Source organism: Salarias fasciatus, chromosome 18, assembly GCF_902148845.1.
Source record: "Salarias fasciatus chromosome 18, fSalaFa1.1, whole genome shotgun sequence".
In the NCBI taxonomy this organism is placed as follows: Eukaryota; Metazoa; Chordata; class Actinopteri; order Blenniiformes; family Blenniidae; genus Salarias; species Salarias fasciatus.
In genome coordinates this window covers 29,579,423-29,680,817 of record NC_043762.1, presented here as the reverse complement: position 1 = coordinate 29,680,817, position 101,395 = coordinate 29,579,423, and the positions used below count along the sequence as shown (strand labels likewise).

Sequence of the window (101,395 nt, the reverse complement as noted above, 5' to 3'; positions counted from 1 at the left end):
CTGACATTATGATTTAAGGCACAGAGCATTCTGGTTGTGCCCATAAGTTATTTAATTGTAATGTACACAGCCTGTTCCGCCGCCGCCGGCTGTGTTTGGAATTCTTTTGTGCTTCAGATGAATGAAGTCTGAAGAAAGAAGACGTGGCGGCGAAGCAGTTCATCAGCCTCCAGTCAGGCCGCCTGCAGGACTGCCAGCCGCCGGGGAACCAGGGGCTCCAGGTGATGAACAGCATCAGCACCACAGTAAATGGTCTGGCACTGGAACAAATGATTCTGCAGTTATTTTGTTTCATGAGGCCGACCCACACACTGAGCTCTGCTGCTCATTCCACAAATGCATGGCTCAGAAATGCAGATGGCAGTAATTAAACTGGAGCCCAGTGGTGATGATGAGTGCATACAAACCAGAGAGTGGACTCCTGCCTGATGAGAGTGAGAGCCGCTGCTCGGGATAACGCCACCGCTGCGCTCATACAGGAAATGAAAACAAGCGATGAAGCGGCGATGAACACACATCCAATTCTAATTCATTAAAGCTGTGATTAAAGCCGCATCAGGACACGGCCGGCGGCTCCACAGGCGAGGTGACTTCAGTTAACCGAATTCGGTACATCTGTGTTTAGTCACCGGCTATGACTACATTTTAAATAAGCTTGTACTTGCAGGAAGCGAAATCAGTTTCCCTGAAAGGCATGTGCATGTGAATGTGTGTGTGTGTGTGTGTGTTTTTCTTCGGGGCCACTGTTTGATTGTGATGTGAAGCAGCGAGCAGCACTCTGCAGTGACAGCTGGCTGGGGAGCGGGTCCAGGCCTGAGACAATATTTACAGGTGTGACCTTGCTGTGTGTAGATTTATTCAGCGGTGACACATTATGTTGTGTGTGCAGCATAACAAGACACAACTCACCCGCCAGTGTGTGAGGCAGCAGCCCACAGCGTGTTTACAGACAGTAAAAGTTATGATGTGGCTGATTAGGAGGATTTAGAGCCTGACGGCGGCCTGAATACCTCTGAAGTACGGTATTTGTTTATGCAGCAGTCTTTCCTTGACCGGCCCGTTATCCGTCCATCCAGACGGCTTCACCGTGGAAACCGGCCGCTCCACCGCCTCAATTCCTATCCAGCCACCAAAGTCGTTCTTGTTTTGCCGCCACTGACCCATCACTAGATTTACCTGTTTGTTCTGGACCTCACCTGCCTCAGGTGCTTCATCCTTGTCAGATTACAGCTGAATAAATGTGTTTAAATTTTAATGTACCATGTAGAGTTGTTCTCCGGCAGTTTATCATTCATGAAATAAAAAAATAAAAGGAATGATGAATGTGTGGACCGTTCGCCACAGGACTTATCGACTGTTCTCCCAATCTGGGCTGTTTGTTTGCTGCTGCAGCTGCTGTGTTGTTCAGAGATGAATGTGCATTGTCATGTATTTGTTTTGTCTTTACTAATGTGAAAGCTCCGCTGTGGCCTCGTCCTTTTTCATGGTGAATTGCTGGGTTGGCTTCTGGGATGAGAGCTGTATTTTATTCCATTTTATTCAAAAAAATGTTTTTTTAAATGTTGTCTTGGACCGTTGATTTCCTCCAGAAAACCTGGACTTCCTGTAATCACACCGCCTGATCCCTGCCTTCCCCGTGGTGGATCCACTTTTGATGGACTCTGACTGCTGTGAAAGCATGAATGGACGCCATGATGAGGAGATCATCAGTGTTATTCATGTCACCTGTCAGAGGTCCTGATTTTATGGCTGATTGGCTTCTAATTCATGACAAAGCTTACCTGTCCTCCTCCACACGAAGGCCCCTGATTGGCCCTCAAAGGCCTCGTCCCACTCCACTTCACAGTCCCAATTACTACTGTTGTAGAATCCGTTAATGCATAATTTCAAAACACAGGCGAGGAGAATGGCGTCACTCGCCTCAGTTATGACCAGCTTCTTGGTTGGTGGTAGTAAAAAGGCCGAATCAATAAACCCTCTGTGGTTAATGACCATACAATCAAGCGAATGCTAGAGTCAGAAAAGCAGTTCTGACTCGTCTTGCTGCGGTCGGCCTCCACCTGGACCGTATTCCTCTCATCAGAGCATCTTTGTGACACGTTGCCACCTCCAAAACATATTTTTTTTCCCAATGCAAATACAGTGAGCGTGGCGTGCGGCGAGCCAAAGACGGTGTCATCCTCACAGTTTATTTCTCGGGCGGCTGACTGCGTGTCTGATTGGCTCTCAGCTGCTCTGGCACGCCGCTCCTCCTGCAGCCCAAGCCGTTAATTATGGCAGCCAGTTCACAGTTTCGATAGCAGTGCTTTGGCGCTTTGCGACATCCCAACTGTCAGTTTAATCACAGAGCGAGGTCGACGACACCGACCGCGCCGGGCTGGCGCCGCTTCGCCGCAGAAAATATCCATGATGTGTCACTGCAGCCACCCTCACCCGACCCTCTGAACCCACGGACTGGAAACCAGACGCTGAAATGAGTTTCAAACAGGCAACTGGAAAGACTGGTAAACATGTCCGAAGATAACAGATCAAACATGGAGACAATGGAGTTACTGGAACTGAACATTTCATCAGAGGAGTGAGAATGACACTACTCAGGACATGTCATGTCTTCTGTCTCCCCTTTTCTCTCTGGTCGTTTGTTACTTAAAGCAAAAATTTTGTCTGGAGATTTCTGGCTGTAACTGAGTCCTACAATTGAATTAACAGTGAATTCTCTTTGTCTGAATGTACAGACCAGGTAAAGATGTCTGCAGTTTGACAACAAGAAACAAAAAACCTCACAATGAGTGTTGAGGACCGTTGGTTCAGCTGCTTCCTCCCAGCGTGTCGAATGATTGATCCAGGAGCAGTCAGGTTATTTCATCGGGGTGATATTTTGCTATTTGAACTAATCTTAGACCCTTACACCCTATCCTGCCTGAAAACCAATTATTGTGCATTTCTGCATTCTGCATGTGTCAGCATGGCCGTCAGAATGTGATCTTAATGACTGGATGTCTGTCAGAGGTTTGAAGAATTAGGAAACGGTAACATGCTAATGGGTTAAAGTCAGAATATGAGGCCAGACGACGTTAAGTCCTCTTAATATCTCAAAATCAGCAAAGCCACACTGACTCATTGCAGCCAGCTATAGGGCTGGAGCATGGCCGAGTCGGCTTCACTGTGAGCTTCAACTCCTGCACTATTTCCCACAGCTCTCACGTTTCTACCATCACGTCTCGGACACTCGTCCTCCTCTGAATTTTAGTCACACAGACTTTTATATGCATTCAGGTTAAACACTGAAACTATGAAAGCCAAGGCTCCAAACAAAGCATCTTTCACTGACTTGTAGAATAAGACATGTTAGATATTAGTCTTCACCCTCTGAAGGAGATTTCAAAAATGAAATCTCTTTCATTGTATCAAGGAAAAACCTTCTTAGTTAAGTCTTTTTTAAAGAAGCACTTCTTGTGTGTAATCCTTCCCCTGCAGAAGGTTTCTAATTAATCTCAGCAGCGCAAAGGAAACTGAAAATTGGCATTATTCCAGCCTAAAAACTCCAGGAGTCTCTCCTCTTATCCAGTTTGACACAATAACATGGGCAATGATCTGAGTCTTCTAATAAAATCATTTTGACCCAGTGCTCTACAGACAGGAGAAATTACTGCAATGAGACAGCAGCTGAAGCAGGTGAGCCGGTGTCTGTACTGCGATCGATAAAACCCGTCCGAGCAGCCAAGCATGGCGACTTAACTAAAAAGAATTATCGCAGGTCACAACAAGTCATTTTCAAAGTTTGGATGAGCCTCCACCCTGATTCCTTTACCCAGCCTCAGCCGCAGAGTCAGAGGACCTGAGAAAACATCACAGTGCGGATACTTCAAGAAGTTCAGCGAGGTATGAAGGAGCAAGATTACTGAAGCCTTTGAAAGTGAGAAGCAGGATTTTAAAGTCAGTAGGGGAATAGCCTGGAAGCCAGAGAAGCTTTCTGAGGACAAGGAGTTCATATGCGGTGTGTGAGGAGTTCTGGGAATGATGTGTTATGGACTAATTTCTGCTAATGGGTTTGAGTGGTAAACCACTGGAAATCATCATGAAGCACGTTACAGCGATCCCGGTCAGGAGAGAATGGAAGGAGAGCGCCATCCTTTAACGTGGAGACGGTGAAGGCGGGGGGAGGAGGAGGAACGTTAGACACGCGTCACGTTTCCTGAAAATACCGCCATGCAGGAGTCGATGCTGACTGAAGAGAAGTGGGCCGAGGACGGAGCCCGGGGGCACTCCACCGTCGACCTGGGAGGGCTGGGATTGTTTAGTTTGTAAACGAATAAACATCATGTGACCAACTGGGATTGAACCACAAGTGGAGCTGTCTCTGTCCACAGATGTGCTGGTTTAGAAGGTTGTGATGGAGACTGTCGTCAGAGTGTAGTGAGGAGAGCAAAATGAATAAAGCTGTTTCTACAAGATAACTGTTGAACATAATCATTGTGAGAAAGATGACTGAACCTCTCCATCCTGTTCTTCCGTCCGCCAGGCTGGCCTGGTGTTTGGACCGCTCGGTCCTGGCTGTATGAAGTGTTTTGCGTCCCGTCAGCCGCCACGTGAGGCTGAGATGTGAGTAAAGACACTAAATTAAGCCCAGAACACCATGTGAAATCAGACTGCGGCTCTTTATTTGCAGCAAATTCTGTTTGCTTTCGTAATAGTCTGTCGGCGGTCGAAGACAGCTCACTGTTCCCGCCTGGAGGGTGAGTAAATACTGCTTAGATAACAATAACACCGCAACCTTAACCCAACTTTCACCATATGTGTCTTTAGAAGTCTCCACAGTGTTGAGATTCCTGCTATGAGAACACCCATAGCTTTACTTTGGTAACAGATGGAAGAGTGGAAACATCACAACAAACACACAAACACATGCAGTGTGTTCATGACCTAGGAGAACATTACACCCACGTTTCCTGCAGGCTTATTAATCACGAACCGCAATGGAACTTCAGCTGAAAAATATTACGACAACAGTTTAAATATGCATGGCTCCGGGGGATTCACGACAGTGCTGGTCGGACTCTGCAAGTACAGTGTGCTCTCAGGTTGTGGACCCCACAGAGTGAGTGGAACACACACACACACACACACACACGTACCGAGCGATGTGCCTGAGGACACATCAGAAGTGCTGCCTGAATTTCGAAGGCTCATTAATGGTCCATTTCTGTCTGTGTTGATCTGATGTGTGTCACCCGCTGCAGAGCAGTCACCGCAAATACGACATCCTGTCCTGGAGAGGGTAGAAAATAGCAGCTCATTAGCTAGCTTCCACACACACACACACACACACACACACACACACACACACACACACACACAGCCCAACAGATGGATAAAACTGAATGCACACAGTCCCACCAGGTTATTTAAAGATTTCTATTAGATCACAAACACTTGTGCACGATCACACGTTTACATGCATGCAGGCTATAGATTAGTGAAACACCCCCCACTGTTCACCACAGGGATGAGAGTCAGTCTTCACAAACAGGGAACCTGTGACTTCCTTGTCCTGACGACTGTGGAAAAGTGAAGAGAATCGAGAACCAGCTGTTTGAACCTGTTTCTGAACAGTTTGGCAGGTTTTAGTTTTTGTCTTTTCTAAATGAATGTTTGGAACAAGCTGTGTGTCCCTCTAGACGCTGCCACGAGACGGGATCGGCCGCTCTGAGAAAAGGAAGGCACTGATCTTGACTAAACGGACTTCAGAGTTGTTGTGCCCTGTTTGAACTGGACTTGCGGTCTGACTCCGCCCTCATGTCCTCTGGGCTCCCTCGCCCTTCACGTTTCCAGACGCTCCTTGGTGAATCCTCGCCGTGACCCGAGCCTTTTCCCTCCAGCCATCATCTCGCCCTGGGCCGCTCTGTGTTTCTAGCTCATGTTTTGACTCACGCTGCTTTGGTGAGCGGGCTCCATGTTTTCTAACTTCGCCTCGCTTCACCTTTCCACGGTTGAACTCGCTCACTTCTGAGCTCTGGCTCAGCGGTCCAAACCAAGGCTGCCTCAGAGTTGTTGCTTTGTGTTTTCTGTTCAACCATATCAGTTGACCAACCCACAACGGACATTTTTAGGGTTTTTAAGTTTTGCAATTGATCAGTCATAAAGGTCTTGATCCGGTTTTGTGTGCTCAGATGACCATGATTAGAAAGAACCAACCAAGAAAACTATAACAGAACAACTTTTTGCTAAAAATCTACAAAAAAAAAAAAGTCTATTTATCAAAAACAGAAGAAAGAACATCAATTGTGGTCAACTTCTTTAAGTTTTGCTCCAAAAAACTGGAAATCATGAGCGGAGCGTTCAGTGGCAGCTCTGCATCAAAGGGCAGCAAGTCTGACAAGCGAGGTCCCAGGTCAGTAATGAAAGATGGCTCCTCCGCCTGCGAGGGCCACGCTCTTAATACTGACAAGCACCTCAAACATGTTTGGCCTTGAGCAGAACATTTTGAGAGTTACAGTAACAGGAAGGGGAAAATAAGTTGTGTATGCCGTGGCCAGAAATGTGTTTTTGCTGTGGGCTCAGCCTCAAACTAGAAAATCACAACTTAGTCCAACAAAATGCATCGTCTCTGCAGAAGCTGCAGGTCAAAACCAAGAGCAAGAACACATCCCCAACACCCCTCCTGCAGTACCGACAGATCAGCTGCTGCTGACAGCAGGCGGAGTCTTTAAAGGCCACTTTGGCTCATGAAAATTTAATCCATCAGACTATCAAGCCAGCAACAGTAACAAGCGTCTTCATTTTTAGAGCAAAAGGATCTCTATGCAGCCAAAGGTTGTCATTTTCTAAAGCCCTCTTATAACAGAAGAATTATCACTGTGTTCTCAGGTTAACCAAGCTGCGGTGGCCAGGAGCTAAAACCAGCTGAAAATGGACGAAAGTAGGAACATATCTTGGATAAGTTAGCGGTTAATCCAAACTCAGCTCTCACCTATGGGCAAATTCTAGAGTGATGCTGAATATACCAATCAAACATCAAGAAAGTCACAAAGCTGACCCTCTAAGTAAAACAGATATCTCCATGTGGATTACACTGTCATGACATTTGCTCAGTTTCACAGAGGAAATAATCAGTTTCCCCTCACAATTATACGGCTACTGGGCTATTTGACTCCCACGGTTTGCTTGTTGAAAGTCATCCTGCGCTACAAGCGGAAACACAGAATATATACATGCTTCAAACCAAAGGTTCTTTTCCAAAGACCAGAGTGGTATTTTGTTATTTACCTGACGGCTTCGGCAGCTGTCAGCTGTCTTCTTCAGAGTGTCACGTGATGTTGTGACACTCTGAAGAAGACGGCTGACAGCTGCCGAAACCGTCAGGTAAACAACAAAATACCACTCTTTTCTTTGGAAAAGAACCTTTGGTTTGGATTAATACTTGGAAGACCAATGAACCTTTTTGGACTATATACATCCTTGATATTTTAACAATGGTAAGAAAAAGGACTTCCATGCTGGAGCTGCACGTCTTTAAGCTGAACAGATCATTCATATCAGTGAAATAAAATAGGATTAAGTCAAAATAAACTGTAAATAAAGCTCCTACTTACTGAGAAAAATATGTGAGCAAGAGAATCTCTGCCCAGGAGGACTGACCGACAGGTGAGATACTAAAGCGTCGCAGCAACCTGCACTTAGAACAATCAGAAGGACTGGGACGGAATGAAAGGAAACTCCTCTGGATCTGTACTTGATTTGATTTGGACTCAGTCAATCTGAGCTGTATTGAACCAAATGATTACAAACCGGCAGTCCTGTTGTTGGAACGGTAAATGAACCCCGGCCGGCGGCGGCCACACACACGGCCTCCGACAGCATCGACGCTGATGAGCTTGGTGTGGAGGTAATCTGTGCTGCCTGCAAAAGGCAGTGACCCCTGGGAAAGGAGGTGAAGGTGGTGCTGATCGGCGTCCGGCCGCCTGTTCCCATAAATCACAGGAGAGTGACTCCTCTGCATACGCTGTCCAAACCGAGAACTTTACAGTGAGACAGCCGCTCAGCTAAAGACAGGTTCTTGTCCTGGTTGGTTTCATGTTTTCACCTTCACCTCTCTGAGCGCAGCAGTGAGGAAACAACAAAAGAGGAACCCGGAGGCGAAGTGGACCGTCACACAGTTCTGCTTCTCACTCAGAGGTCTGTTTGTTCCCACACAGGAGGACGATATGTCCACGTCTGTCCCAGCGCTGGAGGACCGAGGCCTGGACGCTCCACAGGAAGACTGCCGTCCCAGTTCAGGATTAACGGCAGTCCTTCTCATGCAGTAAACAACGGTTCGTCGAACCAGCGACTGGTTCTGACTTTAATCACCAGTGGTGAGCAAATCGCAGGAGAAATCCCACTGCAGCGCTTTATCATTGTTTTCTCGCTTTCTGACCTCAGTGTTCGGACAAAACTAGTGGCCTCCCAGTAAAAAACATTTCCATAAACTTCCTGGAACTCTGACATCCCTCTTGGGGAAATGTGAATCTCTGGAGAGCACAGGGATTAAAATTAGCCCTCACTCCCCACAGCAGCGATCGGTCGTCTTTAACTCAACGTTTCTTTCTAGATTAATGCTGCTTTATTGCATTTAATGTGAAAATAAACAGCTTTCTCTGGCCTTTTGGACAAAGTTGGCTGGTTTTAGTAAAACAGCAGCATTTCCACAGTCAAATACAACAGTAACCTTCACCTTACACTGTTATTTATATTTAGCTTATAGTTGAGAACATTTTCTTCATTTTTCTGCTGGAGGGTTTGGAAGAGAAACTTTCACAACCAATAACATTATTTCCCAGCAACCTCAGAATGAACAGCGGTGATTACATCAGGAAATAAGTCTAAAAATGAGCGTTTATTGAGCAGTGTTGGGAATAATGCATTGTAAGCTGTCACATTACTGCTACACTTCCCAATTAATGCATGAGTCAATGAGTCCTGTTGTAAAATTAATGACACCATCACAATTACTGATGTTTGTTGATCAAAACCTTTTTCATTGAAACTTCTGTTTCTCTCTGTCTCTCTCTCTCTCTCTGTCTCTCTCGTTTGCTGTATTATAAAAACCTTTTCAAACCTCCCTTTACTGCAGAGGAGAGCTCCTTTAGTCGTGAACCAACTCGTGTCGTGAAAGATGAAAAGTGTTTCTCCCACAGTGGCTGTCATGTTTATCGTCCTAATAAAGACGCGCTCAGCGCTGTGGGAGCCGTCCTCATGCTGGGACAGCCTCTCTTGCAGTCATTAGTACATTAATGTAATGAACAAATGTTCTGTCCAGCCCTGGATGACTGCAGACGATCGTCTCTGCCTTTGCTGTTGAGCCACTGAAGTTAGAAGTACTAAACGTGAACAAACTCGTATTTGTAGAGAACTTTTGACTCCACTGAAGCTGAACTCAGTGAGCCAGTCGGACATGAAGAGCACCGTCCTGCAGGGACGCTGGAACAGATGGACTTCACACCCCAGGCCATGAGTTGGCGCTGCTGGTTGTTTCTGTAAAGAAAGAAGAAGACGCTATAAACATGAGCAGTGGTGAGAATGGAGCTGGATGTCTAAACTGAAGTCCCAGGAGAAGATGGACGGGGAGTCCTGACACTCTGGAGACAGACGGTGTTGTTATTGTCCACCTCTGGTGCACACCAAGGTGGAATCAGTCCAGAAAAGTTGGTTCCCCATTTCAGTGGAGATGGAGTGATTTAAAGAAGTAGAGTTTTGGTTATTTCCATGGAGGCAGAGTCTGAGCGCCGTCAAAAGGTTCCTCCTCGTACTTCTGAGAATAGTTCTCGTGTAAATAAACAAAGTGCAGTGTCAGTTTTCAGTTTTCGCCAGAAAACATTACTGGGTAAACACGACCTCTGAATCCGCGGACAGCTGGACGGATGTGTCCCTGCAGGACGAGGATGGTGCCCTGTGCTCACATTATCAAGACATCTTGACTGAGAGGTGAAGATGCGATCCGGAACTGGAGCAGCTATCTGCTGATAACTTCTGGTTATATTTTCAGGCTGTGTTCCGCTGCTGCTATTCGGCGCTCTGCAATGCTCCCTTATCGATTCTCCCGGCCCGAGCCTGACCCCAGAAGATTACAAGACGTGCATGCGCTACCTCTGCAAGCTCTCCCATCTTCAACGTGTTCTCAGAGTTAACTAGGTGAGCGCGCTCGTGCTGCCTCTCCTTTTAAGGCTGCGCCTCGCACGCCCGGCTGCACAGACACACGGCGGCGAGCGGCCAGGCGGCAGGTCAGGCGTTTTGTTTGCTCTGCAGTGGGCGTTTGCTTCCAGCCGCCAGCTGAATGTTGGGCACAGTAAACTGAAGGTGATCAACAGTGCTGCGGCTTCTTTTGCCTTTCACACCAATGACAACGCAGGAAATAGACATTCCCGCCGCGGCCGAACGCAGAAAATAAACTGTAGCCTTCACAGACAGCAGTTTGGCCCTGATCCGCGGCAGAGGCTTTGCTCTCCAGTGTTTAAAGCAACTTCAGAGACTTCAAGGGCGTTTCTAAAAGGGCAAACATATTCCCGCCTTGCTCAGAGGCTGCATTCACAGCACGCCATTATGGAGCGATTGTTTGTTTGTCAGCAGATTCCAGAGCATTTCCAGTGAGACCATGTTCCCCAGCGAGAGCGGCGCTCTCCTCCAGGATGAACTTCTCACCCATCTGTGCTCCGGAGTGATCAAACGAGGCTGTTTGGGTGAGGAGAGCAATCAAGCAGCGTAAAGAACACAATCACCAGGAGGCAGACGATCGGCTGTGATTACCGACTCGGATTTCAAGTTCGTCGTGAATCAGCATTCTCAGCTCAAGAGGACAACGACGTTTTATTTTATTGATCAGACTCCAGGATCCTGTGATTATGACGTGATCGCAGAGAATTAATTCAGCCGCTCAGAGCCGAACACTGGAGACCAGCAGCCGAACGGCGGAGGAGCTGAAGGCTGCAGGACTGAGGAGGCTGCAGGAGGATGGAGAGAGGGGAAGACAGGAAGAACGTCCTGTGGATGACTCATCTCCTCAGATCGGATGCCAGCACGCTCAGGCTCAAACCGCCGCGCTGCCCTAAACGCCACGGCTCCCAGAGACGGCCCAGGCCTCGGTCCGTCCGTCCCACAGCACAACAGAGGAAAATAAATCCCAAAATCTCGACCAGTTCTCTAATCTTGCTCTGAGGATTAAAGTAGGCGTATCGCTGGGAATCCACGGGGCTGATTTCTGCTGTTTCCACAGCAGATCAGCTTGTTTTGTGTTCTTTTTCTCTCAGGTTATGTGATTTTTCATGCTCTGGACACACATAGCTGTGGATTTCCAACGACACATTCTGCAGAGGGAGCGCTGAGTTTTAGTGACGGTGAGAAACAGAGCCGTGATCCTGTTGGAGTGTGATTTCACTGTTTATCTATACTGAGCGGATCATCACGGCACTTCTGTCCACAGTGTGTGTTTATGGAGCGGGGATATGAGGATCACAGCAAATTGGAAAAGAAGCAGAAATAAAGGGATTTTAAAACAAAAACTATGTTTTTTTCCTGAAAGAATATATTTTCTCTGAAGCTCTGACAGCCAGGTCTCATTATGTCACTTTTTTTCCTGCTGCTTATTAGAGCTTCCAAAAATTTGGAAAAGTGGAACCGCAGGCAGAAGTTTTACCTTCTGCAGGTTTCAGTTATGAAGGCTAAAGCTGTCTGTACTTTTAGACTAAAGCTGACTGTTAGTTCAGGCTGACTCAGGTCATCTTCACCTTTCTCTGGTAAAGACAACGGAGTTTCAGACGGCTGATTGTTCCACCCAGCATCTCTTTTCCTCACATATGTCTCATGTCTCCTGTTGTCTATACTCGTCCTTCTGTCTTCTCAGCGTCAGGATCTACCTTCAGAATAGCTTTAGAGAAATATTGACTCTATATCCTCATTAGCACAACACTTCCTGATTAATGTGTTTATATGAAAGACATGGCTGGACCGCCGACTCGTCCTTAACTCTCCTTAAAGATTCTGGTTTGATTTGTTTTATTACATCAAAATTAAAAAGCAAGCATTTACAAGGACAACGTGGGTTTTGATGTGGACCGTTGTCGTGTTTTCAGTGAAGGATTAGGACAAGTAGAATATGAACTCCCTAAGAGCTGCTTGGTCTGGTAGTCACAAGAAACGAAACTGGGTTCAGGAAACGCCAACAACAAGGGGTCAGCGGCTACAGACTGTGGAAAATGGCTTCTTAATGGAAAAAAATAACACACAGCACAACTGGAAAAGAAATGGAGGAGATGGACTGACATACAAGACTGAAGAGAAAAGTGCTGGACTTTAAACAGCGAGCAGAGCCGTCTGTAGGCCGGCAGCGTGGAAGCTTCTCCCCAGAGGCACTGGGTCTTTGGTTTCAGGTTTATATGTTTTTATGTGAAATAAATGTTTTCTCATAAAGTTTTAGTTGTGAAAAATGTGGATTCGCTTCCAATGAACACATAAATATTATTACACAGTAACAAAATCAACAGTTTTGTTGTATTTGAAGCCTTTTACGTTCTGAGTTATTTCTTTTTCTGCATCTCAAACACGTTTCTGAATCATCGTGGTTGACTGTCAGATTTTAAGGATTTTATTCCCACATTTGATAAAACTATTCAGTTTTCCTGTGCGTGAAGCCATGTGACTGTCTGATACAGGCTACACTGAAGGATTTCCTCTCTCCGCTCAAACAAAATCCAACTGTCTTATCTGCTGTCCCACAAGGTTTGATTTGAAGGAGCTGTGACTTTCAGCCAATCAGAGCTCAGCTCTGCTCAGACTCACTTTCCAGTCTCCTATGAGACAAGAGGACTTTGAGCAGGACTTTGTTTTTGGCTCTCTGTGTGTATGAATATGTGAATACATGAGTACAGGAGTAATGTGTAACTTCACTACATGTGTAAACACATCCAGATATCTCTGGACAGGCTCCAGCTGATATGCAGATTCTACACGCGTGTGCATGATGCTCATACATGCTCTCCAGCTCCTGCACACACCGGCAGCATGCTGATGGCTGCATGGCAGGAAGAGGTGTGTGTGTGAGGTGTGTGTCTGCAATAAGGCTCTGCAGGTCCTCTCATTTCCCTGCATGCCTCTGATGGTGAGATGAAGCTGAGCTGGACGTCCAGAGACACGGCGTCCTGTCCCAGCATGCAGAGCATGAGGACCCTTCAGTCTCCTCTTTATTCATCGGGGAAAGTACAGAATTAAATAAGATGCTCTGATGGACCCGTTTGGTTTGACGTGATAGCTCTTTTGATTTCAACGACATTCCAAAACTCTTGAATGTACATTTCCAGCTTGCTGCCTTGCTCCCTGTGTCCCAATGTATTTCTGTTGTTCATATTTTATCACTCACTTTGTAATGCACTTTGCCAGAAATAACCCTTTGTGGGAAGAATTCTCCCACACTCAGATATGAAAGAGACGCCACTGAATGAAAGATGACGCTATTTTTTTAAAATGTAGTTGAATTTTCCTCAGTAGCATCGGACGGTTGGTCTACCTGGAACCTCACTCCAGCAGAGCTGGGAGGAAGTTCTAGCTCCTCATCCTCAGTCAGCGAAATCAATGTGCTCAGACACGCTTCTTCTGTCAGGTGATTAATGCGCTCTCTCGTGTCTAACAGACTTTTTTTTAAAGTAGCGTCAAAAATGAAGGTGATTTCCTTTATTTAATTATAATAAATCTAATAGAAAAGTGTCTCAGTTTGAAAGCTGGTGTAACAGTGAATGTGGTGAAATGCAGGACTGTGGTGTTAGTGTGGTGCTGGAGGTGTGGAACCTGCTGTTTTCACTCTGAAGCAAAACGCTGCTTCTTCAAAGCGCTGCGTGTCGGTTCTCTGTTTGATTGGCGCTGAAGTTTGTCACGTCGGCGGTTTGCTACAGTAAAATCCTCCCACCAGCCAGAGATTCCCAGTGAGATAACAAGGTTTACACTCAGATCGCGTTCCACCCAGATTGAAATTCAGTCGGCGCTGCGCAGAAACAAAATAAGACCTCTCTGCTTCTGTTGTTTCTCTTTGTTCCGTCTGCCGATGAGCGGTAATCCCCAGGGAGTGAAGGCAGTGTGCCTGGATCCTCTGCCAGGCGGAGCTCCTCTCCTCCACCACGGCTCTCTGCAGGTTTAACCCTGATGGAGCCGAGGCGTCGGAGAGCTGCTGGCGGAGCCGCTCCTCGGTCTAATTATTAACCTGTATTTATCTGGAGGAGGCCGACCCGGCCCCGGGGCTGTTTTTCCACCTCTCCCCTCCGTCGGCTCGGCATTAAGTCTTGGCAGATGGCCAGTTTGTCCAAACGGGAGTGAACTGGAGTGAACTCAGCGGAGGTCACGGAGAACCCACTCAAAAAACAAACCCTGCAAAACACGAGCACCTCACACCCACAGTGTTTCAGTTTTGTGGAAATTAGCTCCACTTCATCGCTTCACTTCAGTTTGGTGCTTATTGGGCCGGACTGGAGCGCCTTGCGGGCCGGTTGTGGTCCACACACCTTATGTTTGACACCCCTGCCATAGATAAACATGCAGTTTAGTCTGAACCCAGTGAAGCGGTCACTGCTGCTGGTTACTTCCTCTTTACCCTGCCATGGCTTCCTCTATTTGACCGACGCATTAAAAACAAGTTGTGAACAAATTCACTGCCGTGAAGCAGAATCACTCCCAGACACGTCCAGCGCTACAGTCTTTGCAGGTGCTGTGGCTTTCTGAGTGGCGAGGATGACAACTTGAATACGTTTCTTCTGCAGGCGTCGTAGCATTTCCTCAGCCGTAACGATAACCACACTGTGACGATGAAAGCAGTCATTACATTATAGTTTCTGAAAGAAATGACTCTGCTAATGACGCCATTTATTCAACACTGTTAATCTCATGGCTGCAAACGAACAAGATCAGTAACAGTCAGGCAAACGACAGTTTTCATGAAACGTATTCAGGAGTTTCAGGTTCTGCTTCCAGCTGGTGTTGCAGAACAACACCAAACAGCAAACAACATCAAATCATTTGAACAATAACTACTTTTACCAGGTTGACCGTCAAGTTTTACAGTCAGGCGTCTTTAGTGCCTTTGAGTCACTTCTTTTCAAACTAAAGCTCGATCTAAATGAGGAATTTAAAGCTGAGGTTATTCTGATGGAACTGCGGCTGCAGTAAATGCGAGATGAGAGAAGCCCTCGCCCCGCCGCAGCCGGATTGTCATTTTTAATGGTGTTTAAGCAGATGAGCGAGCGCGCTCTTCATCTGAGTAATGGACCAGAAAGCGCCGGACGCCCTCGCTGTGTTCGCGTTAGTGTGCTTCATTTGAACGAGAGCGAGTGCTTCCATGGTGAGAGACCAAGCCGGTGAACCGGAATCCCCCTGACCCGGTGGGTCCTGGTCTTCCTCCAAACGAGAGCGGATCAGAGACACGGGGACCGAGCGACGACGGGTCGCAGCTAGCATCGGAGCTAGCATCGGAGCTAGCATCGGAGCTAGCATCGGAGCTAGCATCTACCTGTAACATCTTGAGTTTTTCTAAATATCCACACACGACCATCACAGCATCCATTGGTTAAATGCTGCCGATACAGAAAACCTAAAGTGAAGAGGAGCATGACGTCTTCTTCCCTCCTGACCTGCCTGAGTGACTAACCGGTGCGCTCCCACCCTCCAACACATCAGGACCGAGTTTCACAGCCAGTGTGAGCGAAGCCCTCCGAGGCCTCGTCTTCCGTGGGAGAAATGGACCGTAAACCCGCCTGGCAGAAAAATAATAAGGTTATTACTCAAGCTGCTGCAGCGACGGCACGCTTTGAACAAACACAAATAAGCAACACGGAATAAATCATGATGCGGGAAGGAAACGGCAAGTGTCGGGGTGTGAAGCCCAGGTAGCTGCAGCCGCCGTCTGACGAACGAGGCGGCGAACGACCTTCACAGCGGGCGGCGGCGGCGGGCAGGGAGGCATTCAGACCAGCGGGGAGGGGAAGCGTTACTGCAGCAGGGCTCGGGGCTCGGCCACCTCCAGGGACGATCACACACACGATGTATGGGCGTTCGCTTTGAGAGGAAATCTCCACTTCACACCGCAGGGACCCCAGGAAGTAACACTCCGGACGAGGGTGGATCATTCTGAGGACACAGCAGAGTGAGAGCGCCTGTTCAGACACCGCTCCACCTCTGAGATGTAGCTGCTTCTAAATAGAGAGGCAATGTCACTTTTTTAAAGGACAAATACAAGTATGAGGACTAAACTTTAGCTATTTGTCGTTACAGACTTATGAAATGACTTAAACCTAGTTCATATTTCTCATGCAAATCTAAAAGTACAAAAAGTTTGCCTTTTCCTTAAATTAAAAAATGAAGTAAGTTTCAGTGGAAATGTGGCATTGAGTGACCTGGCATCCTCCGTCTCCCAGACTGCTCATTTGTATTGGCCGGCTCCGCATACACACAAAAATATGGCGTGACAGATATCGAAACCCAATCAGCAATCGGAGAATGAAGGAGGTGAGAAGATCGCCGGCAGCGGCTTTATGAGCAAAGCCATAAATAATAAATGGATAGGAGGTCCTGCTGCATGGCTCCGGTCGCTGTGAGTGTGAATCATGGCAGTCAGCCGGCTGATCTGGGAGCAGCCGCTCATTATTCACGGTGCGTGGAGCTGCTCCAGACGACAGCAGCGCTTCAGTCTGCCGCTCTGCTGTTCAGCTGAGAGACGCCCTGCTGCTCCGTCACTGATTCAGACCCGGCCCACGAGTCCAGCTGAAAAAACATTCTGAATTTTACTCCAGGGACGTTTTATTTACAGCTGTCTTCCTCCTGCTTGTGGTTTCTCCCCTTTAACGGCATGCTGTTTAGACATGTCAGTAGCCACATTTTGCATAAATGTTTGTCTTTACTGTATTAAAATCTGAGAGCTGCAGAGATGACAGATTTCTGTCGGCCTGCCAGAAGCTGGCATCATCCCCGTCCCTTCAACAAACAGCCAGTGAGACGTTTTTCTTCGGTTGTTGGGGTCTAGCAGGAGATCAGCAGGGTGCAGGAGACCAGCAGACTGCGGTCGTATTCAGGAGGCAGAGAGTAAGACGCTCACATTCACATCCACATGATTTTGTTTTCCTTGTGAGGGAAATGCACACCCAGGAAGAACATGCAACTTTTTTAAAGAGGTGTGAGTCTGTCTCAACAGACTGAGCACGGAGCAGATATAAGACGCAGGGACTGGGGCAGCAGCAGGGACGGCCTATCAGTAAGAACAGACCATAAACTAACCAGAGGAATTAATCAGCCCTGGCAGATGTTTCTCTGGGTTCTTTTTAAGTTTCTACCACTCATTTATCTGTGGGTCCCAGACAGCTGCTGGGAAATGAAATTTTAACAATTGATGGAACGATGATGAATGAATGACTTTTCCAAATAAGTTTAAGTTTGAACCTGTTCGTCTTCCATTCATACATTTTTTTCCTGTGAAAATAATCTGGAACAGGAAATGAGATATTAGTAGGAATATCCCACACATGGCTTTTTCTAAGTGGAGGTCACATCATGGAGGAAAAACTACTCCAGTTCTGCCTCTGAACCACAAAACAAAGGACAGCAGCTCCCAGCATCACGGCTTGGCCTGTTTTCAGTGAGGCTCCAGCCGCGGGGCCCGGCCCGGGCGGGGACCGCAGCCCAGCCGGCCGGTGGGGGGGGGGCTTATCCTTGATGTGCACGGTTGTTTGGTTAAGCTCCGTGCATGTGAGGAGAGGTGAGCCGTCTCTCTTCTGTCGTCAGGTCATTGAAACCTCACATCACGGCGCCGTGGGACTGACGAGCTGTCGCCGTCTCGGAGGCGGACACCCTGAAGCAGCAGCTCGGGGACAAAACGGCAAACAGCTACGTCTGTGAGGGAAACGGTGGACGGGCCTTTCTGACCGATGATATATGCTCGTCTTAAAGCAGCAGAGAGCAGCTGACTGAGGGCTTTCACCTGAGATCGACAGAACTGGAATTACATTCACAGGAATTTATCTTATTCATCGGTTCTACGGGTGGAATCATGATCTGTGTCACACACACACACACACACACACACACACACACACACTCCTTTTTTGAAAATGCATCAAAATCCACCGTGATCTATTAAGTTAACACAAAGTCCTTTCTGCGTCTTCCATACATTTTCAAACATGTTCATTCTGCTTTTAACTGGAGTTCCATTTAGACATCAGTGTTTTCAAGAGAAAACTGGAAACTTTTCGTGTGTTTTGAGGGTTTGTTTACACAGCAGTGGTGCTCAGAGCCACTGAAAATACAACTTTTCAAAAGTGCTCCAAATCCGTCTCCGTGCTCTTGGAGGAAAATAGGTTTGTGAAGCGCTGCTCTGCATGGACGAGCTAGTTTTCTAGTTAAGAGTCACCATGTCATCAGTCCAGCCGGGTCGTCTGTCTGCAGGACTGCTTATCGATGCTGTGATTCAGCATCGATAAACGAATCAATTTAACAAGCTTCAGGTTAATTCCTTCACATTATGCACGCAGAGATCGATTCTCTTTGTATGGAGACACCTTGACATCAGCCTGCATCAGGTTATTGGAGACGGGAGATGGGATTTTACATTTCATGAGAATTTCTTACTTTTTTATGCAGCGATAACTATTTCTCTGTACCGGCATGCGGAGAATGTCAGACTGACACTGGGGAGTTTTCTGACATGCAGTTTCATTTGTACGCTGCACCACGGCGTCCTGGAGCTGCAGCGACAGCTGCTTTACATTTCCAGCATATTCCACACTGACGTCCACCCGACAGGACAAATAAAGGGCACGATGAACGATGGCCGCCTCTTTTCATGTGCGATAGGCTCGGGGAAGGATTTCAGTAATTCTCCTTTCCTGGGAATCAGCAAGAAGAGAGCTACAGCAGAGACGCGGCAGACGAAAGGAGAGTAAAAATAGACTGAATAGCAATGAGGCAACTTTCCCGCTCTCGCCCGGAGCCATGCGTGAGTCAAAGTGGGGGTTGCTTCTCCTCATAAGGACCTCTTGTGGCTCCTCAGGTTTGGGAGGGAACAGTTTTACCCGGTTTAATCTGAGTCCAGCGAGCCCTGACAGGCCCTGACGCTGCTTCTGAAAGTGGGACAGAGGACTTTCTCTCAGCGGGGGGCGACGGGGCTGCGCTGCACTGTAATGACTCCCTTGTTCTGCCTTCGTTTTGGGCATTCTGACAATTTTCTAAATGAATCTGAATTAATTTTGCCAAAACCCGCTTCTCCCTGGCCAGATCCTGAGTACAGATCTGTGGAGGCTGACTGTGGAAACATCTCCAGGGAGTTCTTCTCTCATGATTCCCATCAGGATTCTGGCTTTTCGTTAATATGTGTCGGCCTGCAAGCCTCAGATTACATTCATCCCCAAATTTCAGCACAAAGAAGATTGTTTCAAGTCAGGAGCTGATAATCTTACCCAGGGTGATTCACATACAGCGGCAGAAAACCTTCCAAGCTACAGACTACTGACGGTGCATGGCAGTGCTGGAGCTGCAGGCTGAGACGAGCAGCCCTGAATACAGATCCAGGAAGTTCTTCAGTCATGCAGAGCAGGGCTGGTCCAAGAAGAAACAGCGAGTAACAATCAGTCCATCCTCCCACGTCTATTTTATACCCATACTGCTCACTCTGTCCTCTGCCATAGAACAAACGTCCATCAGTCTTCTGTAGCTTCGTCCTGCTCAGGGCAGCAGGGAGTCCGTCCAGCTGACAGCAGGGTTACACCCCGGACAGCGCATGAGCCCACCGGAGCAAACACAGCCAGAAAACATCAACACACACCCTTCTCCACACACTCTTCTCCACACACTCTTCTCCACACACCCCTCTCCACACACCCCTCTCCACACACTCTTCTCCAACAGTCGTTTTTGACTCATCCTCAAATGCAGATTTGTGGATTGTGGGAAGAAAGACCTCCAAGCCCCGCAGGGGATTCTGGGAATCTGAAGTGAGAGCGCAAAACACCACAATACGTATGTGTGTGTGTGTGTGTGTGTGTGTGTGTGTGTGTGTGTGGACATTGTGAGCTTCTCCGACTGGAGGAAAGAATGCGTACAGACGCAGGGCTTCCATCTGATCCTACTGAGAGGAAAGACGTGAACGTTTCCTTTGAAGCGGATGAAGAGAAGCTGAGTTGGAATCTGTTGATACTGCGGCCGTCTCCACGCCGTGAACGGCTGAAAACCCTGCCTTACGTCAGTTATTATGGTATGTCGTTCTAACAGAGAGGTGGTTTCCATAACGCTACCCTTTTGGGAGATGGGAAGAAGAATATAACACAAACACAAACATAAATCAGCAAACTTTCATTTCATATTTACATATTTAGACCCAGGAGTGGGAAGCACTGAAAGGACAAAGTGTGCTGGTAAAATACTGGCGCAGCCAAAAATGGTACATATACAGTACGTTTTGTTTTGTTTTTGTGGAGGAGCTAATCTATCCTTGAAAAGGAATCAGTTGGCAGAGTTTCATGAAACAGAATTTTCTCCCAAATATGTTTCTATTTTCTATCCATTGATCCCTATTCCATCTGAACTGTGAGAGAAAAGCGGAGTGTCTGGGAAGGACATGCAGATTCCACACAGAGAATCCTGGCCTGGATTCAGACCCGGAACCCTGAGGTGAGAGTGCTCCCCGCTTCTCCGCTGCGCTCGGACCTGCTGGATCCCTCTTGGCGGGAGTTTTCCACCTGCTGAGCTCGAGCTCCCAGTGGAAGTTGCTTGAAGGCGCCATCAATGAAGAGGGAGCAGAGAGAGAGAGGAGAGCGGGATCAGACGGAGAGGGGGATGAAGCGCGCGCGCGCACGCGGAGATGCCTGTGACGTCAAACCGAAGCGGAGCCGACTCGCTGACCACAGCCTCGCGCGCTGCGAATCCGGTCCACTGCACGCGGCCGCCGCTGCCGCCGCCGCCCGCCCGTCCAGCCCTGAAGAGGAGGAGCAGGAGGAAGAGGAGGAGAGGCCGAGCGGAGAGGGGGGCGCGGGGAGACGGCACACCGGAGGAGGAGGAGGAGGAGGAGGAGGAGGAGGAGGAAGGAGGCTCCGCTCTCATCCTCGCGCGCAGCACGGGGGCACACAGGACAATTATTTACTCCGCGGAGCCTGCGCTCCTCCGAGCAGCGCTGACACCGAGGACGGTGTGTGTGCGTGTGTGTATGTGTGTGTGTGTGTGTGTGTATGTGTGCTCCGCTTATCGCGCGCAGGTGTTGCATCCGATCCACTGATGGAGAGGCGCGAGAAGGAGCGCTGAAACACGCACTCGACATTGATCTCGTCTGCAGACTCTCGCGCGCAACAGCAAGTTGATCGTTCGCCTTGTGGCTCGAGACTGCAGCGCTTTTTTTTTTTTTTTTTTGTCAAAAACGGATTTTACGGATTTTTCTTGGCCGGTTTCTTTCTTCCTTTCTTTATTTCTCAAATCTCTGTCGACCTCACTGGATCTGCTTGTTTTTCGTGACCTCCTGCACGACGTTGCTGGAATTAACGTGGATTTTGGTTTTTCGTCCCCGCTGCAGTGGCATGCGCCAACTGGAAAAAGAATGGTAACGTGGACGCACGCACCTGTGCCAACCACGCACGGGTGAAGGGCTTCAAGCATACAGAGCCCGCCGTGCGCCCATCGATCGCCTGACACCGTCTGCATCCAAATCTCCGCCTTGTTTTTGACGGACCCCGGCTCTCCGTGACGCCGCGGCACCCTGATGGTGCGGACGGCCGGCGCGCAGAGGCTCGCGCTGCCGCCCGCTGATTTTCAGCCGTCAGCTCGGAGTCGCGGCGTGCACTGACGATGGGGATGGTGCTGGCGGCGCGCAGATAATCCGGGGGATGTTTTCCACTCGGGTGGGATTTGAGTGTTGCTTCTTCAGTGGAATCGTTCGCGTGACAATGACCTCCAGCCGCGCTCCGCTCCGCGCGGCGCTTGTCGCATCCCAGAGAAGCACGCGCCCCCGGTTCGATGCGCACGACAGGACGCCGTCTCCCCAAATTCGCTGAGCCAACTCGCAGCCGGGAAGGGAGAGAGAGAGCAGCTACAGACCGACGCATCCTCCGCGGCGGAGAAAGCACGCGCCGCGGCAGCAGCGAGCGGCGATGGAACTGTCCGAGGTCCGCTGCTCCAGCGCGAGCGAGGAGCTGTACACCATCAACAAGACCCCGAGCAGCAGCAACAACAGCAACAGCAGCGGCAGCGGCAGCGGCAGCGCGCGCCCCAAGCGCCTGCTGTGGCAGACCGCGGTGCGGCACATCACCGAGCAGCGCTTCATCCACGAGCAGGGCGGAGTGAAGGGCATCGGCCCGGACGAGCCCTACGACCCCAGCCAGGGCGCGCGCAAGCAGTCCGCGGGGAGGACCTCGGTGGGGGACCGGCACAACAACGGCGGGACCAAAGTGTTCCCGGAGCGCGCCAGCAGCGACCTGGGCTTCCTGCAGATTGACTGCGCGCCCAGCAACTCCGACTTCTTCCTGAACTGGGGGTACACGTACCGGGGCGTCATCTTCCCCACGCTGCGGAACGCCTTCAAGTCCCGAGACCTCGAGCGCCTGTACCAGCGCTACTTCCTCGGCCAGAGGCGCAAGTCGGTGGTGGTGATGAACATCCTGGACGTGGTGACCAAGCTCACCCTGCTGGTGCTGCACCTCACGCTGGCCTCCTCCCCGATGGACCCCATCAAAGGGACGCTGCTGGGCTTCTTCACGGGCATCGAGGTGGTCATTTGTGCCTTAGTGGTGGTGCGGAAGGACACGACGTCGCACAGCTACCTGCAGTACAGCGGCGTGGTCACCTGGGTGGCCATGGCCACGCAGATCCTGGCGGCCGGGCTGGGCTACGGGCTGCTGGGGGACGGGGTGGGGTACGTCCTCTTCACGCTGTTCGCCACGTACAGCATGCTGCCGCTGCCGCTCACCTGGGCCATCCTGGCCGGCCTGTTCACCTCGGGGCTCCACATCTCGGTCCAGCTGCTCATCTCGCAGACCGCGCAGCTCTCCACCAACCAGGTACGTTCTCCCGCGGTGCTACTCGTCTCTCCCTCCAGCTTAACGCCGCGTCTTTGAACTCGTCTCATCATTCCTCCCATCGCCTTGTTTCTCCTCAGTCCTCATATTCCTTCTTCTCTCCCCTATGAAGTGCTCCACCCGTTCCTCTGACCTCCATCCTCACATACTCGCTCTCCACACTCCTCTCTTCAATTCTTGGTTTTTTCATAAGCTTTTGTCAGATGCTGATATTTTCTTAGATTAGAGAAACCCTTCATGTCTGCTGTTTACTTCACTTCTGTGCGTACTGTCATGTATTTCTTTTTTTTTTTTGTAATGATTGATTGAACCTGGTCAGAAAAAGAAAAAGCAGTTGTGGCTGATTCCAGACCAGCTGAAGGTCTACCGGGGCATGTGGTCTGCCCGGAGCAGCAGCGGTCCGTGTGACTGCTGACTGCTGCGGTTCAGCACCGGGAGCTGTCCAGCAGACACGCATAGGCGCACAGGCGCACAGGCGCGCACACACACACACACACACACACACACACACACACTCGCGCTTATGTGCGTACCGCTCTCTCTCTCTCGCTCTCTCTCTCTCCCTCTCTCTCTCTCTCTCTCTCTCTCTCTCTCTCTCTCTCTCTCTCGCTCTCTCGCACACACACTCACACTCGCACACACGCAAGCGCACACGCTTAAAAGAGGTCCTGAACTGCACGCCAGTGCCAAACAAGCTTAGCACCTCCTACTGGTGGATTTTTTTTTCTTTCTTCCTTTCTTGATCAACTTGTATGACCTTTACCTCATCCTGTGTGAAGCAGGATCTCTCTCTCTCTCTCTCTCTCTCTCTCTCTCTCTCTCTCTCTCTCTCTCTCTCACACACACACACACACACACACATATGTGTGTGTGTGTGTGTGTGTGTGTGTGTGTGTGTGTGTGTGTGTGTGAAAGAGTTTGAAGTAATGCTGCCAGCCTCTTTCTGAACTTCGTCTTATTCCACTAGTCTTTTCTCCTCAGCTGTCTCTTGCGGCGTCTCTTCAGGCTTCAGTCTTTAATGTTTTGTTTACATGAATTTTGCACGGCGCTGTCTGCTGACAAACTATTTCCTAATTCATGCAGACAGATTGTACTCATTAAACTAATGTGGAGCACTCAGATGACGCTCAGTAATCCCACATCACGTTGTGCTGAAATAACATTATTGCAAGCTGTAAGTTAATAAAAGTGCTTTGATTGAACGGTTTGTGGAGTGTGCTGCTGAAGTGTCGCCCTCTTCTTATGTGATGTAAAGATTAGAAGTGTTTTGGTGAAGCTGCTGCGGTGCACTCCACATCAAGGCTTTTGTTAAAACATTATTTGTTTGCATTAAAAATCATGCAGCTGTTCTGGAGGGAAAAAAATAGAGGAGCTAATTACAGCGCTGTAGATCCACAGTAATTCACTCACTTTCTGAATAGATAAAGACGTGTCACTTAATACATCCCTGCGGTTTAAAACACTTCTCCTTGATTTTGTAAGTGAGGAGCCGTTCAGAGACAAACTGCAAAGCAGCAGAAGGTGATCGCTGCAGACGAACGGTGGAGTGCACTGATTTGTGAAAATCAGAAGCAATTGAAGGTGTTCATCACCGAGTCTTTACTTCCACTCGACTTGTGTTTATCCAGGTTTAAAAACAGATGCAGTTTTCAGTAATTCATTCTAAGTAATAGAGAATGTTTCCCCACCAAATGCTTCCATGTTTTCACGTGTTATTTCTCACTATTATGTCATGTTAGGAATTTTAAAGACTTTTAACTAAGATTGTAAAGAAAATGTGAGCTCTTAACATCTTTTAAGTATTGATTGGAACTCTGTTCCATAATTATGGCTTCTTGCAAATCCCTCTAAATTTAGAGTCTTTTTTTAAGGTGGAGGCTTCATGAAGCAGTCAAAAGTCAAAAAGGAGGAACGAGCTGTTATTTTCAGTATTGATCATATTATTGAGTGTTTTCTTTGTTGGTTTACTCATTGTTTTGACAGTGACTTGTTAAAAGTAGGGACAAACCGTTCACCAGTTTCTCAGAAGGTTTGAGCATCATCATGAAATGTCTTCTTATGTCTCATAAATTTTTTTTTTCAAATGATGACTTCAAAAAATAGAATTAATCACATTCATAATTCATTTAGTGACAGGCCCCTGTCTGGATTGTTTGTTTGGGTTTTTTGACTGATGTGTGTGTGTCAGGACTGCATGGTGGTGTAGTGGTTTAAGCTCTAACCTCACATTAAGAACGTCCCAGGTTTGAGTTCATTTGAGGCCCTTTCTAGGCGGCGTTTGCATGTTCCCTCTGTGTATGCAGGATTCCCCCGGGTGAGTCGGTTTCCTCCCACAGTCTGAAACCTCCGATTTGAGGGTGAATATGATTGTTTGTCCTGGATGGACCTCAGACCTGTGCAGGCTGTAACCCTGCATCTGATAGATAAACACCTGGATGGACGGAGTTGTGTGTATTTAACCATAACAGAGAACCGTTGCCATCTGGCCCGTGGACGTTTTGAGTCACGGCTCATTTGGAGCTCGTTTGTCACCGCAGCTCGGAGCCGTTCCTGTTCAGGGTATCCAGAAACAGTGGAGAACGTCAGAAACGCCGCCGGTCTGCTGACGGGACGGACCGAGCCTCACCCGCCTCCCCGTGTCACGCACAATCCCATCATGCTCCGCTGTGCGGTCTGGGCCGGCCCTCGGTGTGTACACTGCGCTGTGGGGGTCTGGTCGTGTCGCTCAGGGGGAACTTCCCAGCTTCCCCTCGCACCGCTCAGCTGCGTCGCGGCGCTGGCAGCCACTGAACCGGCGAACGTTCGACAGCTTCGAAGAGAGTTCTGCTGTCTGAATTCAGAGGCTGCCGCTGCTCCGCAGCAAGAACGACAGTCTTTTATGACCAATCAATACGACCCCTGATATCTAATAGACGCAGTCGTGCTGGAGTCCCTAAAAACCTTTTCCAGTCTCTGCTCCCTGTTACCGTTGGGAGTAAATTGTAATCCCATTACTCTGACATGACAGTGTGCTTCAGATATCGATTTATTCAGCTTTAGAGGAACATTTGACAACAGCATCCAGACAAAACTGATCCGTCCATCCATATCCATGTCTTCAGACTTAGGGAGGAAGCTCGTAGCCAGAGAGAACTAGGCACAGGTAGAACATGCAAATTTCACACAGCACAGCCCAAAGTGGGATCATCTGCCGGGGATTAAAAAGCTGTGATCACTGTGAGGCAGCAAGACCTGTGTTGTTATCAGATAGATTTGAAGTGAGAGTCATGTCGTCTTCAACAGCCTGTAAATTGGACCCTTCCTCTGTTTTCGTGACTTGTGGTTAACGTTTTCAGTTTAGCTTTCCTCGTCAGATCTCTGCCGCTATGGGACTAAATTGCTGTTTTGCTCTGGTGGATGACATGTGGGAGTGCCGGTTTCTGAAGTTTGCTGCTGATTCTATTAACCGTCTTCCACTCCCGCTGTGAGAAGTCTCGGCTCGCGTCATTATTTTTAAGTATGAGCTGGCTGGCAGCCGGGCGGGCGGCGGGGATTATTGCAGCATGGCGTGTCGGTGCGAGCCGACCTGGAAACTCTCCCAGATCAGCGCCGAACATGTTGGGCCTTAATTCTGCTGCGGTGACATGCGAGTGGCGGCTGGACGGACGCCGCGGCGCGGGGCGGATTAGGGCGGCTCACGCTGCGCTCCTGGGGCGAGGAAGACTGGGCGCACTGCGAATCTAAACATCCTGAACTCAAGCAGTGCTAATCTGCTCCTATTCATCATGTGGACTTCAGGACGAGGCGAAGGGGGAATGCAGCAGGTTATCGGTCAGAGAGTCGTAAAAATGGAAGTCTGATCGATGTGTTTGCAGTTACATGTTTGTTTTTCGATCCTTCAGGTGATCAATCATGTGGGAGTTATTAGTTCTGTTCTTCTCCATGTTTGTTCTCTGGTCTCACAATTATCCCATCTCCCTCTTGGGTAACTCACACATTTGTCGTTTGTCATTTTCTGTAAAAGATAAGTCTTTTTTTTTTTTTTGAGTGGAAAAATCGATTCACAACTTATTTAATTCCACTTTTTTTCCCCATGTGTGGTCAGATGTGTTGTAGTTCTACGCTTTGAGGAGTTAATGAGCTGCTGTATCAGCTTCTGTGTGTTGTTGCTCAGATGTTGCTCTTAAATCTGAAGAACAAGCGACAACACATCAATAAGAAGCATCAGATCGTCCGTCTGTGTTGTAGAGTTCAGAGCATCACAGGAGGAACTCATCCAGGATGAAACGTCTCCCTGTGTTCAGTCGTCATTAAAGACCGATCAGTCCGTCAGCTTATGATGATAATCATAATAAATCTTCAAACTGTCGGTCCAGACCTACTGTCAGATTTCTGCTTTCACGTTTGAAAACTGCCAGTTGTTTATAAGCTGAATACCTTTTTTACAGCTCCTCCACGTTCCAGCATTAAAACCACCCGGTGATGTTCGATGTATCAGAGTTACTAACAAAACTCGGATCATAAACGCTCCTGCAGACTGAATCTGCCACCAGCAGAAGGTCAAACCGGGGGGTCGCTGCTGTCGACTGTCTCTCTTATAGAGCTTCAGTGCTGACATCTGCCTTCATCTCATCTTCATCTGATTACTGTAATACGCTCTTCTCCTCGCTCAGTGTCTGGCCTCCAGCGCCTGCAGGCTGCAAGCAGCAAATGCTGCTGCAGCATTACTCCAACAGATGGTCTCATATAAAACCAAACTCCAGTCTGTCACTGGTCCCCGTCTCATTCAGGACACGCTTTAAACTCCCGCCACTCTGCACCATGAATTGTCCATAACGCCTCAACAGCTTCTCTACAGAGGAGTGGAAACAGCATCGCGTAAACCTTTAGGAAATGAAGGAACGAAGCAAATCAAGAACTGATGCGTGAGTCTACAGAGATAAAGTGACTTAAAGACAGAACAACATAGATGCAGTAAAGTGTTTCAGCTCCATAGAAGCCAGTACGAGATGAGAATCACCCTTCATAGCAATCCATCATCTGTCAATGACCAGCGCTGTGTCCCACCGTTGTTGTTCTGTGCATGTGTGTGTGTGTGTGTGTGTGTGTGTGTGTGAGTGTGTGTGTGTGTGTGTGTGTGTGTGTGTGTGATTTTATTCCAGTAACAACCGTTGTTGTAAAAGGACCTAAATCACATGACGAACCTAACAACTGACAGGAGGTGTGTCTTATAGCCAGGAGAGTACGACACCCAAATCCTGGTTTCTCGAGGCCAGCAGCAGGGATGAGCTCAGGAGGTCTGAGGCTTATGCTTTCAGTGCAGTCATATTGTTTGTTTTTGTATTTTTTTCATGTATAAAGTCATCCTTTCCCTTTTGTTTGGCCTGCTGCTTGGAGGAGAACAGTGTCGATACTTTCAGAGTCGTGCTCGCTGCGGCGCTGTCCTTGTTTGGCCTCCACGCTTCATCATTTAGGAGCCGTTTCCAGACGGACCCTCCCTCCATCCTCCTCGTCTCCCGTCACCCTTGAGCCTGAATCTTCCTGTCAGCCTCAGAATAGCCTCCATCGATCCGCCCGGGTCTCTTTACAGCCGTTCGGGGCCCCTGTTGGCCCCACATCCTTTGTGTCGCGCCTGTCGAAGGCTGCCATATTGACCCGTGCGCTTCCCTCCGAGCACGTCTGCTTCTGCTTTTTCCAGTCGTGGCTGTATTGATGGCCGCCTTTGTGCGGAAGCCATTTAGCCCGCTTACTTGCTGTTAAATGAACAGGGGCGTCAGTAAATAACAGCCTGTTCTGGGCAGAGTGTCGGCGTGCGTGATGATGTTTGTGTTTCTTTGTGCGGCGCTCAGAGCGTGATAAAACTGTCAATAGCTCTGTGTGTCTCCCTGTTCCTGTGCACGAGCATGCTCGCACACGCACACGCGTGTGGTTTTGCACAAGATAGATTGAACCCCCACAACGTGCGCGCCCCCCAAATTGCGCGTGCATGCACACACAGCGGGGGGGGGGGGTTCACAGCAGCCGATTATCTCGCTGCAGCTTCCTCTTTCAAGGTCAAACCGGGCTTACCTTGAGCGCCTGCTGCAGCGAGGAGATAGAGGAGGGAAAGCCGAGTGTGGGCTTCACACCCCGACAGCACGCCGGCTTCAGCGCGCCTGCAGAGAAAAGCAAATTGTGCTTTGTTGTTGTCCATCGCCTGCGGCTCCCCTTCCTCCGCTCGTTTACATTTGAAGCACAGATCACACTTCTCTTTCCTGATTATGGCCTAATTTACCCATTCACTTGTGTTTTTTATTTAAATCTCATAGAGAAATGTCCACACATGTAGTAAACAGGTATTTTCATCCACGTGCGCGCCCGTACGCCCGTGTGTGTGCATGGCTGTCGACCGAGGCGGTTGTTGATCAGGTGCCAGCGGAGGCTCATGGGAAATGCTCTGACAGCACAGGGAGTCTGCAAACCACTAAATGTGTCATAAATGATCTCTTGTTCAAACGCTCAGAATTACCCAGGGTTCCTCTGGTGGCCGTGTGACGCGCACGTGCCAGAATGGGCTGTGCAGCGCAGACCTGCAGTGTGCTGATGTTTCAGTGCCAGAAGCAGAAACTGAAGCAGTGCTGCAGCTTTCAGCAGACAGGATGAGGAGCAGTCCGCATTTAAAAACCTTCATGTTGGATTAAAAGTTTGTTTATGATCTCCTCCCCCGTGTTTGATTTGTGAAAGCAGAGAAGCGACCGCTGGAAGCTGTGATGTGAGGTTCAGGAGGTATAGGAACGTGAATGCAGTGCGTCCTCACAGAGAGTATTGACCTGTTTGTTTTTCTGTGTTGCTTTTATTCCACATGGTTGAGCTCCTCGCTGCTCTCCCAGGCTGCCGGGCAGAACGTCTGTCTCCTTCGACAGAGACGGGCGGCCGGACCGGGCCCGGCACGGCTCTGTCGGCTGGGGTTATAGCGGCTTTTGAAATGTGGCTGCCGTGTGTGGCGGTGGCGGCGGTGGCGGCGGTGGCGGTGGCGGTGGCGGCGGCGGCGGCGGCGGCGGCGTTTTGCCGTCGGGACGAGGAGGCGCAGAGGGACGAATCGGTTTCTCCAGCCTCTCCCTGGCCCCGCGCCGGCCCACTCGGACAGTCTTGCCGTTACCAGACGCTGCACTCAGCCGCTCTTAATATTTAATGAAGGATCAGGGCCGTCGGCTGCAGCTCCCTCAGCTTTTAATGGCAGAGTTTCTCAGCAGCGTCTCAGAGCAGTGACCTCCCAGGCTTTTCCCAAAATTACCTCAGATTCAAAAAAGCTTTTAACGTCTCTCACACTCGCTCCGCTGTCAATGAACGGACGTTAGAGCGCAGACGGAAGGAGCACAGTCTTGTTGTCAGTCTTGGACTTGGCAGCAGTGATTACAGACGAGCCCGGCGTTCTTTCACAGAGGAGCGCAGCATGAGTGTTCTCCAGGAACGCCACCACTCTGCTTTTGCCGTGTGATGGACTGATGAACTGAACCGTTCCTCATCAGATTCGACCCTAACGTCAACGTTTTCAAGTGAAGGCAGAGAGACTTCGTTGCGTTTAAGGCGTCTGGTGACAGGACGGAGGTGCTCTCACTCTTTGTTGTCTGGGAATGGCTGCGTACTCGGTGTTCGTGATTACTATGTTGTTTTCAGTGTTTCATGTCAGCTGTGCACCCGCAGTACAGATCCCCACATTCTCTGATTTAAATCCCTCCATCAGCAGGTTGTTGCAGAGGAGGAGGATGTACAGCGGTTGGTTTGGCTCCTGCAGGTGTGTGGGGGAAACACCGGGGTTCAGGTGCTCGTCTGCAGGATTCCTCCCCGGTCGTTGACCTTTATCTCAGTTATTATCCTGTTGACTCCTCGGCCTCCTGCTGCAGCCGAGCCAAACGAACCGTCTGTCTGGAGGACTTACGGTCTCTGGAACGGTGGAACCCAGAACCCCGGCAGCGCCTCGTTCACTCTGGGCTCGCAGACCTTTTCATGGACTTCAGATGTCAGGGAGCGTCCTGCACTGATGAATCATACTTTGTGCGGTTCTGCAGCAGCGGGGAAAATGGAGGGACTCTGTTTTTCTATGAAGCATTAGAAATCTGATCAAACGTTTGAAACGTGTCAGTCTGACGGGAGTCTGTTCAGTAGAGTTGGTCGACCTCCAAAACTGCCTGCAAGTCATTCCTCTGTCTTGCCAATTGCTGACTCAGACCTCACCCTCCTCCTCCTCCTCCTCCTCCTCCTCCTCTTCCTCCTCCTCCTCCTGCTTATCCTCCTCCTCCTCCTGCTCATCCTCCTCCTCCTGCTCATCCTCCTCCTCCTCCTCCTCCTCCTCCGCCTCCTCCTCCTCCTCCTCCTCCTCCTCCTCCTCCTCCTCCTCCTCCGCCTCCTCCTCCTCCTCCTCCTCCTCCTCCTCCTCCTCCTCCTCCTCCATTACCGGCCGGGCGGCCAGACATTCATCTCAGTGAAAGCTCCTCTTTGTGTTTGAACCGCCGACAGAACCTCATTACTGCCAGTTGTGTATCTGCTCATAAATAATAAGAAAGCTAATTTCTTACCTGAACCTGAACTCCTGGACGAACTCCTGAAGCGTTGAGAGGTACGGCAGGAGGGAATCAGCAAAATGTGCTCCGTCAGTGCTTTAGAGCTGCTCTGATTCACATTTAAAGAGCTTCCATTGAGTTTTTCTGTGTGATCTGTGTCAGATTGACCCGAATGAGTGTGAGCTCATGTGGTGAAACACCAGAGAAACCAAACGACTGTTTTTAAGGGAATTGTGAGTGCGAGCAGGAATCCTGGCCGTTTCCTGGTCTCAGAAAGCCTGGCTGGCCTCGGCGCTCTGGATAACACAGATGTTGACATTGAGCGAGAGCCGCGGGACGAGTCGATCGCAGGATTAACTCGGAGGGACAGAAGCAGCGTCCCGGCGAAGGCTTGTCAAAATTATTACATAACTGCTTGATCGGGAGTTTTGAAGTGACTGTTGTGGTTTTACATGATTATCTAAGTAGTTTCTGTTCATCGGGCGAACAGGACCGCATGGAGCTCACGCAAACGTCAGATCTCATGATTATTTCCACGTTCGACCGGTTTGTGGTTTGACAGGACAGGAGCTCTCATCACGATGCCCACAGTTGCGTTCTTTCTTTGGCGTTGGACTAATGGCTGATTAGAACATTCATATCACAGTTGTGGCACTTTGTGGAAATGTCAGTCTGAAAAGATTACCGAGTGGCGAATTTTGATCCCTCGTTGAGCATCGGGTTTGAAAAATCAGCTGGAAGCCAAATAAATTCCTCAGTCAGGTTTTTAACTGCCGTCAGTCTGCGGTGAGCTGGAGTCGTCACGTCACTTCTTTATTTTGATTCTGAAGATGGAAGATGTTTTCACATGTCCTCATTTAGTGAATATAATAGAAAATTAAATGAACGAAGGTTCTCGTGTTTTTTCTTGGATTTACTGAATTTTAACAGCAAATCGACGCCTTTTCTTTCCCCTGCTGTTTGTTTGGTGACTGTTTACACCTTTTTACATGAGAACAGCTTCGTCCAGCAGTCGTTTTACGATTTATTCTGACTTCTGTTCAAATTGTGAGTGTGTGTGGTGTGTTTTTTGTTTTGGTTTTGTTTTTTAATCTCCTTCTGTCTTGAAGCGGGGCATTTTTTTCTTTATCATTCTCGGTTATCAATTCACATTTTCATTTTTTTGAAATTCTTTCATAATGCTGAAGATAAATTGCCAGGATTTAGAATTTATACTTTGAGGGCATTTAATGAAAATGAATGAAATCCAGAGCCACCAAAATCATCCACATGGGTAATTTTATGACTCATCTAATGAGCTAAACTGTTGTTGTTGTTCGTAGTGCAACTAAAATAATAAAACCAGACAGGATGAAGATCTCATGTCTCATGGTCTTACACTGAATAAAGGTCTTCGTTTTGTTTATAAGGAGCGGATCGGCCACCATTCCCTGCTCCTTTGAGCTTTTTCTTCACTGTTGCTCCTCCTGGAACAGCTGAGGGTTGACGGACAGGAGAGCATCGATTGGTTCACACGGAGTGGACACTGTGAGGACCCCTGCTGAGCGGAGAGGGTCCAGCTGCCCGTGATGGAGATCAGGACAATGGAGACTGGGCTCCGCGGCGTCGATACGGAGACCGTCCATCTTCACTGTGGTCAGGCTAGAGGTCAGAGGTCAGGACCTGTGCAGTCAAGTCAAAGAAGAGAGAGAGAAACTCCAGCAGAACCTCCACTGCAGCGTTCTACTGACAGCAGGGTTCAGAGTTCGTTTACAGCCAACAGCTGAATGAGACCCACAGAGACAAGAGTCCCCGAACCTAAAACTGCTCTAAAATAATAAGACTTCACCTGGTGGAGTTTTCACAGTCTCCCTATGCAGCCGCAGACCGTCCAGACAGGGGCAGAAGAAGAAACACCAGCAGGACGGAAACCAAGACACTCGACATGTTTGATGGCACTTCGGAAGCTGGGTGTGTGGATAGTTGTTTTGTGTCTTCGTGGTTTGCATTTGCCCGTCTGTTCAGAGATTATTGATTATGCAGTGCAGTTGGACTCAGACTGAGTCTTTATTCTGGCTCCAGTACGCCTTGTTGGGTGTCTTTGTTCTGCTTCCTGATCGTAACAATAACAGATGATATGAAGCTCCTAGCTTCAAGACATTCTCTCATCCGCTCTCACGTTTCAGCTTCATCTAAAGAACAAGTGGAACATCCTCAACAACATAAACCCAGTTTTGAAGTGATGAAGTGACATTTGCTGTTCTGCCTTTCTGAAAATCTGTTTACACACAGAGAGAACTCTGACTTCTTTTAATGATGTATCCTGCTTTTGTTTGCATAATGTGAATTTACTCAGTTTGAGTGAAGCAAAGATTCTTTTCACGAGCTGCCGGGTTTTTCTCCTGTAAAAGTCGTCAGTCACTGAATATAACTTCAGTGTCATTGATTCCAAAGAGATACTGCTGTGATCTGAATGGCGCCACGAAGGCTTTAAAACCTGCAGACAAACGCAGGATGCTGGTGTTATTTTCCAAAACAACACAACCCTCTGTCCACCTGAGGACACGTGTCGTGTCCCCCGGGTTTGCTCTGCAGCATCGTTTGTCCTGCTGGAGACGGAGAACATATTGAGCGAGGGTTTACGCTCGGAGTGAGGGTGATTTTCGGCTTATTCTCCACATTGAGGATGATTTCTGACGGGATTACCTCCCCTGCGGTAATCTATTCATAGCACTGGGTGCCAGCCAGCTCCGCTCTCCGCTCTCCACCGGGGTCAGCGTTTAACGAGATTACCGCCAGATTACCGTTATCTGTTTGAAAAGTGGAAAACCGCAGGTATTCAAAAAAAAAAAAAAAAAAAAAAACATTTCCTGCAGCCACATCATGAATATATGTGAGAAAATAATTGAGATTTAGCTAAACGGTGCGTCACGTTACATTATCTCCGTCTGGGACCAGATGTCGTGACTCGCAAATGATTAAACTCATATTTTATCATAACAGAACCTGCACTGAACATCCTTCACAAAGCTGCAGAGAGCAGTGTAATAGAGACTAATGAAAGCAGAGAAACTGCAATACAAAGAGTGTGTGGTTGCAGACTATATCTAAATCCCAGATTTAGAATCGAAAGCTGCTAAGACAAGAAGATCCGTGCTCTGCCTTTCCTGTGGATCTCAGCAGCTGCTGAGAGCTGCAGGGGCTAAAGGGGGGCTAAAGGGGGGGTAAAGGGGGGGTAAAGGGGGTGTGCGGCGGGGTTTAAGCTCTGTACGGCGGCTGATCCTCCCACACTGACATCGTTTGCAGTAACTGCATCACAATAACGGCAAGACGATCCATTTCTGCCGGAGCTGGAGGGCCGGCTCCAGCTGCACGGTGGCCGGGAGGTGGACTCCAGCTGCCAGGTCCTCAGAAGAAACATTCAGAATGGATCCTCAACATTTCCCGTCAAGCCGAACGCAGACGGACCATCGTCACCAAATCCGGTGATTTAAACAGTTTCTCGCCTGTGAAAGCAATCAGAGCGCTGGGCTGCAGTCGGAGCCGTTTGACACTTGCCAATGAAATGAGCGGGCTGGCCGTGAACCGGCCCCCGGGCCGCGCAGGTCCACACTTCGGTATTACACAACGACTATCTGTCACGTCTGATAAGATTCTGGCGGCGGCACAAGCCATTAGCGCGGCGTCCGCGTCCATGAAAACAGAGGCGTGTTTCGTAACAGCGGGGGCAAAGTTGTTGTTTGCTGGACTCTATTTGTGTCAAATCCCAAAACATATTTACTCATGATGGGATTGTTGTGCCCTGTGGGCCATTGTGCAAAATCACTACGATTGCATTGTTGATGTGAAGCTGCTGTCTGCTCAGTTTAGACTGTTCACATCATCCTTCTTTCCTCACTGAAACACTTCATTATTGTCACGAGCAGGACGGCTCGTCACTCGATTCTCACCTGGAAAAAACACAGTCTTAACCTCAAGCTGATTGGGAGAAGCTAGAGGTTATTTTTTTCATATGAATTTGTCACAATCCAACTTTGGTTTTTGTTAAAGAGGCAGGAATACAAAGGCGTGAGCTCTTCTTACAGCTCTGCTGTGGATCTCTCTTCAGCCAGTAATGGAGTAATGACAGTCACATGATCACACCTGCCGGTACTGTGATCGGCTTGTTGCCTCATGGAGTAACTTCAGTAGGTTGCTGAGATATTTGATCCATCATTTCAATAAATGTTTGTTAATAATGTCATAGAATGATTGAATTTGCATAAAAAAAAAATTGAAAATATAACAGCTGCAGCCAGCTGAGTAATAAATCATGAAGAGGGGTGAATTTCTTGGAAATGAACATTTTTTGCAGGTTTTGTGAGGATGGCATATGAAACAGAGGCGTGGTGGACGGGATGGGAGTCACCTGATCCACTGAGGAAACATCTTTCTCCCAGTCATTGAAAAAAAGCAAGTTACGTATTGGCTTCACTGTGTTCCCACATGACCTGATGCTGATGCTGCTGATGCCCTGACGTGCGCCGCAGCCCCGCCGCTGCTCAGGGTTTGTTGCTTCTCCTCACATGCTGCATTCCAGCAGGAGGCTGAACTGAGTTGCTGCGTCTTCCGTCCAGCTCGCCGGCGCCGCCGTCCTCCGGGTTTCCCCTCCGCTGCTGCGTGGGGACGAACAGGACGGCGTCGCACGGCTCGCTGCCTGGTGCGTGGAGCTCCTCCTGGGAGACGCTGCTCCGTCCCCCTGGGCTGCCGGGCCGTCCTCGGGGATCCGGCGCCCGGGCCGCTCAGGGAATCACCCTCAGCTCGGCTTTCAAGAGCAAACAGAAGCGCCTGCTCGGCAAGATGTGTCACTTATCAACAGATCATTGAATATTCTCTCTTTCTTCGTCTTTCTTGAAAAACTATTGATCTATGACACAACAGCAAACAATCATGTTTTGCGTCTTTGATTTGCCTTAACATAAGGAAAAAATATTTGGAATATTCAACTGCAGGACAGAAATACATCAGGAAAACCATCATAATGGTATTTTTATACAGACATGCTGATATTTTGGTCACTGTTACTGTTTTCAGAGACATTATATCATAAATCATTATCCTAAAACAGGATTTTTACTAAGAAAAGTAACAAAATAATAAAACAGCTAAGTCAGTTTGTTGAATCGGCAGATCTGTTATCATACTGCTGATAAATAATCCATACAGTTTGGCAAGTAGGACATAAGACACAGAGATAAAAACTGATTAGTTATTATTTTATCTTGAATAAAATGGTATAAAGAAGATTTCATGTATCTCACAATGCAGCCACAGCCACCACGCGTTGGATTGTTCACCCACTAATGGGGGACGTGAGCTGGGGTTAGACCGTGGTGAGACAGGTTAGCTTTACCCTGCTGATGGTGTGTAATAGTAATCCTGCTCTGCTGCCGGTGGTTTACGGCAGGATCAATGTACCGGCCAAGAAACATGTGATGAATCCTGATGAACTGAAGACACAGTGCGCTCGGAGGATCTACATATCAGTCAGATGTAAGCAGAGGCTTTCAGCTACTCAGGCAGCGACCTCTCAGAGCCGTTTACAGCCCATGGAAGCTTCCGGAGCCCGCCACAATGGCCGCCGCGCCTCCCGCTAAGAGGGGAAGCAAGACGTTCTATCCGTAAAGTGACATTAAGGAGACGGGCGCTGGCGAGCCGCGGGGAAATGTCAGGATCACATGCAGGAGCCGAGCGGGAGGCGCAGGCAGCTGCGGCAGTGTGGCTGCTGCTGCTGGACGCAGGGAAGGCTCGTCAGAGGTCAGAGGTCAACGCTGTGGTTAAAGCGCTTGGAAGTAGTTCCCTTTATCGTGCCACGGACATTGTTTCCTATAATTCTGACGTTTGTTTGGAGCTGAGCTCCTCAATCTGATGTTCATTATTGGCTCTATGAACAGCTGGCCTCGCTGTTACTGCAGCGATTCAGAGTTTAACTCTGTCGCCACACAGACGCTTGATATGAAGCTTTCAGACCTCTGCTAGCGTTTCTCAGTCTGGACGCTTTTCACCGAGCAGACAGGAGAAAAACACGCATCCATCCATCATCTGTATTGGACTGCAGGTGGAGACAGGATCACTGAGCAGGTTACTGCCAGGGACGCTCATCATCCATACCGGCTGGAGAGAGGACATCCAGCCTGGGTAGTTAATGAAAACTAATGTCTACAATATCTCTGTGAACACATGAAGAGGAATGGCATCGGTGTAGAGTCAGTTCAAACATGGCCGCCTGACTGACGATATGCTGCCGTGTGGCTGCTGCTCCTGCCTTATGTTTTGTCTGAAACATCATAAAAGTACAGACCAGTAGATTGAGAACATGCGAACCCCACATAGAAGAGGCCTGACGTGTGGTAATTTGACTGTGAGGTGGAAATGCAAACCACTACACCACCGCGGCAGTCACTCTTCATCTAAACCAGCTCTTTAAAAGATGCAGAGAAACCTCTTCTTGTACTTGCTTGTTTCTGTTTATTTATTTTTTCCACATCTGTCACTGTACATATACTTATTTTTCCTCAAGTGTAGAAATGTTAAAGGTTACTCTCAGGCCCACGCCGCCTCCTCACTCATCAAAATGCACATTCTCAAGCTGTGCGCTAAAAACACATCATCTGCATATAAATTCGGCGCAGACGCTGACCCAGATGATACCAGGAGTTAATTCAGTTTCCCGTGGCTGGCTTGTTTCTGATAACACCTCCTCAACATATTGGTGAACATGTCTTTTTTTTATCGCTGCCTGTCTCTCACACACACTGTTGTCAACTTAGTCGTGAGTTCAGTTTACACATGCAGCAACAGCCGGGCTGCGATACTGGCCGAGCCAAGAAGAAGAAGGAGGAGGAGGAGAGCCGCTGTCGGACTGACAAACAGGAGTGTTCAGGATATGCCTCCCAGATCTCCCCGCTATCTGTCTTCAGAGTGTAATCTATACGCTGAACTGTATTTACAGACTGCTGAAATGCTCGCCTGAGTACACATATTGAATCCCTGTGAATTCAGTCAGCACAGCGCGGTCATAATTCAGCTTTATTCAACATGCAGTGGTGGAATCCGGCTGGATATTTGCTCTACTAGTGTTTTATAGTGTTTGTGTTTAGCGGTGGTCTGCTGGGTGGTCTTTCGGGCGGTGGTCTGCTGGGTGGTCTTTCGGGTGGTGGTCTGCTGGGTGGTCTTTCGGGCGGTGGTCTGCTGGGTGGTCGTTCGGGCGGTGGGCTCTGCTGGGTGGTCTTTCGGGTGGTGGTCTGCTGGGTGGTCTTTCGGGCGGTGGGCTCTGCTGGGTGGTCTTTCGGGCGGTGGGCTCTGCTGGGTGGTCTTTTGGGTGGTGGTCTGCTGGGTGGTCTTTCGGGCGGTGGTCTGCTGGGTGGTCTTTCGAGCGGTGGGCTCTGCTGGGTGGTCTTTCGGGTGGTGGTCTGCTGGGTGGTCTTTCGGGCGGTGGTCTGCTGGGTGGTCTTTCGAGCGGTGGGCTCTGCTGGGTGGTCTTTCGGGTGGTGGTCTGCTGGGTGGTCTTTCGGGCGGTGGTCTGCTGGGTGGTCTTTCGGGCGGTGGGCTCTGCTGGGTGGTCTTTCGGGCGGTGGGCTCTGCTGGGTGGTCTTTTGGGTGGTGGTCTGCTGGGTGGTCTTTTGGGTGGTGGTCTGCTGGGTGGTCTTTCGGGCGGTGGTCTGCTGGGTGGTCTTTTGGGTGGTGGGCTCTGCTGGGTGGTCTTTCGGGCGGTGGTCTGCTGGGTGGTCTTTTGGGTGGTGGTCTGCTGGGTGGTCTTTCGGGGGGTGGGCTCTGCTGGGTGGTCTTTCGGGCGGTGGTCTGCTGGGTGGTCTGCTGGGTGGTCTTTCGGGCGGTGGGCTCTGCTGGGTGGTCTTTCGGGGGGTGGTCTGCTGGGTGGTCTGCTGGGTGGTCTTTCGGGCGGTGGGCTCTGCTGGGTGGTCTTTCGGGCGGTGGTCTGCTGGGTGGTCTTTCGGTTGTCGGTAGCTGCTGACGGCGTCCTGGCTGTGTGGGTTTCCTCCATGCGGCTGCATGCGTCGTCCCTTCCTCTGCTCGCGCTCGCTCCATCTCGTCTTTAAAGCGGTGACAGCTATTGTTCCTCGCTGAGCGCTATCGTCATGGTAACCAGCTGCATATGGGCCGCACGTCGTGGGATTAGGATCCGCTCGGTCTCAATACCGGGAGAAAGAGAAAAGTTGAGGAACGCAGAGAGAAAGTTCTGACAGAAAAGTCTGTCATGCTGGAGTGGCAGCGGGCAGAAAGCAGAGTGATGCGCAGAGGCAGCTCAAATTAACTGCTGCTGATAAGAGAATAACCAGATTTTTGCTTTCGACATGAAATCCTCAAATCCTCACCGCGCTGCCTCTCCGCGGCTCGCTTCAGTCAAACGTTGCCTCAATCTTGCGTCACTGGATGTTGCACAATCTGTGTTTGTGTTTCTCTCAGTATCAATGATGCTGTTAATAAAGCCGCGGAGAGCGGCTGCAGTCTGAACACTGGTGCACTGGTTGCTGAAGAAGAGTCTGGTCTTCAACACGCTGATCAAAACAAACACCACATCTGTCACTGATGCACCGTTCTGCAGAAAACTGAGCATGCGAGCCGGCGCTAATCTCTGCGCTCCTCTTCTGCCGCCATGAAACAAATCCCCTCGGCTGGCAGGGCGGCCTGCTCTGCACAGGCTGCTCACATGTCTCCATACAGCTGCCATCAAACGCTGAGAGCAGGTTAAATGGAGGTAGCTGGCAGCGCTCGGCTCTGACGGCGCCCCCGTCAGGCTACATGTGTAACGCCATTAATGCAACATGAGAAGTCACTGCGCCGGCCAGTGTCTGTGGAGGGTAAGTGATGGCGATGAAATATTGATGCTGCTGGGTGTTTGTGTTTGCTCCATGGCAGAGCTGGCCGTCTGCCCACTCCCCGTCACGCTGCCGCTCTCTCCTGTTCCCCTTCTGGAAACCTGACTCCAGTGGAGCTGATGATCGAGAATCAATGAGTCAAATCCTCCGTTTCTAAGTTAAGAAGGTATTTTCTGAAGGAGTCTAGTATTAGAGGTATAGTTTGCACGTAACGGTGGAACACAATCCCGTTTACCTGTTGGTGACTGACCGACGGGCTGCGGTGAAGTGTCCGCTGTGTTACCCAGTGCTCCCATCAAAATCCCTCCCTGCCGGGTTTTTGCACTGAAGCAACTCTGAAGTGACTCACTTGGCAGCATAGTTGTTGGAGACTTGGCTTGAAAGGTGAGCAGCGTGAGATTCAGCTCTTCTCTTCGACAGGCCGGTGTTACCCAGCAACATCACAACAAACCCCAAGGAGCGCCGTGTGAAGGAAAAACAACTCTGACCTTCAACCGTCTGTTTTCAGCAGTCGTACTTGAGGTTATGGAGAAAGACACTGCTAATCCCTGAATGGCACAAGTTTACAAAGTTTACAACATTCGAAGTCCAAATAACTACTAGAGCGCTGCATGTTGGGGATTGTAATCCATTCGTCCCGGATCAGGATCCTCTTTCACCTGGTCTCCACGTGTCGCCCAGGAGGTTGGAGGTTGGAGCTGTGTTTGTTTCCCGTGCCACGCCGTTCGCCACTGCTCACGCTGTAATCAAATTGAAATCATTATGATAATTATTACTATTATTAACCTTGGCTGATTATTTTCCGTGCAGCTGTTTGTGAGCGGAGCCTCTTGCTGGCCCGGGGTCCTTAATGAGGCCTTGTTAAAAACATCCACATCGCTGGCATTTCCTTTAATGAGCGCACGGCGGTCTCCATGCTGATGCCCTTTATGGCCAGGCGGCGCTGCTCTTTTCCACAACAACATGGATCCCGCCTCGGCTTATCGCCTCCTCATTTCTTCGTGGGTCTCGGTAGGAGGAGCGGCGGAGGCCTCGAGGGGCCGGCGGAGAAATTGAATCAGTGCTGATGGCGTCCGGGGAGACATTCACAATAACACACAGTAACACCGGCGCTGCACGGGGAGCCCTCTGCCGCCGCCAGCAGCCTCGGGGGAGAGGCGGCCTGCAACATGGCGCTCTGGGTGTGTGTGTGTGTGTGTGTGTGTGTGTGTGTGTGTGTGTACATGCATGCATGGCTTAAGGAAGAAAAACTCCCTGCTCCCACACAGGTCCAGCTCTCACTGGGTTTCCTGCAGCAGGGTTTCTGCGGAGGTCTTCTGCCTCCTCTGAATCAATAACAACATCTGAAGAAGGAATTTAAACTGTTTCACAGAGGAAAAGCTGAAAGCTTCAAGTGAAAGATGTGTTTGGTAAACGCTCCTTCCCCTCAGTGTTCGGGGCTCGGCGCCGCCGCGCTGCGCGTGCACGGTTGGATGTTTTTCCTGTTCGCCGGCGGGAAGTGGAAACTTCCTCTGAGCTCAGCCTTTGATCTGAGTCTGAGGTGTTTTGTGATGAGTTCAGAAGCTTCCTCCAGCCTTGTTCCACTGATTCATGCAGGTCGAATCGAGCGTTTCAACATTCAGGATGGACTTTGAAAAAAAAACCCTCTTGGACCCTGAAGTTTCTCAACTTAACTTTTGATTGAAAAAGAAAAAAATTCTAAAATCAGTGCCTGGAGGGGATATTTAAATATTTTGCCCATTTAAAGTTTAAGTGTGTATTTATGCATAATGGAAGAGCTTGAGTAGAAATCTGTTTTCTGAAAATATTAAGATATTTATGATGTTAACTTCCTCAAAGACAGAGCAGCTCCAGTGCATGTTTGAACTGAACCCAGTGTGAATAAGATATTAGGTAAAGATGAGCGAATCGTTTGAACGGATTACTTCTTCCAAAATGTTTATATATTTACACTCTGTCTATATTCTGCAAAAACAATTATGTAAAAAACAGAAGGCTTCTGAAGGCTGCAGCTGAGTCCTGAAGATCCAAACCTGCGACGTTCAGTGACATCGGGCGCTTTTGTCAAAATGGGAGGAACTCAGTGAGTGTGATTTGGTGAAGTGAGAGTTTCCATCTTCAGCTGAGCTCCTGACAGTGATGGGTCAGTGGGTTTATAACTGGCCGAGCTTCCTGCTCTTTGAGCCACTTCCTGTGATCGGCCGGTCGTCCTGCCAGCTGATGCCAACAGCGACACAGGAAGCCCGAGAGAAGCAGGTTCAGTTCAGGGGAAAGCCCTCTCCTGAAACGACAACTGGCTCACTGCAAAACAGCACAATGTCGAGAAGACCAGAACTCACCACACTCTTCTCTTCATGCCTGTTTTTTTTTCCGCTCTCCAAATGTGCTCTCCGAGCAGCAATTTTCCAGGCGAGGCAAACGGCGGCGCGCCACTTCAGAGCCTCTCTGTCAGCGATAGAGGACACCGACTGTCTGTTTGAGCTTTTTATCTGCAATGACACAATTCTGCCTCGAGTGCAGAAGAGCAAAAGCACTTTCCCCCAAAAAACAAAAAACTAAAAAAAGCAAAAAAAAAGGAAGCATATAAAGCCCGAACAGAAAGGACTGGAGTCAGGTTCAAGGTTTTGAGTGACGTTGTGAATCATGATGATGAGACATGATTAGAGCCCCGTTTCCATGACGATTCCAGTGAAAATGCCTCGTTTTCGCGTTTTCGTTTCAGAAAAGATTTTGCATTTACATGGTGATGTTTTGAAAATGATGATTGTTTACATGGAAACGGTTAAGATGATGTGGCTAGCACGCTGGGATATGAAGACACACACACACACACACACACACACACACACACACACACACACACACACACACACACACACACACACACACACACACACACGGGTGCAGAGAACATGAAGAAGACAGTAACTATTGAAGAACTGATGTTACTACAGCATATCAAAAGGTTTTAATGCAGCGTATAACAGTGATGCAGGCTTCAAACTTTACAATAAAGACACAATGATGGTGAAGGAATTCACCATAAGGGCTCAGAATTTAACAGAAACCTCAGTTTGAGTGGAGAAACTAAATATCCGTGAAGTGGGTTCAAGCTGCTGAGGTCTTTTTAAGCAATAAGAGCAAAAACACTCTTGTCAAATACTGATTCAGTTCAGGTTTTAGGACAGTAAAAGAACAAAGATGAGCGATGAGAACCAGAAGACCAGGATGTAAAGCAGCCCTCTAATGACCAGACTGAATACAGTACATGTTTATTTTTATGGTTTGAGAATTGTAGAGAAAAAAATCAGTTATTGATTCTGCCCATTGTTCTGAAGTCTCTGGTTCGGTCACAGTTTTTTCCACATCACTGTGTGTTTTTACGCCTGTTTGACCTGCTGGTGAATCCTGTCTGATGGACGGCTGTACTGAAGACGTTCTAGAGTCATGGTCATGGCTGTAGCATGGAGATATATGGCTGTGCTTCACTGCTCCCTGGTAGTTTCTGAATTTTATAGATGTAACCAGTTCTTCACTTATGGATGTGAGAGCTGTCCTGTCAGTGATGACAGAGCCACAAAAGAGCGTATCTACTCTCATTTAATGGGTTTATCTTCAAACTTTACCAAACTGCTGCATCCTGGAGAACATTCACAGCTCATTCTCCTGTTAGTTTTGTCCCAATTTGTAAATGGTGAGAGCCAAAAGCTTGACGTCCTTCCTCGCGTACAGTTTAGTGTCTTTTAGAAGAACAGTTTCACTCAGAGTTTGCGTTTTTGCGGGAATATTCCGTTACACCTGACCTTTTGAAAGACACACGGCGGTGAGGGGAGCAGATGCTCCGGACCTGTACAAGCTTGTTGCTGACAGTAATTACTCCCCACACACACACACACGCACATGCACACACACACACACACACAGCAGAGCAGCACAGATAAACAGTGTGATTTTTCGAACCCAGCTGGCGCATGCAGGATCCGGGAGGCGGCGGCTGCTCGGGTTCCCTCTGCGAGCGGCGCCGGACTCGCCGCCAGCCTGTTTGCATCAGGCGGAGCTGCAGGAGGCAGGAAGGAAGGAGGAGGCTGGGCCGGGCGGAATCCCCCGGCGAGGCTGAGGAGGACGCCGCTGTTGCAGAGCGTTGCATCAGCCCGGCTCTCGCCGCTCTGTCGTTCGGGCTGCAGGCGGAGGATGAAAGCGTTCAGTCTCCTTTAAAGAAGTCTTGTTTCTCGGAGTCACCTGTGTGTTTTCTACGAATATGTGCGGCGCAGCCTGGGTTCTCTCCAAGCCGTGTTGTGTGTAGGACTGTGGAAGGCTTCGTGTTAAACAGCAGACGATGGGAGTGACGGATCTTTCAGACCCTGACTGGTCTGAGGTGCTGCTCATCAATCAATAATCCCTCTGATGTGAAGATAGCAGCGTTATTGTTCTGTTCTGATGTAGGATCACAGACAGTGACGACAGCTGCAGTTCCATATCATGCTGTGCTGCGTTGCATCAGTTCTTGTCAAGATTTCTAATAGAAAGAAATACACATCTGAAGTAGAAGACACATTTTTTCATTGGATTCATACTTAATGGGAGTCATGACGGCAGTTCTGATCATTCTGTCAGCCGTCTGGTTGAACCTTAGCATTGATTCAGTTTTAGAATTCAAACTTCTGACAGTTTTTCCTGGAAGTGTCTCCTCCATCTGGAGGTGGGGAGATGCTCAGGAGCAGCCGTGCTCACTGGGTCCAGGATGATCCGTGACCCGGTTTCTCTTGTCCCGCCCGGCGCTGCCACTCACTGACTGGTCACACGGTTTGAAAGCTGGTCAGCGGCGTCGCGCTCACATTCATTTTTAATCTCGTCTGTTGATTCAGACTGCCTCGAATGCAGAGCTCTGGATCGTGTTTCACAAGCATCTCCGCCTTTTGGAATGAAAGAGCCGAGTGGATTGATTCCCACAGAAAACTCAGCCGGTCTCAGTCTGCACTGACGGCAGGTCAGCCCCTCGTGTCCCCTCATTAATTTAAATTCAATTCTCGTCCACATTTGTTTTGTCAAAGCCTTTAACGGCGACTCAAACCAGCTGATACGTTTTTTAATCTTCATCCTTGAAGACGACAAGGTCACTGTTTGTAATATTTGTGTCTCATCCAGTAAAAATAGAGAAGAAATTTGTTTAGCGTGAATAAAACACACAATAAACAGACGTCTATCTAGCAATCATGCTAATTACCGTAACTCTATGTACACAGCAAATATGAATGTTTTTTTCATTTCAGCCTGCGGCGCCACGCTGACTGTTCGGGGGGGGGGGGGGGGGGGGGGGGGGGGGGGGGGGGGGGCAGTGTGTCCACGGCGGACAGCTCGTCCTCTCATCCTGCATCAGAGTTTATTTTAACGGCTCCATAGATCCTACAGGAGAGCTGAAGCCCTGAGATCGATCCGCAGTGAGGCCAGCGCTCCTCATCTTTCAGCGGCTTCAGTGTTTTACGCTGAAGTGGTTTGTTTACAGCAGTAGAAGTTTACTCTCCTCAGACCCAAAACTAAATCAGACTCTGAAGACCTGGGTCCTCACGGAGAAAACTCCAGATTTATAAATCTCTCATAGATTGAACTTGCAGTGCAGCACAGTGAGGCTGTAAATCTAAAATCTGACTCATAGTTTCAACAGTATTACTGAATTGCAGTAAAAGTCGTCCCTTCACTCCAGTGATGGACAAAACATCCGTCCCTCCTTCCGTCTTCAGTGCCCATTATGCTGTTGTGCTGCGCTTTAGACTCTGAAACCTCAAAGTGCTGCAGCAATAAGCCAATTGATAAACATTTAAACAACAAATAAAAATGACAGGAGAAATCCATCGTCGTAAAAACTGTAAACCAAAATGTTCGGAGGCTTTTCCATCAGGACTCTACAGTCAGAGGTGTTCTGGGAAGTCTCAGAGTGGGTTCTACAGGCCGGGAGGAAAGAGAGAGAATAAGGCTCAGTATCCATCATGGAGCAGAAGAGATCCCTGAGCTCTGAGCTTTGGCCATTTTTCTCCTGGTTCCTGGTGTTTCATGTTGTTCTGGTCTTAGTTTTTGGTTTCTTGTCCCCCGTGTTGATCTTCTCCGTCCTCTGTTCTTTCCTCTTCTCTCATTGACTCTTACTGGAGTCCGCTGTGTCTCGCTCCTCTGTCTTCCTGCAGCCTTTCTGTTTGGTCGTCTCCTCGCTGGTGCTCCTGAGTCTGGTTCTCAGTTATAAAATGTTCTCAGTATAAAAGGGTTGTGTTGTTTTCTGACTGTCTGTCACAGAACACACAGGCGACACAATCGTAAAAATCAACACAATGCATTGAAGCATTGATTAAAGCATCCAGCTGCTGTCTCCTCTCCACTCATCCCCCTCTCTCTCTCTGTGTGTGTGTGTGTGTGTGTGTGTGTGTGTTTTCAGGTGGCGGCTCAGGCTGTGCTGTTCATGTGCATGAACACTGCTGGGATTTTCATCAGCTACCTGTCCGACCGGGCGCAGCGCCAGGCCTTCCTGGAGACGCGGCGCTGCATCGAAGCGCGGCTGCGGTTGGAGACGGAGAACCAGAGACAGGTGAGTGAGTACGATGCCTGCTGCTGGCTGGAGCTCAAACTGCTTCAGGAGGGAAAATGAGCCGAAGAAGAGATGATCACTCTGGGACATGCTGCTGGTACCAGTCTGAGGTCAGATGATCCTGATCTTATGCAGGTTTCATGACCCCCATGACCAGATAGGGTCGAGCTGATATATTCAAACTTTAATCCCATTCCTTATTTTTTGAAAAACTTATTTTTTCACTCCGTCTGACAGGTGTCAAAGATCTTCTGATGAAGGGCGTCCGGCACAGGATTGATAGTTTTCAGTTAGCAGCATGGCTAATGACTCCCCCGGGAGGAGAGCAACATGGATGCTGCATCGATCCCCTGCTGTCTCACACACACACACACAGCTGCAGGTTTCGAGCTCTGTTCAAGCAGACGGCGGTCGTGTTTCCTGGAAGGCGTCGGCTCTGATAAGCTCAGCCCCGCCCACACACCCACAGCCCAGCATCCTATTGTCGACCAATCACGGTCCGCCATTTCTGTTTATCTATGCCGTGAGAGCACAGTACTATATTATTGTGCGGCGGCGTGGCTGGAACCCAGGAGGAAAGCTCTGCAGTGGGGAGAGGCTGCAGGATTTATTGCTGTTTTATTGCTCACATGGCGATAAATTAAAGGACTCCAGTTGGTTTCACCACTGCAGAATGTTCCAGTGTCTCTTGCAGCATTTTCCTTTTCGTTTTATCAGCCCACAACCTCCTGGTTTGTGTACCCACCTTGTCCGTCTCAGTTTCCAGGAGTTTCGTTTCAATCTGCACTGCGTTCGAGACATTTTGAAGTTGTTCTGTCGATTCCGCAAAGCTGCGAAAGGTGACTAACCTGTGTGATCGCTGTGACCTGGCGTGGCCGCAGCATTCATTATTCATGGCAGAGATCATTGTCGTGTGGCGCATCGGGTCAGCCGGGCTACATTACTCTGCCAGGAAGGAGGATGAATGGATTATACAGAGAACTGTCAGCAAGAGGACGTGGTTCTGCTCACTGGCGATAAAACAGTCACATGCAGGCAGATTTTAAACCTAAATAGGATATAAAACACACATTATCTTGCTTTCTTTGTTGTGAGATGGAGGATTTGTCGACACGGTCAGTGACTGACTGCTGTAAACAGTGAAGCATCAAACTGAAGGGCAGGATACATTTCTTTCATATAAGATTAAATTCAGAGTTAAAACAATAGGGGATTTTTATTCAACAGTCGAATAGGAATGTTGATGTGAGAATAATCAGTGAGTGTCATTATCCTGCTGCACACATGTTCCCTAAAGCAGTCATATGGTTAAAGCTCAGTCATGTGATCCAGTTTACAATGTCACCAAATCAACGATTACATAACTTAGTGAGTTGAGACAAACACGAGCATGAAGGAAACCAAACATACGGCTGTTTACTAATGTGCAAATTAGTTGTGTCATGATTAATATATCAGGTTTATTCTGGGCTGCATCACTAAAACAATGAAGAGCAAATTAATACTAAACTGTCTCAGCAGCAGGTGGACGGAGGTTTGGTTGTGTGTGTGTCTCACACTCCAGACACTACAGCTGTCCGAACAGATGATTCTATCACAGCAAACCAAAAACCTGAAATCCAAATGACCAAAATCACAAACTTGAATCTGAAAATAACACAGGTGTTTAACCTTGGTGCCGTCTGGCGTGCTGGAACATTCTGCAGACTGTGTGAGAGTTCGGCTGCTGCCTCCTGGTCTCAGTGACACTACAGATCTTTTGTGTGTGAATGAACAGTGGTGTTCAGTGAGGGGGCATGAGGACGTGGCGCAGCCTTGTAGATGAGTATTAAAGTATAGCGTCGCTAAGGCAGCACAGAAGACGCTTTCCAACATGATTTCTATTTCCAGCAGCAGTAACCCTGCATTATGAGGATGATTACACATTGGAAATAGGAATGATCTTTTTATTTGACCTAGAAAGCTAAAAAGCTTTTGTGTCAAACCTTGAATTCATAGTAATCACAACATGAAAATCAAAGCATTATGGAGGAGCGCTGATCTTTCCCGTAAACAGCCGACCGGAGACGCAGGACGTCAGCGAGCCGCCGGAGGCTGGAGGCTGGAGGCTAAAATCAAGCTGCGCTAATGACGGTTAAAGCTAATCTGACAGAGTCCGCTGGCTCTCAGCTGTCCGATCCAGGGGCCAAGTCCAGCGGAGCAAAGACAACGAGCAGTCCGCGTTATTTGTCCACACTGCAAGAAGTGAGCTCCGCCGAGCTGCAGCCCGACAGGAACCGCTGCACTGCTCTGAAGGTGGAGCGGGGCAAAGTGGAGTCTGGGTGACACAGTTACATAAACAGTTTGCATGGGAGAGGACGAAACGCTGCGGCGAGCTGACAGGTGACCCGGCACGCGATGCAGACGCCTCGAAGCCCACAGCTCCTTCTGCGCTCCGGACTTTCAGTCTGAATTTAAAACGACTCTGTGAAAATCCACATTTCTTGCAGTGAATCACCACCGCCGGGGCCCGGAGCGCCGGGCTGCCGCGCGGCAGCCGCGGCATTAGCAACGCTCCACTGCCGTGTTTGTCTGTCTAGACCTTAATTTGGAGATGCCCCGCTTTCCGGGGCGGACGCCGGTTCCACGGCGCAGAGGACGCCCGCTCGTCTCAACACACCGACATACTGTCAACACTCAGCCGATTGTCACGACATGCAGACACTAACAGGGATTCCAGACTGAGGTGTTATATTGATTCATACTGTTCGTCACTGATTGAGGTTGATCTCCCTCCTGTATCTGTAGCGCTTCATCCGCCTGACGGCTGCAGGGGGACAGTATTGGAAACAGGCTGCACCTGCCGTCCCTCCATAACGGGACAAACACAGGGAGAGCCAGGCACTCGTTCACTCCCCAGCCTGTAGCCTGCGATAGGAGGCTGAGGTCGCTGCAGAAAGCCCACTCTATTGGTTTTATTGAATTTGGGTAGTTTTGGCTGCTTCGGGTGGTTTCCATGTGACCGTCTGCTCTGCCGCTCGCTGCTCTGGTCGGCTGAGGAGGGAATATGCTGCGTGTTCGTGGCGTTGCTGTGTCCAGCTGTGAGTCAGACTATTGTCAGGAGCACAAGTGTCATTGAGACTAAAGGAAGGAGCGGCCCACTGCTGCGCTGCTGCTTTTATCCCGGCTGAAGGAGCCGTTTCTCTCTCTCAGCCTGTGTTTACCGAGTGAAGAGGCTCTCCACAGCTCTCAGGCGGCATCATGCAGCTTCGCTGAGAGCACAGCAGGCTCTTTTTTTCTTTACTTGAAAACTTATCAATGATCTGACCCGGTAAGAAATGATGCGGCCCTGCCGTTATGTCCGTCTGCTGTGCACCCCTTCAGTACATTCCTGACACAGACGAGCTCGTGGCGTGTTAGTTTTCGTGCTCGCCGTTGTCGGGGAGTATTTAGTCGCCAATTACTGCTCGCCGGAGGATCAGCGACAGCAGGACCACGCATGTTGGGCTGACTCAGAACGAATGGCTGTCCGTGGTGCTGACGGGACATGGCGTGTGCTCATTTGCATACCGTCATGTTGACTGGTTAGGACTGATGCACCTTCAGAGGGAGAGCTGATGTTGTTGGTTTGCTATCTTAATGCGTTTCTGTTACGGCCGCTTTGACGTCACGAGTCGTTCTGTCTTGAAGATCACACAATGAGCCAGTCTTCACCGCGTCCTTGAAGCAAAGCAAAGTAGAATATGATAACCGAGAGCTGCAATTATGGAAAAGCTTTGTGTTGTTGTAATCTGTTGAGGTGAAGTGGTGAGCGAGCAGCGGCGCCGGCGTGGGATCTGCGTCCTGCTGCTGTCTCCATCAATACGAGAATTTCAGAAAAGGCCTCAGATTCAGAACTTTAAAGCCTTTGAGTGGCTTTTTAACAACGACCAGCATGAGTTACCACCTGGTACGACCATGAGTGGAGCGCTGAGTGTGAAGCCTTGAGCTGGATGTTTGGTGGAAGCTCTCCACCAGATCAGAGAGTTTCAGGAAAAGACATCAAATAATCCGTAAAGTCAGAAAACGGATGCAGTCTGAGACAATGCACATGTTACACTGTAAATAATCTAATGAACACACTCCTCCCAGTGTGGCTGGTCTTATCTGAGGAGATACTGGGAGACAGGCCCAACGTTCACATTCAGGGAAAATGAACTGAGTGCGATTTGCAGATGCTTCCACTCCTGTGTGTGTGTGTGTGTGTGTGTGTGTGTGTGTGTGTGTGTGTGTGTGTGTGCGTGTGTGCGTGCGTGCTCGCAGCGTCAGGCGTCGCAGATCAGACCCTGAGACGAGAAAGCACCTGCTGATCTGTGGGGAGGAGATTACCGCAGGTCACAGGAAGTGTGACCTTTCTCCACACCGCTGTGTGCCGCAGCTTCAGGGACGGCGTCCCGTCACAGCACCGCCATTTCAGAACCATCTCTGTGGACTCAGAATTAACTGCTTCTGCCACCGCAAACTCAGTTTGTTGGGTTTTTTTTTTTTTTTTCTTAATTTGATCCTTTGGATTTTTTTAATTCAAATTAGAAGACCTAAACTGTTGAACTGAACTGGTTAAACTCTTCTGTTTGCATTGCAGTACTCTGGGAATAAACATGGACAACACGCTGCTTTTCAAAGCTACTGAATTTTATGCGGTGTGTAATTAAAAATTATAACAATTTGTTATTTCAGTGAATGTTGCTATTCTTAGCAGCCGAATGCAGATTAATGGTAAATTAACCCGAGCCGCCACTGGTTTTCATGAAGTTTCTTTCATTACCAGAATCGCGTCATTCTGCTGCAGTAGCTTGTTTAGACTAAAGAAAAGTCATATTTCTCCAGTATGGAGGCTTTTTTCTCGTGTTTTTCCATGTCGATGCTGAGGGTGAAATATAATGATGCAACATTTCTGGATCCTTTCCGTGTGACATGTCGTCTTTTCATGACGTTGGGCAGATCTGCGGGATTAGCAGTGTAACAGGACGGAGTGTTGCTTCTGAAGTCTTCGGTATTGAAGGAGGCCGTCGCTTCCAGCCGGTGTCGATCTGGTGAACAAAATACTGAGCAATGTTGCATTTTCTCCCACTCCAAATCTGTTTCTGCTTTTGCCAAGTGGCACTGCGACAGCACAGAAATATAGCAGCGAAACTTGTCCTCTGGTGCTGAGCGGGCTGGGAGATTTGGAGGATCCTGCTGGAGGAGCTTAGGCTGGCAGAGTCAGTCATCTTCTAAATCATGTCTCTCAGACAGACTTTTATGTAATTTGTTTTTTCTTTTTCCTCCTCTAGCTTTGCTTCTGTTTGTTTTCTCCGTTCCTGTTTAATACTTACTTTTTAATCTTTACTTTAATCTCCAGCAGTTAAATCTACATTACACCAAGCACAGTTTATTAAGTTTTTGAAATCACTTACACAATTTTCCATTTTTGATCCCTCTAAGTCCGTGTTTTCTTCCATGAGAGATTCCATTTGCCAGGGTGAGGAATGAAAAACACGAATTACTTGAGAAGAATCATCAGCTAGAATTAAGAAAGAATATGCCAACATTGTATCAGACACATTTCTATTATATTTGCGGGCGTTTTGTTTTTATTGCATTCCGGATGTGAGAACTAAAGCGGATCCGTTTCTCTGCCCTCAGGAGCGGCTGGTGTTGTCAGTCCTGCCACGTTTTGTAGTTTTGGAAATGATCAACGACATGACAAATGTAGAGGATGAACACCTCCAGCACCAGTTCCACAGAATCTACATCCACCGCTACGAGAATGTCAGGTGAGACCGGATCAGCCGTCCGGACGCCCCGGTGCTCAGAGGAGAGCGAGCCTCTTCCGCTGCTGCAGACTTTACCAAACTTTGTGAGGTTTAAGTGAAACTTACTGGAGGCCTCGTCACACAACTGTCTTAAGATGAAAACAGAAAGCCTGCTTTGTGTTTGGTGTCCGTTTCCACGACGACCGTGCAAGGAGTCACTGAAAACGCAACTTTTTGAAAATGCTGCCACAAACAGCAGCACCCTCTAGTGGCCCGACCGGAAAATACATCATTTTTCTGTATAAATAAAAATAACTTTCAAAAAAGTTACGAAGTAAATAAGAAACTTTTTTCAAAAGAAAAAAGCGATGCGTTTTCTCCTGAAACGTCGTGTAAACAGAATCCAAGACAAACCTAAAACTTAGCAGGTCATAGGCTATATGGGAAAAAAAAAAAAAGGTAAACTTATTAAAATCTCTTGAAGTAATACTTTTCTGTAAGGCTGACCTGGATATCAAAGTGACATTTCCATATTTTATTCAGCATTCTTTTCGCAGATGTTAAAGGTTTCACCAACCTCTCCACGACGCTGTCGGCGCAGGAGCTGGTCCGAATGTTGAATGAACTCTTTGCACGCTTCGACCGCCTCGCACATGTGAGTCCCCTTAACCTTTGAACCCAGAGTGTTTTATTGATTCACTGTTAAAGTAACTCTGAAAGGTATAGCTAAACTTGCTATTGGTACATTTTTTTAATACTATCTGACTGTTCATGTTTTTTATGTTTCACAACAGTGAAGCCCGAAAAAGTGTTTAACTAGTATAAATTGGCTGTTTTAAGGTTTGATGCAGTGAATTTTTGCTATATAGCCACATGAAATTATCTCTGTTTGCTACTTTTAGCATCCTTGTCTATTAATACTCAAATTAACAATGCTAGCACAGAGTTAGCATCACTTTTTAAGGATTTGTCAACACGATTTTTAATCCAAATGACAATAAAGACATCAGAGCCTGTCCAGCACAAACTGCTCCAGGATTCAGTTTCCCTTGTTTAGCTATATTTACATTTATTTTCCAAATAGATATAGAGACACGTTGTTTTTAATCCCAGAATACAGTATATTTGATGTGTTTGTTCCAGATAATTCAGCCTTTCCCAGGGAACTAGTTCTTTCTAAATCTACATGACATCTTCATGCAGTTTGTTCTGTAATGTCAAATATTCAGAGTTTAACACATGATAATGGAGCTGCAGCATTTGCTCTCTCCTCTCTCGGTGTTCGCCGTGCGAGAGTCGTGTTGTTTTCATCTTTTCTGCGACGGGCTGAAGGCTGAATGGAGAGGCTCCAGCAGCTGAATAAATATTTCATTAGAAACAACAGAGTGAATATCTGATTCAGCGCTGGCTCTGTAGGACCGGCGATGTCGGATTAGAACCGTCTCACCTGCTCAGTCAGGATTTCAGTGCAGAGATAACTCGGCATGTTTTTAATGTGTTTTGGTAATTACGGACTTCTTGCCCACTTCGCCGGCTTTAAAGCAGCTCTGTGATTGGTGTGTTGCAGGAGCACCACTGTCTGCGGATAAAGATCCTGGGAGACTGTTACTACTGTGTGTCGGGCCTGCCCGAGCCCCGGCAGGACCACGCCCACTGCTGCGTGGAGATGGGCCTCAGCATGATCAAAACCATCAGGTACCCTCCTCTTCCGCAGCGCGACCACGGCGACCACGAGGGGATCCAGTCGATAGAACACGCAGACGCATATCGATTGACATTTCATCTGCCGCTGTGATCGTCGTGCGTCTGTCAGATGATCGCTGCTCTTATCGTTTGGCCCCGACGTTCGGTCTGACATAAAACACAGATTCAACACTTTCATGTTCAATTCTGCCCTTAAAAGGATTTACACTGAAGGCGACACGCTTTAGATCAAAACCGAGATTACAGAATGAAAAATCTCTTATTTTTCACTGCACCTCGCCCTTTGAAAGTAAAATCAAAGACAGTGGAGACCAGAGGTCAGAGGGTTTTCTTCTTCAGTCAAGGTACAGAAAGACCTTAAAAGTCTTGAACCAAAAAAAAAAAAGTAAAGGCAAGGAGTGTCAGAATGTGAACCTTAGAGAACAAACTTTCCTTGGAGGCTTAAAGGATGAACTGAGGGGCTGACACAAAAACAAAAAGAAAAAAACAACAAAAAAAAACGGGACTTTTGTTGAGTTTCGAGTGTCTGTTTACGTGACAGTGCTGCTCGGAGTCACCCAGAATGCAGCTTTTTCAAAACAGCTCCCAATGTGGAACTTGTTGAAAGCTTTCCTGTTCCATTTCTGTGGAAATGCTGAAAGCAAGTTTTGTGAAAAGCTGCTAGATGGATATTAGCTTCCAGAGTGCCGTGACTCCCAGTCCAGGTTCTCCTGCTTTAGAGCTGAGAGTCACCTGGAGTCGGCGTGGTCGTATGTTTTTGCCATTCTTAATGTCTATAATGTATTGTTGCTGGTGTGTGTGTGTGTGTGTGTGGTTTTATTATTTATAGGATTCAGCAGGACACTGGCTTCTCTGTATTCACCTTGTTTCTTCTCAGAGTGGATCACATGATCTACATTACAAATACAAGCATGTCAGTGGCGCCACATCCCACAGAACGCTGCTGTGGCAGATATCCACACTTGCTCGGTCCTGACAGAGCCATTCAGAGACGTGTTCGATGCTTGGAAACAGTCCGGGAACCAGATCCCTGAGCTGAACTGCCAGTCCCTGTACTTTGCTGCCATATGTTGAATCAGAGACGAAGGACACCCAACTTGCTCTACTGTAACATTAAAGAAACTGTGTTCAGAAATAAGCAACCCCCCCCCCCCCCCCCCCCCCCCCACCCCCCAACCTGAAGGCCTTTGGAAAACTCTGCTCTTATCTTTCCTGCAGTTTAATCTCCTCCTTCACTGTTGCTCCTGCAGCAGGTCTGAGATGTAAAGGAGAAAAACGTTTTGCAATATTTGCAAAGAGCCTCCAGCTGTGTTTCCACAGAGCATCAGTCACAAATAATGCCTCCAATTCCAGAGCTGAGCTGTATCACACGTCCTCCCATCACCGAGACGGGAGGAGGAGTGTTTCAGTGATGGTATCGTGTGGTTGAAATGACGCTCCGGGGTTCACAGAATGGAGGAGAACCATGTGAGAAAATAATCTGCAATCAGTTTGACCTTGTTTTAACATTTTTAATGTGGCGCTGAGGAAGGAGAGGAGGGACGGTGTTTCAAAGAAACACAGACTTTATGCTGTTGAGTCAACATGTGAGGCTGAGAGACGCCTCACAGTGAAAATGTCATGGGTTCAGCTTCCTGTGTTGAGTCTAAACGTCAGCTTTTTTCTCCCATATTACCAAACTGGTGCATTGATGGAGCTACATGCAATCCGGGTGGAGAAATCCTCCATCTTGGACGCACAGAAACTCCCAGAAAAGCACAAATAAAAGAGGAAAGCAGTGGAGTTACTGCCTGGCTTTATTTAAAGAGGCAGTGAAAAAAACTGACGTCGAGCTGGATGATGATGTTGTTGTTGTTGTTGTTGTTGTTTTATTGAGCAGAAGAAGCTCTGCATTTTAACAGGTATGTCATGTACGCTGCTCTTTCTGATTGCACCGTTAATGAGCAGCGTTATCTTCCTGCACATTACTCTGACAGCCAAACGCACCAACAGTTTTGAGTGCAGTAAATACAGAGATGTTCCTGCTGAGTTATCCACACTGACTGAGTTTGTATAAACCATGAAATTGGATCGGCTCGAAAAGAACATTTTCGTCCCTATTATAGACCAGTAAAATTACATTTTAATTATCGCGGTGCTCCACGCTTGATTGAAAAAAGTAGGTCAAGATTCGCAGTGTGCACCATGAGCACGTTTAAAAATGTATTTTCCTCTGGTCAGCCATCAAATTATCTCTATTTACAGATGAAATAAATAACCCTGTTCATCTCTTTGCTGTTGCCAGTCTTAGTAGCTGAAATATACTGGGTAGAACGGGACTATTGAGCCGGCCATGCCAGGATCAGGCTGTCTGCAGAGGGCTTTGCCCGGTCTGCTGCAGGACCAGAGGCAGGCCTGCGGGACAAACGCCCACAAAATCCAGCCAATCCCATGTTGAACCACCAAAACTAGCAGTGTGAGGAAAATAAAAGATGCATGGTGAGAAGGGGTGAAAACGCGTTCTCTGAATAAAATAAATGGGATTAATATGTGGAAGAGCACATGCATCACTACAGAAGCAAATGATCACAACGGAAATCTATCAATTCTCCAGAAACTCATAAAAATGGAACATTAAGATGAGGCACGTTTTGTTTGCCGATCCCTTTTCTTTCTTTAATGCATGTTTATTGTCAAACACAGCAGTTGTAATAGACATCTCCGGTCTCCTGACGGGAGAGAATTCTTCTTTATGTTAGTGGCGTTTAGGAGCGTTTGGAAGGTGGGAGCAGGGAAGACTGAACCCTGAACGTGACAGAATCCACATAAATTCTCTACCGGTATGATTGGAATCGGAGTGAAGCAGCACGAAGAGCAGCTGCTTACATAACAGCAGCTGATGTTGGAACGAACGGCGACCGTCACGCCGGTGAATCAGCCGCAGACGTTCACACGGGGTTCAGAACACGTGGCTGAGGCGACACCGGGGTGACGGCGGCGACGCCGAGCTCCGCAGGGAGGAGGAACAGAGCATCACGTCCTCCTCTTCCTCACCCCGGGTGTCGTTTAGCACCCGTCGACTTTAAGCACCTGTCAAAAACTCCCAGGATGCCTTTCGCCTCGCGCCCGTCGCCGCTGCTGTTACGAAGCGTGAAATAAGGCCGGGAGGCGGGAATGGGCGTGACGCAGACTTCCTCCGGCCCGGCTGTCCCGCTCTCGCTGTGGCGGGCGGATAATAAAGGATGAAATGAGAAACAAACGTGTTAACCAGCGTGAAGAGCCGGCCCGAGCCGCTGCTCGCTCCGCTTGTCCAGGACGTGCTGATACCCGTGAAATGCACTGTGTTTGTTTTGCGGCGGATTTGCTAACAGTGTTTTCCCGGACGGCGTTATCTGCGCTCGGTTTCAATCAGAGGTCAGCTCCATGTATTTTAATTTGGTGAATAAATGCATACAGATGCTGCGTTTCACTGAGTGACCTCTGAAACGTCACACAGGAGGAGCTGCGCTAACAGGACCCTGGTCCCGTCTCGTCCCTCCTCTCAGGTACGTCAGATCGCGCACGAAGCACGACATCGACATGCGCATCGGGATCCACTCGGGCTCGGTGCTGTGCGGCGTGCTGGGCCTCAGGAAGTGGCAGTTCGACGTCTGGTCCTGGGACGTGGACATCGCCAACAAGCTGGAGTCTGGCGGGATCCCGGGGTGAGCGCAGCCGAGTGGAAGCTGAATCTGTGAAACACTGAAGCTCTCAACATTTTCTGTCGACACAGGAAGGTGTTTCTCTGTGATAAAGCAGTGAGCTCTGCATATGCATTAGATAGGACGTCCATAGACAACACAATTACACCTCAATAACAAAAACACTGCTGTAAGAGTCTTTTCAGATAACATTCTCCTTCAACAGCTAATGTTCTGATGCATTTTTGTCTCAAGGTTTGTATTTTATTCAGCAGCAATCAAGTAGAACCTTCCAGCTGTAAACACATTTCCTCTCTTTCTTTCAGTTTGAAGCTTTTGGGGTTTTCTATTTCAATGTCATTTTGAAATTTGACGTTGAAGTTTTCGGGGCTGCTGGTTTAAAGGTGCTGTAGGCAGGATTATGCTAGTCAGTTCTAATTTTTCTGTGTTTTCTTTGGATTAAATGTTAGAGTATCCATTGATAATCCTTTAGGAGTGTAGCATAATTGCACTACCGCGAGGGCGCAGCGTTTCCATCTGTCTCTGTTCTGAGCTGAAAAGGAATCTCAACCGCTCCCGGTCTCTTTGACCAATCAGAAGAGCCCCTGAGGCTCTAACCGTGATTGGTCGAGGGGCGGCGCTTCAGAGCTCTGCTTCTCGTGAACGCTCATGAGGAAGTCCAGGCCCGCATGTTTACCTGCCTCATCGGACATAACATCATCAAAACTCCACGGAGGACACCGTCTGTTTCTACTGGAATTCTTTAAAAAAACGCTTTGACCCCAGGCCGCCGTGAAAAGGTCACAGGTGAATCAACCCGCCGGCGCAGGCGGCCGTGACACTGCCGGCCCCGCCCGGCAGCCCGAGGTGGGCACGACTCTGGGTTTCAAATCGCCATCTTGCGGAGGTTATCCTGCCTACGGCACCTTTAATAAAATAAGCCCTGAGGAGATTTCATGTTGGGGGAACATGAGGCAGCTACACAGCTCAAAATGTGGACATTTCATGGACACCAGAGCAGAACTAGACTCAAAAAAAAGAAAAAAAGAATCCGTGCTGGATTTGCATTCATCAGGAAGAGATAAACATCAGTGAGGATGAGGCTGCAGCACACCGCTGCTTCCCAGCTCATTATCCTGAGGACCGTTATGGTATGGTATGCGTTTATTTAAACAGGGACAGTGCACAACAACACATTGACCAAAACAAAGTTTGGAAAGATGCTTAGTGCCAGGTTATAGCAGATTGCTAATTTACACCGTTTGCTTCGGATTGCTTTGCTCTGACCTTCCTGAACGTTTCAGGAGGATCCACATCTCCAAGGCTGCTCTGGACTGCCTGAACGGCGACTACGAGGTGGAGGAGGGACACGGCAAGGACCGCAACGACTTCCTGCGCCGGCACAACATCGAGACCTACCTGATCAAGCAGCCGGAGGAGAGTCTGCTCACGCTGCCCGAGGACATCATGAAGGAGGCGGCCAGCTCGGCCGACCGCCGCGCCAGCAGCGCCACCTTCAACGAGGCCTCGTGGAGCCCCGAGCTGCCCTTCGACAACATCGTGGGGAAGCAGAACGTAAGTCCCGCCTGTGCCTGGAGCTGCTTCACTCTGTCAGTCTGGAGAAACGCCCATCTGGACCGCAACGCCGCTCTGCCGATTCACGTTGAAGTGTTGTTTTGAGTTTGAATTGCGTTAAAGAAAAAAGATAAATACAAGCGGTTGAAGGACACAGAGTCACTGGTTCTCCTTCCAGGAGGTTTTCTGATCTGATCTTTCCCAGTTTGTGAAAAATAACACTTTAAATCTTATCTCAGAGTGAAGCTGCCTCTCAGGATGGGTGTTCTGATTTCTCTTTATTTCTTTGCAGTGCATGGGATCTCCTGAGTTGTCTCGCCTGATTGTTGGTCATTTTTGTCTTTGTGTTACGTTCTTATTTTTCTTCCCGGGAGTGACTGGACGGCTTTCTGCAGAGAGAGTGTGTTGCCGTGTCGGTGTGTTTGTTGTGGGCCTCTGACTGTGCTGTCCATACAACACGCTCCTCATCCTGTCCTCACTCATCTGCACAACAAACCACGGCCGCATCCTGCTGAGATCCTTCATGTTTTGTCTGAAATACTGTCAGGAAGCATGTAGAGGACGCTGAGGGAGCGGCCGTCCACCGGGACGCTCTGGACAGCAGCTTCATGGCTTCTGCTGGGGAAAACGCTGTAGAGAAGATTCCGCTCTGCATTTCCTAGTAACTCGTGTCTGTGCATCACGGGTGGTTTCAGGTTGGGTTTCCTGGTGTTGCTCGGGATGAGTGTTCCTGTTTACTGAGGTCTCTCTTTATAAGAAGCTCGTTCACTGAAGCATTGACCACTGGAGATCAGCCGCCCTGTCCTCTGCTCCACTGCTGCTTCTTTCACACCGTCGTCCTCACTGCAGCCATAAAGCTCATCCAGGTGTCCTGTTTCTCCTACATGTCCAACATTTTTTATGTATATAATATAATATAATATAATATAATATAATATAATATAATATAATATAATATAATATAATATCATCTACTGTCTCTCCTTAAAGCCGTCGCCCAGCCTGCCCCGTTCTATCTTTACACTGATCGTCTGAATCAGCACCGACGGTTCATCCATTAGTCCCCCTTTATTATTTATTGTTTATTTTCACTCAAGCTGAGATGCAGTTGACTGTTTAAAGGGATACTTCAACATTTTGGCAAATTGGCCCATTTAGCGCAATTCCTTAGTCATTTTGAACAGCATACTTACTGTTTTTGTGAGGGCGAGCTGTTGTTTGTCCAGAGGTGAGTCGGGGAAGGTTTTCGGGACGGACACAATGGAAGTGGATGGTATTTTTGTTCCCCCTCGTCAAACTCATCAAATACACAATCCAACAACCCCAAAACACTTTGGTGGACACGTTATAATCCACACATTCACTACGCTGTTGGAATATTAATGCAAAATTACCAGATTGAGTTGTTTATGTGAAGATTGCTCAGACGGAACTACTTACTAAACACGGCGTCTGGGCGTAGTGATTTCAAAAGAAAAAGTAGTTCCCAGTATTTGCTTCAGTGTCGTAACGCTACAATATTATTTGTTGGTGTTCCACAGCGTAGTGAATGTGTGGATTATAACGTGTCCACCAAAGTGTTTTGGGGTTGTTGGATTGTGTATTTGATGAGTTTGACGAGGGGGAACAAAAATACCATCCACTTCCATTGTGTCCGTCCCGAAAACCTTCCCCGACTCACCTCTGAATAAACAACAGCTCGCCCTCACAAAAAAAGCAAGTATGCTGTTCGAAATGACTCAGGAATTGCGCTAAATGGGCCAATTTGCCAAAATGTTGAAGTATCGCTTTAAGGCCTTCACGTCACCCTGTCCGTCTCTGCAGACTGTTTCCCACCCTTTCTCCACACGAGTCCTATATACAAATATTTAATACAATCTCTGTTTTAATGGGATGTTTGTGTAATATTCCTCCCTGGAGAGCTCGCTCTGCATTTATAAATTTTGCTTCCTCGCGTTTGTGGTCAGCTTTAATGTTATTCATCACTCCTTCACTATCAGGATGTTTTTTTTCCTCCCTCCGTCATGTATAGTCAAACCCCTCAGCCTGGTTTTCATCCGTCCATCCAGGCTCCAGACATATCACAAGAATAAAATAGATGGATGTGACACCGCCGCGAGAACCAATCTGCATAATGATTATACGCACACACCCTGCGCTGTGTGTGACTGTTGGCTTTGGTTCGGTGTGTGTGTCCCTTAATGCAGCAGTTGAAAAGATTCATCCCTTCACCTTCCAGAGAGGTGTTGGTCTGAAACCCACCCGGCCGAGCTTCATTCACACAGTCGTATGAGGAGGCATCTGTCGCCCCGACGATCAGCAGAACGGCTTCAAGCTGCATATTCAGGCCGCGTTAGCATCCTCAGACCGGTCGGAGGAGGCCCAGAGCCAGAACAGACCCGCCTGGGCCCGGACCGGGTGTCCCTCCACCGGGAAGCAGCCGCTGCCTCTGCTTCCAGCTGCTCACTGTCACCACGCCTCCTCAGGGGGAACTGAAGGGAGGAAGCTCAGCCGCCTTTTACTGCATGTTCAAACTTCAGCTGGTTGTTTGTAAACCCTGGATGTGGCTGTCGGAGGTAATTTACACCTCACAGAGAGGGAAACAGGTTCTGTCACTGCCTGGCATGATGAATTCCTTCTTTTTAAATAAAAGAATTAAAGTTTGAACATATTTCAGGTCTGCAGCTAAAAGCTGTGGGAGTCACCTCTACATTAGTTAACTATTTAAAGACACATTTCATCATATTTAATGGATGATTGCATTTTATTAATTGAATTTAGTTTCAGCCTATTGCAGAAAGAGCAGCAGCTTAATGGAGGCATTAATGACGGTTATCGTACAATAGCGCACTGAAAACTTCACTGGATGTCAAGTCAAAGTCAGAGTGAGCTTTATTGCCAGTTCTGCTGAACACACAAGACACAGTGGGATCGAAGCTTCGTCCCACTCGGCCTCTTGTGGTTGGAGACATATCACCCAGAACAGTCAAAATCTAAACCAAACACGAGAATGTGGACAAAATACAGGGTGTGCAGAATTACTGGCAAGTTGTATTTTTGAGGATTAATGTTTTTATTGAACAACAACTCTGTTCTCAATGAACACAAAAGACGCATAAATATCAAAGCTGAATATTCTTGGAAGTTGGAGTGGGCCTTTTTTAGTTTCACTCTCTCAGGAGGGTATCTGTGTGCAGGTGACTGTTACTGTGCAGAATTATCAGGCAACTTAATAAAAAACAAATATATTCCCATTTCACTTATTCATTTTCACCAGGGAAACCAATATAACAACTCACAATTTACAAATACACATTCCTGGCATTCAGAAACAAAACAAAAACAAATCAGTGACCAGTATAGCCACCTTTCTCAAAAGCCCGCCATCCAGAGATTCTGTCAGAGTCTTGATCTGTTCACCATCAAGCCCAGCCTCCAGACCCCGTCCACAGAGCTGGACTGTGATGAGGGACCACAGGTCCTCTATGGGGCTCAGATCAGGTGAACCAGGAGCCAGGTCATTATTTTTTCTTCTGTTAGACCTTATCCGGCCAGCCCTCAGTGGAGGACTGGGACGTGTGATGCAGCTCTGTCCTGCATGAAAATCCTGTTTTTCTTGAACGATGCCGTCGTCTTCCTGTACCTCTGCTCGAAGGCGTCTTCCAGAAGCTGGCAGCAGGACTGGGAGTGGAGCTGGACTCCATCCTCAACCCGAGAAGGTCCCACAGGCTCCTCTCTGATGATACCAGCCCAGACCAGGACCCAGACCAGAACCCAGACCAGAACCCACCTCCCCCCTGCTGGTCTGAGCCGGAGTGGAGCTCTCAGCCCCGGCCCTCCATCTGGCCAGCAAGACTCTCTCATTCCATCAGTTCAGAAAACCTGAGAAACATCAGTCTGATGACATTTCTTGGCCCAGCCTCCACGTTTTATCTTGTGTGTCTTGTTCAGAGGTGGTGGTTCTGCAGCCTTCAGCCTGAGTGTGGCACACCTGGTGCTTTTCGGCGCTGCAGTGATGCTGCAGCTCTGGAATATGGCAGAACTGCTGGCAAGTGGCATCCTGGCAGCTTCACGCTTGGTTTTCCTCACTTCGTGGGAGGTTGTTTTGCACCTTGTTTTTTTCAACACGCTTCTTGCGACCCTGTTGACTATTTTGAATGAAACGCTTGATTGTTGGATGATCACGCCTCAAAAGCTTGGCAGTTTTAGGAGTGCTGCATCCCTCTGCAAGACATCTCATATTGACTTTTCAGAGTCTGTCAAATCTCTCTGCTGACCCATTCTGCCAAAGGAAAGGACGCTGATAGAGGGTGTTGATGGCATTAAGCCACACCCCTTCTCAGTACAGAGATGACCATCACCTGGCAGGAGGCTTTCAGGCCTGTGCCGCCTGGAGTAGGACAGCACGCATAAAGAGGGTGACGTGGTCATAACACTCGTTTGCCTAATTATTCTGCACACCCTGTGTATCACAGAAAATAGATGTACAGTTTCTCCATTTGCTTGCAGTGTGGATAAAATCAGAAAGTACAGCAGGCTGAAAACATGTGAAAGGGAGGAGAAAATATCAGTCGGCTTGTAGGAGAACCCATGAAGGACGACCTATGAAACTGTTTACTGACACCGTATGACTCCTTCACAGTTAAGCTTTTAAACAAGCATGAAGAAACTCAGCTTTTGACCAGATTGGGTTCTGATAATATTTAAGACATCGGCTGTCTGAAGACCAGCTAGACCCTGCTGGTTCACACAGACCAGAGAGCCTCCAAGCTGCTCACATCGTCCTGGAATTGCCTCCTAATAGAGCGCGGCGGTACATTCTGTTTCTACTGCAGATTTCTGAGCTGTTCAGATCGTGAAAATGAACTCGGTCACATCCACATTCACTGGGCCTGTGACTCTTCATTCGATGTAATCAGTAATAAACACAAATAAAGTCGAAGTCTTGAGCTGCGGTGTGTTATGGAGTGGTTCCCTCTGTGCTGCACAGCTCCAGTTTCTTCCAGTTTCTGCATCTTCCCGCCGCGAGCTGACAGCGGAGCCTGTGTTTTTGTGCGGATGCTCCTCCTCCTCTGCGGCGGTCCCGTCCAGCTTACAGCTTCTGATGTAGGCGCTGCGTTGGGATTGGGAGGAATGTTATTTCTGAAAGTGCCACGTCTTTGTCTGCGCCACAAAGGAAGCCTGTCAGGACGGGCGTGCGGAAAAGCGGCTCTTTGCATATCAAAGGCGTCTCTGAGGAGCGCTGAAGCATCTTTCATGTCGTCGCTTGACTCCGCTTGGAGCTGAAGTTCTGCCGCTCCTCGGCTTTTCCTGCTGGTCTGATTCCGTTTCCAGCTTCTGTGCATGAAGAGCAAACGTGAATATTAGGGTGTGTGTGTGTGTGTGTGTGTGTGTGTGTGTGTGTGTGTGTGTGTCAGACTGACGAAATAGCAAAGTATGTCAAATGGAGGAAGACAGACAGTGTGTTCATGTTGTCTTGTGTTTAATTGTGCAGCAGTGGGTCAGTGTGTGTGTTCTGTTGGGTTGTTCCAGTGCTGTCAGATCAGAAGCTGCAGTGAGATTCTGAACTGTGAACGACCTCCGCTGAGCAACAGTCGCCACAGGCTGACGCAGGCCCGTGTGTGGAGAGACACACACTGAGTGTGTGTGTGTGTGTGTGTGTGTGTGTGTGTGTGTGTGTGTGTGTGTGTGTGTGTGCTCAGTGTTACCTGCTGTCAGGATTCTTCTGGTACTTCTGTCTTGTCAGACGCCTTGTTGTCTCCTGAAGCACTCTTTATTTTGTTTGGAAAACATTTCCAGTGTCTTTTCACTCTTTCTCTGGCGTCCCGGCTGTTTCCGCCGTGCTGGTATTAACCAGCCGTCTGCTCCTGGTGAGGATCGGATCTGGACTCCCCCCCATCATTAGACCCAGGTTTTGGTGGTTCCAGCTGATCTTTATTTCCCTCTTTGGCTTTAAATTTTGTTTCACTGTTGTGAGAAAGTCAATGTTTGAAATGTAGATAATCCAGAAAGCATCCGGGTCATCTGAACAACAAAACCGACTATCTGGGCTGCATCATTCGTTTAAAGTAAACCTCCTCCAGCTCTTTTCATGTTCTTTTCTGAAGGTGTGATCACAGTGTTGATGCCACTCTAATGCAGTCAGGCTGTGAGATTTATATTTACATCAAACAGAAGAGAACAGCCTGCAGAGGCAGAAACGTTACAACTGTGTAGAAGTGTGAGATATATAGTGAGAATAATATCTGGGGATATTCTGAGTGGGATGTCTGTAACATCCACTGATATGTGGAGGTTGTGTAATTGTATTTCCAAGAAAAAAAAGCACATTGCTGTATAGAGAGTTTTTGTGCAAACACAAATATTCTGAAATACATTATAAAAAAACAGAAAATAACCAGGAAGCAATAAAGCCATAGCTACTTCAGACAGAGAGGACGTCTGCAGACAGTGTTCTGGGGAGACGTACAGCCGTCCTCCACAGTCCCCCCCCACGGCCTCAGAGGATGATGGATTGATGGATTTACAGAAATAAACAGGAAAACACTACATGTGACTGCATGACCACATTTAACTTAAAGATACTATGATCTAGTAGGGTTTATGCTCTTGTCTTCCAGTCATGTACTGTGGGAAACTCTGGGAACACAACATCGTGTCATGGCCATCAGTGGGATTATGGGAACTATCATCCGTGTGAGACTGATTGCTTTTATCAAACCCGGAAAATGAATGGAAAGCACTCCGGAGTCCTGTGTGACGAGCCCCAGCCCTGAAATCACGCTCCCAGCTCTCCGTGGGCTGAATGGCTCTGTCTTTACCTCTTTCATGCTTCACTGTGTACCTGCTGGCTCCCATGATGCACTGCACTGTCACAGTGCTTTCACCTCAGAGGGGTTTGTGTGTTTCCTCAGAAGACCCAGTTACTTAATGTTCCCGTACTGCGGACATCAACCCAAAAAAAGGAAAGAAAGACGGTTTCATTTTCACTTTTTGCTGCTTTATTCCATTCATCTCTGAAACTGCGGGTTTGTCTTCCAGTGCAGATGACATGTCTCACTAGTCATAGGCCCTTTATCGACAGTATTATAAAAGTGCTGATCTGTGTGTTTTGTTGCGTGTGATCGTTTGCAGTTTAATCAGTGTGATATCAGAGTTTTCTCTGGGCCTGATGCGTGTGTGCGGGTTATATAACGGCCTGGCTGAAATCCTCTGCAGCGGGCCGGGTCCAAACAAGACGTTCTGCAGTAAATTATACTTCCTGGGTCGAGCACGCCAGTTAAGCTGTCACACTACCGGACATGTGAGACGTCCAGCGCGTGGAAACCCCACTGCCGGTCCAGCATGTGGTCACGCTGTCCGCCCACCTCCGATCGCCCCGTGCCTGGCGTGGCATGCTGGCATTTCCAGCAGCTGGATGTGTTCTGGTATGAATGTGTATCACACCCCCGCCCCCCCAGCCCAGCGCCGCTGGAGGAAGCACTGGACAGAGAAATGCCAGAGACGGAGGCCCGTGCCCTTTAGGCTGCCTGCTTCCGTGGACGTGCACGCCAAAAACAATCATGGTGGCACATCTCATAGCGCCGGCCCCTCCGAGGCCTCGCATCGTGAATGGAGGGAGGAGGGCAAGTAGCTTGTTGAGGTTATGGAGTGGTTTATAGAGGATGGCTGTTCTTTCAGAACAAAACGCGGTTTCATTTTGATTTAACGTCAGGAAAGCAGATTTCCACACAGCTTCTCCTCTGTAATGTTTGAAATTGACCCATTTATCTCAGTCTTTGAGGCAAAGCCGAGCTCACAGTCTTCAGGCTGAATCTTTACATTTGACCCGAAGACCCACGTGCAGCATTCACATCTGCTTTCAGCTGAAAGCAAATGGGTGAATAACGTGTTTTCAGGACCGGAGAGTTGTCCCTGTAAGCTTGACTTGACCTGATCCATCACGATGTCAACTCCTCCATGTTCGTTCATCGACCCGAAGCGAATGTCAAAATCTAGAGGCCAAAGCCGATAATTTAACATCCGCGCCGCAGATACACTGCTCCCCAGAATGCACGGACAGACAGAGCATGGAGGCTCTATCGTGCTCGCAGGTCCTGAATCACACACTTCCTGGATATTGAAGTGTTTAATGTTTCTAATGAGAGGCGACCAGTTTACTGAGCCGTATATTCTCCAGAAAGCAGAGATCGATGCTCCATCAGGTGAGAGCGGCGCGCCCTGACAGCTCCGGGAATCATGATTAAAGCGCAGGAAGAAGTCAGACGGCAGGCTTATGGAATGATAAAGGCAGCAATGAGGCTGGAGTGGATGAATGGAGCGACAGCTGACCTCTGACCCCATGCCACCTCTCCATGTCTACGCCTTAAATTCTATTGCTCAGACATGTGTGATGCACAGTCCAGAAGTCTCCATTTTCAGTTGTAAAGTTTGGTCCAGTAAATGGGATGTTAGATTGGTTTTTATTGTCAGAGTTTTATTTTGAAAACGTTGTGACTGTTGAAGAAGCAGATCTTCCAGACCAAGAGTGATGAGCTGATGTGATTCTAGAGATTTCTGATCAACAGCTCCACTTTACACGGCGCCTACGAGCAAAAATGTCACTGTATTCTCTCAACAAGAGTTTCCTCATTAAAAAGACAAACTGTATTCCGCAGTGGAGGTGAGCAGCAGCGCTCTGCTGGAAGGTGTTTTATTGAAGAGCGGCTGCTGCTGCGTGGCTGAACTGACTGGCAGCCGGTTGTCTTCATGAGAACGAGGCCCGCTCCGCTCCGGCTGCTGCTGATATGTTAACCACTCGACACGCAGGCCGTTTTCATTGTCATGCGAGGCAGGACTTCGCCCGGTTCAGGTTCAGGCTCGGTTCAGCTCCGTGGCGCCGCTGCGCTGTGTGCAAATTCACTCCCAGTCAGGATCCGACAACACATCACCTGCTTCTGTTAATCTTTTAGTACATTTGCAACTAAATATTGTTTTCATTTTCAAAACAGGCAATTTTTTAAATTCATTTTCGGACAAGTATACAACAACAAAAAATAAATACAATTATTAAAACAGGCAATTTAGAAAGAAAAAAACTGAGCAATTAAGGTTTTCCTTCCTGAGAGCATTAATTCATTCACAGCCTAAATGAAATGCTTAATGATCTATCTGAGTGTGATAGATTTAATGTCTTCACGCTCTGAATGACTCATTCGGGTGAAGGAGGTGGGAAACACGTTGAATTTCTGTACATGTGCTTCACCGCATTGCTCTGTCTCTGCGGCGAGTTAATGGCTGCCAGCGGCGTGACGTCGCAGACAGTCGGAAGGGTGATCCGGTAACGGCGCAGAACTGGAGAGAAAATTACTCAGATTCTCACATGTGACCTTCGCCCCCTGTACCTGCTGGTCTTCAGTGAGGTCAGCGTCCTGGAGGAGCTCACCTCCGACCCAGAGTCCCCCACGTTAATGAGTTCAACAGCACGGAAATCAACGAAAAGAGGATTAAGTTCACTGGGAAACTAAGGAATCTTCATTTTTTCTCTCTCTCTCTCCTTTGGCAACAGCAGAGTTGAAAAAAGTTATGGACAGATAGGTGTGTTTTGAAACCACTCCTCGTGTTGAAACGCTGGTGCCGCTCTCTGGTTCTACCCAGCAGCAGCTCTGCGCCGCAGGATGATCGGGATCGGCAGCCCCGCTCAGACGAGACGCATGTCCAGGACGTCACGTCACTGAAACATTCATGCGAGGAGCTTTTTCATCTCCGGACTGGAACTCTGTGAAGCATGTTGCCACAATATTATGTTTTCTGGATTTTCTTCCTTTTCTTGAACTTTGTATTTTCTCTCCACATTAGTTTTTTAAACCTGAAATCACCAAACTCCTCGACGGCCAGTTCCCGGTGTTACAGCGCGTCCTCTCAGCAGGCAGATGTCTGTTTGTGACGGAGCGCAGGGGACAGTCCTCTCTCGGGGGTTTGACGGCCGCCTGTGAAGACGAGGATGGAGGCAGGCCTCAGCCTCCAGCTCAGCTCTTGTGGAGCTGACGGAGACGGGAAGTGGCGAAGTGGTAAATTAGAACCCCAGATGCTTCTTGTAAAGAGAGACCCTCGTGCCGTTCGTTTTCTTTTTACAGCAGCTCTCATTCAGTTCTCACCGGCATTTGGTTCATTTTAATAAAGTGTTTTTTCCCAGTAACATGTTGAAGGTCGCTCTGAGAGGGTTAGAACGTTCAGCCTCCTTTCCCCAGACAGTGTGTGGCTGGATTCCCCCATTTCATGCTTTATCATGTTGGTTTCCGCCACTCTCCTGTCTTTACCCACGTGAATCACGGTCCTGCTGTGTGAACATGACTGTGAGCCTGGCCACCACTAACACCGCCACGCCAACATGAATGAGTGAATGTGAGCTGCATGACTCGCTCTGTCCGTCCGACGGCCAGCGCCGCATTTTGATCTCCCCTTTCTTCCTCCTCCTTAATTTTTTTTCTCTTTTGTGTATGTAATGAATGTAACTGTCTGTTCTTTTTTTTCATTTGTATCTTGAATGAAACAAAAAAAGGGGGACAAGCAGGTTCATTCTGTGTGCATGTGCTTTCCCTCTAGACTCTGGCTGCCCTAACGAGAAATTCGATAAATCTGCTTCCAAACCATCTCGCACAAGCTTTGCATGTCCACTCTGGTCCTGAGGAAATTAACAAGCGAATAGAGAGCGCCATCGACTTACGGAGTGGCGATAAGTTGAGAAGAGAGCATATCAAGCCTTTCTCACTGATGTTTAAAGACTCCAGCCTGGAAGAGAAGGTAGCTGGGGTTTTAGACAGATCTATGTCTTTTTGGAAAACCTTTTTTTTCTTTCTCTCTCCCTCATATATTCTCCCAGATGACGATTTTCAGAAGCAAAACAATGACCGACAGTTCTCTTTGTCCCATCATGAGTAAGCTAAAGGCACTCCACTTGTACGGACCGTTTCAATTGCTTTATTTACATGAGTCATCGGGAAAATAAGGAAATAAAGCTGCTCTACAGCTGATCAAAATTCAGCATTCTCCTCTATTCGGACTGAGTCTGGGGCGTGTCATAGCTCTCTTCTCTTTTAATTCACTTTCCAAGAAAGGAGCCTTAAGTGACATTTAGTAATTTTCACATTTTATTTTGTGGCTTTCGTCGTCAAAAAATCAAGAAACTAATATGATTTTTTTTTTTACGATTATTATTCTAGCATTGAAAAAAGTTTCAGAATGTTCTGAGTTGTTAACCTCGTACCACTGTCCTCCCATTTCATTGTTCAGTAAGGTCTGAGCGAAGCGTTTTGAAAACAATGAAACAACCGAAGCCATACAGCTTTCATATTGGGCCACTAGTTGGCGCTGTTGTTTGTTTTTATAATGACACACACACACACACACACACACACACACACACACACACACACACACACACACACACAGAGGTGATGTGTTATTATTGTCCATCGACTGGCTAAATTTTCTATTTTCACATGGAAATGTGGCGTAAACGGCCTCAACACCTTCTGTCTACATGCATGTAAACAGAGTCCAGTGACGCTCTCCAGACTCCAGACTAATATTCCTGAACGAGAATGTGATCGTTTCATGGACTCGTGTTTGGATGTGGATCGGTGGATGACTGCGCCTCCGTGAGCAGCAGTGGGCTGCAGAGCGGCCGAAGCCCTTTAGTTTACTCATGACCCTCCGTCCAGCCACGGACCTGTTTCCCTTTGACGGTCTTGTGGAGAAATTTGATATGTTCTACTTTTTCCCTTCTGTTTAGTTGTTATGGGAGCGCACTGCATTCACATCCCATCCTTCTGACTTAAAATCTCATAATTATCTAAAGTTTAAACGTCTGTTTTAGTGTCTGCTGTTCTCCATGCTGGCGGAGGAGACGTTCTAATTATATTAAATGGAGCTTATATTCATGTGTTTCTGCAGAGAATCTGTTCAAAATCTCAGCATGCTGTGTTGTGAAAGGAAAATAAAGGATGAGAAATGCAAATCCAAGAAAAACTGTAGGACAAATTTACAGTCGGTGAGCTGATTTTAAGCTGCAGCTTCTTTTCGTACATGCCACAGCAGCAACACAAGTTTCACATCATATCTACCTGTTCTTTATAATGATGAGATATGAGGTGGTGATAACACTGTAAATGAGCCCTGTCTGTGAGGGTTTTTAGCTGAATGCAGTGCACTTCTGTAGCTCTAAATCCCTCTCCTCCCTGTTCTGTTGCTCCATGAATAATCTCCTCCCTGAGCTTTGAGTTTTTCATTCTCTCCCTCACAGTTGTGTTTCCCCCTAAATCCCACCGCCATCCTCCAGAAGCTGTTCTTTTGCTGTACCTGATTCCCTCTCCACTCCTCAGCCAGTCAGTGTGCAGTGATTTGCTTTTGGCCTTCCTCATCTCTCTCTCTCTCTCTCTCTCTCTCTCTCTCTCTCTCTCTCTCTCTCTCTCTCTCTCTCTCTCTCTCTCTCGCTGTCTCTCTCTCGCTCTCTCTTTTGTTTCTTTCTTTTTTCTTTAATTTGTTGAAGTTGTGACGAAACGTGAAGCATCCTCTTGCTAATTTCCCAGCGTCCTTTTGAGAAAGACAGAGCGAGGCCGGGGCAGCGGGGGTCGCGGGGGTCACAGGGGTCACGGGGAGAGAAGCCCGGCCCGGGATGAGTCAGGCAGTGAGCCCAGACCAGACCAGACCAGACCAGACCGCGGACTCAGTGAGGAGTCGGAAACACCACAGCACTCCAGGAAACGCTCAAACACCAGCTCTAGATGTAAAAAACAAAACAAAAGAAGCCCCTCGAGGGAACAGGGAAGAAATCTCTCTTTGGATCAGTGAAAACCGTCTTTTCTGCAGGAGTTCTTCAGTATTTCCACATTTTGTCTTTGAACGTCCTGCAGTGACAGTCAAGTTTCTGAAAACAGTTGAGCTAAAACAAAAACAGCTTCTGGATTCGCTGCAGAGGAAATAAACGAGTCCTGCTCAGTCCTGCAAACAGAGAAGCCTCAAGTACATGAACAGTGTTACTAAAATACATCATTATATTACATCCATCAAAGAAAAACTACATTGAAGTAATTACTAACTCATTATACTTTATTAATGCTCCTGGGAGAATTCTGTTTTCCATATTTACCCTCCCTGTTTCTATGCTGTGGCGAGCAGCCATACTGATGGGGGTCAGGGGTCAGGGGTCACGGACCTGCCGGGTGTCTGTGTAAATACAGAGAGAAATCAGCCTGTTTAGAAGAAGTCTGCCAAATCCCTGAAACTAGAACCAGCCCAGTGAGGAGTGAAGACCGTCCTGCTGCAGTCGCCCCTCAGAGGCCGTGTGCAGCGTCAGCGTGGCCTCGTTGTTTTCTTATCCCAGCGCGGCGCTCTCCGTCTGTGTCGCTGACTCGGCTAACGGCGTCGTGCTTGTGAGCTTCGCACCTTCCCCAGGACCCCGGCTCACCCCGGCTCACCCCGGCTCACCCCAGCTCACCCCGGCTCCCCCCGGCTCCCCCCGGCTCCCCCCGGCCCCGCCTCTCTCTCTCTAACGCTTGTGGTCGAGCCGTGGCGTGCGTCTGTCCGTGCGTTGGTGTGTTGGACTCGTGCTTTCTGGACGTGCTGAGTCTCCTCCATTTGTCTGAAAACCTGTCTCTCCATCCCCCCCCCACTCCTGCTTCTTTTCTTTTTTCTTTTGGTGTTCGTTCTTGCTTCGTGGTGCAGTACTCACAGATGAGAGATGAGGTTTTCAAGTCCAACTTGGTGTGCGCCTTCATCGTGCTCATCTTCATCACCACCATCCAAAGCCTTCTTCCCTCCGCCAGGTAAGAAACTCACACCGTGAACTAAAAAACTGCTCTTAAAACATAATCTGGGTTTCTCATGAGTCTCAGGAGCCGTTCACACGACAACACTTCCAGTGAGAATACACTGTTTTCGTGTTGGTTTCAGGAGAGTTTTGCAGGTTGCTGACCTTTTCCCATGATAATGACAGAAAAGTTACAATTGATGTAATTTCATGCTTTTGGACATGTACAGCAGAACACCGGACATTCAGACGGCAGATGGTGGAGTTGTTTTGCTATTTTGGGTGACTCAGCTATAAATCTACCAAGCCCTGACTCTGGAGGCGCCGTTGTTGTTACTGTCCCCAGAAAGACAACTTGCTCCAGCCATGGTTGTAGTATCGCTGATGCAGAGGTGAGGTCAGAGGATTTCACAAAGTCGTGTTTTCAGGGACTGCCAGAAGCCTTGTCGAGTGAACAGACACCCACAATGCAATGAGAGTGGAGATGCTGTCGTGTAAACGGAGCCGGGACCTCAGCAGTTTTGGGTTTTAATGAGTCTTCGTGTTAAATCAATAAAAACAAAGACTTCTGCTCCATGTCTGTCAGTGTTTGGGGTTCCTCAAAAAAAAAAAAAAAAAAAAAAAAAATCACGGGGTCTTATGTGATTTGATCCATACTCTCACTGCGACAGTGTGATCTTTAGTTTACTGCTTTTGCTTGTCTCATTTTTTGTTGTTGCAGAATGGTGACCATGGTGATTCAGTTCTCGGTCCTCATCGTCCTCCATTCCTGCCTGGTCCTCGTCACCACGGCCGAGGACTACAAGTGTCTGCCTCTGGTCCTCCGCAAAGCCTGCTGCTGGATCAACGAGACCTACGCAGCACGGAACGTCATCATCTTCGTCTCCATCCTCATCAACTTCCTGGCAGCCATGATCAATATAGTGAGTTCTTTCAGAAGTGGCATATTATTATTATTCAGTCTCGCATTCAGTCACTGTACTGAATAATGCAGCCTGGTAAACCAGCCCCGCCCACTCCTCATCCACATTTGGATTTGAAGTTAAGCCCAGTCTGGATAGGAGCCCATTGAAACTTCCTGCAGGGGGCGTCGGTTACTCCTTTGACTGACAGCGCACTTCAGCCAATCAGCGCTTCAAAACAAATACGTCATCAAAATGCGTTCGCTTCTCTAAGGGGTAGCATTAGCTCATTAGCTCTAGCTTCTCTACACGCATAGACACGCGAAAACGTCTTTTCCTGTTAGAAACTCACCAGGCGCAGACTCTTGCTCTTGCTTGATTGTTGTAATTCTTGGTATTTTGGCTGTAACTTTACTGATTGCAGCTTTCAGACGATGGTTAAAGTTTATCTCCGTAATCTCCGCTACGCACAGCGATAGCGTCACTTCCGGTTTAGCCACCGGAATTCGCCAAAAAAATTTGAAAACAAAAAGCGGGAACGCAGATTGGCTCGGCTGTTTCAGGACTGCGTGAAATCCCCTTCTATGGGCTCCGACCAGACTGAGCTAATCTCCAAAATCCAAACGGATGAGGAGTGGGCGGGGCTGGGTTACGAGGCAATGAATAATAGGGATGCTCCTGGAAACCAGTTTTCCTATTGAGATTAGATGACTGATGGGAAAATGAAGAAATGCTCTCAAACAACAATCAAAAGTGCCACATATTCAGGCTCAATGTATTTATTTCTCTCCCCGAAAGCTTTTATAAGTAACTCAGTCAAGTGGAAGCTAGCTTTAAGAGATGAGAAGGTCTGAGGGTAGCGGCGTCCCACCCACCTCCCTCTGGTTTAACCGATGAAGAGATCTTCTGATCTCATGAGCTTTTAAAACCCTGTTTACATGACAGTGACGCTGTTTTTTGAAAACAGCTTCCAAGACTGATGCTACGGTCTTCCCGTTATTTTCGGTCCCCATCATGCAAGTTGTTTCCATTAACAGCAGAACAGTTCACCCTCCGGCAGAACCGCCGAGACAGACACTCATCAGAGGCTGTTTTTAACGCTGTCTGAATTAATGTGTTCGTCTGCTATCTGAGGGCCGCGCTTGTTCATAATAAGAATAAAGGGAATGTCCTTTACCAAGGCTACTCATGTTTTTTATTAGCAATTGGGCAATAACGGAGCTCCGAGGCACAGACGAGCTCGATAAATGAGGCTGTAATACCAACAAAATGCTTATTAGGAACGTTACTGGTTTGTCGTCGTTTCCTTTTTATGACAGCGATTTAAAAAGAGCCGTTTAGCCGGGCATACATTAAGTTTAACGGTTTTGAAATTCACTTTGAATAGATTTGAATGCACATCTGTGTGTGCTTTTAGCAATGTTTCCATTTTAAAGATGATTATTGAAGTAATTATTGAACTGAATGACACGAACGAAGACGATAGCTAGCTTCTCCCGTTCTTCCTTTGATAGGGAGAAAAAATGTGAATTTTTTTTAGATGACACTCCAATCCATGCGAAGGCCTGATTTAAATTTTCAAGGCAAACATTGAGAATTGAAATCCTCCTGTATCCTCAAGAAAAACTACTTGATTTGAATACTCTTTTCACCTTAAGAGCCACATGCAAGGGCTACTGGGTAAATAATGGCTTTATGATACACGAACAACTGGAACTAAGAACTAAAGAACTATCCTTGTACAACACATGACAAGCCTGGAATTTGAATTAAAGAACTGCAGTTTCAACAGTGATATGCCTCGGTTCACTGTGTTCTTACAGCTCAGGACAGATCAGTACAGTCCAGGAAAGGTTTGGCCACATGCAGCTGCAGCTCAGAAATATAGTGGGTTGGTTCATATTTTGATCAGAATAATTTGTCAGATTCCATAAATGATCTTCAATGATGAGATATTTTGACAATCCTGGTCATCTGAACTGATTCATCTCTCAGCATAAAGTCTACAGTAGAGAGGAAATGTGTGACACCGCTTCTGTCGAGTGTTTAATGGACTGTTTGAGAACTTCGTTTACCTGAAATTCTGTTGAAACAGAAGAAGAAAGTTTAGTTTTTCTGCTGATCCAGCATCAGTTTAATAATGTACAACATCAATAATCCTGGCTGTTGGTCTCTCACAGCTGTGGTGCGACTTTGACAAGTCGCCCACTCTGAGGAACCAGACGTTCAACGAGTCGGCCCCCATCCCCGACATCTGCTTCTACCCAGAGGTACGGACCAGCCCAGGCGTGGCGGGTTGTGCAGTCAGGTCCATCTGTTTTGGTTTTTGTGTTTGTTTGTTTTTTTTCTCTCTCCTTCCACTTCTGTGACAGCGGCGAAATGATGAATTAAATATCCTGGACATCTGCTGGCGCCCAGAGGGAGGCGTCGCCTCACACAACAGCGACCGATGGAGCCATCAGGAAGTCCTGAAAAAAATATCCATTATGGTTGTTTTTTTTTTTTTTTTCACACAATCTCCAGCTGATTGATGGTCTCAATAAGAGCCACGTTTTTACAGCTGCGAGCCCGGCTCCAGTCCTGACTGGCTGCAGGTATACCTCAGAAACTTCTTTCCTCCCCAGGGTCAGAAAAACCCTTGTGCTCCGAATAAGGTCTGTTTTTAGATCGGTGAGGAAGAATTATTTACTTTTTTTGTGGCAGCGACAAAACCAGACCGGAATGTTAGATTAGACACAGCTAAAAAAAATTCTTGTGCCGACTGCGGCGCCTTTAGGAGAGGTGATAAAAGGACGACCCACCACGGGTTTATTACCGCGCCGTGTTGTTTAAGACCGTCTGCGGCGGCTGAGTCACGTCATGGCGCTTATTCAGGACTGATAGCCCAAAGCCGTGTCCAGCAGGAAGGAGAGAACGAGCCTTGGAAGGGCTGCTGGTACTGAGATGCTTTAGTTTTATGCTTTCTCGTCTGGATTCAGCCCGTCTCTCTGCGTTTCCTCCCCAGTACTTCGTCTTCACGGGCGTTCTGGCCATGGTGACGTGCGCGGTGTTCCTGAGGCTGAACTCGGTGCTGAAGCTGGCCGTGCTGCTGGTGATGATCGCCATCTACTCTCTGCTGACCGAAGCGTTCTACACCTCGCTGTTCGTCCGATACGACACGGTCCACCACAACACCGAGTGAGTGAGCGCCTCACTGGCTCGCCGCCGAGGAACGTTTGACGCCGCACACACCTCCACAGGACGGAGAGCTGCTGTTCAGCTGCTTCATCCGTCGACACTCAGTGTTCGCTCCCGCGATTTCTAGAAGAGTTTCAGTTCTTGGTTTGTAGGAAAAGGTGAATGTGGTTCATTAGGTTACTGTCTGTCCATCCTACATGTCAACCCTTTAAACTTCCACGACCTCTCCCTCCTCCAGGTCAAGTGAGTCGGCTGCACTGACCTTTTTTCTGCTTCTAATGTGAGGAAAGTCATCTCGGTGGGGGCGGGTGAGGGGGGGTTCTCTGTGAAAGTACAGTGACCTTTCAGTGACGCTGCTTCCTGAGAAAATAACCAGGATGAAACCTATTAGAACAGAGGGGGAGAAGGCCCGGAGCAGAGGTTTTTCCATATGAGAGATCTACAGGGAGCAGGGAGGGTCAGATTAACTCCTCTAAGGCCTTCTGGGAAGCAAGATTAAAGGTCAGCCGGAGACCTCTGGAGGAGGAACCGCAGCCTCGCTTTCTGTTCAGAAGTTTCACTCTGTTAGAGCAAATAAGTCACACATGACTGAATAAATGCAGTTTGTTGTAAAAAAGAAGCTGTTCATATGGAAATGTCCGTACTGCCAGACGTTGTTGGTGTGGGCAGGGTCAGCTGCCAGAACCAGGAATTTGAAGACACTGGGATCGTCTTAGTGTGTAACACTATTTTTCACTATTTTCAATCTTTTTTTTAGACGAAGAAACATAGTTATAGACAAGTGAAGCATGTTTGTCTTTACTGTCTGATGACTCTAAGCGAACATCCAACACAACGTGAAACTGAAATGACAAGAAATTGTTTATTCGATTTATTTTTTCAAATAAACATGAAAAAAAGACTTCTACCTGCTTAACTGGTTTGTCTTCCAAAGTGTCCTTGAACATCAGTGTGAGCGCCGGGTGTGTGTGCATGACGGCGTGACTGAATGTGCTCTTGGAGAATGTAGGACGATGTGAATCCATTAGCATTTACGAATGATGTGTGCAGCGCAGGTCAGATCATTTACATTACATGGCATTTCGGAGCGAGCTAATTCCAGCGTCTCTGTTCTCTTAACTTCACAACCTTTGAAATGACCTGGATTTTTACCAAAGTGTGTGTGTGAGAAGCAGGGCGGCTGTTTGTTTTCCTCTGAATACTTAAATACTTACCGTCTCAAGCTGGTCAGGAAATGCTCTCTGGCTCGGTTTGAAAGTGCAGCTCTGAGCTCTGTTTAACTCGCTCGAAGCAGCATCTCCGTGTCTGTTAGCCGTTTAGCTTCAGCTAGCATCAGATCGGCCTCGACGCAGCTGTACAGCTTCTGATCGGTCTTATATCTGAGCCCAGGCGTTCTCAGTTTTCATTTTACTCATGGCAGTTTCTGCACTTTGCTCGTTCGCGCTCCAGAAAAGAACGGTCGTAATCTGTGGCTTCCTCTCTCTTCTCGCTCTAACAGAAACTTCCTGGGAACCAAAGAAACGTCGCTGCTGCTGATGGCCATGTTCCTCCTCGCAGTGTTTTACCACGGCCAGCAGGTAGGAGAAACCTGACCAGACAGGAAGGTTTTTGATCCAGACAGTAGACCTCTCAGTGGATGAGTAGGAAGAGTAAGAAAACAACAATGAACTGAAAAACAATCAGTAGAGAAAGGTTTTTACATTCTACTCTGTTTCCCTCACTAAGAGAACAAATGTCCTCAGTTTGATGGTCGCTGTCTTTCCGGGTTTCAGAGGGGTCCAGGTCCTCGAGGTCCCGGTCCCTTGTTTGAATCCCTAATCGCTGTGTTTGCAGCTTGTCTTGCCAGCCCCCCTGCTGTCTTCCATCAAAGCCAAAACAATTCCAAGAACCCGCAGAGCGCGATCACCTCGAGAGGAACAACAACAACAAAAAGTCTGGTTTCGTTTCTGTGATGAATAATGTAAAGATGTGAATGGAATCATGAATCAGAGACACTGCGGGCATCGTCCTTGTTGCTAGGCAACCGTCGAATTAGCGCTAGCAGCTAAGTTGGGGTAAAAATAACAGAAGACGAGGAAGAGACAGCTGCAGTCCTGGTGGTGTTAAAGCACACCGATGAAGACTCGGATTTTTTAAAAGAAGGGTAAAACCACTTCACAGTGACGAGCTGCAGCAGCTGAGGGCTTCGCTTGAATTCAGATGCACGATGAGTATTTTACTTCAGTCACAGTTTACAGAAACGTACAGTATGCATCTTAAAATTCTGAGATCATTCTTGGAAATAAACATTATTTGATGTTAAATTGTGTATTTTTAAACAACAAACATGTATAACATAAAACATGAAGTCAGCCTGCCCCAGCCTGACGGACTGCTGGTCAGATCTGGATGCAGATCCTGCTGCTCGCTGCTGACAGCGTGTGGCCGCTGGCTGCGAGCGCCGCTGCCGCCGCGCCGCATGGCTGCGTCTGCGCTCACATCTGTGGCGCGATGGATCCGTCTGGCTGCGGCGTGGGACCGCCCGGCGCCTCGCCACGGCATTTCACCCGTACCGCGCCATCGGCCTGACGCTCTGCGCAGCGATATTCACAATATTGTCCAAATTCTCCGGGAACGTTTCTGTCCCCGTGATAGTCAAGGTCGCGACCTTTACAGTCACATTTTTCCACACCAAGCGACCGAGCGGCGCGAGCGGCGTCGGTGTGATCACAGGATGGAGATGATCAGACGCCATTCCCGTCACCGCTGCGTGTTTTAACGATGGAGAGAGTCTGAAAAGTTGAAATATCAAATACGATATCGGATAAATGCCTCCTCTTGCCTCATATAGCTGCTGGTACGTCGCAGCCAGCAGGAGAATCAGCTGAATCAGGTTATTAAACTTTATAGGCGATGGTAACTTTGAAGCATTTGACCAGGATTCGTGCCTGTCATCATGATCTACTTCACTTCAGCTGCGGTGATAAAATCGGACGAACAAGTGACGTTATTACGGATATGAATCCTGCAGAGGGCGATAGTGGTCAGGACGGAAGTTTTACAGACTGTCACGGGATTTACTGTTTTACTTTCACTGCCGTTTGAACGTAAATAAATGGGTCTTTGCTAGTTTTCAGCTCTGGGGATGATGTTGGGGATGATGTTGGAATGTTCCAGACTGCTGTAAAGGTGCAGCCCGTACATTAAAGCTTGATCAATCAGTATAAAGTCAATATAAAGTCTGCCCAGCTGCTCCTACTCGGTGTGTTTTTAACTCGATATGTGAGCGCTGTCTGCAGCTCTGGATGCCAGCAGTCTGGTTTTATGTATGAATTCCATCTTTCAATAATCCTCAGCAGGGGCTTGGAGGATTTTTATCAGCAGAAAGAAGATAAGTCACTTTTCTGTCAGAGGCTGGAGGACTTTCCCGCTGCTCGTTGTCAGGCTGCTCACTCCACATTCAGGCTGCGACAAACAGGTGCGAGTGTTGTTTAGAGTTGTTTACAATCCCACAATATTGGGAAGTGCATCTGTAATGCTGGGAAGGAAAACCTCTTGTTAGGAATGTTTATTCTTTGCTCTGTATTGTGTGAATTTGTTCTCTGCAAACACAAAGCAGAAGCAGAGCCAAGCCACTCCATTTCCACCTCTGATGCATTATCCAGGCCGCTTCTCTGCGGGAGCGGTCGGAGTCAGCGGCCTGATGGAAACCGCTGTCAGCGCCGCTCTCTCTCTATGGCAACCTGTGATGGGCGGCAGTCAGAGGCGGGGGAGACGGCCGCAATCGAAGGTCTTTTGTAGCCCGGTGAAAGCAGAAAGCAGTCGTATTCGGAGTCATTCAGCGGCGTATTGATTTTCCCCGGGTCAATTCGACCGCCGGTTTGGCAAAGCGGAGACAATGGCGGCTGGCAGCGTGAGGAGCGAAACACTCACGGCCGCCGAGAGCTGTTTGTGAGAGAAGCAAGAGGCGGCGGGAGAGCGCCGCCGGAAAACAGACTGTTTACTCCTCCCATCCTCAAAACAGCGCCGTGCGGCTTTGTATTGAACGTCGCTAATGGTATGATAAAGTGTGTGACTGCCTCTAAATCATCTCCGTTCAGAACCGGTAATGGACGGCAGGAAGCACTCCGCTTTGTCTCGCAGCGTTTCACAACCTTTTATCTTAGAAAAAGAAAAAAAAAATGCTCCCACCTGCTGATTTGCAGGGCGTGACGTGTTTTTCTAGACGTTGTCAAACTAACTACACATTCCTGCGAAACGTGTGTGGCACGTTTCATTAAGGACCCGGGACTCGACGCCAGCAGACCTCCACCCCTCTGCTTCAGACTGCACCTTGTTTGCTGAATGTGGGGCTTTTGTCGAAGACGTGGAGCTTGTTGCGCACCCCGTCCCCAGTAGTGGAGGCACAGACGCCGTTGTCTGGGCGCCTCTGTGCTGCTGCTGCTGCTGCAGACTCCCTGGCCTCAGCCCTGGCACTGCCTTCAGCCGCTCTCGCCCGCCGGTGCACAATTTAAACCAACACACTATTTCTGCTCGAAAGGAGATCGCAAGCAGAAGACCGGTTAGTCTGGATTTACCCAGTGGCAAAGCCGGAGAAACAGCTGCTGCTCTGGATCCTGGGAATTCCACAGAACAGGCCAACTGTCTTCTTTCTGTCAGTGACAAAATTTGGAGTATGTTTGTTTTTTTAACCCCTTTCTCTAACTTCTGTCATCCTTTCTGAGAATCCACTGTGATACTTAAAAAAACAGAAACACATTACTGGATAAAATGAAATTGCACCATTCAAATGCAAACGTCTGAAGATTTAAAGTATTTATCTGGTACTATCCTACTTTGGAATGAAATATCATTTTTACACACTATGTTATGAATGGACAGCTGAAAATGTGCTTTCCAGAGACCATAACTGAGAGTAGATCTGTCACAATGTGGAAATTACACCCTGAGTTTTGATCAAATGGGACGAGTTTTCTTTAAATGTATCAACATTAATGTGTTTTAAATGACCACCATTCTACTATCACCTGCTGAGCAGCAGTCGTTACTTTCGTAAATAAACTCACAGAGCTTGGAGTGAGAGGACAGCGGCCAGAACTTAACAGATGTTTCAATTTGCTGAGCAAAAGTAAACAATGGATAAGAAGAAGTTAAAATGTTGGTTTTCATGAAGTCTGTCTTGCTCTCCAGAGGATGCAGACCGTCACAGCACTCTGCATGGTGGGGCGAAACATGTGAGCTGCTCCCATTCTCCCTAGAAGTTTTAATTTGCTCCACATCTGTGCGGTTCTGAGGAAAACTGCATGTTATTCACGTCCGCTGAACGCCTCATTCTGTCTGAAATGCATGTTCCAGGAGGCCAGAGCATTTGTCAGATTAAAGCTGCTGTAGGCAGGATTTTGCTAGTCAATGCTAATTTTTCTGTGTTTCCTTTGGATTAAATGTTAGAGTATCCATTGATAATCCTTTAGGAGTGTAGCATAACTGCACTACCGCGAGGGTGCAGCGTTTCCATCTGTCTCTGTTCTGAGCTGAAAAGGAATCTCACAGCTCCAGGTATCTTTGACCAATCAGAAGAGCCCATGAGGCTCTAACCGTGATTGGTCGAGGGGCGTTTGTCGCACGTTCTTGTGGGAGGGGCTTAACTTGCGTGAGGGCGTGATGTCAGAGAAAATAGGACAGGATTGGCTGTGCTGGGTTTCAAATGGCGGAGTTGCCAAATCCTGCCTACAACACCTTTAATGTAGTGAGGCAAAGTGTCAAGTTTCTGATGGTGAAAAATTCTATTTCCAAACCTAAATATCTTCAATAATTTACCCTGTGTTCAACACGTCTGAGCTGTAAACACACACGTGAGGTGAGGACAATCCTAACGTGCAGGAAATGTTTCAGACAGCTGATTCGTGCTGGAGAGCGTCCCCCCCCCCCCCCACCCGGTGGTATCTCCCCAGGATTCGTCCATCGAAGTCGTCTGCGAGCTGAAGAGGTCACACCGGTTAACGCCTGGGCGACCTGTTCTCCATCCTTAATTAGAGAAACACAAAGTGAGAAGTTTCTGTACTCACTCATACGATTAGGAGACTAATTGAAACCGCGATTAATCAGAAAACTGCTTCCGTCGCTGAAATCCTCACAGGCTTATCTGTCTGCCCTTGAAATTAATTTTAATAAAACTGATTTTTTTTTCTCTTTCTTAGCGGTACAAACTAAATGGCGCTGACTGTTGCTGGGCTCTAATTTATTCAAATGACTTTGTATTAATTGTTCATTCTGAAAAGTAATTTGTGTTGGTTATTGGAATCCTCTGCCGTGGCTGATTGATCCAGCTCCGCCGCGTTACATAATTGAACCAGTTTTTAACTGATTTTTTTAATTCAGCAGCTCATTGCAGAGCGGCGGCTGCATTTTCCATCATCCGGAGGAAATAAACTACAGACTTTCCCTTGAACGCGTTTGAATTTTCAGGAAATGGAGGATTTTTTAAAGGCCTGTGGAGAAATGTGTGAACAGTTTGAATGTTGAAATTCTTAGAAATTTTTAGACTTTTGTATGATCTTGAGAAAAAGTGAAAGTGTCCAGATCAGATTTAGCATGTATGTATTTTGAAACGCAGTGACTTCTTCGTAATAAGAGTAGCTTAAGGTATTCAAGTATCTGATCAATTGTTTTCCCTAGCAGTAAATGTTTGGACAAATTAAAAACGTAGCTCAGCCTTCACGTGTTGAAATGTCTTTATTTCCACAAAACCAAACGATCAGGACTGAAAACTACCAACAATAATACACATAAAGCCAATTTCAATGAAACATTCTGGTGCAGAATATTGTGAAATGTCCAAAGAACTTCTCCTGTAGGTGTTGTGTTATTTCTCCAGAGTCAGCAACACATATTTTGCTGCAGCCGCTACCTCGGCTCCGGTCTCAGAGTTGTGTTGTGTTGTGTTGTTTACACTACTCTTGAGACATTTGCTTAAAAAAGGAAGGTTTTCTTTCATTTTTTATAGTTTGCTTGGTGGTTCGGCCAAATTGAAGCCTCTTGCGGGCCTGTTTTGGCCCACAGACTTTATGTTTGATGGCTTTATGGTGTTAACGGGTTCAGGGTGGGGTCCGTCAGGGATCGGCTCTGGGCTCCTCATTGTTTGTGCTGAGGAGAAATGGTGGACACACTTCTTCACCTTCATCCAGTCTGCTGGACTCTGAATGAACGACGTTGTTCTGGAGGCGCCAGCAGTTCATCAGCGCCGTGAGGCGACTCCAACAGAAAACCTCCAGGAAGCTTTCTCCGCCCTGCTGCAGCACTTCACACATTTTCCTCACATCTCTCTCGACCTCAGAACTCGTCCTCAAATCAAGTTTTAATGTTGCTGTGGCAGAACGAGAGCGTTTCAGCGCTGACCTCCAGAAGAAGAAAAACAGAGTTAGACAAATTCTTGGCCAGTAAAAAAACAACAGTAACACAGATTTGTCTGTCTCTGGTTGTGATACAGCTGATTGTACCATGAAGATAAGCCACTGCAGTTTCTTTAAGTCAATAAGACATTTCACTTTCAAGCAAAATATTTCAGTAAGTGTTAGAAGACAGAGGAAAACCCAAACTGAAGAGTGTAAGGCAGTGAGAAACTTGTCATGTTCATGCATTTTGCTCTGTTCTTTCCCACAATCCTCAGCTGGAGTACACGGCGCGGCTGGACTTCCTGTGGCGGGTCCAGGCCAAAGAGGAGATCAACGAGATGAAGGAGCTGCGAGAGCACAACGAGAACATGCTGAGGAACATCCTGCCCAGCCACGTGGCGCGGCACTTCCTGGAGAAGGACCGCGACAACGAGGTCAGGAGCGAGCGCCGGAGAATCTCCTCCAGTAGAACTCCAGTGATGACTTTCACACCTGGTTGGACCAATCCTTATTCTGTCCTCTTAAAGCACACAATTTAATATTTCCTTTTTTAATTTACAAGCGACAATTTATTTGAGATGCCAAAAAAAGGTAGATTTTAATTGAAATAATTGTTTTACTACCAGTTTTCACTCTTCTGTCAAATTTGAGTTGAGGTCAAACCGAACATGATAGACGTTTCTTCGTGCTGGTGAGGTGGGCTAACAGGCTTTGATGGGTGTAGAAAACATTTTGGTTTTATTAGTGGAGTCTCTTTTGCATTTTGACTCCCAGGTTCATTCTTCAGCGTCTGTTCCAGAGTCCAGCTCCTTTATCAAAGCTCAGAATAATGAAACAAGTGCATGGCCTCCTGCCGGATCTGCTGACGTGAACAGATACTCGGAGGGCGCTCTGCAGAGAAGAGGCAGGTGTTTCAGAGCAGAACAGAGAAGCGAGGTCGACGCCGCAAGAAATAATTTATTGAGAATAGTCAACAAGAGGAAACCAAGTGAAACTCAACATAATCATCCCCAAACCAGCCTCCCAGCAGGCAGCGAGCGAGCGAGAGCCCTCCTGGATCCACCGAGCCTCCAAACCGGCCCACCAGGGCCTGTGCTCGTCACACAGGTCGCATTGAACACGTTAACACTCTCGAGCTCAGCATCCAGAGCGTTGGGCCTCGCCTCGCCTCGCTCCCTCCGCGGACCTGCTCCTGAATCAGCACCCTGGCGTTCATTCGTTCGCCCCCGGAGCCTCGCTGCTCCAGCCCTGCCGGGGAAGAAAGGGCTGCGTAACTGCTTTTCAGAGCCTGTTCAGAGAATCGGCCGGGCGGTTCCTTCAGACGGAAATCTTTGTTGAGCTGGCGACCCTTTTTTTTTTTGGCCTCACGCGTTTGATTTGATTTGACTTTAATGAGGTGTTGTCAGTCAGCGGGAGGGAGCGCCGCTCGCTGATTGGTGTGTCGTCCGTCTCGGCTGCCCGCGCTCTGCTGAGAACCACACTTTATAAAGTTCCTCGTCTCGGTCGCTCGACCTCTTCTCCACTTCTAATTTCCCTGCAGCTGGAGAGCACACACTCTGAAACAACACCTTAGGAGCTCCTATTTTTAGATCCTGCAGCCGTGCTTACCGTACATATTGTCTTAAAACTCTTCAGAATAAAAGTCGTGGTGTTAAAGGAGTCAAAGAAGCTCCCAAACTACTGACTTTATTTCTGGTGACCTTGAATGACTTTACTGAACTATAGTCTTATTCATCTTGGTGTGGAAATATTTTAATCTGGACGACAGTTTCTCATCCACCATCAGGGTAACTTGACCAACAGCTGGTGGCACTTCAGTTTATTCTTGACCTTGATTGACCTGGGTGCAGATCCTAGGTCATCCTGTGAAAGGAAGCAGCTGAGTAGAGGAATCATGGAGAACTTTAAAGGCTGCCTGACGGCGTTTCCTGTCCTGAACGGAGCGAGGAATGGTGAGCAGTCAGCTAGATAAGGTAGACCGAAGTTGTCGGGCTGCTTTGTTATCGAGTCGTCTTTATCCCCCAGAACAAAGGTCGAGCAGCCGATGAGTTGTGACTGTCGGAGGAGAGGGGCTGATATCGTTCTGCTCCGGCGCCTGCTCCTAATTAAAAAGGACACAATTAAAACTGGATTCATTACACTGGATCGGGTCCTAATTGCTAGTTACATTATTAATCAGGCTGTTTATTGTTCCATGATGAAGAGGTTTTCACGCCACGGCGGAGGAGTCGCTAAACACGGATCAGGTTGTTCTTTCAATATTTGAGTTTCCTTTCTGGGCTTCTGAGAAACGTCAGCAGAGATTTCCACACTCCGGATATTCAGCTGAGGCATTTTGAGGTTAAAGCCTCTTTTTTTTTTCCGGGTAATGCACGGTTGTCATGGTTACAGGTGTTCTTGCCCACTGTTTGAGAAAAAGGCACTATTTCCCCGGTACATGCTGATCATGCTGCAGGACGGCTGGCTTTGTGAGGAAAGTGTCGGACGGTGCTGCACTCACACAAAGCTCCATAATGACGCCGAGAAGCACCGAAAATATCGAAATCTTTTCACTGTCCGTGTTAAATTCCATCTGCTGTGAAGTGCATGCAGGGTGCAAACAGGAAGCTGGCGGAGAGGAACACAGATCTGACTGACTGTGATCTAACGTCTCACTCTGAGCACGCACGCCATCTCCAGAACTTCAGGACTGTTTACAATGCACAGAAAAAATCTAAAGCCTCTCAGAGAAATAGAGCTTTGCAACGACATAGCAGCTGCTCCAGTCCCTGGACTCTCTCAGAGGAACTCACCAGCGTTTCAAACATGGAGCTCTGAATGCTGTCAGTACCAGCAGCAGGCAGAAACTTCCAGAAAGCCTTCGGTTATCTCAGGAAAGGAGCACAATGGTGCACTTCTGGAATTTCTACAGAAATGAGATGACAATGAGTGAAGTCAATGGAGCATGAGAAGGGCTGACTGGAGAAATTAGCAGAGCTAATTAGCTGGAGCAGTGATGTGCATTCAGCACCGGGCTCAGGTCTAATGTGACGATTAAAGAATAAATGATTTTGTGTCAAAACTGAGCAGGAAGTCACAGACTTCTAAACAAACAAATTGAAGAAATAATTAGTATTGTTGCTTTTGTGCTTGAACAGATCATTCAGAACCAATATTTACCATTTACTAAATTTACTTCTGCTCAGAAATGTAACTTCTCCCTCAGTATAAATTGTGAACCAGCTCTATGTTGCTTGGGTGAATTTGGAATAAGTCCTGCTTCATGATCAGCGACATGAGGGAGGACTGGTGTGAGCGGAGTCTCCCTGACAGCAGCAGACCGTCCTCCTGTCCTCCTGTCCTCCTGTCCTCCTGTCCTCCAGTCCTCCAGTCCTCCTGTCCTCCTGTCCTCCTGTCCCCCTGTCCTCCAGTCCTCCTGTCCTCCGGTCCTCCGGTCCTCCTGTCCTCTTGTCCTCTTGTCCTCCTGTCCTCCTGTCCTCCAGTCCTCCTGTCCTCCTGTCCTCCAGTCCTCCAGTCCTCCTGTCCTCCTGTCCTCCTGTCCTCCTGTCCTCCAGTCCTCCTGTCCTCCTGTCCTCCTGTCCTCCTGTCCTCCTGTCCCCCTGTCCCCCTGTCCCCCTGTCGCTCCTGGGCTGCTGAAGGGAAGCAGATGCAGCAGGAGCTTGGAAACGTGGATGTTTGCCGTTCGATTGATTAAAGCATGAAGACCGTTTACATCCCAGAAGAAGCCGAGATAAACATCTGTCTGATGAAGTTCTGAGCAGACACAGTGAAATAAATACCAGGAGCGTAATTAAGCCATTCCCCAGGTTAACTCTGGAGCCCTGCTATCTGGCCGGCCTCATTACTGAGCATAATGTCAGCAATGATGCCAGGAACAAGTCAAAGGCCAGTGTACAATTACACCGAGAAGTCAAGCGGGATACAAGAGGAGAGCGAGCGAGAGCGAGCGAGAGCGGGCTGAATTATTAACTGGAGATGCTGAACTCTGACTGGACGCTGTGTTTATCCAGCCATTATTAAAAGATCCCCGGAAAGACACAGTGGTTTACTGCAGGAGGCTGGACAGGGCCCGTTGATGTGCAGCGCTGCTCCGCCATGCTCCAACATTGCCCCCCAGTGGCCAAAACCCTGTAATGCACCATGGTGGAGGGAGCATGAAAACCACGCAGAGTGAGAAACTCTCAATGCTGACGACACCGACTGATCCGTTTGTCTCTGTGGAGGAAAAGGTCCTCAGAAGTGAGTGTTTTGAGTCTGAGTCTTCCCTCTGTGCCACAGGAGCTGTACTCGCAGTCCTACGACGCCGTGGGCGTGATGTTCGCCTCCATCCCGGGCTTCGCCGACTTCTACTCCCAGACGGAGATGAACAACCAGGGGGTGGAGTGCCTCAGGCTCCTCAACGAAATTATTGCCGACTTCGACGAGGTGAGCCGGCGGACCTGTGAAGAGCCTCGCTGCTCCGACTCTGTGATTAAACTTCCAGCTCGCTCCTCAGAGCACTTCAGGCCTGATTGATGCAAAGGCAGACAAAGCAGACGGGCTCCTCTCCACGGGCCTTCAGAAGGCATTACGCTCTAAAAACACTGCATTCACAAAGCATTCTGGGGATTTTTCCATCAAGAACACCACTACTATGAATCCAGATGTTAACTTTCTCCCAGTCGTTATTTCCCCTGAGGGAATGATTGATGAGCTTATGATTTTAAGAGAATATTCTGCCTTTCAGATGTCAGTAAAACCAGCCTCGATCACGAGTCTGAGCCCTGCAGATGTTTAAACCGCAGCACTAGTCTGGATTCTAGATTCAGCAGCACAATAGAGGAAGCTGCGTCTTCTGGTTCCTGTGGATCGATCTGAAGGCTCCGTGGTCCCGACCAGGCGTCCGAGGCCAGATTTTCTGACAGGAAATGTCAGAGTAAATCAGAGCGGAGACGGACAGACGGACTCCAGCTGTGCTCCGCCGCCTCGGGCCGAACTCCTCACTTTCAGACACTTCTCCCTCCAACCAGGACAGACCTTCCCTCGGCTGCGGAGAATCCCCCCCTGGGTGAACTGTGTGTTCATGAGGAATGTAGACGACGGTTTTTCAACGCCGTTCTGACGTCGTAGTCACCAGTGAACGGTGTTTAACAGCGTGATCTTCCCTGTCTGCGTCCCAGCTGCTTGGTGAGGACCGTTTCCAGGACATCGAGAAGATCAAGACCATCGGGAGCACGTACATGGCCGTCTCCGGACTGTCGCCCGAAAAACAGGTCAGACTCAATGAACTGAACTGAACACACACACACACACACACACACACACACACACACACTTCACTCTTGTTACTGTAACACTGTGCCAATGACAAGCTGCTGCTTTCGCAGATTAAGCCTGTGTGTTTTGAGTAAAGCCTGTGATAAATCGTTCTTTCATGCATTCGTTCCGATTTTTCACAATTTTACAATGAACTGCAATTAAAAGAAAAAAGTCATTGATTGGCAGCCTGAATGCCGACGTCTCTGGTGGCCGCGGGGCAGAACCACAGGCACAGGAATACAGGACAGGCCAGCAGCCTGGCTGGGATTCACAGGAAGCACAATGAACTTTAATTTAAATGAAGTTTTGGCATTCAAACATTATTGGTGTAACTCTATCAACTTCTCATATAAGGAAGAAATAATCTGATGTGACATACAGTCTGTAGTACTTTCATAACCTGTACCAACGCTGTGTGTTGCTCTGAAGTGTTTTTCCTGCTCACGGTGTTGTTGAAACTTTCTGCCACATCACATGTGGTTAAGACTCGAGTGGAGCTAGAAAAGTCCATAATAAGTCCTGAGAGTCCAGTGGAGACGGTCTTCCTGAGCTGCTCCCGACTCACCGTCCTCTGCTGTCCCCTCTGACTCCACAGCAATGTGAGGATAAATGGGGTCACCTGTGCGCCCTGGCAGACTTCGCCATCGCCCTGAACGAGAGCATCCAGGAGATCAACAAGCACTCCTTCAACAACTTCGAGCTGCGGATCGGTGAGGACCTGCAGTCGCTCTCACAGAAAGCTTTTCCTGAGCTGCCCTCATTCTGAGCAGAACGGCTTTCAGTCAAGTGTTTTTATTTCGTCTCTACATTTCTTGGCCACACGTTTTCTGCATTATTGAGGAAATGAATTTCTACATTCTGGATCCTGATTGATCTCTGCAGCTGGAGGTAATACATCCTTATTTTTACCCAAAATTGTGGAAAATGTGTCTGGATTCAGCCTGTGAGCGATTCGTGGATCCAGGTGAGGTGAGTGTGGTCCTCATGATAGCAGACGTCGTCTCCGGGCAGGCCGCTTGTGAAGACACGTCACGTTTTCCTCCCGCCGTACGGACGGTGGAGACGGTGGAGACGGTGGAGACGGCGTATCAGCGTCTCACACACACCTCTGAAATCTCCTTCCCCCGAACTCATTTCCCTGCTGCCGCCATCAGATAGAGGACGAGACAGCAGTACCGAGAGACAGGATCTCATGCTGTCTGTTCCTACATGGAGTCCGTGGAAAATAACACAGCAATGGCAGGATGAGACAGAACGCAGACAGATGGAATTCAGCCATTGTTTTAATCACATTCTATCACTTAAGCTTTCTTGTGTTCTGCTGCCTTCGGCTTTTGGGGATGTTTTGGAAAGCTGTTTGAACTGAGTCAGTTCCAGCTGGAGGACTGCGCTGAGGAAGGTGTAGTCATGTCGTCTGGATACGGGTCATAATATCTCGTGTTTTCTATGTTTTCATGTTTCATGAGAGTAACGCTGCACTCAGCCGTGAGGACAGCGTCCCCAAGAACAATTCATGTTTATATAAGATATTATTAATTATGGAAGAAGAAAAACAAAAATAATTTGAACTTGTGAGCACCGGAAGACATTTTCTGCTTTGCTTTTAACCCCATCAAAAGGTGTTCAGCTTTAGCGGCGTCCTGGAGAGCGTTTTGGCCTTCGCCCAGTGACAGCGATGAGATCGTGATCAGGCTGATACAAGTGGCTTGTAGTTTTGTTTTTCACTTTTACTCGGGCCTGTGAGGCGTCCGAAGCGCTGAGGACTGATCCGCTGCGGTGTTTTGCAGGCATGGCTCACGGCTCCGTGGTGGCGGGCGTGATCGGCGCCAAGAAGCCGCAGTACGACATCTGGGGGAAGACGGTGAACCTGGCCAGCCGGATGGACAGCACCGGCGTGAGCGGCAAGATCCAGGTGCCGGAGGAGACCTACCTGATCCTGAAGGAGCGCGGCTTCGCCTTCGAGTACCGCGGCGAGATCTACGTCAAGGGCATCAGCGAGCAGGAGGGCAAGATTCGAACGCACTTCCTGCTGGGCCGGGTGCAGCCCAACCCGCTCATCCTGCAGCCGCGCAGGATCACGGGCCAGTACTCGCTGGCCGCCGTGGTGCTGGGCCTGGTGCAGTCGCTCAACCGGCAGAAGCAGAAGCAGATCCTCAACGAGAACAACAACTCGGGCATCATGAAGGGCCACCACCACTACAACCGCAGGACGTTGTTGGCGCCCGGCGGCTCCGAGGGGGGCGGCGGCCATCACGCCGAGGCGGCCGACAAGCCCGAACTGTCCTGAGGGGCCCGCCGGGGTTTGGGTTCCGCAGATTCCTCAGAAAGGCGCCGGCTCGCCAGGCAGAAACCGTCTCATGGTGGAGTTCAGTGTCAGTGGGCGAGGTCAAAGGTCGCTGCTCCAGCATGTTTACCGAAAGCAGACCCCCCCCTTCCTCTGGAGCGAGGCTGGTTTGGCTCCCTCAAGTTCCCTCTATTGGTTTTTTGTTTGTTTTTTTAAGTTATTTAAGGAGACTCTGTGTTTTGGTTTGTTTTGCATTTGGGAAGAAAACAGAATCATGAGTGAATGAGCAGCCGGCAGTGAGACGAAGGAAGCCGCCGGGCGGAGGCAGCGACGGCGGCGCCGGGGCTTCCACAGGCAGCACCACGAGAGAGCGAGACAGCTTCACAGGTCCAGCCTCAGAGGGCAAACACTGCGCGCACACACACACACACACACACACACACACACACACACACATCTCTCATCTGAATAAAACTTTCACACCGTGAACTAAAGAGCCTGGAGAGGATCTGAAGAGTCCAACAATCGGGCTGGTGGGAAATTCATGTCAAGGAATTTGGTACAATTCTTCAATTAGTGATTGAAAATAGCTGCAGACATATATATCAGTGAGCCAAAACATTACCACCAGCTCTGGTACCACTGAACCTTTGCAGATGAGCAATCTTGACATGATTGTGGAGACACTTCAGTCTCTGATCTGCTGAGGCACAGTCATCTGAGCTGGTCGGCTTCGTATCTGGATCGGTCTGGTTCTCTCCTCCCTGTCATGTTCCCGAGACGCTCTGGCTCCGGTAGCTCCTGAAGGTTCTCAGCCTTCACACCTGCAGGTTCCTTATGCATACACCATGTTTACTGTGGGAATCAGCAAAAGCTTTCCAGATCCTGACGTGCTCTTCAGGTTTTGTTGCTTCATCTGAGCTGTCATAAGGTCTTGGTTTTTCTCCGTTCCTGTGTTCCTGTGCGTTTCTGTTCGTTGAAGACCGGGTCCTTCCTGCTTCTGAGAGCAGGAGCGACAGGACAGCGCTCTGGATGGAGGAGCACATTCTGTGTGCTCTGACCTGAAGGCATGTCATTTCAGAGGCGGCTGACAGGTTCCCATTGGTCCACCGCTGTGAAAGCGATATGGAGGAAGAAGACTGCCAGCTAATATTCACGGGCTTTTGTATTTTAGTGAATGTAATATCATGCTCCACTGAGCATGTTTAAGCCTACAACCAAGAGGAGGTGTGATGTTTGAGGAGAAGGAAAACGTGCTGCATCGTCAGATTTTTGGACTAACAGAAGGAACTGAGGTTCGACCCGTCGTCATCCAGCCTGCTGACCTTTCAACTCCGTGAATGTCACGCAGAATTGAATGAAGTTTCCTCCATGTTTTCACACACCTGCGCCGGCGGCAGTTGGCCAGGCCGCCCTCTCTGGCTCCTCCCACCACGGTTCCACTCAGCCCGGGAGATCGTTTCTGCCTACTGAGCGTCGCTGCTGTTGATGAATGTTTGTAGGACTGAAACTCCAGTTTGACAGAGGAGGAGGAGGAGGAGGAGGAAGAGGAGGAGGAGGAGGAGGAGGAGGAGGAGGAGGAGGAAGAGGAAGAGGAAGAGGAGGAGGAGGAGGAGGAGGAGGAGGAGGAGGAGGAGGAGGAGGAAGAGGAGGAGGAAGAGGAGGAGGAGGAGGAAGAGGAGGACGAGGAGGAGGGAGGGACTGGACGGGACCACAGCGTTCTGTTTTATCTGCCCTCGTCTGTTCGATGTGTGACCCCCCCCCCCCCCCCCCCCCCCCCCCCCCCCATCAGCCCCTGTCGTGTCCCTTTTTATGTGGCCCACCCCTCCCTGCCCACGCCCCCAGGCCCCCCCCCCCTTGCACCCCGCCACCGTGTTTCTTTTTTGTATTTCTTTTGTATATGAGGACTCAATAAAAAAGGGGTATAATTTTTTATAAATGTGAGTCTGGCTGCTTCGTGTCTTCATCACGTTTTCTGTGATCAGTGATCCAGCTCCACAAAGACGGATGAGAAGCTGGAGGAAGAGAAGTTGATTCTACAGGTAAGTTCAGCACTGGACTGTTGCTTCAGCACTTTACAACACAAACAAAGTGAAATCAAGCTGTTGCTGTTATTAGCTCTGTGTTTGTAAAACAGCTGAAAAATGAGTTTATCCTTCCTGATAACGACAGAATGAGGTTATAACAGACCACCTCTTTCATTTCTGTCCCACATGACCCGTAAAGCTGCACACCTGGCTCCAGGCTGCCACCTGGACGCAGCTGCCAGGCCACTGTGACAGATGAAGGAAAAAGCCGTTCCTGCAAGAAAAAGGCTCTCTAAATAGCACGGGGAGTTTTATTTTAGCCTAAAATGATTCCATCGAGTGTATATATTAGTCTTTACTTGTCATAAGTGCACATGTTGAACCTGACTGAAGCGTTGGGTGTTTATTCATCTTTTGGAGCAACAGGAGCTTTTCTCTGAGGTGATTCCCTGCAAGTGTAGGAAGGTCAGAAACTCTCAGGACAAAACATCTTGGCCCTTTTACACACAACATCACTTCCACAAACCCTGAGACCTCAGTAAAGCCTTGTCCTGCTTTATTCGTCTCACCTTCAGTATTTGAGAAACACAGAGGATGAGGAGCAGAGTGAGATCTACAGTCCGTCCGTTCATCTCTGTTGATTTCCTCATCAAGATGGCCGAGGTATCTGAAAAGCACCTGCTCTCATTTCCACACCAGAGGACTGTCTGTTCCATCATCTTGACACATGTTGTGGTGAATCTCGTGGCCTGGCAGGCCTGCTGAGGAGGAGAGGAGATGAACCAAACACCTGCCGGCTGGTCTCCACCCGTCTGTCCGCTGACGGCCGATTATCTGAACCAGTCCTGATCAGCTGAGGGAGACGCTCTCCTCATTCCAGCACCAAATGAAATGACATATGGATCACTATCAGAATTATCTACAGATCTTGATCATTTCTTTACCTCATTTTCTCACATCCACATCAGTTTTCTATAGAAGTGCATGCTGGGACTTTTCCACCACGCTCTTCTTGAACAGTTTTATTGTTTGATGTTACAAAGTAATGATAATGAATTGTCTCCTTTGTTTTTTAAACTTTTTAAAGACATTTTTACACAGAATAATAAATCAGCTTTATCAGCTAAAAAGAAATCAAGTTAATTCCAGACTTTGAGGACTTGAAGATGACGTCGCATTGAGTGATATAACAATGAATAAACAGATATTTGTCTTTAAAAAGGTGAGTCATCAAGACAACTTGATGCAGTCGCATCAAGAGCAAAACACAAGAAAAAATGATAATTTTTTTAAATGCATTTTTTGTTTTCTCATGATTTCTCTGCAGTGAAACAGGATCCAGCTTGTTTCATTTGCAAATGTTTTTTTTTTAAATCTTTTCTTTTTCTGTATGTTCACATACGTATGTTCACATGCTGTGTCACAGCAACTGGCTGTTCATCAGTCAAACAACAGATCAAAACGCAGAAGGAAAAAAATGAAAACCTTCAAAACCCGTGGATGTAACTCAGTTTTTTGTGGCATTTATCATTCTGTGTTCTGGATGATTCGTCAGCTTGTTTCACAGCTACAGCCCGAATAAAGCAAAACACAAGCAACAGCAGGAAGCTTAAGAATACTCTCTGAAAGTAATATTTAGTGAGTGAAGAGGAAACTGATGTTTCTGTCCATTAAATACATAATGTTGTGACTTTGGTGTCAAATTCACTTTAACATTGAAAATAAATATTCTTCTTTCCTTTTTGGCATCTCATAAGATGTAAATGATATAACTGACACCATGCAGGAGATGTGATTAAATATGTTTAATCACCTTTACCTTTGAAAAACACTTGAATTTCAACATGAAGGAAGATTGACAGCATGCTGGACAGTAAAATGAGTTGAAACAAACATTAATTCCCTGCAGTGTAAAGTATTCCAATAGTATTTGTCTCCTCATAAAAGTCACTGAGGGAAATGCTTGTTGTTGTTTTGTTTGTTTTTTAATGACAGTGATCTTGTGGTTTGTAGAAAACCCCACTTGATGGCAGTAGACTCCCAGCCACGCTCCTGCAGTGACAGAGCTTCAGACCCGAGCACAAAACAAAAATCCCTCCGGTGCTGCAGGAGCATTAATATTTTCTATACCTGTTACTGCTCGGTACCATTTTTCCATCCTGAGTCTGCACTGATCTGAAAGCCTCTGACTCTGCAGTGACAGCCATCTCTTATCGAAGACATTTTACCAATAACACGAAATATCATCTCCTCATTTAAACTAATGCCAAAGGCCTCACAGCTCACCTCATTAACGAGTCACTTGTCTTCCAGTCTTTCTACAATTAAAGCCGCGCCAAGCGCTTTGCTGCCACAAGGGGGCAGTATACGATCCAAAAGTCAAACCCAATTCCACAGATTTAATTTTGACAGCTACCAAAGACACACTGATCTATTTGTGTCCTACATGGAGGAGATCAGCTTGTGTGTGTGAGCAGAGAAAATGGAGGAACAATCTAACTGGGAATCTGAGTGTTCATTGTCTTTTCTCATGTTGAATTCAAGTGGTTTGATCGATGTGTGGAAGAACATGATCCCGAGCTGGAGTCCAGATGTGGGAAATCTCTGAATTTGCATGTGAATGAGTGGATTTTCTCCAGGTATGGAGTCCAGAAACATGCATTTCAAATCAACACGTATTTCCAAATTTCCCCAAAGTGGATGTAAATATTAACTTTGCTGTCAAGGTGTTTAATAAGATATTTCCAGCTTGGCATATCTGATGAAGTGGTTTTATTTATAAATTTTATTTATCTGAAAATTCTATCAGAAGAGCAGCGATTCCTTCGATCTCAACCCAGAAATAAATTAATATATCAGATTTTTTGTCACCGTAACGGTGAAGGCTGGCAGACACTCTCGCTCCAGCATAGAGACATCATACATGAATAAATCAGAAAATCAAAGTGGACGACTCGGAGCATCTGGCCAGTGTGACGGCGACAGACACAAACGCTGTGTGCTCAGGAGAAATTGATTGTTGCTCCTGTTTCCCTCCCTCGTATGGATTTTCTGTTAGACAGGGAGGAGGAGGAAACAACGGGAGAGAGCGCTGTGGAGGATGGAGTTGCTATGGTGACACTGGTACATGGAGACCGCAGTGTGTGTGCGTGTGTGTGTGTGTGTGTGTGTGTGTGTGTGTGTGTGTGTGTGTGTGTCGGGGTGCACACTAATCATACACTGCCTCCTCTTGTTGTGCACAATCAGATAAAAACACATTGTTGTAGTACTAGCACAGTGGTGTAGATGCAGATGCAGGCAGTGGTTTGAACCTTCTGGAGGATCCATGTGTTTCGGCATCTTAACAGAAAACATCTTTTCACTGTGATTCGTCCGCATTATGGCAGCGACTCAAACTGCAGAGTGTTTTCACCAGTTTCTGAGTGAATTCAGAAGGAAAGGTGACCGGACAGGCTGCTGGAGAGTGGACGGTGTTCGTCCATCCGTCTGTTCCAGAGTAACGAAGTTACCGGTCTCACCATAGCTACTTTGCTATCAAGTCAAACAATTTGTCAGTGTCTCCTTCGGCTCTTTAATGCGTTAACAGTTGTGTTGTTCAGTGTTGCACAAGCTGTCGGCGCTTTACGTGTCCGGCGAAGACAGATCAGCTGAGAAGAACGCACCAGAACCTTTGTGTCATTAGAAGAACGGATTTATGGAGTGATGAGAAGCAGAGGAACCAAACCCAGACGGTGAAGCGGAAGTGGTGGAAACACTCTTCTCAAAGACATCAAACCTATCTGGAATTTGGTTTTTGATCAGTGCCGACAAATCCATCTGCAATACCGACGAGTTTAAAGCTTGATCAAATCAAATCAAATCAAATCAAATCAAATCAAACTTTGCTTGTACAGCACTGTTCCTAATAAAAACAACGCAACGTGCTGAACAGTACAAAACAGTAATAACAACAAAAGAATAAAAACCGCACCAACCACACACACACACACACACACACTCTCTCTCTCAAAGAGCCCGTGGCGTCGCAGCTGAGTGCAGATGATTATTACCTCGGAGCTGGAGAGTCTGTTGTCCAAATGAAATGAGGCAGTCAAGTTGAAAGAGACCAGAGACGAGCATTTATTCACCATAAATAACACTCTGCTTTACCCTCGCTCCCGCAACCGCACTCAGACGCCAACGCGATCATTATCGGCAATAATCGGCAACTGAACTCAGAGGAGAGCTGGAGGTGCGATCGGAAGCTTCCTGTTCTCGGCCCGCCGCCATCGAGCGCCTCGTCGGTCACACGTCCTGTTAATGCAGAGCCGGAGCGTCGATCAGAGCCGTCTCTTCCCATCAGCGGGGCGAAAACGGTTAAAAATACTGGAGTCACCGTCACTGGATGTGAATGGGATGTCAGCCTCACCATGGCAACCGCCTCCCTCCTCAGCTGACCACAGAGAGCAGCCTGCCATCTGGGCCTGCAGGCCAACGGAGACGGGAGAAGGTCTCTCTCTCTCTCACACACACACACACACACACACACACACACACACACACACACACACACGCAAGATGTTCAAACACACACAGGCACACGCGCATGCATGCATAAAAAGGATGTTAATGTGCCGTTCAAACAAACCAGAGCTGAGAAGCAAAGGCACGACTAAAAATAAGAGCAGGAGAAGTCGAGACAACCTTGAATGCACTGCGCAGCGAGATTTATTCATTTATTTATTTATTTATTTATTTCCTTCTACCCCACAAAACCCCCAGCGCCTGCTGCCTGCTCGCTCCTGGTTCCATCCAGCAGATCCACCTCCAATCCTGTTTTTCAGGAATTTGTGTTTCCACAGAATGCAGATTTTTTTCCAACATTAACATGATATGAAATGTTTTTTTCCCGTTGATCTGGATGTCTGATCACACATCACACCACCCTCCATCAAATTCCCATCTTCCTAAAGGGACGGTGTTTGTGGGAGCGGCGGCGGGGCTGGGACTGAGCGTCCTACATTCAACCATCAAACCTACTGTTACATAAAACCGCCACGGCCACACATGCCGGCTTGCCGCCTGTTGCTAGGCAACAAGCCCTGGAGCCCCATCACCGAGCCTCGCCGGGCCGCCGCTGTACCTGAAAGTGCTGAAATAGGTCAGCGAGGACAAAAGAAACGAGACAAACTGGACAAATGGGAGGGAGGGGGGGAAATACAGATTAAAAAAACATTTCACGCGTCCCTGCAGGAGCCAGCAGCTCCGCAGTCAGCACAATGAGCAGAGATGAGGGTCGAGTGGGAGGACTGGATGAGCAGCACATCGTGGAGGAGTTGGTCGGAAGAGTTGTGGCTGCAGAACGAGACAGCAGCAGAGAAAACCCTCCAAACGGAGAAGGAAGAGGCTGTTCTGTTGTTTCAGACGATGCAGAGTCACTCAGAGAGAGGGTGGAAGGGTTTTTCCTGATGAACACTCGGCCTCTGAAGTGAATCAGACTGAATATGTTCAACTAACCACTCAAAACATCAATGGCCTATTCAAAGCTTTCCCTTCTGAAGAAATCTGTCTGGTGGCATTTTTTCACCGTCCAGTCCTGAAAATGATGTAAAGAACGGTCAGTCACTCATTTCACTCATCAGATCTAAACAACGTTCCTCAAACAATGAATTATTTCCCCGTTGTCTTCATCCTGCAGACATAATGAGTGTGTTGTCGATGGACTGTGTGTGCCGGCGTCAGATTAACGTTGATCAGAGTTGAAATCAGTCCGGGTGCGTCTGGAGTTCAGCCTGAATATTTAGCATGAAGCCAATTATACTAATATTCAACATGGAAACAAGGAGCATTTCATTAAATCCCATAAAGCATCAGAAATGAGACTGCTGGCTCAGTGATACACTGACACATGCTTTTTTTCCTCACTTCCTGCAGGCCAAATGCTTGGACTCATTAAATGATAGAAATTTTAAGGCCCCTCTGTTCAAACTGAATTGTATTGTATGGCAAAGGTCAGCCTGTAAAGGCGCTTTAGCACCAAATAAACTGCAGAAACAAATAAAACAGACTGAAATGGATTGACTCGGAGCTTGTAAAGTCAACCAGCCTCCACAGACGGTAGAAACAGGGCATTGTGGGTAACAGCAGGTCACTGAGGCACGCAGGGAAGGTGACCTGCCCTTTGTTAAAATTTCAACAGCGCTGCGTGGACAGCGGCGTGCTAAACACACATCTGAGTGGCCCTTTGTCCGGTCTGAGAGACGGCGGTTCGATTCCCGTCCATCCCACTGCTCCCGGGAGGGGGAGCGTGGCGGCCGAGTGCTGAGAGCAAGGACATCCATTGAGCACGTTCTCGTGATTCTTGAAGCTGCAGAGACATGCGGGGACTCCAGTGGCGTGAAAAGAAGGAAGCAGCCGTCTGGATAGGAGCCGTCGTTCACTCTGTGGAAGAGGAAAGCAAATCGACACAGGCTGAGACGATCGCACTGAAAGACTGAGTGCAGAGCAATCTCTGCAGTCACGTTGACTCCACAAGTTTATGTATTACTCACACACACACACACACACACACACTGCTTCCAGTGTAACAGGCCCTCGTGCTGCATCTCCCGCTGCTCTTTTAACTCCTGCTCGCCAACAGATCCCCACTCTGCCTCTGAATTATTAACCACTGCCTCATCAATGTTTGATCCCACATTTTACAATTCGCCGTCCCCGCTCAGCGCCGCTCATGATACGCTCCCTCTGAAACGCATCCAGCCCCGCGCTGTGATTACCGGCAGGAGGATGCCACCTGCAGACCCGCTGCAGACCGGTCGGGCCTCGTGTTGACTGGATCGGGATTGGTCCGGCTGGGTTCTGCAGCCTTTTTCATTT

General features: G+C 48.1%; 1 protein-coding gene across 2 annotated transcripts; it reads left to right on the top strand.

The window, feature by feature from the left end:
* Positions 1-21,524: 21,524 nt before the first annotated feature.
* adcy8 (adenylate cyclase 8 (brain)) lies at positions 21,525-92,690 on the top strand. Of its 2 annotated transcripts, XM_030114844.1 has the most exons (18): positions 21,525-23,039; positions 46,853-47,002; positions 52,646-52,776; positions 53,299-53,410; positions 54,323-54,450; positions 57,984-58,142; positions 59,423-59,693; positions 70,278-70,475; positions 73,398-73,498; positions 74,204-74,405; positions 76,565-76,654; positions 77,389-77,561; positions 79,060-79,138; positions 85,207-85,365; positions 89,210-89,356; positions 90,091-90,183; positions 90,825-90,939; positions 92,017-92,690. In XM_030114844.1, the coding sequence occupies exons 1-18, from the start codon at positions 22,134-22,136 to the stop codon at positions 92,514-92,516; spliced, it is 3,714 nt and encodes a 1,237-aa protein (XP_029970704.1). In that variant the 5' UTR covers positions 21,525-22,133; the 3' UTR covers positions 92,517-92,690. The 2 variants fall into 2 exon arrangements, with proteins under 2 accessions (XP_029970704.1, XP_029970705.1); XM_030114845.1 differs by lacking the exon at positions 70,278-70,475 and having other exon boundaries at positions 92,017-92,684.
* The last annotated feature ends 8,705 nt before the right edge of the window (positions 92,691-101,395 follow it).

What these genes read in the sequence shown, in the direction of transcription:
- adcy8 (XM_030114844.1), top strand. Translation starts at nt 22,134, where the DNA reads ATGGAACTGTCCGAGGTCCGCTGCTCCAGCGCGAGCGAGGAGCTGTAC. An exon ending in AGAAGGACCGCGACAACGAG is followed by an intron (nt 85,366 to 89,209) that starts GTCAGGAGCGAG and finishes TCTGTGCCACAG; the next exon opens with GAGCTGTACTCGCAGTCCTA. An exon ending in CAACTTCGAGCTGCGGATCG is followed by an intron (nt 90,940 to 92,016) that starts GTGAGGACCTGC and finishes GGTGTTTTGCAG; the next exon opens with GCATGGCTCACGGCTCCGTG.